The 122,925-nt window shown below is 39.6% G+C and overlaps 3 protein-coding genes across 7 annotated transcripts; 2 read left to right on the top strand and 1 right to left on the bottom strand.

The window, feature by feature from the left end:
* Window positions 1-9,346: 9,346 nt before the first annotated feature.
* LOC114022715 (small ubiquitin-related modifier 2-like) lies at window positions 9,347-16,189 on the top strand. Its single transcript, XM_027835093.1, has 3 exons — window positions 9,347-9,536; window positions 15,882-16,055; window positions 16,113-16,189. Exons 1-3 carry the CDS (start codon window positions 9,347-9,349, stop codon window positions 16,187-16,189), a joined length of 441 nt encoding a protein of 146 aa, XP_027690894.1.
* A 5,151-nt stretch (window positions 16,190-21,340) lies between these two features.
* Window positions 21,341-64,268, top strand: LOC114054443 (glucose-6-phosphate exchanger SLC37A2-like). Of its 4 annotated transcripts, none has more exons than XM_027877616.1 (19): window positions 21,341-21,525; window positions 41,505-41,586; window positions 42,482-42,566; window positions 44,249-44,327; window positions 44,874-45,009; window positions 45,323-45,399; window positions 45,829-45,995; window positions 47,061-47,098; window positions 47,510-47,659; window positions 47,844-47,934; window positions 49,247-49,309; window positions 49,641-49,726; window positions 50,244-50,292; window positions 50,591-50,664; window positions 51,133-51,211; window positions 51,428-51,525; window positions 51,914-51,978; window positions 62,805-62,941; window positions 64,183-64,268. In XM_027877616.1, the coding sequence occupies exons 1-18, from the start codon at window positions 21,467-21,469 to the stop codon at window positions 62,887-62,889; spliced, it is 1,563 nt and encodes a 520-aa protein (XP_027733417.1). In that variant the 5' UTR covers window positions 21,341-21,466; the 3' UTR covers window positions 62,890-62,941; window positions 64,183-64,268. The 4 variants fall into 4 exon arrangements, with proteins under 4 accessions (XP_027733417.1, XP_027733418.1, XP_027733420.1 ...); XM_027877617.1 differs by lacking the exons at window positions 62,805-62,941; window positions 64,183-64,268 and adding exons at window positions 52,289-52,344; window positions 53,531-54,216; XM_027877618.1 differs by lacking the exons at window positions 62,805-62,941; window positions 64,183-64,268 and adding an exon at window positions 53,531-54,216 and having other exon boundaries at window positions 21,342-21,525.
* LOC114054444 (transmembrane protein 218-like) lies at window positions 59,664-67,666 on the bottom strand. Of its 2 annotated transcripts, none has more exons than XM_027877621.1 (4): window positions 67,577-67,666; window positions 64,210-64,320; window positions 63,291-63,393; window positions 59,664-60,326 (listed from the first exon to the last, which is right to left on the bottom strand). In XM_027877621.1, the coding sequence occupies exons 2-4, from the start codon at window positions 64,317-64,319 to the stop codon at window positions 60,198-60,200; spliced, it is 342 nt and encodes a 113-aa protein (XP_027733422.1). In that variant the 5' UTR covers window position 64,320; window positions 67,577-67,666; the 3' UTR covers window positions 59,664-60,197. The 2 variants fall into 2 exon arrangements, with proteins under 2 accessions (XP_027733422.1, XP_027733421.1); XM_027877620.1 differs by lacking the exon at window positions 67,577-67,666 and adding an exon at window positions 67,199-67,295.
* Window positions 67,667-122,925: the final 55,259 nt, after the last annotated feature.

Genomic DNA, 122,925 nt, shown 5'->3' with positions numbered 1-122,925 from the left:
AGGGAGCCACTCAAAGAAAAGCAAAAGACAGTTCTAGCTTTTGACAAGCCCACAGTGCAACAGGTGAGACAACATGAAAACAACTATATACAAACAAGATATATACTAGGTAAATTGGAGATAATCAACAGAGATTAACTCTCTATGGCAATGTAGCATAAACAGTTATTTTAAGGTGCCCAACTTTATTAAAATAGAAAAGAATCTTAGAACACAAGCTACATACGGTTAATTACTGGGACATAGTTTATATTGCTTCATTTACATAAAGTATTACTTAATCTCTTCTATGACCTTTAATTTTCTACCCTAGGTTAGCTAGCTTTTCCTGTAATTCTATCATCTGGGTCATTATTCCTTCCTTGTTCCTTACTCTTTGCTCTCATTTCTCTTGGTCCCTAGGAAAGCAACGTGCCTTCCAGGCTAGGCCCCAGGACCAGCCTCAATTTCAGGTTGAAGTGGTTCTTTTTAAAGCCATTCCTTCAGAGGATATGAATAAACATTTCTCAAAATAAGAATTGAAAATTATTAACAATCATGCTATCATAACAACCATAGCAATCAAAATCTTTAATAATAAGAGAAATAAACATCTAAACAACTGTGAGTTTTTATCTTATATTTAAAAAATTGGCAAAAATGACAAAATACTGGGAATAATCAATGTTTGAGAAATCGTGGAAAGAAGAGCACGCTCATAAATTGTTTTTGGAATTGTGAATTTTTCCAGTCATTCTGAAAAGCAATTTGGAATTATGCAAAGAAAGTGACTAAATTGTTGATATGCTTTGACCCATAGATTCTACCCAAAGGAGGACAACAACAACAACAACAACAAGATATTAGACATACTAAAGTATTTATAACAGCATTTTCTGTATTAGCACAGAACTAGAAACAAATAGGTGTCCGTCCATTGTAGAATGACTAAAGAAATTGTGATACTTGAATGTCATGGAATGTTATTGTTCTATGAGAAGCCATGAGCAAGATGATTACAGAGGAGCAAGGATAACCGTATGAACTGATAAAGAGTGAAGTAAACAGAACCTGGAAAATGATATACACAATTACTACAATAATGTAAATGGAAAGAATAACAAGAAACAAATGAAATTGAATAATAGTTATAATCACCAAGCTTGGCCCCAAAGAAGAGTTTTGAGAACCCCCTCTTTCAACTTCCTTTTTTTTGTGTAGTCTTCTCCAATTAGAATGTAAACTCCTTGAAGGCAGGATCTATCTTTCTGTTTTTATTGTTATTCTGTCCTTACTTAGCTCTGTGTCAATCTCTTAGTGTTTAATAAATGACCGTTGACTTGACTTTCCCCTCTGCTTCTTTCCAGAGATGGGGGACCATAGGTGTGCAACATGTCAGATAATGTTAGATTTTTTTGATGTGTTGTTTAGTTTTTCTAAACTGTTTTTCCCCCTCTTTATTCTTTATTTTAAGAGATGATTCTCTAGGAAAGGGATGGAAGAGATCAATACAATGGGAAACATAGCAATGTAAAAACAAAAGATAACAATAAAACTTATTTTGGAAAAAGAAAATGTGTGATCTGTAGCGCTGGGGTAATGTAAGATACTGGTGGGAGAGGGGTTTTCCCAGGAAAGGTGTTCATACTCTTGTCTCCAGCAGACCTCTCTATTCATTGTGCGGAAGCTTGACCCAAAGAGAGGAGTCAAAATTTTTTCATTTCTCTATGGTTTATTGTAGCCCTGCCCCAGAATATAGGTAGGAAAAAGTCTCTAAAACAAAAGGTTAGATAGGTCTCATGGCTAGAGTCTCTTCAAAAATTAGTAACAAGAGTGGTAAGCTGATAAATGTTTAACAACCTGTTTTCCAGAAACATATATGTCTGTGTGTATGTGTGTGTGTATGTTCAACACACTTTGAAGTTTAATCTGCATTATTAACATTTTCTCCATTACTTTCTTAAGTCTAGCCAATTAACAAAATAATAAATCAAACCCTAGTTGTAGCATTTGCCAATTTCTGAGGTGTAAATGTTCACATTGAAAATTTAACAATGGGCTCTGGCAACCTGGTCAGAGCTATCTCCAGCAAAACCCTGGAACAAATACTAGACTTAGATCAATATCTTACTCCATATTCTACATTAAATTTAAAATGGATATATGACCTGAATAGTAAAGATCATAACATAAAAAATTGAAGAGCAGATCTTTCACAGCTATATTGTTCGTGAGAACAGATGCCCCAAAATCTGAAATACTTTTAGAAAGAAATTTATTAGGTTATTTAGTAGAGGGGAGTTAGTTGTAAAGGTGATGTGGCCCTCTCTACCCAGATTCTGGAAGATTTACATTACATAAGATTTTGAAAAAGTTCTTCCACACAGGAACCCTACATGCACAGTTAAGCAATTTTGTAGAAAGGACAGCCTGCGGCAGCCAAGTGACACCTTGGATAGAGCTCTGGCCTATTCTTGACCTGAGGTCAAATCTGGCCTCAGACACTTGATACTTACTAGCTTTGTGGCATTGGGCAAGTCATTTAACCCCATTGCTTAGCCAAAAAAAAAAAAGAAAAAAAGAAAGAAAGAAAAGAAAAGAAAGAAAGGACAGCCTGAAAGCACGGTAGATTAAGATGAATAACTGTAACTCAAAATAGAAGCTTGGGGTGAACCCCTCAAGAGTTCTAGAGTCTGGTAACCCAAAACAAAAATGCTTTATGTGGATCCCAGGCATGAAATACCTTATAGCCATCTCTGGTATTCCTAGAGAGTTTGAGGGGGTCTAGTAACATTCTGGGTATAGATAACCTTTAATTATATATGGTTAGATTTAAACAATATAATAATTTTTCCCACAGCTATGGGTAGGAGATATATTCTTAACCAAACATGGGATAGATGCAATTACAAAAGATAGAATTAATAGTTTTGATTTCATGAAATTGAAAAGCTTCTGCATGAAGAAAATTTACACATCTAGACTAAGGGAAGCAATCCACGGGGGGGGTGGGGGGTGGGAGTGGGGGTGGAATCTTTGTATAAAATTTCTCAGATAAGAATTTGGTATGCAAGATAGATAACATAGACATCTAATAAACATATAAGACCTGAAGTAATTTCTTAATAGATAAGTAGTCAGAGGATATAAACAGTTCTCAAAAGAAGAATTTCAAACTAATAACCATATGAAAAATATTCAAATAGAGAATTGCAAATCAAAATAACCCCGAAATTTTACCTCACACCCAGAAAAATGGCAAAAGTTATAAATAATCAGTATTTGAGGTGTTGTGGAAAGGAAGGTATATTTATACATTGTTTGTGGAGCTGTGATTTATTACAACCATTTTGGAAAACTATTTGGAATCATTTGAATAAAGTGACTAAAATGCCTATACCCTTTGACCCAGAGATTGCACTGCTAAGCATATGCCTCAAGGAGGTCACTGATTAAAAAAAGAAGAAAAAAAAAGCTCCACATGCACCAAAATATGTATAGCAGCACTTTTTGTGGCATCAAAGAGCTGGAAACAAAGTTGACACCCATCAATTATGGAATGGTTAAGCAAATGATGGCACATGAAGGTAATAAAAAAAAAGTATTGTGCTGTAAAAACAATTTAATGGATACAGAGAAGAATGGAAAGACTTACATGAATAAATGAAAAGTAAAATAAGCAGAATCAAGAAAACAATATACACAATGAGTACAGTAATGTAAATGGAAAGAACAATCATAAAAAAATTAAAAATGAATGTTAAAAATTAGAAAGAACAAAGTTAGCCATAATAGAGTTATTAAAAAAAAACAACCTTTCCCCATTCTTTTGCAGAGATAGGAGGTCCAGAGGAATGGAACATTATATATATTGTCAGGTTTTTAAATATATTAATCAATTTTGCTGATTTTTTTCTTTTCCTCTTTAGAAAAAAATCTTTGTTATAAGCGGTAATGGGGAGATGGATATGTAGTGGGAAAAGGTGATGCAAAAACAAAAGATTGAATACAATTTATTTTTTAAAATATTAGGTAACAGTGTCTTCTAGAAATAGTAAATATTGTATAAAATAAACATTGGTTATAGGGCAGAGTTATTTATTTCCTCCACCATAAAAGTGATGCTTAAAACACAAAAGACTCAAAAGCACATATTAACAAATATTTTAGACATGAAATAATAACCCATCACATCTATAATATATACATAATATATATATGTATAATATGCATATATGTGTATGTGTGTGTGTTTTTCCTTGTACACACCTTTACTCTCTCAGGAGGTAAGGATAACTTTGTGGTATTGATGAATAAATATTTCACACTTAGCTTGAATCTGTACCATCTGAGCAACTTACAAGGTCCAAATCTTCTGGCTAGCCAGGCATGATCATTTAGTCCTTTCAAGCTGGGAACTATTCTGTTCTCCTCTGATTTGCAATGTGTTGCCAGAAAGCAACATTTATTAGTCAGTCAGCTGGCGCTCACTCAGGAACCCAAGAACTTTCTGGATCACTGGTCACTGTTCATGTACCTGTGCTCAGGTAGCTAGGAATTAGAGATTCAGTTTCAGGCTTACCTAGGTAAGCACATGTTCTTGATACCATGTGCTTATAATCACCGTTGCTGTTGGGAGAAGATGAAAAAATCCTTTGTCCTCCATATCTAGGAGTCCAACATACACGGAGCAGTGGCTAACTTCTAAGAAAAATGCAATCAAAAGAAGGAGTAAAAAAGAGAAACAAGGCCTCCTTTCTCCTCAGTTCCCTTTATAACTTCCTGAATGGTTGCTTTTTGCTGGCCCATTCACTAAACAACTTGGATGTAACCCCTGTCCCAGCAACCAAGAGAGAAATCAGGAGTTGCCAGGTCATGCCTGTCCTTAAATCAAAGGGGCAAAATACACGGACAGAAATAAGGCCAAAGAAGACACAAGTATTTGGGGAGAGATGTCTCAGATTGGAAAATCTGAAAAGGTAGGTTTTTATTTTATTTTTAATCTCATAGCCAGTGGAGTTTTTGTTTTCCCCAGTATCTTCTGAGACTTGATCATGCATTACATCAAGGAATCTCTACCCAGGAAACATGGTAGCCACATAGATGATTAGCTTTGATAATCATGGTAAAGTGAATAGAATAGGGCATTCTTATTTCTGTGAAAGATATAGGAAAAAGATATTTAGATTATGATAATTGCTTACATTTATAAAGCATTTTATGATTGCAAAGTGTTTTCACATGCATTATCTTGCTTGTCCCTTACAACAACACTTTCAGGGAGGTAGTATAATTACTATTATCCCTTTTTATGCCCTCTCCCTACCACCTACCATATTCTCTTTGATCCAATGACACCGGCCTCCTTGATGTTCCTTGCACTAGCCACCCCTTCCCCTGTGTCTGGGCATTTTCACTTACTCTTCCCCCTACCCCCATGTTTTCCTTTTCTTTGTTAGTCCTCTACTCAATAAACTCCAGTGGCTCCCTATCACCTTTAGGATCAAATATAAAATGTTCTATTTGTCGTTCAAAGTTCTTCATAACCTAGCCCCCACCTACTTTTCCAGTCTTCCTACACCTTACTCCCCAACATGTACTCTTAAATCTAGTGACATTGAACACTTGGCTGTTCTACAAACAAGACATTTTATCTCTTGGCTCCAGGCATTTTTCTCTGGCTGTCCCCCATACCTGGAATTCCCTCCCTCCTCTGCTGACTTCCCTGGTTTCTTTCAAATTTCAACTGAAATCCCATCTTCTATAGGGAAGTCTTTCCCAACTCCTCAAAATTCTAGAGCCTTTTCTCTCAATTATTCTTCCTGTATATAACCTGTTTGTATATATCTCATTAGGTTGTGAGCTCCTTGAGGGCACTGACTGTTTTTTGCCTCCTTTTGTAGACCCAGTGCTTAAAACAGTTCTTGGCACATAGTAGGCGCTTGGTAAATGCTTGCTGACTGTTGACTGACTGACTGACATGGATTTAATTGAATCTTTACAATTGTACCTGGTCCAGAAAATATAAGATCCCACGATGTTTATTGTTTGATGTGTATTAAAAAGGGCAGCTAGGTGGCACGGTACACAGAGTGCTGGGCCTTGAGTCAGGATTCATCTTCCTGAGTTCAAATCTAGTCTCAGACAGTTACTAACTGTGTGACCCTGGGCAAGTCACTTAACCTTGTTTACCTCTATAAAATCTATAAAATGAGCTGGTAAAGGAAATGGCAAACCAATCCAGTATCTTTGTCAAGAAATCCCCAAATAGGGTCACAATGAGTTGGATATGACTGAAACTGAACAACAATAACAAGCATGATTCACAGAGCAAAATGCAGTCTTAACGGTATTTCTCATATGTATTTTAAGATCATTCAAGATTCTTTGACAGAAGAAATAAAGATAATACCTATTTGATGATTTATCAACAGCTGTCACTTGAATCAAGGTATTAAACAAGGACTGGGTGCTTGAAAAAGGTGTTCACTACTGCTATGATTTTCCAATGAAGAGTCCAAATGGAAAAGGGATTTCCTGTAGATGATGACATCTTCCAGTTGCTTAGTGGATGACATTTTGCTGATTGTATCAAGCCCCAGAATACTAGAGAGTATCCCAAATAAATTTTACAAGGACTAAAAAGAGTTCTGTCTCACAACACATGTAAGAAAAACCAAGTGTATAAAGAATGCCTGTTATTCAAGCTATGATATGTAGTTGAAAGAACAGACCATTAAGCTGATCCATCAGTATATAAGTCTTGGACAGATATTGTATAAGAACAATAACTTGTGCCCAGAATTATATAGAAGGAAGAGTTCAAGCTGGATTGCATTGAAGAAATTGAGCATTGCTTCCAACAAGCCCAAAGCTCCTTCCTGAAACAAAAATCCATATTTCTAATACCATTGTTCTTTAGGTGGTACTAGATTCAATGTGGTGAGAGGACATTTCCAGGCTAAGAGCATTTTAGAAAGTTTTGATTAGAGATCTGGAGTAGCTACCTCAGCTTTCCTGATAAAGAAAGAACCTGGAGCTGTGTTCTGGAAGAGCTTCCCGAGCATTTTGATTTTCCTCCCTCTGGAATAAATTTGTCACTTTTCAGAAACTAGGGAAAATTATTTTATTCTTCATTTTAATAAGCACTGAATGACTTCAGGATCAGGTACTGTCATTGTCAAGAATATCGAAATGAATAAGGTCTGATCTCTGCTCTCAGGGATTTCATAAAATAATTTGCTATATTAACCACAAAGTGCTACAAAAGTGTGAGCTATTATTATTAGCTACAGGATAGAATGTGGTAAAAACATAAGAGATGTAGAAAGTACCCTAGGAATTTAAAAGATGAGATTGCTAGGAGGATGGTATCTATATCCAGAGAAAGACCTGATAAATTGAAGTATGTATAGAATGATTATATATATATACATATGTGTGTATATACGTATATATGTATGTATGCATGCATACATATATATATACATATTTGTGTCTAACAGTAGCCATCTCTGGGGGGGGGGGAAACACATGATAATGATTATATATTTAAAAAGGAATAGTAAGTTGCACATAATAGATTTGTGGTTTCATGTGCAATCATCTTTTTTTTATTATACTATGTCATGGAAATGCTTGCTTTATTCCATAAATTAAAAATAAATAAAATGTTTTTAAAAAGATGAGATTCTTCCTGGATAGAGGTGATAAAGTAAAGGGCCAGAGAGCTGGTGGTGTTTTAGCTGGGTTTTGAAAGATGGATGAGATTTCAACACTTTGGGATGATGATGCACTAAAAAAAATAACAAATTAGAGACAGCCTAGCAGTGTGGATAGAGAGCAGGCTTGGTACAAGAAGACCTGGATTCAAGTGCCACCTCTAAAATATACTGTCTATGGGCCAGTTTCTGGACAAGTTGCTTAAACCCCTCAGTGCCCTAGGTAAAGCTAGGTAAGGCTTAGACGCTAAATGCAGAGAAAGTGCTTACTTAACGTTCACAGAGGCAGTTTCCTCATCTACAAGGTTCCAGTATCACTGAAATCACAGGCTTAGTCCCTACTGCTTTATCTATCAGTTGAATATTCTCAAATTTGCCTATTACCTTAGGGCTTACAGAACACTTTCTTTATAACAGCCTTGAAAGGGGCAGCTGTTATTATCCCTATTAAATGAATGAGGAAACGTGTTCAGGATTACATAGCTACTAAGTGGCAAGGGCTAGGGCTTGAACTTGGTCTCTTCAGGACTTTCTACATGATACCATGTAGCCTCCCAAGAATATATAGGAAATGGTGTGAGCAGAGGCTCAGAGGTAGGAAATGCACAATATGCTGGGGCAAAGGCAAATAATCCAGTAGTGTTAGGATGGAGGATAAATGATGGGGACTAGTAAATCAGGAAAATAAGTCTGGAGCCAGATCATGAAGGGCCTTGAATGCCAGAGTAAGGAATTTGACTTGAGAGTCAACATGGTGTAGGAGATTGAGCGCTGGACTTACAGCCAAGAGGGCCTCAATTTGAATGACCTCAGATAGTCGTGTGACTGTGAGCAAGTCACTTAAACCTCTCAGGGCCTCTATTTCTTCATCTGTAAACTGAGGAGTTGGGCTCAATAACATCTAAGGTCTCTTCCACCTCTAAATCTATGATCTTATTAATTCATAGGTGAGGGTAGGGATGAGGGCGGGGAGGGAGGTGAGGGGGGGAGAAGACAACTACAGGATTTTGAGCAAAAAAGTGACATGAACAGAACTTGTTGTTTAGTTATTTCAGTCTTGTCTGACTCTTTGTGACCCCTTTTGGGGTTTTCTTGGCAAAGATATTGGAGTGATTTGTGATTTCCTTCTCCAGCTCATTTTACAAATGAGGGAACTGAGGCAAATAGAGTTAAGTCACATAATAAGTGTCTGAGGCCAAATTTGAACTCAGGAAGATGTCGTTCTGACCACAGGCCCAGCATTCTACCCACTGTGCCACCTAGCTGCCCCATGAATAGAACTATAAATTGTAAAAAGTAGTCTAACAACAATAAGTAGGATGGATGGTGGAAGGAAGGGACCAGAGGCAGAGAGAGCAGTTAGGAATTTAATGATCCCAGATAAGAAGTAATGGTGACCTGAGTATTGTGTCAGAAATGAAAATGGAAGGGAGAGAGCCAGAGGAACCGGCAGACTCTAGCTCCAAGAACTACCACATGCTTCAGTATAGCCCTGGGCCAGCAGGCTTTCTCCAGCATGTAAAGAAAGTAGCCCAGACCTTCACGTGCTCCAAAACAGCCCAGGGCAAACAGGCACCCTCTTGCAGCCATACCTCTAGGTGGTTCAATGTAGTGCTGGGGAAATGCAGAAAACCCCAACTAGCCTCATGAGCACATGCCAAACACCCCCACTTGGACTCCAGCTCGGGCACCGGGTAAGCTGCCAGACCCCTATGGCCTCCAGCAGCACCAGCTCCCCATCCCCTCAACACAGCACCAGACTGCACAGTCCCTGTGGGCCTCAGGGCAACATCAGTACAACACCGGGTGAACAGCCAGGGCCTGCAGCTGGAGACAGTGCCACTTCCACCTTGAAAGCAGAGTTCAAATTTAAAAGAAAGAAAAAAGGCAAAAAAAAAAGTGGGGAGGCGGGGAGCAAAAAACAACAACAAAAAGAATCTGGCCATAGAAAGCTGTCATTGTGACAAGGAAGACACAAACTTACAAAAGGGCAACAATGTCAAAACACCTATGGACAAAATCCCAAAGAAAAATAGGGGTTTTTGAGAGCAGGTTCTTGAGACCAGGAAGTGGTCTCAAGCCCAGAAAGAACTTATAGGAGAGCTCAAAAAGGAGCTTAAAATCATATAAGAGGGGTAGAAGAAAAATTGGGAAAAGGAATGAGAGAGATATAAGAGAATTATCAAAAAAGAGTCAAAAGCTTGGAAAACTGCTTAAAAAGTAGAATTGGCCAAATGGAAAAGGTGGTGCAAAAATCCACTGAAGCAAACAACTCCGTAAAGAGTACAATTGGCTAAATGGAAAAGAAAGTACAAAAGCTAATTGAGGAAAACAACACCTTAAAAATTAAAATTGGGCAAGTGGAAGCTAATGACTCTGTGAGACAACTAGAATCAATAAAACAAAATCAAAAGAATGAAAAAATGGAAAAAAAAATGTAAAATACCTCATGGGAAAAACAACTGACCAGGAAAATAGATACAGGAGAGACAATATCAGAATCACTGGGCTACCTGAGAGCCATAATCAAAGGAGGACCTGGACGGCATCTTTCAAGAAATTATAAAAAATAAATAAATAAACAAATAAAAGAAATTATCAAGGAAAATTGCCCTGATATCCTAGAACCAGAGGGCAAAACAGGCATTGAAAGAATCCACCGATCAACTCAGCAAAGAGATTCCAAAATGAAAACTCCAAGGAACATTATAGCCAAATTTCAGACAGGACAAGGAAAAATTAATACAGTGTCCAGAAAGAAACAGTTCAAATATAGGGGGGTCATAATCAGGATCATGCAGGACCTGGCAGCTGCAACATGAAAGGATTGGAGGTCATGGAACATGATATTCTGGTAGGCAAGGGACTACAGCTAAGAATCACTTACCTGGCAAAATTGAGCATAATACATCAATGGAAAAAATGGTCATTCAACAAATAGAAGGATTTTAAGTTTTCATAAGGAGAAGACCAGAACTAAATCTGACCTCCATTATCAAGACTCAAGAGAAACATAAACATGTAAAAAGGGAAAAGAAAACATACGGGATTCAATAGAGCTAAACTATTTATATCCCTGCATGGGAAGATGATATTTGTAGTTTCTAAAAATTGTATCACTAATAGTACAGCTAGAAGGAATATACATCAATAAACAATATGGGGTATGAGGTGAATTTGAGGGAATGACATAAAAAATAAAAGGATAAGAAAGAGGAGTACAATGAGTGCAGAAGGAGGGAGAGATAGAATGGGGTAAATTGTCTCACATGAAGAGGCACTAAAGATCTACTATAGTAGAGGGGAAAATAGGAGGGTAGGTGATGAGCATTGCTTGAACCTTATTCTCATCAGTATTGACTCAAAGAAGAAATAATATACACAATCAGTTGAATATAGAAATCTATCTTAAATGACAGGGAAATAGGAGGGGACGAGATCAAGTAAGGGGGGATGGGGACTCACAAAAGGGAAGGTCAGGGGAGGTGGTAGACAGAAGCAAAACACTGGTGAGGAGGGAAAGAATGAAAGGAGAGAGAGCACAGACAGGAGGAAGAATAGGATGGGGGGAAATACAAAGGTATTAATCATACTGTGAATGTGAATGGAATGAACTTTCCCATAAAACGGAAGTGGATAGCAGAGTGGATCAAAAACCAGAATCTTACAATATGTTAGGAATAATCTATCTGCCAAATCTATGGTGAGTTGAAAAATTCACGGCCAAAGAAGAGATAGAGAACATTACAACATGTAAAATAGATATTTTGATTATACTAAATCAAAAAGTTTTTTTATGCAAACAGAACCAATGCAATCAAGATTAGAAGGAAAGCAGAAAGCTGGGAAACAATCTCTACAGCAAGTATCTCTGATAAAGGCCTCATTTCTCAAATATATAGAGAACTGAGTTAAATTTATAAGAATATAAGCCATTCTGCAGTTGATAAATGGTCAATTGAAAACAGGCAGCTTCCAAATGAAGAAATAAAAGCTGCCTGTAGGTATATGATGAAGTGTTCTAAATCACTTTTTATTAGAGAAATGCAAATTAAAATAACTCTGAGATACTACCTCACACCTATCAGATTGGCTAATATGACAAAAAACAAAAATGATAAATGTTGGCGAGAATACGGGAAAATTGGGACACTAATGTACTGTTAGTAGAATTGTGAACTGATCCAACCATTCTGGAGAGCAATTTGCAACTATGCCCAAAGGTCAACCAGACTGTGCATACCCTTTGATCCAACAATACCACTATTAGGTCTGTATCCTAAAGAGATAAAAAAGAGGGAAAAGGACCTACATGTGCAAAAATATTTATAGCAGTCCTTTTCATGGTGGTAAAATATTGGAAATTGAGATGATGCCCATCAATTGGGGAATGGCTGAACAAGTTGTGGTATATGAATGTAATGAAATACTATTGTGCAATAAGAAATGATGAACAGGCAAATTTCAGAAAATCCTGGAAAGATGTGTATGAATGGATGCAAAGTGAAATGAGCAGAATCAGGAAGACACTGTACACATTATCAACAACATTGTTTGATAATCAACTATGAATGATTCAGCTCTTCTCAGCAACACAATGACCCAAGACAAGTACAAAGGACTAAGGAAAATGTGATCTATATCCAGATGAAGAAATGATGCACTCTGAATGCAGATCAAAGCATTTTTTTTTTACTTACTTCATTCTTCCTCATAACTTTTCCCCCTTTTGATCTGTTTCTTCTGTCACAACTGTGACTGATATGGAAATATTTTTTACATAATAGCACATGTATAAACTATATCAAACTGCCTACCATTTTCAAAAGAGGAGAGAGGAGGGATGGGAGGGAGGTAGAACGATTTGGAACTCAAAATTTTATAAAAATGAATGCTAAGAATTTTCTGGACATGTAACTGGAGAAGAAAATAAAATACTGTTAAAAAAAAGAAAATGGAAGGGAAAGAATGTGTTTAAGACACATTGGAATAATAATTGCAAGGATTTAGTGACTGGTAATATATGAGGTCCAAGGAAAGGGAAGTACCAAAGATAACTTCTATTTGATAACCAAGAAAATGGTGGTAATTGACAGAAATAGAGACATCAGTAGCAGGTTGGAGGGGAAGATAATTTCGGATTGGGATATTTTGAGTTTGAGGTGCTGATGGAGAACCAGAGGAAGATACCTAATTTCTCACTAAGAGAAATAACACAGGTTTGTTTATTGTTTAGAGACACTGGCACCATTAGTAAACATTTTGATCCATTTTGTCAGCTTATTCTTTGCTTTTCACATTAGTGAATGCTATGGATTAAAGAACATCGTTAATGAGACAATTTGAGAGACAGGTCCAAGAATAAGGATGTTCGTTCACCTCAGGGAGACTTAAGAACTGGGAGTTCTTTCACTTGTCTTCACCATTACTGTCATCAGCATTTGGAGCTTTAAATATATATGGGCAGCATGAATTCCTTTAGTCCTCATTAATCTGTGTGTCTAGAAATTCCTCTGGCTTTTGTTTCTTCAGATTTAATATATCTTTTTTTACATTAACAAAAAGTTTTTTTTCAATTATCAACTATTTCATTGTTTCTCTTCCACCTCCTCTCACCATCCCTCTCCCACTGGGGAGGGGGAAGAAAAGAAAAGTAAAACTTTTATAAGGGGGTAAGTATAAAAAAAGAAAACACATTCCCTAACTGTCTACGTCCAAAAATCTGTGTTTCATAGTCAGCCTGTCAGGAGATGGGTAGCATTCTTCATCATTGGTCTCTGGACTCATGATTGATCATGGTGATTGATCATGGAGTTTGTAAGTCTTCCAGAATTATTTGGTTTTACAGTACTGATGTTATAGTATAAATTGTTTACTTGGTTCTGCTCACTTCACTCCACACCAGTTTATACACATCTTCCCAGGTTTCTCTGAAATTGCTTCTTCATTGCTTACAGCACAATAATATTCCATTACATTCATATACCATAATTTGATTTCCCTTATCTAGTCAGCCTTGCTTGCTTCCTGTGAGAAGCCTCATGATTCTCCTGAAGATTTAGGCCTCTGATTTCTGAACTCCAGTTTCTGACTTTGGCCACCCAACAAGTTTTCCCTGTCCTGCTCTTCTGACTCCATGATTGCCACATCAAGATTTCTTTTCTTTCCTGACACTAGGGCAGGGTCTGAATAAGACAGAAGGGTTCTTCCCAGTGTCCCATAGATGTTCAAAGGTTGATGCAAAATACTAGAGATCCTCAGGTGACAATTTCCACATGAGCCAGGGTGCTGAGGAGAATTCTGGTTTTATGAATAGGGAAGCTATTGGGAGGGGCTTGACAGGATAGCTAAGAGACAAGCCTCATACGATTGCTAACATATGTCTCTGGGGAAGCCACTGCCCTGCTTAATCAATAAGTCCACAAGCATTAAGTGTTTGTTATGTACCAGACATTGTGCCTTAGGAAAACAAAGAATAAATGAATCACTGTCCTCTAGGAGGGCATTCCAAAAGGTACATAAATAGGTACATACAAGATACAGTGTAGATGGAAGACAATGCCAGATGGGAAGGCACCTGCAACTGGAGACCCCCCCCAGAAGGTTGAATTGGAGCGGGATGTTAAAGGAAGCCAGGAAACTGAGAGGTGGAAGTGAGGAGGGAGAGTATTCTAGGCATGAAAATAGTGCATGGAGACTGTCATGTTTGAGAAATGCAAGTAGGCCAGTACTAGACTGTAGAGTACATGGAAGGGAGTGAGGTGTTAAAACACAGTAAATACAGGAAGGGGCCAAGTTGAGAATGCCCAACGGAGAGTTTCTAGGCATGAAGATAGTGCATGGAGAGTGTCATGTTTGAGAAATGAAAGTAGGCCAGTGTGTCTAGACTATAGAGTGCATGGAGGGGAGTGAGGTGTTAGAACATAGTAAATGAAGGAAGGGGTCAAGTTGAGAATGCCCAAGTTTAAATGCCCAACGGAGGAGTTTCTATTTGATTCCAGGAGCAGTAGAGAGCTACTGGAGCTTATTAAGTAGGAAGTGGTGGTGACATGGAGAGACTCATACTTTAGGAAAATCATTTTGGCAGTTCTGTGGAAGATGGATTAGAAACTTGAGGGAGACAGGCCAATTGAGACTGTTGCTTTACTCCAGGTGACAGACAATGAAAGCCTAAACTGGGTGGTGGCTCTGTGAATAGAAGAAGGAACCAATCCAAGAGATGTGGTGGAGAAAGAAATGACCAGATTTGTTTGATGAGATTGAATATGTGGAGTGAATGAGAATAAGAAGTTAAGGATGACACTGATGTTGTGAGTCCAGGTGACTGGAAGGATGGTGGTACCCTAGACAGTAACAGGGAAGTTCAGAAGAGGTGGGGTTTGCAGAGAATAATGAGTTCTGGTTTGAGTTTGATACCTCAATACCTTGATTTCCTTGTCTAAGGGATTTTCTTATCTAAGGAGAAGTATATTTTCTCATAACCTTCTAGAGATGGGAAAGTGTTTCAGATGATACTGAAAAAGAAACTTGTGAAGCATATGTTTAATTATTATTAACAAAGACTTCCTTATTAACAAAAGAGATCTTACCAATGGAGAAGACATTCTCAAAAGAGGATATTTATATTTCAGAAAGATTTCCCACTTTCCCTGGGTTTATAGGACTACCAAGCTAAGAACTTTTAGAGATCCTCAGTGGAAGGAATCAAGTCAACAAGCACTTAAGGACCTTCTCTGTGCCAGGCACTGAGCTAAATGCTAAGTATACAAAGAAGGACAAAAAACAAAAACAAAACAAAAAACAAAGCACTCAGTCTAACTAGGAGACAACATTCAAGCAAGTATGTATAAACAAGAATATATTGGGTAAATTGGAGATAATCTCAGAGGGAAGGAACTAAGATTAAGAACAGGGGAAAAGCTTCTCTTAGAATATGGGACTTGAGCTGAGACCTGAAGGAAACTAGGAAGATCTAGGAAGTTGGAAGCTAGGAAGTAGAAATGTGGAGGGAGAGAATTCCAAACATGGGGGACAGCCATTGAAAATGCTTAGGTCCTCCTCCTCCTCTTCCTCCTCATCACCACCATCATTTTCTTCCTGTTGCTTATGTTTCTGCTGCTTATCTCCTGCCTCCCCACCAGTTTTTTTGGGGCAGACCATCCCCGTGCCTCTTTTGTAAAGCAGTGGCTGAGAAGAACCCTGGACTCACCAAAAAGCAGAAGGAAGGAGTCAAGACTGAAAATGATGACCACATTAATTTGAAGGTAGCAGTGCAAGATGCTTCGGTGGTGCAATTTAAGATGAAGAGGCACACATCACTTGGTAAACTAATGAAAGCCTATTGTGAACCCCAGGGTTTGTCAATGAGGCAGATCAGATTCTGATTTGATGGGCAACCAATCAATGAAACAGACACACCTGTGAAGTTGGACATGGAGGATGAAGATACAATTGATGTATTCCAGAATCAGACAGGAGGCGCTTACTAAAAAGAGAATCTGCAACTGTACTCCAGAACTGGGCTCCCAAGGAAAACAACACATTCACAATTAGAAAACCAAGATTTGGTTCATCCACATCTTCACTATTGCAGTATAGTTTTCTCTCTTCTTTGATTCTCTTCCCCCATTCCTTTATTGTACATAAAATGACTCTATGTGTGTACAGGCATAATGTTTGTGTGTGTGTGTGTCTCATTAAGCTAAATGGCTGTGGTATGTTTTGATTAACATCAAATGCAGATGGGGAGGGGAAAAACACACAGGTTCTGTGAAAATATCCCTTTTCTCCATTAGTGGCATGGTCATTCAACTTTTATCTTTATATTCCCAGTAGGTTATTTTGTTCCCACTGTTTAACAACAACAATAACAAAAAAGACCCCACAAAAATCCTTGCATACTTTGTTTGATTGGATAATTTCAATGTTTTTCTTTTATCATTGTAAAACCCAAGAGGATTTATAACTTTTTTTGTATGTAGCTGTTACATGTAGGGCAATCTCTCTCTCTCTCTAAGTAGGAATACAGTACTATGAAGAAACTGATCCTAGATCGTTTTTCCTTCAAGTCAAACATCATGTTATTTAGATAAACTTCTTGTTTAAGATAAAAAAAAATGCTTAGAGCTGGGAGATGGAGTGTCACGTCTAATGAACAGCAAAGAAGTCAGTGTCACCAGATTGCAGGGTGTGGGGATGGAGGGTGGGTCAGAAGAGAAAGTAAGGTCGAAGAAGATTGGAAAGGTAGGAAAAAACCAGGTTATATAAAACTTAAATAGCCAAGCAGAGGATTTTATATTTGAGCTTATAGGCAATAGGGAATGGCTAGAATTGATTGAATAGGGGGTGGGACAGGGTGGGACATGATCAGAAGAAATACTGTAATAAAGATAGCAGGATTCTTCATGGCTCTTTTAACTAGCTATGTGGCCTTGGGCAGGACTCAGTAAAATCAGGGAACTGGGACGGATAATCTGTAGGGTTCTATCCTTTTCTCAAAACCAGTCATTCAAATTTGTTAAATTGGTGACTTGAGCTGCCCTATTCCCATTCTTCAGAGAGATTCTAAACTGCCATTTCCTCTTTAAACTCTAACTAGAAAAATCGAAAGTTACCTTCAACCTTATCTGAGTCCTTCACTTCTTTGACTACCAAATTTTCATCTTTTTTTCTTCTTATGACTTCACCCAAGAATATGAGGGAAAGAGGGAGGTGAAAGAGTGAGAAGAGTCAAAGAATGGCTGATTTTGGGAATCTGAGTGACTGGGATGATGATGGTCTCATCATCAGAAAAAGGGAAGTTTAGAGGACAGATAGATTTTTGGAGGAGGAGAAGACAACCAGAAGAACATGATGAGTTCTGTTTTGAGTATGCAGAGTTTGAGGTGCTAATGGAGATAGTGATGTCTCATAGGCAGTAGGCTGTGTAATGCCAGAATTCAGGAGAGAAAGATCTACAGCTGAAAGAAACCCTAGAGATGAGCTAGTCTGGGCCTCTCATTTTATAGATGGGTAAACAGACCCTGTCTTCAGTACACTGAAATAAAGTGACTTATTCCATTCCTTTCCAAGAGGATTGCCTCATTTTAGCGTGCTTCCACAGGCATTTGCTATCAATGATGTGTCTGAGAGAATATATATGTACATATATATATGTACATATGCGGTTATTGTTTTTCATTTGATTAGTCATATCAAACTCTTCATAACCCCATTTGGGATTTTCTTGGCAAAGATACTGGAGTGGTTTGCCATTTCCTTCTTTAGCTCATTTTACAGATAAGGAAACTGAGGCAAACAGAGCTAAGTCCAGGGTTGCATAGCTAGTAAGGGTCTGAGGCTAGATTTGAACTCAGGTTCTCCTGACTGCAGGGCTAGCATTCTATCCACTGTGCCACCTATTCCTTCTCTTGACCTAGGTTTAGAACTCATTTGAATCAAACCCAGTTTTAGATGCTCTATCACCTAGTCCATTCAGCTGTCAAAAGCACTGGGTGGGTGGAATTTAGTGGCAAGAAAGAGATGAGATCATTTAATGCCGATAGCATCTGAATGAACACACTTTTACATCATGACTTCAAGGATCTGTAATTTCACACATGTGGGTACTCATACAAATGCAGACAACAGCCCCCTCCATGCCTTAATGAGTTGTTATAGCAAAAAACCAAACCAAACCAAAACAAAAAAAAAAAAAACTTCAAAAAACAAAACCCTGCATTGCCTGGTGACCAACCAGAGCTAGAAAGACTCTATAAGGAAAACCTCAGATTTAATGTAGCTGGTCAAGAAGAGTTTCTTTTCACTCAGAAGCTATTGATGACTTCTTCAAACTTAGGCTGGAACTTGGATGACAGATTTACTGACACATGGGCCATTGTCAGGCCTGTATTTTTACCAGGATGTGTGGTATCTGGCATTGCCTTTGAGAACCTAGTGTCACTTCAGTGTCATGGCCAGACACAAGACTAAAGTGCCTATTACGTATAATGTACCTCGCTAAGCACTGGAAATACCAAGGTGAAATAAAACATAGTTCCTGCCCTCCAGGAACTGACTTGCTTAAGAATTCTGAATAATAAACCCAACCCATGGCTCTTTTTAGGGTCCTTATTCCTATCTATATCATCATCTTAGATCCATTAGTGATGGCCACTGGATTATTGTATTGCAGCCACTAAGGAGTTGAGGACTGGTCTTGTGATTTCAGTGGAATGGGGAACCGTCTGGAAAGAAAACTCTCTCTACTTAACTAGGTCAGCAACTTCTTCGAAATTTACAGCCTTAGTGAGTTGCCCAGTTGACTGAGAGATTAAGTGATTTGTCCAAGATCACACAGCCAGCATGTCAGAGATGGGCCTTGAACTCATGTCATTCTGGTTCTGAGGCTGCTAGGTGGTGCAGTGAATAGAGTGCTGGGTGTAGAGTCAGGAAGACCTGAGTTCAAATGTGACCACAGACCCTTATTAGTTGTGTGATTCTGGGCAAGTTACTTAGCTTCAGTCTTACTGAGTTTCCTCAACCTAAAATGGGGATCATAAGTACCTACCTCCTAGGGGTGTTATGAGGATCAAATGATATACTATTAATAAAGTGCTTAACACTGTGCCTGACATATAGAGGGCACTTGATAAATGTTCTCCCTCCCCTTCTCAATCCACTGTAAGTGAAACTTCTACTGTACTGAGGACAAAAATTGAAACGTGTGTACCCACTTGGCTCATCAGTTAAAGAAATTAGTCAAAAGGTCTAAAATAGTTAAAGACTGAAAGGCTTATATAATTTCTGTTTTTATTTGTATGTGCTGATAATCTGGGTCTTTATGTGTTTGGGGCAGATATACTGTTGTTCCCTTCTTTAGTAAAACAAAAAGGCAGAAGGGGGAAGCCCAACTCCCCCACTTTACAGATAAAACAAGCCCAGGGAGGTTAGAGGGTTCCTTAGCATAAGAAGAAGGGTGAATAGAAACTTTTTTCTAGTTTAAAATATTCAGAATTTCTCCTGAATTCACTTTATGTCTGGGTGGTTCCTCTGAACTTTATTTCTATACTCTACTGTTGAAGCTGTGTTATTTTTCCATAATCCTCCTTTCCCAAGAGCCAAGTTCTCCAACAGCTTTAGCCTCCAACCTCCCTGAACCACTTGTATTCCATCTTCAGCCTTCCTTTGATTTTATTGGCACTATGCTGTTTCATGCAATATAGTGGCCATCACCCTATTACATGGTGTATTTTTTCCTGCTTCTCTCTCATGTCTTCCTTACTCCTCTTCCCCGTTTACTTTCCTCTAGGCCTTTTTGCTGTATTAGGTACTACTGACCCAAAGTTAAGTAATCTTCTCTCTCCCAAAAGAGAACCCTTTTTAAGCTTCTTTTTCTCCCTTTCTGCCCCAACCCTCCCTATTTTGCAGTTGATTGTTCCCTTTTCCCCCTGTCCCAGTCCTGTCCACTCTGTCCTTTCCTACTTATCCCACTGTGCCTGCACTGCCTCCTTTGTTTTTGCCTCTATGCCCATGCTCCTAGCTGTCTGGTGTTTACCCACTGGGTTTTATGACTCTTAACATTCTTTTTCTGCTTGGCCCTGTGGGACTAGTGCCAGCCAAACCCATCATTCAGGGTCTTTAAGCCTGATGGGCGGAGTTCTCGCAATTGGGTTTATTTCTTTTAGCTCATTGTACTTTCTTCCAGCATTCCAGGGTAGGGGGTAGGAAGAGGGGGAACAGAGAGGAAAGTAGCAAATTGTTTCTCTCCTCTTCATCCCATAGTTGTTAGACAGTTTCCATTTGTGTGTGTGTGTGTGTGTGTGTGTGTGTGTGTGTTCTACCATTATTTCTGTTGTGTGGGGACTCAGCCTCTGGCCTAAATGCTTCACACTTCCTCTTCACAGTTGAGAATCCATTTTACAGATGTGTTTCTCCCTAGGAACCCACAGGTTCCTCTTTTGTCTCTTCTGGTGTCCCTGAACCTATTCAGAGTGTTATAGAGTGAAGAAGAATGATTCTTCTACCAGTCATGAGGAGGCACATTCAGTAACTTTCTTGGGCATCAGTTTCCTCCTCTGTAAAATGAAGGGGGGTATTAGATGGTATCTGTGGTTCCTTCAGCTCTAGTTATATGATTTGACTAGAGTAAAGCTGGGCATTCTGATCTCACTTTAATCATGGCATAACTCAGCTTTTCCAAACCCAGGTTTCTGTACTATAGTTTCCTTGTCCCACCCAGGCAACATCCTGTGCCTTGCCTTTCTGGGTAAGGTTTGGAAAGGGATAAGGACGATGGATGTGGATGCACAGAAAGCACTTTATGGGAAAGGTAATGCTGGTGGGCTTACTTCAGTAGGCTCCCCAGTAGCCAGGCCAGAGAGTGTAGGGGCTCTGGGGTGGAATGGGAGAGGTCAGGGTAAGTTAGGGTTGAACTCGGGCAGATAGAGGTCCTTAGGCCCCAGAGCCAGGGAGGCGAAAATAAAGGCCGAATTAACCCGAGTTAAGAAAGGAGGTGGGGATGCGGGTCAGGGTTATAGGAGTAGAGAGGACTGAGGCTGAGGCGGGGCAGTTGGGCCTTGACCCAGCCCCTGGGAGAACAGTCATGGGGCGGGACAAAGTAAGGGGGCAGGGTCAGCTAGCTTTTGACTTGGGGGTCGGGGGCGGGCCGAGCCGGCGGTGCATTTAAATCCAGCTCAGCAGCTAGTGTTCGGTAAACTTTCCCAGCTTTCCCGCACCTACTTTTTCTTCCACTTTAGGGTAGTAGCCGGTCCCCTTGTCTGAGCACCATGCGGAGCTCCCTAGCTCCCGGCATCTGGCTTCTCCGCGCCTTCTCCAGAGACAGCTGGTGAGTAAGGGTTTTGGGGAGGAGATGGGGGCCGGTCCGCGGGACCTGACAACTTTGAGTCTGCAAACGTCGGGCCTCTCCTGCCTCTTCCCAGGCGTGACTTCCCCTGGCTCGAGAATCTCTGGAGATCTAGCCTTTCGTGGTCCTCTGATAGATATCGAGGCCGGCTGTCCCAATAAGACAGCGCGGGTCCGCGGCCAGAGTCCCAGCCTTGGAATTGCTGGGATGGGACGTGCGTATAGTATCCATTCTGGGAGCAGTTAGTGAAAACCCTCGGGGTGAGGGTGATGGTAATCTAAGCACCCTTCTGCTTGAAGATTTCCAAAAACCTAGGCTACTATTTTTGACTCACACCCTACTGGCAGGGAAACTCAGGCTGTAGTGGAAGTGCTTGAGATGGCTCGCTGGAGTTCTGCTTGGCCAGTTCTTTGATGTCTCTCTTGGCCTCTGATTGCATAAAACTGTCCAATGGGGGGGGGGGGTAAGGCGTAGGTTGAGGGTCGGTGCAAATACGATGTGAGTTGTCTCGCCTCAGCGCCTAGTGTCTATTGATTTGAAAGCAGGAACGTAACAACAGAGCGCAGATTTATCACCCGGTTACGTAGCTCCTGCTTCTCTGCTTGGCCCTCACCAACTAATTGCCAGTATTTGGGTAATTCAACTTTTTTGAATCCTCTAGCCACGGGGGATGGAGAATGGGAAGGACAAACCTCTTTCCCGAAAAAATCTATCGTCCACTTTCTCGAGCACCAGAAATTGGCGAAGCAACAACAGCTCATTTAGTTCATATAGTGCTTTAAGGTTTACAGTGTGCTTTCTTCAAAACAACTTTATAAGGTAAATGGTATTTTTTACAGATTTTTTACAGGTGACGAAAGTGTTCAGAAAATGACTTGTTCAAGGTCACACAGGTAGCAAAGATCTGAATTTTGGTTCAGGACTCCTGACTCCAAAGTTCAGCACCTTTCTTTGTTGTTAAGTCGTTTTTAGTGGTGTCTGACTCTTCCTGGCCTCATTTGGGATTTTCTTTCTTTCTTTTTTATTAATTTATTTTTAGTTTTCAACAATCACTTTCTTATGCTTTTGAGTTTTAAATTTTTCTCCCCCTCCTCAAGATGGCATGCAATCTGATATAGGCTCTACTCTACATATATATTCCTATTGAACATATTTTCCCATTAGTCATGTTGTAAGGAAGAAATTAGAAACAATAGGAGGAACCACAAAAACGAGAAAACAAAACAAAACGGAAGGAAAAAAAAAGAGTAAATAGTATCCTTCCATCTGCATTCCAACTCCATATTCTTTCTCTGGATGTAGATAGCATTTTCCCTCATGAGACCTACCTGGAGATTCTTGCTTTGCTGAGTAGGCTAAGTCTATCAAAGTTAGTCATGGCACAAAGTGGCTGTTACTTCTCACTTCACTCAGCATCAGTCAGTCCATACAAGTCTTTCCAAGCTTTTTTGAAGTCTGCTTGCTCATCATTTCTTATAGCACAATAGTATTCCATTACATTCATATACCAAAACTTGTTCAGCCATTCTCCAATTGATGGGCATCCCTTCAATTTCCAGTTCTTTGCCACCACAGAAAGAGCTGCTATAAATATTTTTATACATGTGGGTCCTTTTCCTATTTTTATGATCTCTTTGGGATACAGCCCTAGAAGTGCTATTGCTGGGTGAAAGGGTATGCACATTTTTATAGCCCTTTGGGCATAGTTCATTTGGGATTTTCTTGGCAAAGGTACTGGAGTGGTTTGCCATTTCTTTCTCCAGCTTATTTTATAGATGAGGAAACTGAGGCAAACAGGGTTAAATGACATGTCCAGGGTCATACAGCTATTAAGTCTCTGAGGCCAGAATTGAATTCAGGAAGATGAGTCTTCCTGACTCCAGGCTGGAAACTCTATCCATTACCCCACCTAGCTGTTCAGCACCTTTATACTACCCCACATTTGCCTCTCAGGGAAGTAGTATGGCAAAATGTTCAACTAGACTTTCCTGCCAGCACATAGGCACACACTACTATTTTTCAAAGACCCCTAGTCTTCCAGTATTTCTCAACCAGACCAGCTGAGTACATCTTCACCTCAGGAAGTTCCTCAGGGTTAGCCAGTGTTCAGATGGTCAAAGTCAGTTGGCTAAATATCAGGGAAGGATTTAGACTCACTAGGAGTCAAAGAGATAGACAGAACTAGGGACTAGGGGCTGGTAAGGTAGGGAGCCACCTCTAGGGTACACTATGGATAAATGCAAGTGCTTTATTTGCCTTATAAAGCTCCTAGGTATTTATTTTCTGATGTTAAGTTCCATCTGTTACTAGGAAAGGTCAAAGCCTCCAGTAGGTAGTAACACAAAAGGATTCAGTTTTCAAGGTTTGCTAGGGTGCACAAATATTTTGTTTCAAAACTGGAAACAGTCCATAAGTATAGCTAGACAGGTAAAATAAATTTTGGATCCTGCTTTGGAGAAGGTTTACAAGTTAGAAAGAAGCAGATATAATTTTAGAATTAAATGTTACTTGAATTAAGGCCTAACTTTGATCACACACACACACACACACACACACACACACACACACAAACACACACACCCCTAGCCCTAGCCCCTTTGGAAACAGCAATCCATAGGGTTTGGGAACTTGGGTGTGGTGACTGAGAGCCTGGAATTGCTATCTAAATCTTTCTCTTTGGCCTGATCCCTGGGGTCTTTTGGACGTTAAAACCTACAACTTCAAAAACACTATAGAGGAAGTTGGATTTTGTTTGTTGTTTGGTTAATTTTTTTCATCTCCCTGGACCAGGATGGCCCAAAGGTACTCTGGCAGCATAATCTGCAGATCAGGAAAAGTCACCTACCCACAGTTTCTGTGTGATCATTGGGAGTGAATTGCAGGTTATTCCACCTTCTTCCATCCCTGGAAGGAGCCTGGGGACAATCTCTGATAGGGGAACCTGGCCTTTGCTGGGCTTTGTGTAAACACAAATCTAGGTCAGCTTGATTATTGGCAAATCAGGTTATAACTCTCTGATCGACTCTGAAATCCAGTGCAGGGAGGCAGGACCTCCAAACCAACAGCAAAGTTATCTTAAACTGAGTGAGTGCCCTGCTGGCCCTAAGTCAGCTTAGCCTGTTTTTTCTTCCTTGACTTAGGTATAATGCTGAAGAAGGCAGTTGATAGGACAGTCAATCCACTAGATTCGCTGATGGACATGTCCAGACCTTTGAAGGAACAGATAATCTGCAGTGGAGAAGATTTAGGGTAGAAGAAGAAAAGGAAAGACTTTCTCATAGGACTCTTAAAGGTTGTTTTGTAGGATCTCTTTCTGGAGAGCTTTAGGTATCACAAAGATTTTCACATGGTTAGGCTGGGTCTGAGGAGTAACAGAATAGAGTCACAAATATTTAATGCTACCAGTGACTATGGACAGGACAGAACTGAGGCTATGAGAGATGCAGGAGATAAACACAGTCCCTGTCATCCACACACACCCCAAAAGATAAAAATATGAGGTAGTTCTGCATCATGCCAATTAAGTGGTATCATAAAAACCCAAGTTTGCATAAAGCTTTACAGTGATGGGAATGTTGTACACACCTTGTCCTAGCTGAAATGTCATAACACTTTTGTGATAATGCAATATAGTTATTACTCTCAATTTAAGGAAACTGAGATTTAGCTACTTTAGCTACAAAGTCATTGCCACCAAATCCAGAACTCTTTTCTTATGATGCCCTCTCATAGTAAAGGTTATGGTGTATGGGTTGTAAGGCTGAAAGAAGAAATGAAGCCTGAAATGAGGCAAGAGGTTAGCCCTCTGTGAGACCTTATTGCTAAGCTTGCTTCTTTTCTTTGCACATAGTAAGGGAGTAATAAAAGCTTTTTTTTAAATGAATTTTTATGGATATCTTTTTTTTACTCCTAGTAGCCTTCCCTCTGCTAAACTCCCAAAGTGCTATCCCATATGACGGATAATATTTTAAAGAAAAAAAATGGGGAATCAGCAAAACTGACTGATACATTAAAAAAATCTGAAAATATGTGCAATGTACTAGAAGACCTCCCAGTTCTGCAAAGGAACTGGTGGAGCCTTATTATATCTTTTTGGAGTCAGGCTTGTTCTTTGTAATTTTGTGACATTCACTTTTAGTTCTTTTGTGTTCTTTCCATTTACATTTTTGCAGCTATTGTATATATTGTTTTCTTGGTTCTGCTTACTTCACTTTGTATAAGACCATGTAAATCTTTTCCTACTCATGTTTGTTGTTTCTTGGGGGGGTGGTAGTGCAGTGGAGAGTAGGGAATAACTATATAACTCCCACTGAGGGCCAGGCACTGTACTCACAACCCTGTGAGGTTGGTACTATTATTATCATGCAATTTTACTGCTGAGTAAACTGAGGCCATGAGAAGTTAAAGGACTATTCCAGGGTTATACATGTCTGAGGCAAGATTCAAATTTAGTTCTTCCTGACTCCAAGTCCAAAACTATCCATTGTGCCACCTGGCTGCCTTTAGCTGAGTATGCTTCCAAATAACTCCTGGAGGACTTAGGGGCCAGGAAAACAGGTAACCTTGGCACCACTTTACAAATATTATCTCATTTGATCCTCACAACAACCCTACCCTGTGAGATAGGTGCTGTTCTCATCCCCGTGTTACAGCTGAGGAAACTGAGACTGATTAAGGTTAAGCAACTTGCCCAGGATCACACTAGTAAGGGTTTGAAGTTGCATTTGGACTCGGGTCTTTCTGATTCCAGACCCAGTGCTCTATCCACTGTGCCACCTAGCTTCATCCAGCGGCATGGAATAATATTCCACTACATCATGTGACATGATTTGTTTAGCCATTCCCCCATCAATGGTAATCTACTTTGTTTCCAGTTCTTTCCTACCACGAAAATGCTGCTATAAATATTTTGACCTGTATAGGGACTTTATTCTTATCAGTGACTTCTCTGGGGTATAAGGTAGTGGTAGAATCTCTGGGCCAAAGGGTATGGACCTTTTAGTCCCTTTATTTGCATAATTCCAAATTGCTTTTCTAAATGGTTGTATTGATTCACAGCTCCATCAGTCCAGGTACTTGTGTGCCTATCTTCCCACAACACCTCCAACATTGACTATTCCTGTCCTTTGTCATCTTTGCTTTCTGGGTGTGAAGTAAAGCCCCAGGGTGGTTTTGATGTGTATTTCTCTTATTGTTAGTGATTTGGAGCATTCTTTCCTATGGTTGTTAATAGTTTGCAATTCTTTTGAGAACTGTTTGTTCATATCTTAGACCACTAATATATTGGGGAAAAGTGTTCAGGCTTAGTTATAATCTGTTGTCTATATATCTTGGATATCCAGGCCTTATTTGAGAAATGTGATATGAAGGCTTTTTTTTTATATGCTTCCCTTATCTTAGGTGCTTTAAGTTTTGTGTAGAAGCTTTTCAGTTCATATAATCAGTTATCTATTTTATCTTTGCCGATTTGTTATTTATCTTTGCCTTTATCCTTTGTTTGGTTAAAAATGCTTGTCCTACCCATAGCTATTTGATCTGCTTCTCTTCTAAATTTTTTTATGGTATAATTTTTTTCCAGGATGTTTGCTGTTCTTTATTTTTTTTAAACATTCTTTTGGGACTTCAATTCTTTAAAAATTTTTATTAATTTATTTATTTTTAGTTTTCAACATTCACTTCCACAAGATTTTGAGTTCCAAATTTTCTCCCTCTCTCATCCCTCCCCCCACCCCAGCACGGTGTGCATTCTGAATATATGGCATAATTTTTGAAGTTAAGCTCACATATCCATTTATAATTTATTTTAGAATATATTTTAAGTTATTGGTCTAAGCCTAATTTTTCCCAAATTGCTTTCTACTTTTTTCAATAGTTTTTATCAAATAGGGAGTTCTTTCCTAAGTTTGTTTGTTGGTTGGTTTATTAAACACAGGGTTATAGAATTCCATTGCTTCTCATTCTCCTTCGTCTAGACTGTTCCTTTATCCACTTTTTATATTTAAGCCAATACCAAATGTTTTTCCATGCTTGTTGCTTTATAATATAGTTTGAAGTCTGGAAGTGCTAGGCTCCCTTTATTCTTCCCCCTTTTCATTATTTCCCTTGATAATAAATTCTTCATTCTTTTTTACTGCTCCCTGGTAAATGGCTCTGTCAGGGGCATGGGCAGGGTTGCATTGAGAAGAGAAGGAAAACTCTTGATTTTGGAAGAGGGCTGAAGAGCTAAAGGGAATGTTTGGGGTTGCAAGTGGGAAAGGTAAAGAAAGGCCTGAGCCTAGCCATTCAGTGGAATAAATTTTCTACGGCAGGAAGAAGATACAGAAACATGGGGGTAAATGGAAATTTGAAGTCTCCAAGAAAAATGTACAGCATCATTTTTTCTCTTCCCTCCACTTCTACATACAAACACCAGCAGCGTTGCCAGGAGTACCTGTTTTCTTGGCCCCTATGTCCTCTAGGAGTTATTTGGGGGCATACCCAGCTAGAGGCAGCTAGGTGGCACAGTGGATAGTTTTGGACTTGGAGTCAGGAAGAACTGAGTTTGAATCTTGCCTCAGATATGTGTAACCCCGGCCTAGTCCCTTAACTTCTTACAGCCTCAGTTTACTCAGCAGTAAAAAAGGCATAATAATAGCATCTACCTCACTGAGTTGTGGTGAGATAGCATATGTAAAGCTCTTTGCAAACTTAGCTATTTAAATACTGGCTATTTATCTCATCTTCATTTTATTCATTTGTTCTTTCAACAAGTATTCATGGCATCTCTAATATGTGCTTAAAACTAGAGGGGGCGGGGACCCAGGAGGAAATGTTAAAGAAATGCATATGTCCATAGTTCCTGCCTTCTAAGTTGCCTTCTAGTTGGGGAAGTGACATTTACATTTAAATAACTTCTATACAAAGGAGAAGGTAGTAAGTAGCACCAGGATGTATATACTATGCTTTAGGGGAATTCAGAGGCCATAAAAGACCTCTTCTCTTTGCTGACTTTTGAGTTGGGCAATTGAGGATTAATAGAATTTTAGCAGATGGAAATATGGTGTGAGAAATTGGGGGGGAGTAGGATGGAAGCCAGAAGGAAGTAACCATGCTAACCTAGGGAGTGGCATTCCCCAAGCCCCTGAGGTTTCAAATGCCAGGTATGCTTAGGAAAAAGCTGGAAGTCGACTTTCAGTGTAGGTTTGTAGGGTTAGTTTATGGGAGTGTTAGAAGTAAAGCTGGAAAGAAAGATTGGTTGGAATCTGTTTGTGGAATGTCCTCCTCTCTGCAGGAGTAATTAAAACCAGTTAATGTCAGAATTAATATTCAAATGCTTCTTTCCAAGAAGGAATACTATTATACTTTCCCTGGAGATGTGGAGATCATCTGTTTATAAATGATGCTCACTTGGGGCAGGTGAACAGTTTCTGATCATCTGATCATCCATGTTTTTGGTCTCCATGTTAGGTGGCATCTAGTCTCAGCTATGAGAGCCCTAGTACCCAGATAGGGTGATTGGTGGCACCTGAGTCATTATCTGGGAGGAATAGAAGACCTTGACGTTCATTAACACTGAGCTGACTGACTGCCCACCTGCCACACCACTATCTTGGGGCGAGCTGGTTGGAATGCCCCTAAAGATCTGTGTGATTGATATTTGTGTGTCTTTTTGGCCTATGCCTCACCCAGCGTACCTCTTTGGGGGATAGGATATAAAGGTTTAGATAGGAGATGATTGGGGAGGTAGAGAGAGAAAGAATTCCACTGAGTTCAGCAGTAAAGAGAAGTGGGAAGAAGGTAAGATAGACATAGCTAGAGGCTGGAAATGCCCATTTTAACTCTGTTCTTCAGAGGAGGTCAAGGCTGGGCAGTTGATGTTAATGAATCTTGTTTTCTGAAAGCCAGAATACTGAATCTCATTTCATCTTAGAGGACCCTCCTCTCTGATTTCTGTGGTCATTTTGAAGATCAGATAGGATCATAGGTTCAGAACTGGAAGGGACCCTAGATGTCATATGGTCCAACTCTCTCATTTTACAGATGAGAAAACTGAGGCCCAAAGAGGTTAAGTGACTTGCCTGAGGTCACAGAGGCAGTAAATAGTAGAGTTGGAATTGAAGCCTTGTTCCTTTGACTCCAAGTCTTATGTTCTTTCCAGGACACAGCATTGCCTAATTGATAAGGCCTTGCTAGTGCTACTAAAAAAAAAAAAAAGATTTCCTTAGCCTAGGTTATTTCCACAATCATGAGGTGCTCTGAAGAGGAAGGAGAGGGACTTTTTTGGGCCGGATTTCCACATGGAAAGATGGAAAGGGTGATGGAGTTGTGGCTTATGGATATGACAGTGTCCCCAACACCCCAACTCTCGTGATTGGAGGAGGTCATTTCCATCAGCTGCCTCTTGTACTTCCTCTCCTCTCCTCCCCCACCCCAGCTTCCTGTTTTCTATGCCACTCAGCATAGAGATTCATATACACACATGTCTGGGGCTTCACAACTAGTTGTGGAAGCAGGGGGTGGGGACTGGCCATGTGGTGGACCCTGTCCAGTCAAACCTTGTTCTCCTGCCCTTATGAAAAGCTATGTTGGCCCTACAGGAAAAGGGGTCTTTATTTGGTTGTGAAAGTTGATGATTCTGTCTTTGGTAATGAAAATGGAGAGGGGATTGAGCAGAACCCCAACTGTGGCCAGTGGTATTGCTGAAGAGAGATCTGGAGCTCCAGGGCTAGAGAGATTGGGTTGGGCCTTGGGGGGGGTCAGAGAAGGCACTGAGAACTGTTGTTATCTTCCTTTGACATCTGCCTTTTTGCCTCATCCTGGAACATAGTAGGTTCTTAATAAATGATGATGAATAAATGTATGAATAAATGAATGAATTCATAAGTCTTCTTCAGGACAGATAATTTTTTTTTTTTTTTTTAGGCAGTTCGGGTTAAGTGACTTGCCCAGGGTCACATAGTTTGTAAGTGTCATGTGTTTGGTCTGAGGCCGGATTTGAACTCGGGTCCTCCTGACTTCAGGGCCGGTGCTCTATCCACTGTGCCACCCAGCTGCCCCCAGATAATGTTTTTAATCAAATTCAACAAACACTAAAACATTTACTATGTGAAAGGTGTCATGTTAAGAAGTGGGAGTAAAAGACAAAAATGAAACAGTCCTTGTGAGCTTTTCTTTCTCCTAGGATGATGATGGTGATGAAAACAATAAAAGTGACAATAATAATAACTATACATTTCTATTGTGCTTTGGGGGCAGGTAGGTGGCACAGTAGATTAAATGCTGAGACTGGAGTCAGGAAGATTCGTCTTTGTGAGTTAAAACTTGGCTTCAGACACTATCTGTGTGACCCTGGCCAAGTCACTTAACCCTGTTTGCCTCAGTTTTCTCATCTGTAAAATGAACTGGATAAGGAAATGGCAAACCACTCCAGTATCTTTGCCAAGAAAACCCCAAATGGGATCAACTAAGAGTTGGACACGACTGAACAATAACAAATTGTGCTTTGAGGTTAACAAAATATTTTCTTTACAGCAATCCTGTGAGGTACGTAGTGAAGATCCATTTTCCAGATGAGGCCAATGAGGCTGAGACTGAGACTTGCTTGTGGCCAAACTTATTTAGTATAACCAGAAACTAGGATTTAGTGCTTTTCGTTTTCAAACTACCTTGTATTCATTTTGTATGTATTCTGTATATATTTATACATGTTGTATCACCCATTATAATGCCCTCTTTGAAGGCTGAAATGGTTTCATTTCTCTCATTGCATCCCTAGCTTGTAACACAATGTCTAGTACACAGTTGGTGCTTAATAAATGCTTGTTGATTTTTTTTTGATCTCAACCTTTTGAGTTGAGAGCTTTTCTATTACACCGTAGTAGGAGGGTTTGAGTACAGTGTATGGGGTGGGATGGGAGAGAATGCTCACACAGGGTGGAGCTTAGAGCATGGATTTCCATAGAATTCTGAAAAGGATCATAAGAGGTCATCTTATCATATCCTACCTCCATTATCCCAGAGAGGTGAAGGTTTATCTTATTTTAAAACCCTTCAGAGGGAACACTAAATCTGTGAATCTCTCAGATGAGAGTCCAACTGGTTAGCCTTTTAGGCCCCTTCTGGCCCTGGATTGATCATCTAAAGATTCAGTGACTTAATCTCTTGTCACCTGCTCCGATGCCTGCCAACGCTCACTGTCTAGAAGTTATCCTAGTTGTCTGAACTGAACCCTCAGACTGAAGCTTCAGCCAAAGTTCTTTCATTCTGTCCCGGATGGAAATGGGGCGTAGTTGGTCGTTTCTTTATGACAGTCCTTACGTAGGCACAGGCAGTTCATGATTCAGATTCTCTCCAGCTCAACCTTTCCTTCTTAAGACAAAGTAATCATTCCTAGTTCTTCAAATTTTTCTTCATGGGTGGTGCAGGAAGTTAGGAAGACCTGAATTTGAATGCTGCCTCAGATACTTACTAGTTGTGTGCTCCTGGGCAAGTCACTTAACCTCTGCCTACTTCAGTTTGCTCATCTGTAAAGTGGGACTAATACTAATTAAAGCTCTATATAAATTCTAGCTATCGTTGTTACTGTTACTGTTTTCCTTGCTTTCCACTGAACCTACCTAAAAGAATCTTGAAATTGCTTTTGTTTCATTTGTAGCCTTCTTGGGAAAGACAGTCAGTGTTCAGGGCTAGGCCTGTGGCCTTCTCTCTCTCCTGGTTCTGTATGCCATGGGAATGGATAGTTCACAAGAGTTCTGGATGGGGGAAGTGAAAGGATGACTGAGCATACTCAGGGCTGATTGTCTGAAAGGTCTTGTACATTTTACCAGGGCTGCCTTTCCAGTCCTGCTGTGGTCTGGCCTTACTTTAGAAGAATCATTTTGAGAATTTAGGATTTTGAACTAGAAGACACCATAGACATAATCTAGTCCAGGGGTGGGGAACCTGTGGCCTCGAGGCTACATGTGGCCTTCTAGGTCCTCAAGTGTGGCCCTGGGGATTTGTTCTATGGAGTTTGGATTCGGTCAAAGGGCTGCATTTGAGGACCAAGAGGGCCACAGGTTCCCCACTTCTGATCTAGTCCAACTCTTTCATTTTATAGATGAGGAAACTGAGGTCCGGAGAGGTAGAAGAACTTGCCCAAGGTTATGTACCTCCTAAGTCACAAAGCCTGGATGTAGATTCTCAATTCAGTCTTTTTCCACATTATTGTACTGGTGAGCTAAAGGTTGGGCCACTGGTTCTGCTTGTCTTCCAGGGTTTGCTCCAGTCTATGCTTTAATTTTTACTACCCCCCTAGAACCTCCCTTTGGGAAGCTATTCTGGTTGACCCTGGGGCTTAGTAGGCAAAGCTTTATCAGAGCTCAGCCTTGCATCTCTTTCCTTCTAGTTTTTAGAATTGGGGACTATTGGAACAGGTACACCCAGGGACAGATCATAGAGTTAATCTCTTCTCTAGCACTTGCCCAGGTGTTCTGCAGCCATATTTACCCCTGCCTGGCACATGGCTACTCAACCTCCTGCTAGGAACTATAGGAATGGGTTTCATCAGTGGCAGCTGTTTGCAGTCTCTTCACTCTCCAGTGCAGTGGGCATCCCAGACTGCTATGCTGTCTGGGGGCACTACAGTAAGCACGTCCCTGGAGGAAGGGAGAAAGGTTTGAGGTACTGGCCCAGCTGACCACGTGACAGAAGGTGGTTAAGGAATCTAGCAGGGAGAGCCAGCTTAACTTGCCCAGGCCCTGGAACAATTAAGTCTGTTCTTCTCTCCCACTTCCCACCCTCTGTAATCTCCTGGGATCAAGGTCTCTTCTCTTTGTTGTTCCTTTGAGATAGATTGTTCCTCTTGTCCCAACTCCAGAAGCATTTCTAGTGCAAAGTCTTAAGTAGAATGATAAAATGATTCCATTTCTAGAACTTGGAAGTTGGACTGTCAGCTTATAATTTGTAAACAGCCAAGTTGCCCCTATATCTGACTGGGTTATTCAGTAACCCTTCATTCCAGGGTTACTAGGGGTGTGGAGGAAGGAGATAAAGTGATACCTCCTGCTTACAAAGCACTTACGGTCATGGGGTATGGCTTGGCCTAGTAATGTCTTGGCACTTGTGTGGCTTTTCCCCTAAGCCCTGGTCCTCTTCTAGGGAAGAACCCATTGGGCCCTAGACAAACTTGCCACTATTCTTGGCAGTCCTGTGGGAGCCTTCTAGCCCATAGTTGTCTGCATTCTGGGTTCTTCTTTTCCTTGACAATCTTTGGGGAGCCTGTTTTCTCTGAGTCAAAATAGAAGTGAAACCTGTGGGTGCTTCACTTTGTTAGAGGGAGTGAGCCAGCTGTACTTCCTGTGAGTTAAAAAAGCCAATCTAACAGCCACTGGTCATTTTCTGACCCAGCTTTCATTCCTTACCTCCAGCCTGACTAACCACGATCACCCTTTATCTTCAGTGTCTTGACCTCTCTCCCTTCCAATGGCCCGGCTTTTAGAGGCAGAATGCTGGATTGGGAAGCGAATTGAACTCATGGTCAGGAGATCTGGATTCTTAGCTTGGCTTTGCAGTTAATTTGCTGTGTGAGCCTAATTCAAGTCTCTGCAATACTCTCTGGGATTGAGGGAATTGAACTCCTTATTTCCATGGTTCCTTCTAGCTTTAAAATTTCTAAATTCCTAGGAGAGACCAATCATGAGGCCAGACAGGAAGTCTTAAGGAAAAGAAAGGGAATTTAGGAGACCCAGTTACAAAGCATGTGTAATTATGAGGTCTTAGGTAACATTGCAAGTTGTCTTGGATGTCACGTTCTGTAGTGGGGGTGGTAGATGGTAGGATTGTAGGGTCATAGACTTGGTGTTAGAAAGGGGCTTAGAGATTATGCCCAGAAAGGTAAAGTGATTTGCCTGAGATCTAGGGGCGTGCTAGTAAATGCTTAACAACTGCCTTTCTTGGGGGAAAAATGTACACATAGCCTGCATTATTAATACATTGCTTTCTAAAGTTTAGAAAATCAACCGAAAATCAACCAAAAAAAATTCCCTGATTTGTAGCCTTTGCTGTTTCCAAGGTATAACTGGTCACACTGAAAATTTAATAATCAGCTCCATTTTGAACTGGCACCTGTACCCCCATGCTAAGGTCACATAGTAAGTGGCAGAGGCAAGATTTTAACCCAAATACCCTAAGATGCCAGTATGCTCTTCTAATCCTGTCCCTGGGTTGCTCTTAGGGGAGGGTCTAACTCTTAAGTGTTCTGTAACACTTGGTTTTGACCATATCTAATAGTTGCAGTAAGACCTACCAGCTATAAAACTCACAATCAAAGTTTATAGTTGTTCCTATTGCTCCTGGTGGGGTTGAAAGGGTGATGAATCAATCAGTCAGCACTGATTATAGACTTGTTTGTCAAAAGTATTCATCTTGGCCCTTTGTCCCCAGGAGAAGAGGGGTAGTGATGTTCATGGTACTGGGAATGGGAACTCTTTAGGAACCTGTCCCCATTATATAGTTGGATAGAAGTTTGCCTGGCCTCCTATGAGAGGTTGATGTAGAAGAGAATGCCAAGGCTCCTTAAGCAGTACTGAATGAAAGAGTCAGTCTTTCTGTCCTGAAGTCATGCCATGTGGAACAAGGACACCAGCATTCACTGGGATATCTGTGCTAGAGCCTTAGGTCACTCTCTTTAGGGCTAGGGGAGAACTGAAGGATGTCATGGGATTGGAAATATAGGTGGGAGAGATGGTCCACAATCCATACTGAGGAGTAAAAAATCCTGGCGGTGGTTGGGTTTGCAGCAGGAGAAGGTGGGGGAGGGACTAGTAACTAGTCTTTTCTACAGTGTAGGAACAAGCAGAAATCATATGAGGGCTGAACCTAGTAGTATTGTGTTTTGCATCTATCTAGTATACTTATGTACTATTGCATAATACAGTTGTTCTTCTTTGTGTTTTTTGTCTGTACTTGGACTATGAGCTCTATGAGGGTCTTATCCATATTTGTGTCTTCCCTGGCACATGGTTGTACACATTTGTGTACGCATGTGTATACATGTGCTTAATAAATGTTTACTAACAGATGATAATAGACACTAAGACTCCCAGTGTAGCTTATATTATAGTAGTAACAGTTAGTTAGTTGTCCTTCATTCTCGAGGGGGACCAAAACGACATCACTATGTTAGAGACAAGTTATAGTGTGTCCGACTGTGGCTGATCAGACCAATATGAGCTTGGAATGCTCTACTGCTGGCTGGGCACAAATAGTCCACGTGAACATTTGGAGTAGATTCTCTAAATTTGCGCATCTCAGGTTTCTTTTGAGCTACTTCAGTTCTGCTTTGCTCATAGAGCATAGCCCTTTCTCTGATGAGGGCATGCCATTCTGGGCAGTGCTGTGCCAGTGTCTTCCATGTCACACAGTCAATTCCAAAGGTCTTAAGAGAGAACTTGAGCATATCCTCGTATCACTTCTTCTGACCACCACGTGAGTGCTTGCCCTATGTGAGTTCTCCATAAAATAGTCTTTTAGGCAAGTGTACACTTGGGCATTTGAACATCATGGCCAGCTCAAAGTAGTTGCACTCTTTGCAGTACATCTAGGGATGTACACATTGATAATGAGGTTGATGCATGCATTGCCAGAGCTAGCTCAGTGTTGGGAGGCTCCAAAGGAAAGTGTGGTAGAGAAGAGGTATTAGACTGACTACTAAACTGAAGATCTACAGAGCCATTGTGCTGACCTTGTTAAACCTAGACAGTGTACTAGCGCCATGCCAGGAAAGAGAATCGCTTCGATTTGAATTGTCTTAGGGAGATTCTGAAGATCACCTGTCAGGATAAGATACCAGTAATAGCCCAGGAATAGGGATATATAAAAGTGGGCAAAGGCTGTAGAAGGGTCCAGGTGAGTCCAGGCTCAGTTCAGGGTCAACAGGGACAAACCTAAGGGAAATGAGTACAATTTGTCCTCTCTGAAGGACTCCTAGGTAAAGAGAAGATTAGGTGCTGTTATTTAACTTTCTTTATATCCCCAGTGCTTAGCACAGTGTCTGGCATATTTTAGGCACTTAATAAATGTTTATTGACTGAATGATTATGCATTTGTATACTATTTTAATGCTTTTTCCTTTTGAGACTAGGTCTCTTTATCTCAACCAGGCTGGAAGGTACAGTAGCCCCTCATAGCCCAATTCCACTGCTAATTGTCATGGAAGCTTTGACTTGCTCCATTTCCAACTTGGGCTGGTTTGCCTCTCTTTAAGCAGCTTAATGGTTCCTCCCCTACTTCTACTCTTGGAAGGTCACCGTTTGGAGGTTAGACTTAGTACAGACACCCAGTTGGCTTCAGCCTATTGCAACTCAGAATTCTAGAATTCAAGTGATCCACCAGCTTTCATCTCATCCAGAGCAGGGATCATAAGCATGTATACCATATTCAGCTGTTTTAACTTTTAAAAATACTTTTACATACAGTATAATCTCTTATTTAATTCTTACACTATCAACTTTTAACACTGAGAAGTAAGGCTTATCTAAGCTCTTACATCTAGTTAGCAGAGAGCAAGTCTCACTCTCTCTCTTTTTCCCCCCAGCTTTTTGGTGAGGCAATTGGGGTTAAGTGACTACCCCAGGGTCACACAGCTAGTAAGTGTCAAGTGTCTGAGACTGGATTTGAACTCAGGTCCTCCTGACTCTAAGGCCTGAGCTTTATCCACCACACCACCTAGCTGCCCCGCAAGTTTCTCTTTAAGGTCTTTTGACCCCTTCCCCCCACCATGTACTTTTATCACTGGACTGAATTTTCCCTTTGCATGTGTGTTCCTTCAAGGAGTCCAGCCAGGTATCCTATTCAGATTCCCTTTGGGTGACCAGCTTGGACTTTGGAGGAAGGTCAACAGGAGGCAGTTTGAGGCCTTCCCTTGGACTTCTGGAATGGGAGCACTATTGCCATTCTAGTAACTGATCAGGTGCCATTTGGTAGGTGTCCAGAACATTTTGTCATCAGTTCAATCCAGCAAATATTTATAAGTGCCTGCCTACTGTTATGCAAGATACTTCATTTGTCTCTTTGCCTTTTAATTGGCTGTCCCCCATGCCTCGAATTCTCTCCCTCCTCATCTCTGACTTTTGGCTTCCTTCAAGTTTGAGCTAAAATCCCACCTTTTGAAGGAAGTCTTTCCCAGTCCTTAATGTTATTAAGGACTTTCCCTCTGTTGTTATTTCCATTTAATCCTGTATGTATCTTGTTTGTATATAGTTGTTTGCATCTTCTCCCCTCCCCATTAAGAGTGTTAGCTCCTTGAGGACAAGAACTGTTTTGCTTATTCTTTGTAGCCATAGAATTTAGAGCACTGCTTGGTACACAGTAGGCACTTAATAAATGTTTGTTGTTTGCCTCTCATTTCTCTTTTCTTCTTACATAAACCCAATATCTTTCTTCACCTCTGTGTCAAAATAACATCTGTATTAAAAAGCCTTCCTAACAAACAAGTACAGTCAAGTAAAAGAAATTTACATATTGACGTGTCTTAATATGCATTCCCCATTCTGTACCTCTAGTCTATCACATCTCTGCAAAGAAGTGAGAAGCATGCTTCATCTTCAACCTTCTGGAGTTGTGATTGGTCATTGCATAGATCAGAATCCTTACATTTTACAAGGTAGTTTTCTTTTACATTATTGTAGTCATATAAATCATTCTGGTTGTACTCATTTCACAATTCCTCAAATCATGGAAGTCTTCCCGTGGTTCTCTGAGTTTCCCATTCATTATTTTCAATGACATAGTACTGTTTCATTACATTCATATAACATAATTTGTTCAACTATTCTCCCAATTGATGGGCACCTACTTTGTTTTCAGATCTTTGTTACATCAAAAAGTGCTGTTATAAATAGTTTTATACATATGGTTCCTTTCCCTGTATCTTGATTTCTTTGGTGATAATAGGCCTACTAGTAGGGGTATTGCTAATGCAAAGGGTATACATGATTTCAATTCCTTATATTTTAGAAATGAGACATTTATCAGAGAAACTTACTGCAAAGATTTTTTTCCTTAATTAACTATTTCCCTTCTAATTTTAGTTGCATTGGATTTCTTTGTCTAGGCCTAATTTTTTGAAGGAAATTAATAAACTGGAGAGTGTCCAGACTAGGACAACCAGGATGGTGAAAGGCCTTGAGCTCATGTTATATAAGAATCAGTTAAATGAACTTGGGACCCTTAGCCGTGAGAAGAGACAACCTCAGGTATTTGAAGCATGTGGAAAAGGGATCAGAAATTCAATCAATGAACATTTACATGTTAGGCACTTTATTCTGTGGATACAAAGAATAAACAGAAATAGTCCCTGCCCTCTAGGAATGTATATTGTAATGGAGCTGGGGTAAGATGGGAAAGAACATGTCAATAATTATACACATAAAAAATATATACTGAGTATCTGGAAGGTAATCTTGGAAAAAAAGGCACTAGTAGCTTGGGGCTACCAAGAAAGACTTCCAATAGAAGCTAGGATTCGAAAGAAAGCCAAGAAATTTAAGAAACTGGCTCAATCCAGTTTTGTCTGGTCAAGGTTATACCCAAGTCTGCCTAGTATCAGTAGAAGCACCCGATAATGAACACTGCTGTCACAAAATGAAACTATACAAAATTATTGCTTGTTTATGGGGAGAAGGACCTTGGTGACTGGGAGGGTGATAGAGCCATGAACAGAAAGCGCAAACTTAGGGAGAAAGGCAGGTTTTTTTGTGGGGGGAGGAGGGGGAAGATAAAATGTTCAGTTTTGGATCCACTGAATTTGAGGTGCCAGAGCTATATATAGGTAGAGATGATGGTAATAACCCACATTTACAAAGTCTTATAGAGTTTACCAAGTGCTTTCTTCACAACAACCCTGTGGGATAGGTAGTACAAGACTGTTATCTCCATTTTATAGTTGAAGAAACTGAGGTTCAAGCAGGTAAGTACCTTGCCCATGGTCACACAACTACTGAGTGTTGGAGGCAAGATTCAAACCCAAATCATTTCTGCTTCTAAGTCCAGAGATTTCCCCATCGTGTCCCAAATTTTTCCAAGGATTTCCTCCCCCTCCTTAGATTCTTAAGGTAGTTGTGGTCATGACCTTTGCTCTCCTTGGCCCCTTTTTTTTATCTTAGTTTGGTTCCTTGAGGCTGAGCGCTGTCACTTCCTTCCCCTCCTCAGTGTACACTAATTGCATATGCTGGGCACTGTACTGAGAGACAGGGATGCAAAGAGGCTTCCAGAGTACATCCAGTATCTAGTACATCCAGAGTATAAAAGAGCATTCCTGCGCTGGAGGGGCTTATAATTGAGTGGAGAAAAGAAAGGTGCAAGTAGGTATTTGAGAAGTACCAGATGAATGAAATTGACAATAAATGCTATTGGAACTTCAGGAGAGGAAAGAATTGCTGAGGGAAAGCTTCATGTAGAAGGTGGGACTTAAGCTAGGTCTTCATCTTATGTCAATAACAATAATAATATTAATAATGATGATAATAAACATCTCTATTGTTGCAATTGCTTTAAAGTTTACAAAGTACTTTCCTCCTAGGTTTGAGGTAGATACAGTATGAGATCTCATTTTACAGATGAGGAAACTGAGGTGTGGAGACTTGCATGATTGATTGCCTATTTAAGAACCATTGAAAATTGTTTTGTTTTTGAGATGGTTATTTGTACATAGTAGTGTGTTATACTTTGACCACAGTGTGCAGATGGTTTGGAGGGGTTAAGGCTGGGACTAAAACATCAGCTAGGAGACTATTTTAGGAGATTAACTTAGATTAGTGACTGACACATAGTAAAGGCTGAATAAATGCTTTGTCTGTCTATGTAGTATAAGCATGAAATAATGAAGGCCTGGCACCCCAAGCAGTAACACAGGCTTTTTTGAGATACTTTTTTCCTTCCTTCAAGTTGGGAGTTCACTATTTCTGATAATTTTGGGGGAAATGAGCCCTGTTTTGTTGCAAGGGTCTTCTCTGTGGCAGGGTAAAACTTAGGGGCTCCCTGCTGGTTTTCATATAATTATAGAAGGGACCGCAAGAGGACATCTCTTTCCTCCCATACTTTACTCACTTCAGAGAAGGCTTTTTATAAAGCTTGTTGTTACTTCTTCTTCCCTCCTGTGTAGCATTCCTGTCTTTGAGAATGATCCTTCTCTTGGAGCAGTGTTCCTTTTTGAGGGCAGACCCTCTAACAAAAGGTAGAAGCAACCTGTCCACAGCTTCTCCTCTGCCCTCCCTGCCAGGAAAGCAGACAATGACTCAGACCCAGGGACCTGAATTCCACTCCTTGAGACCCCGACATGGAGCAGGAGGGTAACAGTGGAAACTTTGATGTACATCTTACAGCTAGAAGAAATTCATTCTATCTCCATGTCTCTGGAGGGAAGTCTTTGCTTAACATTCTGGGAGTGTTCTTTCTTTATCCCCAGGACTAGACTACAAAATGGGCCCAAATCTGCTTTTCTAAGCTGCTCCCATAAAGGTGGACCCAGGTTCTTTCCTCTATTTTAAAAAAAGAAAAAGAGACAATAGAAGGGAGATAGAGTAGAGTATGGGCAGGAAGGATTCTTGGTCCATGGCGATAATAACAAGTCAGCCCTGCTGAGAGGTATTGTATAATTTGGGGATGGAGCAGTAGTTGGGAGCCTCATTGGCTATTATCATCCCTCTCCACCTGCCTAACTCTTGAGTCCCGCTTCTGGGTATAGGAATGAACATTGTCTCCTCTCTTGCCTTTTTGAATTCCAGCTCAGTATTCCTAGATCTTTTGATTTGCTTCTGTGAATTTCTAGACCAAGTAGTTCTTTACCAAGCTCTTTCTGAGGAATCATGTTACAAACCCAAGGATATGACTAGGGAATGGAATTGTATGTATCATGAATCCTGGCCTTGTGGATCCTGGTAGATTGGTGCTGCCAACTACAATTGCTTCCTGTTGACTAAGATGCCTTTCCCATTCTGTTTCAGGTACCGGGGCCTTATTCTGCTGCTCACCTTTCTCATTTACACCTGTTACCACATGTCTAGGAAGCCAATCAGTGTTGTCAAGGTGAGGCCAGGGAAAAGCCAGGGTAAGAGCTAGAGTGACTTGTGGGAGGAAGCAGTCCTATGCTGGGAACACCCTTGGCTAGCAGGATGTGCTCTCAGAGTCCTAAAAGACAGGTTCTTACACATTCTCAGGTGTCTGGCACGTGTTTTCTCCTCCCATTCTCCTTGAGAAGGGAATTAGCTCCCCCCACTTCACCCTCCAGCTCCCCTTGCCTCACTTTTCATTTGCACATACTTTGCATGAGGTATCAGCCAAGAAGTACAGGCACAAGAGACCAGGAAGCCTTGTGAGGCTTTGGGAGCAGAGAGGGGCAGTATATATATATATATATGTGTGTGTGTGTATATATATATATATATATATGTGTGTGTATGTATTTTTTTGGTCTCCAAATCAAGTAAAGGCATTTATTGTGGATAACACACATACTAACACCAAACAGGCTCCTCCACCCTCTTAAGGGAGACCCCAACTTAAGGGGGCCAGCTCTTTAAGAGAGACAGCTCCATGGGGAAATGGCTGTTTCAGAGAGCTTCAGAGCTCCTTAAGGGAGATACCCCTGTTAAGGGGGACATCCATTAGCCAAGAGAGGCTAGGGATTCTTGTACAGGAAAACCTATCATGGATGGGGAGATGAGGTAATCAAGGACAGAAAGGTGAGGTAATCAGGGACACATAGACAAGGGAGTGGAGTTAGTTCAGAGTTTTGTGCATATCTAGACACATCATTATTCCATTGTTCACCCCATTGGGCAGTATGTTTTGAGTAGGAGTTAGGTTAGAGAATCTGACTGGGTGGGATTGGATCTTGGGGATGATGAAGGCTCAGGGTTCTGTTGCAGCTGGGCCTCTCTGTCAGTGGGATGACTCTTAGGCTAATCCTTTGCTTCCTCAGAGTCAGCTGCATCGAAACTGTTCAGAGCTAGAAAGGCCCGACAACAACTCCAACAGCACCACATGGTGTTACTGGGCTCCATTTGGTAAGAGCCTGGCCGCATCTTTCCACTCTTCTTTTTCTGCCCTCTACCCTTAATACTTGCCCAAACTCTGCCTTGAGTAAGAGGAGTGGATGGGCTTTGTGACGACTAGTGAAAAACTGATCCCTTGGAAAGATATAGGATTGAGATTTAGTACTTTGTCCTGTACCTATCCAATGCACTTATCAAGTAATAAAAGTTTTTATCTGTGTTTTTGTCTTATGCCTCTATTAAATAAATGTTAAGAGGACAAGGATGTGTCTTATCTCAACTTTGTGTGTTTCCCAGCACCTACCATTGTGTCCTATATGTATGTATGTATGTATGTATGTATGTATGTATGTATGTAGTACGCATTGTTTAAGTCACCAGTGATTGCTTGCCATATCTTATTATATTTTCCCAATCCTCATCCTTTTTGACCTTTCTGCAGCATGATACTGTTGCTCTCTCTTCTCTGGGTTATGATACTCCTCTTTCTTGGTTTTCTTCCCACTTGTATGAGTACTCCTCAGTCTCCTTTGCTGGCTTATCACCCACGATGTGCCCCCTAACTGTGGGTATTCTGGGCTCTCTTGTCATTTTGTACTATATTGTCTTGGCAACCTCACTAGCTCATATAGATTTAATTACTATCTCTATGCTCATGACTCTAGGACCTATGTCCAGGCCTAGTCTCTCCTCTGATCTCTAGTCTTGCATCACAGACATTTCTAACTGGATGTCTTGTAGCTATTTCAAAATCAAATTATTCAAAATAGAACTCATTCTTTTTCCCTTAACACCTCCTACCCTCCTGCCATTTTTGTCAAGGTCACCACCATCCTTCTCATCTTCTAAATTTGCAACCTCAGTGTCATTTGTAACACCTCACTCTCATTCCTACATAGCCACTCATTTACCAAATCTTTGACATATATCACCTTCTTGCTCACAAAGCCACCCCAATTGTTTAAGCCCTCATTACTTCTTTTCTGAACTACTACAGTAATCATCTGTTTGGTCTCCTGGCCTCAGGTACCATTTCTGTCCAATCCGTCCTTCACACAATTGCCAAACTTGTTTTTGTAAAGGGCAGGCATGACCATGTCACTTCCCTACTCAATAAACTCCAGTAATTCCCTATTTGCTCCAGGATCAAATGTAAATTCGCCTGCTTGGCATTTAAAGCCCTTCACAATCTTGCCCTGACTTAACTTTACAGCTTTATTAGGTATTCCTTACTTTGTGAACACTGTAGTGCAGCTAAGTTGACTTTCTAGCTGTTCCTCTTTCAAGATACTTCACCTTCCATCTCTTCACCTACACCCATGAGTGAAGTGCATATCCTCCTCACCATCATTTCTCAGAATTGCTAATTTTCTTTAAGACCCAAATGAAGTGCCACTTTCAACAGTAGACTTTTCCTGACCCTCTCTCTAGTTACTAGTGCTTTCTTGTCAAAATCACCTTGTATCCATTTTGTGTGTGTGTGTGTGTGTGTGTGTCTTTGTCTCTAAGGATAGAATATAAGTTCCTTGAAGGCAAGGATTTAAGTCTTTGCCTAGACCTATATGAATCTGGCATATACACTTAATAAGTGTTTGATTAATAAATTGGGTGGTGGTGGTAGCTGGGAGAGTTGAGAAAGGCTGCCCATCCTGTGGCAGTCTGATTGAGGAGGCATCTTTTTCATTTGTTTCCAGATCAGGACAACTACTCACAACTGCTGGGGGGTGTGGACGATGCTTTTCTGATTGCCTATGCTGTTGGCATGTTCATCAGGTATTAAGGGAGAGACAGAGCCATCCCTAGCATAGAGTAAATCAGGATAATTTTTCTTGACTTAAGTATCTTTGTCAGTACTAGTACATTTATTTAAGGACATGCCAGCAAGATGGGTAAGGAGGTGTCTCAGCTAATGCAGAGACCAAATACATACAAATCAACCCTTACTATTCCCCACAGACAAAATCCCCTAGACATAGGGTTCTTCCTTACTTTCTCCCCGCTGGCTGCCTATTTATAACTTGTTTTCCCTTTTAAGGCTGCCTTTGATCAGTGATTTTTAATCTCTAGGCCCCTTTGCCACCTCAGACTGCCCCCCTTTCTGATTTATGGGTTGCCCTTGATTAATCATTTTTCATCTGGATAAAAGTGTTGAGGGGAGCCCCTCTTTTGTTACAATCTAGACCTCCAAATTCCTTAGGAAACATTTACCTTAATGGTAGGTGGAGGTGGGGAGGAGACCAGGTATGAGTTCTGGCTTGGGTGGCAGGTCTGGGCTATGACTGGAATATTTTTTGAGATTAAATGATTGATTTTCTTCAGTGGAATTTTTGGGGAGAGACTTCCACTCCGCTATTACCTGTTTGCTGGAATGCTGCTGAGTGGGATTTTCACTTCGCTCTTTGGCCTGGGTTATTATTGGAACATTCACCAACTGTGGTACTATGTGCTTGTCCAGGTACAGGTTCCCTTCCCTTTTTCAGATTTATTTTCCTGCCCCAATTCTTCCTCCATCCCTGCTCCCATTCCTCTAAATCCAACCTGTCTTCTCTGCTCTTTAATCACTAGTTGGGAGGACATGGGACCAGAAGGGCATTTTGTTTTGTTTTTGTTTGTTTTTAGCTCTGTGAAGGGTTTGTGTGTGGTCTTTGAGTAGTATGGGCAGAGCTTCATTCCCAACTTCTTGCTCCCCTCCCTGCTTTTCAACTCCAGACCCTTGAAGTTAATCTGTGCCCATCATTCATGTTCCCTTAACTCTTCTCTTTCTGTAGATCTTTAATGGACTGGCACAGACCACAGGCTGGCCATCGGTGGTGACCTGTATTGGTAACTGGTTTGGGAAGGGAAAGTGAGTATAGGCATGGGGGGGGGGAGAAGGGGAGAAGGGAGGGAGGAATAGGAATTGGAGGGTGCTTAGAAGAAGAAGAAGAGAGAGAATACCCCAAGCTGTGGGTATGGATTTCACTGGTGGAAGATTTCACTGGTGAAGGGTGATGGAGTAATTGCATTTGGGACTCCAAAGAAGTGGGACTAAGTAGAGAGAGAACTCATCTGGAAGGTGTTAAGATCCCTCCATTCTCTTCCTATCTGACCAGGTGACATAGATCAGTTCCCTTCCTTGCTAACAGCCTCAGTTGCCCCTTAGGTGATGAGGTGCTTTGAGCTCATCAGATGAGATATACCTCATGAAATTCTCGATTAGCTCCTTGACCTAGGGCTAGGCTGCTAACCTTTCTACCTCCTTTCTCCTCCTCCATCTTCCTCCTTCCATCTCTAGGCGTGGATTTATCATGGGTATCTGGAACTCCCACACATCTGTGGGCAACATACTGGGCTCCCTGATTGCAGGTATCTGGGTGGATTCAGCTTGGGGCCTGTCCTTCATCGTGCCTGGTATTGTCATCGCTGTCATGGGCCTCATCAGCTTCTTCTTCCTTGTTGAGTGTGAGTGGAGAACTAGCTCCTGGGCCTTCTCCTTTCCCAGGATTCTCTAATGAGCATCACACTAAATTTTTGTTTTTCTAGCCTGAAGGTTTTCCCATACTTAAGGGGCTAAGAAAAAGAGATAACTAATGTTAGTCACATTTGTGTAACACTTTTAAGTTTATAGTGTTTTCCTCATAGCCATTCTGTGAGGTACGTGATATGCTAGCATTATCTCAGTTTTATAGATGATAACACCAAGACTTTTTTTAGTCTTTTATCATTGGTCATAAATAAGTGACAGTGACAAGATTTGAAACTGAGGTCTCTTAGCTTTAAATTCATCAGCTTTGTGAGCATCAAATGAGACAATGGATACATAAAGCACTTTGCAAATGTTTAAGTGCTAGAGAAATAAGAACTGTTATTATTTCAAGGTGTAGCAATTGGCAATGCTTTGCTTTATGGGGCTTTTTCCTTTTTAAAACACTTTCACATTCATTATTTCATCTGATTCTTATAAGCAGTCTTCTGATGTGGGTAGGGAAGTCAGTACTATCTCCACTTAGAGGTAAGAAATTAATACCAAAAGATGAAATGATTTGCTTAAAAGTCACGCAACCGGCTAGAGATAATTGGGATTAGAATCCAAGTCTCCTGCCTCCCAAGTAGCTAAGTGGTGCAGTGGATAAAGCATGGGACCTTGAGTCAGAAAGACTTAAATTCAGATCCAATCTTAGACACTTACTAGCTGTGGGACCCTGGACAACCCTGTTTGCCCCAGTTTCTTTATCTGTAAAATGATCTGGAGAAGGAAATGGCAAACCACTCTAGTACCTTTACTAAGAAAACCCTGAATGGGGTCACAAAGAGTCAGACACAACTGAATTGACAGAATAACAACTCCTGCCTCCCAATTCCTTTCCTTTAAGTTCTGTTTTTCTTTTCCTCCTCCTTATAACTGAAGGGTAGAGCCCCCAAATTCTGAACTGGTTTGAGCTCAGTAATAGGGAATGAAGGGATGAGGATGTTCAGGAACGATAGGGCCTGGCCTTCTATGACTCTGATCCCCACCTTTCCTTTCAGACCCTGAAGATGTGGACTGTACCCCACCGCAGCACCATGTGAGTATGACCCCTTCCAGAAGAAGTTGAAAGGTGATGCTGTTCTCCTTATCCCTTTCTATTTTTGGTTTCCAGAGATTTAGTTGCTAGAAGCAGCAGGCTAGGAGGAAAGAGATGTTGGGAAACCAACCAGTTACTAAACAGACCTGATTAATCCCTACCTCTCACTTCCTACTTCACACCTAAATCTCCATCAGAGTCAGGGCCAGCCATAGCTGATCAGTTAGTTCTGTAGGAAGGTCTGTATATAACCATGAATTTAAGCCTCTGACCTTAGGGTCTATTCCTTTCAGTCAGGGATGCCCCACACCCCTCAGGTAATGGTGAGTAAACCTGGATTTCCATTCTGTGGGAGGGGGAGTGCCAGAATCTCATTCCCTACATTAAAGAATTTCTCCCCACTATGTTCAGAATGGACCTGTTGAAGACCTGGGTACATCTGTGGATTCAGTGGCTGGGCATTGCTCTGAGAGAGACAGTGGAACTGAAGGTGCTGGATGTTCCAAGGAATCAAATGAAAAGCTTGAGGCCATCAGCTTCCTAGGGGCACTCAGGATCCCGGTGAGTAAGGGGGGATTGGCAGGGGTAGGGGTGGTGAAGGAGTGGACTAGTGCTTGAGTGGTGATTCCAGAGATTTCTTTCTGTAAGGGTTGAGCAGAACAGGGTGCCCTAGAGCTGGTGCCTTGAGAGCAGTAATGAGGGAGTCCCTTGGCACTATCTCCATTGTCCCTTTATTTTCCTCCAGGGTGTAGTGGAGTTCTCCTTGTGTCTGCTGTTTGCCAAGCTGGTCAGTTATACCTTCTTATTTTGGTTGCCCCTCTACATTGTTAATGTGGGTAAGTGCACGTGCTAGGTGGAGAAAGTGGGGAGATGGGTAAGGGGGGGGAAGAAGGAGAGAAGTTGTTAAAGAGTATTTGGAAGCCTGAGGTGGGAATGGGGGTGGATGGCTCAGAGTAAAGGATTACCCAAGCACTCTGCATGTGGTTCAGGTCTGGGAACACAATTTTTGTGGAATCTGTCTTGTGAGAAAAGCAAGAGGCTTAGAAATTGGATGCTGGGGCATTTAGGCACCCCCCTATACCTCCAGATCCATAGAGTGCAGACATCTTCCATCATATCATATTCCATCTTTTGAGAAAAAATTGGAGATTACATAATGAATCATGTCCTACATTTTCCTTTCCTTCTGTTCCCTGTTCAGACTTGTTACCTTTTGTCCTCATAGCCCGACAAGAACTCACTTGAAGGCTACCTGACTCTAAGTTGGGTGGTGAAATAGAGGCTTTGGGGGCAAGGCCTACAGTCACCTTGTTATAATCAACCACTAGAGCAGTTTATAGCTTTCTCTGCCAAAGAGAGAATTCATCAACACTGAGAGGATCATTGTATTCTGTTCCAGGGCTGGCTCTGCTCTGGCACATTGTCACAAACCTGGGCATACAGTAGACACTTCTCTCTGTTGGCCGGCTGGGCTCAAGATCTGGTGCTCAGTGGCTGTTTACAGCTAGGAGCTATACCTCTTTGGGAACCTCCCTTGCTCCTTTCCCTCCAACATGCATAGAACAAGATATCACTTCCCCTAATTAACTAAGAGTACACTGTCAGTCTTTGTTGGGTGTGTCTTAAAGTAAAAACTGCAGTAAGGCACATCTTTCTCCATCCTTCATCCACAGCTCCCAAGACCCTTTGAGCTCCCAGTACCTTTGACTACCTTCTCCTCCCTCTTCTAGCCACTCTAGGGATGGTGACTCCAAATCCCCTCAGGTCCCCTGTAAGCCATTCTCTACTCCTACCCTAGAATCCAAGCTCCTCCTTACCTGCCTTTTCTGTTTTCAGCAACAATCCCTGTTTTGACATCTCTGACTCTTACAAAGCTGCTTTTTTTAAATACAATCTAGCATCTTGAGCAGTGCATTGTGGGAATTAGTCATGATAAACCTTGAGTTTAGTTTATCCCAAAGTTCATGTAAGAGGCTTTCTTCAAAGACAGTTGCAGAATTACATGGGTGCTGCTCCTCAGATGCCCTGTGAATCATTCCCTTATTTGTTCTTTGCTTCCAAGTTATGCATTTTAGTCAGGTTGTTGTGTTACTATTAAGCTTTTGGTCAGATTTTTTCTCATTTCTTACCCTTTTGTTTTCTCCACAGCTCATTTTGGATCCAAGGAAGCTGGGGATCTTTCTACTCTCTTTGATGTTGGTGGCATAATAGGTCAGGCTCTCTGTGCTTGTTTTTCCCGGAGGGCTGAGTCTTTTCCCATGAATAGAGAGTAGAGTAGTATAGGGGAGGGGAAGGGAGTACATGGTCAATTAATTTGGTCAAGTAGAATTAGAGGAGAGGACATATGTTTCTAGGGATTTCTGCCTGGCCAAGCAGCTTTTGGGAAAACATGTTCGTCCTCATACTTGTTTTTTCATTTACAAGGGGGTATGTGGGGAAGGGTGGAATGGAGAGATGCCTTTGTCCACATCCTAGTCTCTAGGCTGTGGTAATGTAAGGGGGTCAAATGCAGTGGGTGGTAAGGTGGGGGTATGTGTTACAGGTGGCATCCTTGCAGGGATCATCTCTGACTATACCAATGGCAGGGCCACTACCTGCTGTGTCATGCTGATTGTAGCTGCCCCTCTGGTTAGTCTCTATCATTTGGGAGGGGATGGTTGGATGACTACTTGGGGAATGTCTGCAGGGAATAAATAGTTAGTTTAACAGCAAGAGGGCTGGCATAGTAGAAAGAGAAACATGTGGAGAGCTTGGGGAACTGTCTAGCTTAGGAAAAAGAGTGTTGTTTTTGTGCGTGGTGGGGGTAGGGAAGGGGAACAGGTTATTGTGGAAAAGAGGAAGGCCAGCTGTTCTATTTTGCCACTTAATTCAGGCAAAGAGGGAATTTGGGCTTATATTGTAATGGGAAAGTGAGGTGAGATATGAACTTTTAGATAGGGAGACTTAAGAATTCATAGCTACATCAGAATCTGTTCTTGGGGACAGAGATCCCTATCATTCTTAGGAGGGGTAGACAAGATGACCAGGGATTCCAGGATAGAAAAGGGTAATGCCAAGATCTATGGACCACAGTCCATATGAAAACCTAATGAAGGTAATAACCTTTTCATCCCACACCCTTTCTTCTTCCTTCTTCCTCTACCAGCTATTCCTGTACAACTCTGTTGGCCAGAATGGGATCAGCAGTTCTATAGGTGAGGCTGCAACTTGTGTTCTTCTGCATTTCCGTGAACATCCATGGAAGTGGGCCAGGGAGGGAGAGGTTTGGTGCTCTGAGTATTTGAGTACGTAGGAGTGGACTGGAGGTGGGGTGGAAGGAGGGAATAGGAAACCAATTAAGTGCATAGGAATTTGCTGGGGGTGGAGAAGGAAGGAGGACTAGGAATCCAATTCCTGTGGGGAACAGTTCTTAAAGACTAGGAGAATTTTGGAGAGCTTCCCAGCTTTAGCCTCTGGTGGGGATGACCACTATCTTTGTTTCTACCTTCCTAGTGATGCTGATTATCTGTGGGGCTTTGGTCAATGGGCCCTACGCTCTCATCACCACTGCTGTCTCAGCTGACTTGGTAAGCTCAGGGCATCCAGGAAATGGCATTGTACTTCCTGACTTAGCACAACTCATGGTGTCCCATGCCATGGAGGGTCCCAGTTCCCATGGAGGGTCCCAGTTCCCATGAAGTCTACCTGATTAGGGGAGGGAATTGTTTGCAAGATTTGGGTGTCTCTCTTCTGGTGTCATGTCCATTCCCTCCCCCTTTACTCAATGCTAGACAGGTCAGTGTGTTGTCTGGGGAACATTTTCCCTTCTGAATAAACTTTGTGTTCCTTTTCTCTTTCCCAAGTCAGGCATCTCCCCAAAACCAGCATCAAATTTGCTAGGAGCTGTGTGTCCTTTTGCCAAAACTGAGGCGATCGCTAAGCCAGAGGCTGATGCTCTCCCTGGTGAATTTGGCTGCACTGTGGGTCTGGCTAAATAGTAGAGATGCAAGTTGCTTGTGAAGGACCTCTGATTCTACTCTCTCTTGCCTCCCCAGGGTACACACAAGAGTCTGAGGGGCAATGCAAAGGCACTTTCCACTGTGACAGCCATTATTGATGGGACTGGCTCCATAGGTCAGTGTGCTCTGGCTGCGTCCTTGTCCTTCCGACTCCTTATCCCAGGCAGTTGGGCCCTGATCTCTTCCATTGCACTGACTGGCAGCCTGAGGATAGGATGGGCTAGAGGAGCAGCTGAGTTGTGGGGAGAATGTTACAGCAGAGAAGACTAGACCAACATGAGGTCAGGACCATCTTGCTTTGCTCCTCACACTGTCTGTGTTCTCCCTCCAGGTGCTGCTTTGGGACCTCTGCTAGCTGGACTCATCTCTCCTACAGGCTGGAACAACGTCTTCTATATGCTTATCTCTTCAGATGTCTTGGCTTGCCTGGTAAATATCTGTTTTGGGTCAAGAGTGGGTATGGGGAAAGGGGCACATGGTCCCAACCCAATGTTATGGCACCCTTGCTTGGCTGTTTAGCAGGGACTCTTCAGGGAAGGAATTGGCACAAGGAAATCTTGGACAGTACAGAAGTGGCTGTACTTCGTGGGGTTTTTTGTATCTTTTCTGGATAGCTGAGAGCTATATTAGGTTCCTTATATAATCCACCACCCAAGGTTACTATCTTTCCACCCTATAATTAAGCAACAAATATTTATGGAATGTGTACCATGTGGAAGGCACTGCTAGACCCTATCCTATCTCTTTACCCCAGACCGCTACAATGGCTGGTATCTCTTGCTCCATACTTCCCCAACTATTTTCCTCTTCCCTACAGTTCCTCTCTCGCTTGGTGTACAAAGAGATCCAGGCCTGGAAGGGAAGCATGAACAGAAACAGAGGGTGAGTTCTCCTGAGATCTAAGGTCCTTGAACTGGAGGGCTTGCTTGGGCACTCAATTTTAGGGGTTCTCCCAAACCCTACATTTCCTGGTAATCATAGTCTACCCCTGGGTACTGCTGGAGAACCAGAGACTAATCTCTGACTTTTAAAAACTACCACGAGGCTTGCTTGAGCCCCAACTCCCTGAAAATTCTTAACCTGGACTCCATGGAACCTAGTCCGAAGCCTCCAGCCTTCATGCTTCTTGCCTTCCCTCCCAACACCTTGCTAACTGTTACTAACATCCATTGTCTTCCATATGTCTTCATAGCTCTTGCCTGGCCCTAACCCACCCGAGGTAGTGTCCGGTGGGCTGTGGTTTGTATTGTGAGTATGTTCCCTTAGTCCCATGACTGATTTACAATCGGAACCAGGACTGCATGCCAACTCTCCTCACCAGTGTGATTTTTCTTGCTTGCTTCTAAAGGGGTCAGCTCCAAGGACTTGTGATTTAAACAGAATGTAATGTGCATGGGGGTTTTCTTAGGAAGTGCAGAACCTGGACAGAGGCCTCTGCCTTCTTTGGGGAGGATCAGACCTTAGGGGTATTTTCCTAGAGTCTTTGGGGATGGGGGGGTAAGGTTTGGAGTAAAGACTCCCCTCTTTGCAGGCATTATGCCACTGCCATGAGGTTCACAGTCCAAGATTATCTGATACCTCAGCTCGTGGGGTGAAGAAAACAATGAAACTGAATTCTAATCAAGTCCAATGGAGATACCTGGCCTGGTTCTCCCTCTGCTTTTTGTTGATGGGCAGTGGGGGTTTCGGGGAGAAGAAAGGGAGGGAGGAAATGGGATGGCATGGGCAGAAGATGGGGAAAACAAAGGGGCTGGTCAGAGGTTGGGACTGTGTTAGTGGTGGTAGGGATAACCCTTTCTATGGCCCCCTGAGCTTCCCTCATGGGCCTGGTTTTCTTGCTTGCAGGGATCTGGATGATGCTTTGAACCTAAATGCTTTGACTAGATGGGTGAAGGCCAGGGAGTTTCTTTTTGCATTTCATGGGAAGCCTGGGAAACTCTGTTCTAGTGCTGCTTATCTAGGAAAAGGTTATTAGGAGAGCTCTTTCCCTTCAGGGAACTGATCGCCATGTGGGTGTGAAAGATGGGGCATTTGGGGACTAGATAGGGAGCCATGCTACTTTCTAAAGAGGGAGCTAGGCAACATTTAAGACTGGAGCAATTTATGAATCAGTACCCCTCTCATTAGAGTGCCATTTTGACACAAAGTGGGATGGGATAAGGGGAAGGACATTCAGAAGAAGTGCTGAAAAAAGAAGGGGAATCAGGTGGCTCTACCCTAACTGGTTCCCTGTAGAAACTTGTTTCCAGCTCTGATCTACTTTCTTTAGAGTAGAAGGGAGATTTATAGCTCCTACCCCCACACTATTTATAAACAGAATAAGGTAGAACTTGAGGGTGGCTATTGAGATCTAGTGTTCTAAGGAGGTACAAGAGTTTGCCTGGTCCTCTCATCTCTGTCTTAGTTCCCTAACCTGAATCTCTCTTCCTTCTAGATATAAAGAGATATGAGGCCCCCATCTGAAGTATAGGAGCCAAGGATCTCTCCTGGATCCCCGGAAAACTCCCCACTGGAGACACCTACAGACATAAACAGACATTTGGGGTAGCCAGAGCTGCCTAGCCCCAGGCCAGCCCAGGGACCTGCCATAGGACCTGATAGAATTTCCAGGGGAAAGAGGTTAAACAGCCTCAGGGAATCATAGATTAAAGAAAACAACACATTTTGGGCAGGGAGTGTGTTGTAAGCAGCACATGCAATAGTAGGGCTGGAGCTAAGGTGGCATCCCAATCACAAGAAAAGAAAGGCATGGCCTATCCTAGGGTCTAGTTTCTTTGCTGAATTGGATGACTCTTAAATTTTAAGTGCCAAGATAGAAGGTAAGGATTCTGTGGGGACAAAACACAAATAATAAGTCATACTCTCCTCTCCCCATTACCATTATATTTGAACTGAATTTGTAATCAATTGTTCCCCTCTGTAACAGAGGTGCCTTACCATGTTTTGAGGTGAATAGCTGCAGAGTTTGGGGTCTACCCTCTGTTTCCCTGCTCTATGACCTTCATATCTCTGTAGTCCCAACTTTAATTTTTCCCTCTCTTTGCCCTCCCCTGCCAACTCTGCCTATGTCTACAAATGACAGCTCAATTTCTCCATTCTTGATTAAAATTTTAACATAAACCTTTGTATTGATAGATGATGGATTTTGTCAGCTGTTGTGGGTGTGATTGAAAAGAGCTGGTTTTGTGTGTGTGAATGTGTGTGACATGTCTTTTTATCTTAATTTGGTTATATTTTGGGGACCCTACCACATGTTCAGTACTGAGGTGGGTAATGTTCAAGATACAGAAGTATAATAGTCTTTCCTCAAAAAACTTAAAATATAGTTGGGAAGATAAGACACATTGATTTATATGGCAATGCCAATAATCATGGGTACAAACAACAACTCATTTACTCCTCTGTGGTTCTTGCTTGTAGAGATGTTAAGTGCTATTTGTGACTACCTCTTTGCCTTAATATGCCTGCTTTTACTTAGAGAACTCAGTTCTATAAATAACTACACTCAGTTTATTGTTGCTGTTTTGCCAGCGTGGTCTGGTGACTGCTGTGGTCCCCTGGCTGTTTGGAGCAATGCTATGTTACTTAAAGCCATGCTTCATCATCCTTATAAGCTGTTCTTTGTTTGTTACGGTCACCATAAATCTAGGATTTGGGTTACTGTTGTTATGCTATCCATTCTGCACCTAAGTCCAATTGTTTTTATAACCTTCACTTCAAGTTGCATTCTAAGACTGCGTAATTGGTGACGTTAGGGTTAGTTTGCCATTAATTTTCAATAGGATTCATAAAGGATGTTGAGGGCACTTTCAAGAAACCTCTGTCTTCTGGCATATGGCATCTATGGCAGCTTGGTTTCACAGCCTTGTACTAGTTGAGCTTGATGCCTCATATCACAGTCTGACTGGGCATAAATTGTTTGGAAAGTGAGTTAGTACCTCACGTCTTTCCCTCTACCTTGTGTTCCCCAAACAAGTACGTTCATGTTTTAGAAAGTGGCTAAAAAGATGACTGTTTATCAAAGTTTATTCTGGCCATGAGGACAACAGAAACAAATAAGGGTCGTCAGAAAGGACTTAAGAGGAATCTATTCAGTTAAATTTAGTACTTCCTATCCACAACTTTACGCCCTGACTCTTAATATCCACTGCTCATTGATATGGGGTTCATTTTAGCAGTTCCAATATCCTCTTTGGCCACTAGATGGTGATACCACCCCATGGTAGAACACCATGGCGCCCAGAGCCGAAATAGAGGCATCCCTGGAGTTTGTCAGCACTAAGAGGAAGAGATCTATCTCTCAATCTGCAGAGGAGACTTGGGAATTCAGGAATACTGTGTGTATTTCCTACTATCCATGGTTCCTTTTTTGACTTGTTTTATGACTGCCTTATTCTTTTAACTTGTTAATTTGCATTGGCCCCTAATGCAATAATTTAGTTTTCTCTCTAGTCACGTTTCTGGAGAATGGTTGTTAAGTGGCACTTGTTCAGAGATTTGAGAGCTGTTCTAAGATGGATTACCACCACCAGAAAACAAAAATTCCCTAAACTGAACTATCTCCTAAATATCTAGGCTATTAAGACAAATAATTTATTGCCTGATGTATATTAGGAACTGAAGAATACAAAAAAGTATTAGGGTGTGTTCCTTGTTCTTACTGACTTCACAATTTGATTCAAGAGACCCGATATGTATAAAGAGCTAAATAACAATAATACCAGAGCTGTTAAAATGGAGTTATTAACTCCCAATGAGTAGTATAAACAAAAATACTTGAGTTTGGAGAATGAAATAAATACAGCTAAAACAGTTAAGGAGGACTTTATGGAAGCAGTGGGACTTAAGCATGGCCTTGAAGGATATGTAGTATTTGGATAGGCAGGAAGATAGTATGATAAAAGGTTGAAGGTCACTTGTGTTTTAGGAAAAGCAAAAAAACCACAATGTTTTTAAGGAAAACCACATGATATGTTTTGTTGTTGTTCAGTTGTGTTTGACTCTTTGTGACCCGATTTGAGGTTTTCTTGGCAAAGATACTGGAGTGGTTTGCCATTTCCTTCTCTGGCTCATTTTACAGATGAGGAACTGATGCAAACAGGGTTAAGTGACTTACCCAGGGTCACACAGCCAGGGAATGTCTTGAGGCCAGATTTGAACTCAGGAAGACGAGTCTTCCTGACTCCCGGCCCAGCACTACATCCACTGTGCCACCTAGCTGCCCAATGTGATGTGTGTAAGGGTTACTGAATACATTAGATTGTTTAGAGAAGTGGTGATTAGGTCAGGAAAGTATGGGATCAGATTGTGGATGTCAGGTAAAGAAATATGAACTTTATTCTATAGGGGTCATCAAAGACTATTGAATAAGGGAGATGACAGATTAATCTGATGGTGTGTAGGATCAGAGATAGAAGAAGTAAGGCATGGCGGCAGTAGAAAAGAGATAATATATGAGAGTTAGGAGGAAAAGAAACAGAGTAGTATGTCTCCCATATTATATTGTCTAAGTTGTATGGATTCACTTCTTTGAAACATTTCTGCTCTTTCCATTTGATTTCCACAAACCCAATCCTACTATCAGGGACACCCAGGTGGCGCAGTGGATAGAGTGCTGGGCCTGGAGTCAGGAAGACTTATCTTCCTGAATTCAAATCTGGTCTCAAGTACTTGCTGGCTAAGTGACCCTGAACAAGTCACTTAATCCTGTTTGCCTCAGTTTCCTCATCTGTAAAATATGCCAGAGAAAGAAATGGTAAACTCCAGTATCTTTGCCAAGAAAACCCCAAATGGGATCATGAAGAGCTGGACACAACTGAAAAATTACTCAACAAATTCTACTATCATGTCCTAATCATGTTATCTGGACTAGTCTAAAAGCCTTTTTGCCTCTACTCTTGCTGTCTTGTGCATCCTGATTTACTAAGAAGTCTTGTTCATAACTTTTTCCGTATTCCAGATTCAGGTCAAGAGTTTAACCAGGCTGAGGCTCTCTGCTACCCCATAAATTGGGCATACTTAGAAAATTGCTATAAGTAGGCTGAACCAGGAATCAGGGATACTCTTCCATGTGTTTGGCTATGAAGTCTGTTAAGAATTAACCCTGGTACTTTTTCATCTCACCATGGGAAAAGTGTCCAATTGAGAGAAGTTATGTTTATGTATTTCTAAGGGTCTTGGGGAGCCCAGCCCTGGGATAAGGTTTCCTACAGTGATTTCCCTCAGTCCCCAAGATTCCTGCTGCACTTCTGCCTTGGGCACTGTATGTTCACCAGAGGCCTGGAGTCAAGCCTTCTCTCTGGGCCTCAGCACACACACGGGGCTAATGCAGGAGCATTACGTTAATTAGTTATTCATTTAATTTAACTTCACATTTGGTCTCAATTAAGCCTAAAGTGTTCCTCCTTAAAGATGCTACAATAGCACTTGTAATTAAAAAGCAATAACTCTTTGCATTTCTCCTTTTTAGAGACCCATTGGGAGGCTTGCAGAGTGGGGGGAGGAAGATAGCAATAAGAGGGAAGAAGGAAGCAGTGGTTAAGAACTCAGCATTGTTAGGAGACAGACACGGTTGACTGAGACATAGAAGTTAGGGAAAGTAGACAGGTTAAGTCCTAGGGCATGATGGTCTTGCTAAAGTTGCTGATGTTGGCTTTGAGAGATGGGTAATGAATGGTCCTAGAAAATGGAAGGTATAGCTCTGGTAGAAAAGGAAAAGGGGGGGGGGACCATTATATCATAATTATGAATACTTACTATGACAGGATACCAACTGAATACGGACATAGTAAAACAAATCAAAATGTCAAAAGTTAAAAAGTGGTAGGGATATCTGTGGTACACATGTTACATAATGCGTGATGTGTGCCCTATTTACCTTGTCAGTTTTCTGCAGGCAGACCCCATACTAAGTACATTTTCCACATTTTCCAATGCATTTTGAAGGCTTAAAAGCCCCCAAATGAGTAATAGCTGACAAAATGAACCTGTTTTGAGTTTCTCCTATATCTGTAGGAAAATTTTGGATCTGCTATAGATGCCAGCCTCTCCTGCCTGGCTTCTTGGAGCTTAAGTATGAAAGCTACAGGAAGAGAAGATTCTTTTGACTTCAAGCCCAGTAAGCGGAAGTTTAAAAGATAGTAAAACTATACTTTTCACAAAGTACAGTTTTGTTTAAGGCCATCCCTGCCACCCACAAGCCTGTAACTACTGTTTTTGAAATACCTATTTATGAATGGTGGTATCGGGAAGAAATAAAAAGTTCCCAACCTGGTTTGCTTTTGTATTGTGTTTTAATAATCATTGACAGCCTCACTGCTGTTAACCTAGTGATCTGACAACTAAACCTACTGACAAAGCAGAAGAAAGATAGATATATGACCAGCCACCTACCCATAGGAGTCTTCCCAGACTTGCTCTTTCAGCAGGGACTCTCCCAGGAGAAGGTGACAAGCAAAAGCCTGTGCTTGTTAGGAAGCAGTGTTCTGCTTGGGTTGGCCCAGCATCTTTGTGCTGCAGCTCATAGGCACCCGGGGTCCTCAGGAGCAGCAGATGCAACTGTTCTGAACCAAAGTACAGTATAGTAATATGAAATCTGTTAGCCTGCTCTTGCCTTCCAATCTGTTTAGATATGTCCCAGTTACCCCTTTTATTCCCTTACATATGGTCTGTGCCAAAACAGATTCCTCACAAATAGTTCCCTCTGAAGCCTTCTCTATTTTGATGGTGAAGCTTCAACCCTCACTATATTATTCTTTAGGGTCCTGTGACAAATTGGGGAAAATTCAACCTGTCCCCACGCCTAATTCCTTAAGCTGTGTCTCTTTCAAAATTTAGTTCCTATGTCTTCTGAGCAGGAATTGTGGCTTCTCTGTTCACAATTAGACTCCACAGCTACAAAGTGACTTTAATCTTCCCCAAAGTCTTTTAAGTTTCAAAAACTTCAGCTTGTTTGTCTTGTACCCTCACTTTCAGGTTTCTGATTTTAAGCCAGAAGACTATGCCTTAAATAGTCCTGGAGGGCGCTAGTTCTAATTCTTCTTTACAACCTGGCTAATGTGAAAATATGTTTAACAAGAATCTATATGTAGAGCCTATATCAGATTGCAAGCCATCTTGGGGAGGGGAGGGAAGGGGAGAAAATTTAGAACTCAAAATTTAATGGAATTGAATGTTGAAAACTAAAAATCAGTAAATTGATTAAAAAAATAGTTCTGGATGGACATATGATGTGATTTTGAAAACTGATGAAATTTAGAGCCCTTGTCCATTTCATGACTAACCTCATTCACTCACTCGGCCTGGGATTCCAAACAGGTAAAAAGACATACCAGACACCAAAGATGTATGGCTATCAGTAGCCCTGGTGAGAGGATTATAGCACTAAGAGGATACAACAGTGTCTCAGACTGGATTCATATAATAGTAAATGAGGAAAAGAGGAACTAAAGAGCCCAAGAAGGGGGAGAAAATGAGGGCACAGGATGCAATATATATTCAATACCAAAGTGAGGACTACTATTACTTACCTTTTCTCTCACCTCTAATCAAACTTGGAATATACAAAAGACAGTGTTAATTTTTATTAGATGGGAAATGAGACTTATATGTTTTTTAGAATTCTCTAGCATAAAGTGGTCAATAAGTAACCATTATACAAACTTTTCCAAATATGAAAGTGCACATCCTTTCCAAATGAACTAGACTTTGAAAGCAATGTAATTTCACAGATCATCATAAAATACCTGATTTGTGGTGTCTGCCAGCTATAGGTAAACATTCTCTTCCTATAAATCATTCCATTTTATCCTAAGTCCCACTCCAAAATAGTTATGTCTTATTTCTGATTCTAAATAGGTGGAAAACTGAGGTATAAAAAGGGGAAGTGATGTGTAGTCATTTAGGGTAATTGTGAAGATATCACCATTTCTCTTAAGTCAATGAGAATCCATCCCCAAAGGCATAATTCCATAGTTCTTCAATGAATCCCAATACTCATGGAATTCATGCCAGATCCAAGATAAGGAAGTTGCCCATGCAAAATTGAGCAGCAGCTCTTTTCAAGGAGTAGTTTATGGTATTTCTTTGAATGGTCCTTAGTCCTAACGAAGTGGTTTGGCATAGATTGGTTCCAGGATGTGGTGAATTAGAACCAGGAAGAGGCTTCCAAGGAAGAAAATACTGAGAAAAGCCAGGAGAACATAACGGCCAATGAAGAACTTGTCCATGATCTAGATAATAGAGGAAAACAATGTCAAAAATGATAGCTATTGGGATGTTTTTCACTTTAACATCTTTATTATACTAAGTCTGAGATCTCTGGTTAGCAAAGGTCTCCAATTCTTAGATTTTTATAACTTCCAGACACTACCCTACCCTGGCTTTCCTCTATAAACAGAAAAGGGATTTCCCTTTTAGAACTGAGGCGAATTAGTTTTAATGAACTAAAAGGCTAAGGGTTTAGAAAACACCTAGAAGAGTTCTAGAAGGATCATTAACTCTACATTCCCATTTTCTAATCTAAGACTGCCTGCGTTAATTTGAAGCCAAGTAAGTCCCTGATAGGATAAGCCTTAAAATAATACTCTGTAGCATTCATCTGAAGGTGTTTGACCACTTTATAAAACCCACTCAACATTCCTAGAACAAATGTGACTATAACCAATTGTTTGCAACACCTGCCTGAAATAGTTGTTTCAGTAACATCCCAAAGTCATATGCTGATCATTGAAAGAAATCAATAACAACCAGTCACACTAGAAGATTCTGGTTTTGACACTGACTGAAACTTGAAGTTAATAATAATTTTAGCCTCTTAGCTCCACTATCGTGTTAACTGATCTCAGCTCTACTCTCCCTAAATTCACATGCTGATAACCTACCAAACTAGCTAGGCAGCAATATAAACAGAGCAAAAAGATAATGTCACAGCTTCCAAGGTCTTTGGACACAACACCTGGAAGATAATCCCAAATGCCCAAGTGGAGATCCAGACACAGAGAACCTATCAAACCAAGCACCAGTGTGATTGCTGAGATCCAAAGACCCCAAGAAGAAAAGGGCTGCAACCACCCCAGCTGCTAAAGGGATTGCCCCATGCTCAGCTTACAACAAAGGTTAGTTTGATGAAACAGCTTTAACATGTTTGACCTTGGCTCTAGTACAGAACAAGTCTCTTGCGGGCTACATGTTTGCTCGTTCGACACGTTTCACTTTTTAATTAGCCAATTAGCAAGCGTTGGTTGCAGAAGGCCCAGCTCATGTATTATTGATACGGTATTGAGCCAGGCTGCTGCAGGGGCCAGTTCTGGTAATCCTGCAAATGAGAACTCTAATTTTGCTGGCCATGCTGACAAGCAGATTTTGCCCAAACCCTACTTTTCTTTCTAGTCTGAGACTCCTGTGACAAAGGGTGATTGATTTTATAGTATCTTCTTTTTTCCACGGGGCTTTTCCTCTAGAATTCATATGTGTAGTAGCTCAAGAAGGAAGGCAGCCAACATTCTCTCCATTTCAGAGATGGGGAAATTGAGGCAGAAATTTGCCCCAGTTCACATACAGATACATGGCACCTATAATGGCAAAGAGATTTTCTGAAACACTAGCAGTGATCCTGGCACTTAAAAATATAATTCCCCAAATTTTAATAGAAAACATATTCTCTTAAGTTTTCATAACTAATGTGTTTATGCTTGGCAGTTTTAGGCAGAACTAGGAGTTGTAAAGATTATAGAGGTTCCATTTCAGCCCATGAACAGTTCTCTATATGGATTCTGTGGCAACAGTGATAGTTCCTGCTATTTCTACTGGGTTGCAGGCAAAGGAGAAAAAAATCTAAGCTTTGCTTGCCTCCCATCTCTTGTTAGAAAGGTGCTGGGCTTCAGAATGAAGACTACATTTTCAGACATGTCCAACGAGTGATTTTGCTTTACTGTACTGATTTGTTGGGGGGCTGGGAGTGGGATTTTCAGGAAAGGGAAGTTATTTTATTTGGGGAGGGTAGGACAGTCAGTCGGAAATGACAGTGAAATTTTTTAAAAGCATCAATAAAATGTTTTAAAAAGAAAAAAAATCATAACTTAGGATATGATTAAGAAGTAAAAGCTCTTGGGTCTTAAGGGGAAAGGCCAAAATTTCTCCATCTTGACCTGGCATGGAATAATGAAACTAATCGTTACTTTGGGAGGACTGGGGCTTTGGAGATTGCTAGTAAGGAAATACAGCATAAAGAACAATTTTTAGGGGCATTTCAGGAAGTTGAACAATACTCTGATAAAGGTAGCAATTTTGTGATGAAATTAAAAGCCTAACAGCTTTGTATAGGTATTTGAGCACCAAGGGAAGGTAGGAAACAGGAAGACAAAGTACATGAACACAGCCCAAGGATCTGAGAACAGATATTATTCTATGGCACAGCTATAATCTCGTACGATAATGAAATGGATCTTGGGGCAGTGACAACAAACTATTGGCAGATAAGCTGAGAATGAGGCAAAAGAGGCAACAAGATTACATTTATGGAATCCTTTTATAACTTACACATTATACATTACCTTCCTTACCACAAACCTATGAGGTGGGTAGAACAACTATCATTCCCTTTTTACTGATGAGTAAAGTGGGGCTTAGACAGGTTAAGGACATTGCACATAGCTAGCTAAGTTCTGGAGCCAAGACTTCTGACTTCAAGTTGTGTCTTCTTTTTACAGCACCCTGCTGCCTCTCCACAGAGCTTCTCTATACTTCAGCTTTCAACAGAAAATGCTTCTCTTTGCTGACTGCTTTCTTCAATGAGGAACTATATTCTCCACTTAACAGATGGAAAAATTTACACTGAAGAGGAAAGGTATGTCATTCAGCAAGCTTGAGTCCCTACAAAGTCTAAATTGGCTTTGAAGGCTGGACTGCTTGTTTGATGTGATAGAGGCTAGAAAAATATCATACAGGCACATAAATGTCTGATGGTGTTGAAACACCATCTTTACTGAAGTAAAGATTCAGAACTGGATTATTTTTCTTAGAGACAGGTAGAAGGGGAATTAAAAACTCCCTCTGTACTTTCTCCTTCACTGTTCTGCCACTACAGCTCTTCTAATATCACATAACAAATCAATCCTACATCAGGGAAGGTCTCATTAGATTTGGGAAAGATGTAAGAATCACAATAAGAAAGGCAAAACAAAACAGAATTTTACCTTAATTTCTACCTCTGGGGTTGGGACCTCAGTGGCCCGGGGAAACAACAACAGAACTGATGTGATGATCACAGCAGCAAGGAAAACAAAAGTGACAGAGAACCTGAAAGACAAATACACAAGTATTAAAAGCACTGTTCACATTTTCCACCAATGTGTTGAGCTTAGACTGTTCTTGGGAGCCAGTATTATAGGCTCTACTCCCACAACAATGCTCACAGGGCCTGTTGTCCATCTAGCTCAGTAAATTTAAGAGATTTTTCTAAAGGCATCCTCTTGGTCCTGTTTTATATAGGTACTAGATAGAAGTATTCCTAGCATGATCCAAATCATAATGTTGCAAGTTTGGGGCCTTTGCCTCTGATCATATATGCACAGTGTAATAACTATAACAATTCAAGTCAAAGCAGGCTTTTTCTGCATAAATACTCAGGTACTCCTACAACCCTCCTCTTCACTCTGGCAGCACAGGCAGAACATCCATAGCTTAGCACACTTTCAAAAGTTAGTATGTGGTCTTAGCTTCACAATCATTGATGGTTTGGAGTATTCATTGCTCCTTCAGTTTCTCTGGGCCCAGACGTAGAGCTTCAGATAAAGAACTAACCAAATTCTAGAAATCTAAACAATTATCATCATCATCATCATCATTATTATTATTATTTTGCAAAATGCAGAGAAAGTAGATTTCCCTATATTTCTGTCATGTTTTTCTACCTCACAGTGAAAACTGAAAAAACAAATCTTCCCCTTTAGACCATAAATAACAATTAGGGTTTATGATAGGCTAAAATGCAACTCATTCAAACTGCCAGTAATTACAAAAATGATCTCCTGAATTCTAAATGTTTAATGAGTGTCAGCGATTTCATCTCTAATTGCTTTTACCTAGGACTCCCAGCTGGAAAGAACATCTTACCTAGCTAGACCGGAGGCTCTGCATAACAGCACACACAGCAGCAATACCAACACCCAGAGCAGCGCTAAGATGAATACTCCTGCACCCACTCCAAGTACAGTGCCAGCCATTCTACAGAAGAAAGGAAACATCAGCATCACTGCTCTGCCACAAGAACAGGATTAAATGTCCTATGTGCTCCATTTGCCTTCTTCCTTCCTCATATTTCCAGTTTTTATTAAGCCATTCATTTGTGTGAAGAAAGCCCAAACTTGAGCACAAATTGACTGGGGAGGTGGGGTGTTAGTGGAAGGAGGGCATTTTCTGATTAATATGTGACAAAATTAACCAGGGCAGGTTATGAATTTCCAGAAAATGTCCAGTCCTTGGACCCCTTAATAGACACTGCTCTATGTTTACTGCTTGAAATCTGGCATATGTGTACTAGCTTGTTGCTATCACTAGGCTGTAACAGCTGGACTTGTGTAGTGTACTTTGAAACAAGATCTAGTATCAAACTCTGGCTTTGAAAATTACTAGCTGTGCAACCAGGGGCAAGTCTCTGGACTTGTCCAAGCCTCACCTTACTAAATGGGAAAGCATAAAGTATCTTCTACACAGCAACACAAAGTGGTGAAAGCATTTTGTGAAAAGATATGAATAAGTCTTGTACTGCTGCCATGTTATCATCTTACTGGATGAACTAAATTTATGGGGCAAACTACATGTGGGCATAAAAAAAATTAACTATTCTGTGGACCTGCTGATCCCACAGTGGGTAATAAATATCAGAATACTGGGTGGGGGAGGGTGGGGAGGCACAATGTATAGAACGCTGGATTTGGAGTCAGAACCTGAATTTAATTCCCAGTTTTGATACCACCTGTGTGACCTTGGGCAAATCACCTTTCTCTGAGTCTCAACTTCCTCATCTATAAAATGAGGGGCTTAGATTAGATGACCTCTGGGGTCCCTTCGAACTGAACCATATCTACAGAAGCAGTTCTGGTCAGCTGTAGACTACATACAGGCACAGATGCCTCAAGTCTTCCCTCTCTCATCCTCTACTTAGTTCCCAATCAGGTCATTCTCCTCCTCAAGAAACTTCAGTGGCTCCCCTTTGGTTTGTAGGTATTTAAAACACTTCAAAATCTGGCTTCAGCTAACCTTTCTAGGCTAATTACACATTATCTGCCTATGGCCACTGTATATACCAGTCAAACTCAAATATAACAGTTCATGTCATCTTTGCTTTTTCACAGGCTATCTCATGGTTTGAATGTACTCCCTTAAGTAAATCCAACTGAATAAGCATTTATTAAGTACCTGTTAAGTACCAGGCACTGAATATACAAACACAGAACCAAAACAGTGTCTTCAAGTAGCTAACATCCTACTACAGTGGGGCAAAAACATAGACAGATAAAGTTGTATCTAAAAGAAACATAATAATTGGGGGTAGAATTGATAACTAGGGTAATCAAGAAAGGCTCATAGGAGGTAATACCTCAACTAAGCAATTTAGGTCATTATTTTATACAATAAATCCAAACTGATACTCCAGTAGATCTGTGAACTCTACCGATGGAGTTTCTTCCAACAATGCAGATCATAATGCACCTATTCCCATCTATCTTCTGTTGATATCCTGTAAGTTTGCCATCCAGCATGCTGGAAACCTTCCTCATTTTTCTCTAATATCATAATGGAATGGTGGGCATGATCATCAATTATTTCCTCTTGCTCTTGCCACTTGAACAATCTATTTCTTCATACATTTCTTTGGTGACAACCTTAAATTGAGTCTCCTTGGTAATGTGTTGTCCTCTATTCACATCCACTATGTGCTTCTCTACTTCCTGTCCAATTTCTTCAAGGTTCAAGTGTCACCTTTCATAAGAAGCCTATCCCTTGAGTTGCTAGTGCCTTTCCCTTTTCTACCCACCCAAAGATGTATTTGGGTTACTGTAGTTACTTTGTAACTACAGAATGGAGTGGGGATGGGGAACCTTTGACCTCGTGGCACTCTAGGTCCTCAAGTTCTGCCCTTTGACAAACTTCCCGGAACAAAGGCCACAATTAAGGACCTAAAGGGAATGTTGATTCGAGACCCAAGGTTCCCCACCCTTGCACTGCAGTGCATAGACAGAAGTCTTTGGAATCAAGAAGACAAGGGTTCAAGTTCAGCTCCTGACATATTGACTGTGACCCTGGGCAAGTCACTTGTAATTTCTCTAGGCAATTTTAAGATTATAAATTGCAAAATAATTGCAAATCTGCATTGGTAAAGGGAGTTCCCTAACCTGACACTCTTTCCATGAATGAAATCACACAGATAATGGTTATCTGTGCAAGAGTTTTTTTTCCCCAATACAGTGAAAGGGCCTTAAGAGCAGGGCCTATTTTGCTTTTGTATCTGTATTCCCAGTACCTGGCATACAGTAGGCACTCAGTTAATGTTTATTGAAAGGATGAGTATGCCTTGGAGGAGGAAGAAGATGTACATGCAATTTATGGAGATCACACTTTGGGGGTTATGGTTTTTTCCCCCAACTTCCTTTCTAGGCATTTCTTTTGAAAATAACTTTGTAAGGCTGCATAATCGCCAATGACAGACTCCTCTCTGTGGATTCAGACCAGTGGCCATGCGATTTCTCATCTTTCATACATTTCCTGGGCTAGAGGTCGAAGCCTGATTTGAATCTGCAGCAGGGGCTGTCCCTCTCTACTGCTTACAGTCATTAGCCCACCAGGAGGACAACAGACCATGTACTGTGCTTAGCTTCGATTTCCAGCTTCGTTGCTAAAGTATTCATTCCTCACCCGCACACCTGAGGAAGGGATATCAGCCTTTTCACAAGGGTACTTGAAATTGCAAAACCTACGACAGCATTGAACTAGATGCTACATCTCCCAAGCGCAAAGAAGACAAAAGCAACGGCCCTTCCCCCTAAGATAAAGGACCAAGGACCAAGGCTGTGATTGAATGGATAAAAGAAACTCCCCCTACCCATGCAAGCCAACACTCTGTCTGCCCCGAGCACCGAGAGGTTCAGAGATTGGCTCAGGGTCCCACAGCCGGCCCATGTCAAAGGAGGCACCTGAAGTCCGGTCTTCGTGCTTCCGAGGCCAGCCCCATGTAAATGCCGGGCCCTTCTCTGGCTCCAGTGAAATGTTACTGTCCCTCTGGCAGCACCAGGCGCGGGGAAGGGCGGGGGGGGGGGGGGGGAGGGGGGGAGGACTGCGAGGAAAAGCCGCTGGATCAGGGCTCCACTTCCTGCTGCCTTCCCTGTCCCTTCACCTTCAACTCTTCCTCCAGACCCGCTCTCCTCAGGTCCGGTGTACAGCCTCACCTGCTTCCCAGCACCTCCCCTCCCTATCACCTCACCTGGCCGGCCGTCTCCTTTCCACACAACTTCCAACTCCGGTCTAGCCCCTTCCCGTAGACGCCTCGTTCTAGCGATAGCGAATCACAAGTGGTTTCTCAACCTCAACCTCCCAAACTCACCAATCGGAGGCGGCCGCCCAAAAGCTCATTTTTTTTTTTTTCCCCTCGTTACATCCTCCAATGGCGGTGGGAGGTTACTTCATCAGGCCTTACTATTGGTTATGCTGGAAAGAGTCTTGGGTCCAATCTCAAAATCGATTGGACAACGGGTTCTCTCATTGCTATCAATGATACCTTCTCGTTGGTAACCTGCCCCGAATCATTGGTTAATTTGTCTTGAGGGCGGGCCCCTAGGCGGAAGAGGGTGATTTGCCCTTCTTTGTTTCCATGGAGACCGCCCTAGCTGCTTCCATTCCTGGGAGGCAGAGGTGTATGTCGCCCCGCCTCGGTGTTATGAGTCTGTGCGGGCTTCGTGGATTCTGCTTCTGGCTGATGACTGCATGGGTCAGTCTTATATCCCTTTAGTTCAGGGGGGATGCTTGGGATCCCCCGGGTCCTCCGAATCCTCCGACCCCTCCGAGAGGGTGGTCCGTGGACATCCCTACCCTCTGACAGAAACAGACCCCGTCTTCAGGGGGCCATTCCAGAGGCCTCTGGTAAATGTAAGAGTTGGATATTATTTTCCTCTGCTTTTACACACGAACCTTTCATGTGGAAGGAGAAGGGATTATTCTTCCATTAGTGTAGACGGAGGTAACTCTAGCCTAGAAGTGGCAAAGGAATGCCCCAGGAATCATGCACCCATAGTGGTGGAACTGAGGCCTAGAGTCTATTTGTTCTACTTCCCAGTTCAGAAGGCATTTTGCTGCTGGGCTAAGCTTTCTCGGAACCAGAAAGCAGAACTGATCGTGGCCTTGTGCTCAGCGAGAGCCTTTTAGAGGCCAGGGGACATAAACCAGGCCAATCAGGGAAAGTCAACATTGGGGAGAGGAAAGAGCACCGGATTAAGAGTTGAGACCAGGCCTCAAATGTCAGCCTTCCGTGTACTAGCTGGGTGATCCTGCACAAGTCACTCCTCTGTAAAATAAGGGGAATAGAGTGGATAGAGCACCAGCCCTGGAGTCAGGAGGACCTGAGTTCAAATCCCACTTCAGACACATAATACTTACTAGCTGTGTGACCCTGGGCAAGTCACTTAACCTTATTGCCTAGCCAAAAAAAGAAGGGGGGGAGATAGGATGAGGGGATCTCAAATATCTGTGATCCTCTGGAAAGGAAAAGGGTGGCAGGAATATTATGCTCACTTCCTGGGTGAGGTGAAAGAAAGAAAAGTGTGAGGCTTGGAGCTTGCTACTCTGTTTATGTTCATTAACTGTCTGTTCTTCAGCTGCATTTGTTATTAAGACCACAAAGTAAAGTATTTAGTCTTGGGAAAAGGAAAGCCCTCATTTGTAGAGGCAATTTGGCAGAGTGGCTGGGCAAGTCAATTAACCCCTCTGTGCCTCAGTTTCCTCATCTGTAAAATGAGGATAATAAAAACACCTACCTCCCACTTCCAGGGTTGTCTTGAGGATCAAATGTCATAACATGTGTAAAGTATTTTGCATACCTTAAAGTGATTTATAAGTGGTAGTAGTAGTAGTAGTAGTAGTAGTAGTAGTAGTGGTAGTAGTAGTAATCCCAGTCTTAATGCTCACAGTATGGGACTCTCTCCTTATTGGTGGAGATCATACTCAGAGCTTGCATCAGGGGTGGAGCACGGTTGATGTGAGTATGAGAAAGCAGAGTTCTTCAGTTCTCTTCAAGCTTCAAGTTTCTTTGGACTCTACAATTGCTTTGGGTGTTTCTGGCTTCCAGTTTTCCTAGGGAGTATGTAAAAGGCCAACCCCACTTCAGGTTGCGAAGGAAAAGACTCTGGGAAGACCTGAGAGGAGCTGGCAATCTTCATCATGTCCCTATCCCCAGCTTGCTACACTAGAGACTTTAGGAAATTCCCCTTGAGTGAGATCTAGGATTTGGTTGAGCTGTTACTTCACTCCAGTATTTTCTGGTATGTATTGTCCTATATATACTTTCTCTGATTTCTATTTTGCTGCCAATTTGGATAAATGGTTTTCATTGATAATTGATATGTATGTTCATTGTGGAACTAGTATTTGGAGGGAAAGGGGTCAAGTCTCAGATATAGTGCTTGAGGAGGTCCTTCCTCCTTCAATAATGAACAATGATCAGAACAGATTAAACCTGAAACTCATATCCCCTAGGCAAACAGTATTTAAGGGAGCAAATAGATATAATTCTAACCTGTTATACCCCCTCTCAGAGGAGAACAGAGTGGTCTCTGGCTCCAACATCCTACTTCCTGTCTTGGTTAGAGATATCTATTCTGCCTCCCTTTCATCCACATAACAGTCTCCCTCTGCATGTAGGCCTGGAAACATATTATTATTAGCTCCAGGGTAATCCGCATGACTCTAATGCTAGCTGCCAGTGGCATGATGAAAGTTGAAAGGAATTTACTAGCTCCAGCCCAAAAGAATTGTTCCTGAAAGAGTAGCAAAGGAGTTCAAACAATAAAGAAAATGTTGAATTGGCTTGAGTGACTATGCTGTGGGTACAGTTGGGGATATGATTCACAAAATGGCTGAAATAACCCCGAGGCTTCATAGCAAGCTGCATACAGTCTAGCAAAGAACCTATAGATTACATGGTAGCTTAGCAGAGAACCAGCAAATGCAACACAGTAGAGGAAGCAATACAGAAAATTATATCAGCAGTTTTATATGGAAGTAGCAAGTGGCAGCTTTGAAGGCACAAAGGTTTTCTAGCTGGTATGCAACTGTAGGAGGATCAGTTGGCTGGACTACATGTGTTTCCTTTCCTAACAGATGTGGGAATCTGTGAGAGTGTGCCCTTGCATGTATATGGAGCGTTATTTTCCTTGGTGTTTACCTTGCTTTCTTGTTAAATGAAATGGTTTTTTTTTTCTTCAGCTAATGTGCCCTTTGATTTGTTCTGATAAAAAAAGAAGCACTCGATAGGGGCTCATGAAGTGTGGTTTTGAAATGCTCCTATTCTAAAGTGGGTCTTAAACCTGAGTGTAGCTTTTAGAGATCTATGTTTAAGGGAAGCTCAAGCTGGACTCATTTCATTTGTGGGGGAGATCAGTGTTAGCTGATATTAGAGAGGAAATCTATTTGATTAGATGAGGTAGAGCTTAAACTAGGCCTTGATATAGGGATTATGATTCGGAAAGACTGAAGATGTGAGGAGGGCATTTAGGTGGAGAGAATGGTCCCAGCAAAGGTGCAAAAACATCAGTCAGTATGGTTTGGGGGGATTAGTGAGGTAATTAACTTGGTTTGGAGGAATATGAGTTGGATATATAGGATGGAGTCAATTTAGAGCCCTAAACTAAGTTTAGTATTAGGAGTGAGATATCTAACAGTTCTGGGTTAGAATAATCACCCTATATACTATTCTGAACAGTAATCAAAGTAACTTTAAATTTAGAATGAAAGAGTTAGGCTCGTTTCATTTTCTTTGTCTTCTTGAATGAATGTGTTTCTTAGAATTTCTCAGGGGTTGGCAGTTTCCTGATTCTATTGGGTTGTGCTTGGGCAGAGTTCAAAGGTATAGTAATAACTATTTATAAAGAACTCTAGATTTAGGTTTCCGTAAAGTGGAACCTCTAGCATGCCTTCTATGCTACAAAGGGCTAAATCCATCCTATTTCATTGTTTTATTGCTCTCAGTATGCTAGGTTCTGTATATAGTGTCTTTGTTCTCTAAAACAGCATGTCAAATGTCTTTCACAAATGCATGTAGCATGCATATAACACTATACTCATATTTCCCATTCTCTTATACTTGGTTATGTTTTACCTTACATTCAAAAAAAGACCTTTTCTCCTTAAAAAAATCCTCAAACAATCTCTTCTTTTGCAAATGGGTAAAATAATCTGTTGTGCTTGTTAAGGATGGGCAAACAAAAGTGCACTGGATGGTGGTGGGAATGAGAACATGGAATGATTTCAAGAATAGTCTCAAATATTTATCCATATATAGATAATTATAGTACTTAGTATTTGTCAAAAACTCTGCCAAAGAACCTGAGCATTTTATAGACATTTCTGATGAATGATTATTTAACATTTTCATAGCATTGAAAGGTATCAAATACTTTGATAAGCATTAATTATTAGTTAAACCTTGGCATTCTGAGGTGTTAGGCAAATAATAACGTGTGCTGTTCCTTTCTTACAATGGGGAAACTAAGACAAAGTAGACTTTTACGATATCACAGTGCCCTGAAAATCAAGGATACTAAGTTCTCAAGTGGTCAGTCCCAATAGCTACCTTGATTGAGTTTACCAGACCATATTTAGTCAATAGTTTCATACTCATACAATGTATAATGTATAGGTTTTGTTTTTTTTTGATTCTCAGACTTTGAAGTTAGTTAAATATGAGTTGTTCTTTACCTTTAGTCTTGTTAAACACTGAAATAGGTGACTAAAGGGGATTATGATACTGTAAAGGGTTTGGTTTTTTCTGTTGTTCAGTCATTTCAGTCATGTCTGACTCTTTATGACCCCATTTGGGGTTTTCTTGGCAGAGATACTGGAATGGTTTGTTATTTCCTTCTTCTGCTCATTTTACAGATAAGAAGCTGAAGCAAAGAGGGTTAAGTGACTTGCCTAGGGTCACACAGCTAGTAGGTGTCTGGGGCCAAATTTGAACTCAGAAACATGAGTCTTCCAGACTCCAGGCCTGGTGCTGTATCCACTGAGTCACCTAGCTGTCCTGGGAAAGGGTAATGTATAGTCTTTAAAATTATTTTTTTTTAATTTGAACTTAACAAATACCAAATAAGTCAGCATTTACATATATATAGTTTTTAAGAAAAAGAGGAAGAATAGAAAAGCAGTCAACAAACCTGGCCAAATACATCCAGAAAATCTGGAAATATATACAATATTCCACCCTTAAGGACATGTGTCTACAGAATAGTAGGGGAAAGTGCCTTCTCATAGCTGTTATATGGGGTTATTCTTGTTTGCAGCTTTGCAATATGCATTTTTTTGTGTGGTTGTTCTTTCCATTTACGTTCTTGTTGTGTATGTTGTTTTCTTGTCTCTGCTTCATTTTGCATCACTCTATGTCTTTCCACGTTTCTTATTTATCATGTTTATGATATTTATTTATCATGTTTATTTATTATTTATTTATTGTATTTATCATGTTTATCGTTTCCTTAGCACAGCAATGTTGCAACAGTTTGTTTAGCTGTGACCTAGTTAATGAGCATCTACTTTTTTTTCTAGTTCTTTGCTACTTCAAAAAGTGCTGTTATTTTGTTTTATGTGGAATTTTCATTTTTATAAATGATCTCCTTGAGGTATAAGCTTACTTATTAGTCAGAATCTCTGGATCATAAGGTATGTACATTTTTGTCAATTTATTTTCGTAATTACAAAATTACATCCAGAATGGTTGTACGAATTCACAAATCCACAGATATATTGGTATACCTGTTTTTCCAGAATTTCTGCACATTGACCATTCTTATCTTTTGTTATACTTACAGATTTGCTGAGTGTGAGGTAAAACCTGAGTTCTAATTTGCATTTCTCCTGTGATTAGTGATTTAGAACACTCTTTCCATATGGTTGTTAATTGTTTGCAATTCTTCTTTTGAGAACTGTTTGTTTATAGCCTTTGACTACTTTTCTATTAGGAAGTGGCTTTTGGTCTTATACAGGGTATTCCAAAAGTCTTAATGTAGTTTAAAGCTTTAATAACTATTATTGTCTATAGATCTTGGATACCAAACCTTATTAAAAAAATTTGATACAAAATTTTTCTCCCATAACACTTTCTTCCTTATCCTAGATATGTGAATTTTGTTTGTACAGAAGCTTTTCAATTTTATATAATCAAAATTATCTATTTCACTTTTTGTAATTGCCTATATCTGTTGTTTAGAATATATCCTCTACCCATAGCTATGAAAAATATATGATCTGCTTTTAATTTTTTTGTGGTATGTTCTTTAATATTCACATCATATATTCATTTAGAACTTATTATGGAATATGTAAGATACTAGTCTAAGCCTAATTTCTTTCTTTTTTATTTAAATAGTATTTTATTTTTTCCCCAATTACATATGAAGAAATTTTTTTGGAATTCATTTTTATAAGATTTTGAATTCCAAAATTTTCTCCCTCCCTCTGCCTACTCTCTTCTGAAAATGGTAGGCAGTTTGATATATTTTATACATGTGCTATCATGTGAAACATATTTCATATTCATCAGAGTAGTGAGAGAAGAAAAAGATCAAAATAAAACCATGAGAATGAATAAAGTAAGTGAAAAAAATATGTAAAAAAATATGCATTCTGAGTCATCAGTTCTTTGGGATAGCATTTTCCTTCATGAGTTCTTTGTACTTGTTTTGGATCATTATGTTGCAGAGAAAGGCTGAGTCATTCATAGCTGATCATCACAGATGTTGCTGATATTGTGTACAATATTTTCCTGGTTCTGCTCATTTCACTTTGTATCAGTTTGTGCAAGTCTTTCCACATTTTTCTGAAATCTGCCTGTTCATCATTTCTTATTGTACATTCATATTCCACAACTTGTTCAACCATTCCCCAATTGATGGGCATCCCCTCAATTTCCAATATTTTGCCACCACAAAAAGGGCTGCCATAAATATTTTTGCATATATAGGTCCTTTTCCCTTTTTTATAATCTGTTTGGGATACAGACCTAGTAGTGGTTATTGCTGGATCAAAGAGTCTGCACAGTTTGGTTGCCCTTTGGGCATAGTTCCAAATTGCCCTCCAGATTAGTTGGATCAGTTCACAATTCCACTCACAGTGCATTAGTGTCCCAATTTTTCTACATCCTCTCCAACATTTATCATTTTCATTTTTTTGTCATATTAGCCAGTCTGATTGGTGTGAGGTAGTATCTCAGAGCTGTTTTAATTTACATTTCTCTAATCAAAAGTGATTTAGAGCACTTCTTCATATGCCTATAGATATCTTTGATATCTTCATCTGAAAACTGCCTGTTCATATCCTTTGACCAGTTATCAATTGGGAAATGGCTTGTATTCTCATATATTTGACTCAATTCTCTCTATATGTGAAAAGTGAGGCCTTTATCAGAAACACTTGCTATAAAGATTGTTTCCCAGTTTTTTGCTTTCCTTTTAATCTTGGTTGCATTGGTTTTATTTGTACAAAAGCTTTTAAAGTTAATATGATCAAAACTATTTATTCTATATTTATATCTCTTGTTTGGTCATAAATTCTTCCCCTCCCCACATATCTGACAGGTAGACTATTCCTTGCTCTTCTAATTTGATTGCTTCATTATCTATGGTACCTTTTGGTAAGTAAGATTTAGTTTCCTTTTTTACCTCTTTTAATTATTTGAAATATTTTATTTATTCATTCAGTCATTTATTATTTATTTAATATTTTTGCTTCTATTTTGTCTCATTGGTTCACCTGCTTTTTTTTTTTTTTTTTACTTCAGCTGAAGCATAATGGATTCTGCTCCAGCCACTTACCTTTACTCTGTGTATCTCTCTCTTTCAAGTGTGTTTCTTGTAAGCATCATGTTATAGGATTCTGGTTTTTGATCTACTCTGCTATCCATTTCTGTTTTATGGGAGAGTTTATCCCATTCACATTCATAGTTATGATTACTACCTGTGTATTTCCCTCCACCCTATTCTTCCTCCTGTTTGTCCTCTCTCTGCTTTTACCCTTTCCCACCTCACCAGTATTTTGCCTCTGTCTACCACTCCCCTGTTATGTTAGTCCACCCCCACTTTATTTAATCTCCTCCCCACCTACACTTCCCCTTTCTATATTCCACTGATTGTGTATATTATTCCCTCTTTGAGCCAGTACTGATGAGAGCAAAGTTCAGACGATGCCCATTGCCTCCCCTCCCATCTTCCCTTCCTTTATGGTTGGTCTTTCTTGTCTCTTTCCTTTTTTCCTTTTTTTTGGCTGGGCAATGGTGTTAAGTGACTTGCCCAGGGTCACACAGCTAGTGTCAAGTGTCTGAGGCCAGATTTGAACTCAGGTCCTCCTGACTCCATGGCTGGTGCTCTATCCACTGCATTACCTAGATGCTCCTCTCCCTTACTTCTGAACCCTTTGTACTCTTCTTTCTCATCCCTTAATTTTTATGTCATTCCCTCAAATTCACCTTATACTTATATCCTCTTTCTGTGAATGTTCCTTGTATCAGTACTGTTTGTTAGTGATACAATTATCATCTTCTTCCCATGTGCAGATATAAATTGAATCCTATTGAATCCCTTATGTTTTTTTTTCCCCTTTTTACTTGTTTACGCTTCTCTTGGGTTTTGATATTGGAGGTCAGATTTTTGGTTTAGTTCTGGTCTTCTCCTTATGAAGGCTTGAAATCCTTCTGTTTTGTTGGAAGACCATTTTTTCCCTTGATGTACAATGTTTAAGTTTGCTGGGTAAGTGATTCTGGCTTGTGAGTCTAGCTCCTTTGCCCTCTGGAATATCATGTTCCATGACCTCTGATCCTTTAATGTTGCAGCTGCCAGGTCCTCTGTGATCCTGATTGTGATTCCCTAATAACTGAATTGTTTCTTTCTAACTTCTTATAGTATTTTTTTCCTTGACCTGATAGTTCTGAAATTTGGTTATAATGTTCCTTGGGGTTTTTATTTTGGGATCTCTTTCCTGAGGTGATCAATGGATTCTTTCAGTGCTTATTTTGCCCTCTGGTTCCGGGATGCTTCCTTTTGATTATGGCTTTCAGGTTGTCCGTTGATTCTGATAATGTCTCTCTTGGATCTATTTTCCAGTTCATTGTTTTTCCCATTTTCTTCCATTTTTTCCTTCTTTTGAATTTGTTTGATTAATTCATGATGTGTTGTGGAGTTATTAGCTTCCATATGCTCAATTCTAACTTTTTTTGTGCCTCAGTGTATCATCATTACAGATTTTTAGTGTAACAAACCAATAATCAACAATAATCAAGGACTTGTATGAACTTAAGTAAAATAGATGGAACCAGGAAAAAATTATAACATGCATTACCTTGGCCCCCACTGCCTGAGGGCGAGATAAGTTAGATTTCACCTGACTTCCAGGGTTCTCAGCTATCCTTAAAGGAACTTAGGGTGTCTAGGTTCTCTGTTCAGTGAACTGGGTATTACACATTTCCCCTAGTTTGAAATTTTCCATCCCCAGGAAATAGGTAGGGGTGCTCAGAACAGTTCTCTATGTTCTCTGAGAAGGCATAAGCAATGTCCTTTCGCTAGCTTCCCTAGCACTATATGGTAGTCTCAAATATCATATGCAATCCCACATGTGCAGTTGAAGATAACAGTTATTAGGGGCACATTGGATAGAGCTCCAGCCTTGTAGTTAGGAGGACCTGAATTCAAATCCGGCCTCAGACACTTGACATTTACTAGTTGTGTGACCCTGGGCAAGTCACTTAACCCCAGTTGCCTAAGCAAAAAATAAAAAAAAAACATTTATCTCCAAACACAATTTTTTTCAGATTAATAGAATGAAGAATATGTCACAGAGTTCCCCAAATAATCCAACAAAATATCAATTCTAACTTTTAAGGTATTGTTTTCCTCAATTAGCTTTTATACTTTCTTTTTCATCTGGCCAATTGTACTCTTTAAGGAGTTGTTTTCTTCAGCGGATGTTTCTATCTCCTTTTCCATTTGGCCAGTTCTACTTTTTAAGCAGTTTTCCAGGCTGTTGACTCTTTTTTCATGATTCTCCTACATTACACACATTTCTTTCCCCAATATTTCTTCTATCTGTCTTATATGATTTTTAAGCTCCTTTTTGAGCTCTTCCATGAGATCTTGCAGGGCTTGAGGCCCCCTCTCGTTTTTCTTTGGGATTTTGCCCTTAAGTATTTTGACATTGTTGTCCTCTTCTAGGTTTGTGTCTTGATCTTCCCTATCACCATAATAACTTTTTATGATCAGATTCTTTTTTTGTTGTTTTCTGCTCCTCCTTTCTTTTTTTTCTTTCTTTTTTTGTTTTTTGTCTTTTTCCTTTCTTTTAAATTTGAGCTCTGCTCCCAGCATGGCAGGGGCACTGTCTCTGGCTTCTTGTGTTGGTGGCTGCAGGCCCTGGCTGTTTATCTGGTGCTGCACTGATTTTGCCCTATGGCCCGCAAGGCACCCTTGTGTCTTGTACTGCAGGAGTGGGGTGGGGGTTGGCTGTCACTGCTGGAGGCCATAGGGGTCTGGCAGCTTACCTGGTGCTGAGCTAGGGTCTTAGTGGTGGTGTTAGAAATTGTTGCTGCGTGCAACTGGGAAATAAGATACACAGGCAAAAGGGTATAGCAATCTCTTACCCTACAAGAAAATAGAAGGGGAAGGGGACAAGGGGTGGGGGGAATAGAAGGGAGAACAGATTGGGTGAAGGGGGAATCAGAATGCAAGTTGTCATGGGGTGGGGGAGGGGAGGGATGGGAAGAAAATTTGAAACTCAAAATCCTGTGAAAGTGGATGTTGAAAACTAAAAAAAAAATAAATAAATTGGGGAAAAAAAAACTCTCCCAAGCGAAAGCAGAACAGATGTATAGAGAGACCACCAGAAAGACCACTTTACTGCGTGCCTTGACTTGAGATCTCTAGCACCAAGGCTCATGTATGTCTTCTGTCAGTCTGAGCTCAGCTACCATGTCTGTCCCCAGACCTGCGTGTTCTTCAGGTGTCCTTGAACCATGTGCTGGCCCCTCCCTTCACTGGCACACCACCCTGTTTTGTCCTTCCTTTCTTCCTTCCTCCATTTTTTCTCTGTCCCTGGGCAAATTCCCTGTATGCAAAGCAAACAACTTATATAAACCAAGAACTGTCTGTATCCCTTTGATAATTTGATTGGCATAGTATTAAAAGTGTAAACTAAATTAGTAGTATTTTCATTTTTATTAAATTGGCAGAGCCCAGCCATGATCACTGAATATTCCTCCATCTCTTTAAGTTGTTCCTTATTTCTTTAAAAAGCATTTTGTAATTGAATTTATGCATGGTTTCCCTTTTTACCATTATCATTATACCAAAATCCTGTTGATTTTTGTGGATTTATGCTTTTCTTTTTTAAATATATAATAAATTCAACCTAAAACTTTCAAAGCTATCCTGCTTGTATGTGATTCCTTCTGACATTTCTTATTTTTTCTTTGTGCATTAAAAATGCTTTGTGACTCTCTTTTCTTCCTTTCTTTTTTTCAGACCTACCCCTAGCCTCCCTTTTCTTCCCAGCTCCTTCCATCTCTAAATTGAAAAGAAAACAAAGCAAACAAAAAACCCCTATAAACAAATATGCATAGTGAAGCAAAATAAATTCTCACGTTAACCATGTCCAAAAATGTTATCTTATTTGTCATCTTATGTCAATCATTTCTGTGTCCGGAAGTGAGTAGAATGCTTCATCATCAATACTCTGGAATCTTGGGTGATAATTACATTGGTCAGAGCTCTCAAGTCTTTCAAAGATGTTTTTCTTTCCATTATTGTTATTGTATAAATTGTTTTTCATATTATGTCACTTCATTCTGTATTAGTCCGTGGAAGTCTTCCCAGGCTTCACTGAAACTGTTCGTTTTGTCATTCCTATAGTGCATGAGGGTAGCCAAAAGGTCTCAAACCCATTAGTGAGTTAGGGAGATGTCTGTCCCAAGCATGTGAAGACTTCTGCAGTGGAATAGGTCGATGACAACAATTTGTTCCAACAGCTATGAAGTTGGCTGAAGCAGGTGTGGAGCACTTAGAGCTCGGTCAGACATAAAAGACACCAGGGTCATCTACTGCATCCCAGGCCATTGCTGGTCATCTTGACTTTTGTCTTGCCACTGGACTTCTATGACTTTGGAAGAGAGAATGAGATGACGATGTTGTGCAGCTCTGCCTCACTTAAATCCAATTCACTCATGAGTCAAGACATCACCCTGTGATGCCATTGATCCTTTCAAAAGTGAAGGACAAACAGCCACAACAATGATAGTGCAATAATATTCCATTACATTCATATATCTTAATTTTTTAGTGATTCCTCAATTGATTGTCTTACCCCTTTAGTTTCCAGTTCTTTTTTTTTAATTACAAAACGGGCTGCTACAAATACTTTTGTAAACATGGGCCCTTTTCCTTTTTCTTCTATTAGATATAATCTTGCCAGAAGACAAGGGGGTAGAGTAAATAACTTTTAAAAATTCCTACCAAATGTATGATTCCTTAGTCTCTTATCTCATGCATACAGATATTACCCAATACATACTAATAACCTTTTATAGGTACCTTGGATCTTATAGTTTTCTTTATTGCATTTGGCCTTCTTTCTGTTTCTATTCTTCCATTCATCTTGATGATCCATTTGAGGGACATTATTTGCAATGGCTTGGGACCAACTCAGCTTCCTGCTGTACTCAAAGCTCTTGCTCTTTATGCAGGTATAATCAAACTGTTGGAATCTACCAAAAATCTGCCGATTGATTTATTCTAACTCATTTGTGGATTGAGGAGAGATGTTTTAGTTTTGGGGATATAGTAATAATAATATCATGATTTTTGTCTCCAGTGAGATTCTGTCTTAGAAAAAATAGTAATCTTGTTGGTTTTTAGGTATCCTCTAGGGGCATTGGGATGTTTGGGGTGTTCAAGAAGTACTAGCACCTCTGGTGTGCGGACTTGGCTGAGCCCTTTTCAGGGCTGCTTATCCACCTTTGGTGTCCACCTTGCATTGAACTCTTACCTGTGGCTCCAAGTATCTATAGCATGTCCAGTGGCCACAGTCTCGTAAACTATCAGGGCAGACAGGCTAAAACCAGGTTACGGGCAATTGACAAACCTCAAACCTGCCAGTGAGTTAGTGGGGTCTACCCCAAGCATGTGAAGACTTCTCCTGGGGGAATGGACAGATGAGAACAATATGTTCCAATAGTCATGAAGGCTGTGCTTAGATGTTGGTCAGACATTGAAGATAAGATACCAAGTTTCATTCACTGCATCTCTTGTGTCATCTCCATCACCAGTCTTCCTGACTTTTGTCTTGCCACTGAACTTTGATGACACTGGAAGAGAGAGTCAGGCTGACAACTTTGTGTAACTCAGCCTCACTTAAATTCAGTTCACCAATTAGTCAAGATATCACTTTGTGATGCCATTGGTCCTCTTTGAAAATGAAGGACATGGGGCAGCTAGGTAGCGCAGTGGATAGAGCACTAGCCCTGAAGTCAGGAGGACCTGAGTTCAAATTTGGCCTCAGACCAAACACTTGACACTTACTAGCTGTGTGACCCTGGGCAAGTCACTTAACCCCAATTGCCTTAAAAAAAATAAAAGCAAAAAATAAATGAAGGATAAACCACAACAACAGAGGTATTGACTTCATTCTTACAAACAACTTGAGACTTCCAAATAACTTTTAGCATAGAATGTGGGATTTACATATTAGTAATGAACATAGAAGGGGTTAGTAAGTCAACACTTTCAGTAAACTAATAAGAAATAAACTTTGACTCTAGGTGATTGCTAGGTGAGTGAGTACTTATTTCTACCTTTCAAAATGGTTGGGATCTGTCTGAATTTCCAGAAACTTGGAAGAACTGTGATTACCAGTCCTATGGCAGGTAAAGGTCTTGAATTCCTGTTTGTTACAGCTATTACCATTATTCCAGCCCAGTTCCTGTAGCTCTCAACCCAGCTTAAGAGTTCCTACAGTTTGCCTGAAGCAGCTTTTGCCTGCTGTCACTATTTTCTTAGAAACCTTTTTTCCCTTCTCTTTCTTTCTTAATATTTTATTGATGCTGTCTTTTAACATGATAGTCACTTTGTGATGATTCTACCTCCTACACATACATGACAAACAAATCAATACATTAGTAACGTCTAATAATGTGTTCTTCACTTTGTACTTATATCTTGTCACTTCTCTGATGAGAGGCAAGAGGCATTTTTTTCTATAGGTCCTCTGATATTTACAGTTTTTTGGGAGGTGGAGTTTGATTAACTGACTTTTAAAAATAAATTTTTTCCAATTACATGTAAAAACAATTTTTTATCACTCATTTTTAAAAACTTTTGAGCTCCAATTTTTCCCCTCCTTCCTTCTCTTACCCCCTCATTGAGAAGGCAAGTAATTTGATATAGGTTTACATGTGCAGTAATGCAAAACATATTTCCATATTAGTCACATTGTGAAAGAAAATATAGACAAAAAAACTCCCAAGATAAATAAAGTAAAAAAAAAATATTCTTTGATCTGCATTCAGACTCCATCCATTCATTCTCTGGTGGAAAGCATTTTTCAAAATGATTTCTTCGGAATTGTCTTGGATTATTGTATTGCTACGAATAACTAAGTTATTCACAGTTGATAATTGCACAATCTTGCTGTTACTGTGTATAATGTTCTTCTTGTTCTGCTCATTTCACTTTGCATCAATTCATGTAAATCTTTCCAGGTTTTCCTGAGATTTTTCTAAGAGCATCCTGCTCATCATTTCTTACAGTTCAATAATATTCCATCACAATCATATACGACGACTTATTCAGCCATTCCTTAATTGATGACTATCCCCTCAATTTCAAATTATTTGTTACTACAAAAAGAGCTACTATGAATATTTTTGTACATATAGGTCCTTTTCTTTCTTTCTTTCTTTTTTGTGTATGTTTTTTCTTTTTGGGATGCAGACATAGTAGTGGTATTGCTCAATCAAAAGGTTATGCAGTTTGATTGTCCTTTGAGCATAATTCCAAATTGTTTTCCAGAATGGTTGGATCAGTTTATAATTTCACCACCGGTGCTTTAGTGTCCCAATTTTCCCACATCCCCTCCAACATTTATTATTTTCCTTTTCTGTCATTTTAGCCAATCTGATAGATGTGAGGTGGTAGCTCAGAATTGTTTTAATTTGCATTTCTGTAATCAGTAGTGATTTAGAGCATTTTTTTTTGGATGACCATAGATAGCTTTGATTTCTTCTTCTGAAAACTGACTGTTCATATCCATTAACCATTTATCAACTGGGGACTTGTATGCTTATAAATTTGACTCAGTTCTCTATATAGTTAAGAAAAGAGACCTTTTCTCAGAGAAACTTTTTTTTTCAAATTATGATTTATGTGTATTTCTCTCCATCCAATTTTTTTCCTCTGTTTATTCTTTTCTGTCTTTGTCCATTTGGCCAATTCTGCTTTTTTTTTAACTAATTTATTTTGATTTATCAACAAGCAGTTCCAAAAGCTTTTGAGTTTTAAATTTTTATCCCCCTCACCCCCAAGATGGCGTACAGTCTGATGTAGGCTATACATATACATTCCTATTAAATGTATTTTCACATTAGTGATGTTGTAAACCATTAGGAGGAACCACAAGAAAGAGAAAACAAAACAGAAGAAAAAAAAAAGCAAATAGTATACTTTAATCTGCATTCAAACTCCACAGTTCTTTCTTCTTTGTGGATAGCATTTTCCATCACGAGGCCTTTGGAGATGTCTTAGATCCTTGCATTGCTGAGAAGAGCTAAATCTATCAATGTTAGTCACTGCACAACGTAGCTGTTACTGTGTACAACATTCTCCTGTTTCTGTTCACTTCACTCAGCATCAGTCCATACAAGTCTATCCAGGTTTTTCTAAAGTCTACCTGCTCATCATTTCTTATAGCACAATAATATTCCATTGCACTCATATACCACAACTTGTTCAGCTATTCCCCAATTGATGGGCATCCCCTCAATTTCCAATTTTTTGCCACCACAAAAAGAGCTGCTATAAATATTTTAGTACATGTGGGTCCTTTTCCCATTTTTGTGATTTCTTTGGGATACAGCCCTAGAAATGCTATTACTGGGTCAAAGGGTATGCACATTTTTATAACCTTTTGGGCATAATTCCAAATTGCTCTCCAAAATGGTTGAATCATTTCACAACTCCACCAACAATGCATTAGTGTTCCAATTTTCTCACATCTTCTCCAACATTTATCATTTTCCTGTTGTGTCATGTTGGCCAATCTGATAGGTGTGATGGTGGTACCTCAGAGTTGTTTTGATTCGCATTTCTCTAATTAATAGTGATTTAGAGCATTTTTTCATGTGACTATAGATGGCTTTAATTTCTTCATCTGAGAACTGCCTGTTCATATCCTTTGATAATTTATCAATTGGGGAATGACTTGTTATTCTTATAAATTTGACTTAATTCTCTATATAATTTAGAAATGAGGCCTTTATCAGAGAGACTGGTTGTAAAAATTCTTTCCCAATTTTCTACTTTCCTTCTAATCTTGGTTGCATTGGCTTTGTTTGTGCAAAAATGTTTGAATTTAATATAATCAAAATTATCCATTTTGCATTTTGTAATGTACTCTGTCTCCTGTTTGGTCATGAATTCTTCTGTTCTCCATAAATCTGACAGGTAAACTATTCCTGGCTCTCCCAGTTTGCTTACAGTATCAGCCTTTATATCTAAATCATAAACCCATTTTGACTTTATTTTGGTATATGGTGTGAGATTTTGGTCTATGCCTAGTTTCTGCCATACTCTTTTCCAGTTTTCCCAGCAGTTTTTGTCAAACAGTGAGTTCTTATCCCATAACCTGGGGTCTTTTGGTTTATCAAACAGTAGATTACTATAGTCATTGACTACTGTGTCTTGCATACCTAACCTATTCCACTGATCCATCACTCTTTTTCTTAGCCAGTATCAAGTAGTTTTGATGATTGCTGCTTTATAATACAATTTAAGATCTGGAACAGTTAGGCCACCTTCCCCTGCATTTCTTTCATTAGTTCCCTTGATATTCTGGACCTTTTGTTATTCCAAATGAATCTTGTTATTTTTTCTAGCTCTATAAAATAATTTTTGGTAGTTTGATTGGTATGGCACTGAATAAGCAAATTAGCTTAGGTAGAATCGTCATTTTTATTATATTAGTTCGGCCTACCTATGAGCAACTGATGTTTTTCCAGTTATTTAGATCTGACTTAATTTGTGTGGAGAGTGTTTTGTAATTGTGTTCATATAGTTTCTGGGTTTGTTTCAGTAGGTAGATCCAATTTTACTTTTTAAGGAGTTCTTTTTCTTTAGTGAATTTTTGTATCTCTTTTTCCATTTGGCTGATTCTGCTTTTTAAGGAGTTCTTCTCTTCATTTGATTTTTGTGTCCCTTTTACCATTTGGTCATTATTTTTTTGTGTCTCCACTCTTTTCTCATAATTTTCTAACATTACTCGCATTTCTTTTCCCAATTTTTCTTCTACTTCTCTTTTTTGATTTTTAAAATCCTTTTTGAGTTCTTCCAGGAGTTCTTTGGGGAGAGGGCCAGAGACCTATGCACAGTTTTCTTTGAGGCTTTGAATGTAGATGTTTTGACTTTGTTATCTTGTTTTCAGTTTGTTTTTTGATCTTCCCTGTCACCGTAGTAATGTCTAAGGTCAGGTTCTTTTTTTGGTTGCCTGCTCATTTTCCAGTCTATTTCTTGACTTTTAATTTTATGTTAAAGTTGGGCTTTGCTCATGGGGCTTAGGGGACATTGTCCCAAGCTTCAGGTTTTTCCTGCTGCTATTTTCAGAGCTAGTTCTGGGGGTCATAGGTTTTCAGTTTTTCCAAGGTGGTATGATCTAAGGAGAGATAGATGTGGTCACTGCTTTCCTGGTCTGTGCTCTAATATGTGAGTGACCATATGCACACTTTTGGGCCCTGGAATTGGGACCAGGATCCTGCTAGTGTTCCTCCTCACCTTGTGACTTGGAACCACATATAGACAGTACAACAGAGTCCTGCAAAGGGTCCTTGGTAAGCTCCTTCTGATCAATTTTTGACCTACTCCCCTTATTGTCTGTGCACTGAGAGCTCCAGAAGCTGCTGCTACAGATTCAGTCACCCTCAGGGTCTAGCTTGCTGGGGCCCATCCTGCACTGGATTGCACACTACTCTCACCCTATTGGAACAGACGTTTCCTGCCGACCTTCTAAGTTGTCTTGAGCAGGAAAATTATTTCACCCTATCTTTTTGTTGGTTCTGCTGCTCCAGAATTTGTTTTGAGGCATTATTTTAAAGTTGCTTGGAGAGGAATTTGGGAGAGCTCAGGTGAAACCCTGCATTTACTCCACCGTCTTGTTTTCACCCCCCTGAAATTTATGATTGGTCGTTGAATTGATCAGAGTTCTGAAATCTTTCAGTGTTGTTGACTATTATGCTATTGTGATCATTATTTAAATAGATATGTTTCTGTTTACTTTGTTTTGCATCAGTTCATACAGATCATCCCAAGTTTCTCTAAATTATTCATATTCATCATTTCTTATGATGAAACAAAATTCCATTACTTTCATATGCTGCATTTTGTTCAACCATTCCCTCCCCTAAATGGACATATATTTTCCTTCAATTTCTTTGCTACTGAAAAAAAAAGTGCTACTATAAATGTTTGTGTCTTTGATCCCCCGGAACATATCCGTAGTAGTATTTTCACTAGGTCTAAGGGAATGGACAGTTTAATGACTTTTTTAGTATAATTTGGCTTTCTAAAGGAATTAGACCAATTCATAGCTCACCAACAGTACATTAATGTGCCTGTCTTCCCATAGCCTCTCTATTAACATTTTTGTCTTTTGTCATCTTTGCCAGTTTGCAAGGTATATATTTCATTCCTTTCCCAGCATTCTTTGCTTTGTCCTTTTTGAGCATTCCCTTTGGCTCACACATTCTAGAAAATGAAATTTTTTTCTACTAACAATGTCTTCTGTAGCATACCATGTAGGTACCTTTCCTTCTTTTCCTTTTCCCATGACTCATAAAGTTATGAACAAAGGAATAGTGCTGCCTGCACATGCCTACTAGATGCTTTACTCTATTAAAGAATTTGTATTGTTTCTGTCATGTTACACATATAGGTATTTACTATGTAATATCACAACTAATTACATACTTCATTGCATCTTATGTTAGAGTTGCAGATAATGCATATTTCATACATTCTGTTGTTTAGGTGCCATTCTGCCCCAAAGGTAGCATGTATTCCCACATCAGCAGACATTACCTGGCTACATAAGCAGTATCCATACCTATTACCATGGGACATTGGTCATTGGTCCAACAATTTGGGTATGTCATTGGTGACCAGTTGTAACTTATACAATTTCAGGCTTCACACTACAGATAGGCCAGTATCCTCTGACACACAGGCTTTTAATTCTAAAGCTTGGCCTGCAGTTGATCTCGTGTAGAATTTGCCATCTCCAGTTGCTAAAAGGTTCTTGGGGACTTTGCAACAATTATCCAAATAAGACATTCCATCTCTTAGCTCTGGGCATTTTCTGTGGCAGTCTCTCATTCCTGGAATGCTTGCTATCTCTCCTCATCTCTGTCTCCTGGCTTCCCTAGTTTCTTTCAAGTTCCAGCTAAAATTCTACTGTCTATAGGAAGCCTTTCATAATCTTAGTTCTAGTGCCTTTTCTTTATTGACCGTTTCCTGTATAGCTTGTTTGCATGTATTTGTTTGCATGTTGTTTCCTCCATTAGATTATGAACTACTTGAGGGCCGGAACTGTCCTTTGCCTTTCTTTGTATCCCCAGCACTTAGCACAGTACATGGCATAAAGCATTTATAAATGCTTATTGACTGATTGGCTGACTGGAATATTGGAATATGTAGCCTTCAGATTCAGGCCTCCCAACCTTCTCCAAACAGAAGTCTGTCTCAGACCTAGGCAGACTTAATATTCATTTCTAGTGACTAGCAAACTTTAACTTCGTCATCTGGGTCTTCTTTATATTGTTTGGCATTGTTGACCTTAAAGTTTAGTTAAAAGAGGTGAATAAGTTAGGTGATATATATTTATTTTGTTTTTTCCCTTAAGCTGTCAGAATTCATGTACATACATGGGAGCCAGAGGATAATTCTGACTCTGAAATAAGCAGGATGAGAAGACCTTTTATACATTTAGAGCAATCCCGACTCAGGATGTCTGTGTCACTCAAATTTATGGTCTCCATATGTGTTTAACTATAGCACGAGAAAGGCACTTTCTTAATTGAATAGGTTGTAAATATAATAAGATAAGTGTCAAAGTGTCAGTTGAAGTTACAGCCCCAGGATATCTGTGTTTCCGCTACATAGTATATGTCCATAGAATACCAAGATAAGAAAAGTCCCACTATTCAAGACAGTGTCCTGTCCCAGGCATCCTGTCCTTAGTGGTCATAAACAGCAGAATGCTCCTGGTCAGCCTCATCCAGTACTGTAGTTACCGGAAGGGGCATTCTGGGTTTGCTTACGGAGCAGAATAGTCTGTTATGTCAGAGTGCTTCCTCTGGTTGATTAATTCAGGCTTTGGCCCTTATTGGGGCTCAAATGATCTTAAATGATTATCAGCATCAACTATCCATCTATAACTGGCAGATAGGTTGTTCTCAGAACTGAAGTCCTTGATGCTCCTTTACCTCTGTCTTAACTTCCTGATGACTTTGGACAGCCCTGCCTCACTTAAATCCAGTTCACTTGCAAGTCAAGACATCGCCCTCCTGATGTCATTGGTCCTCTTCCAGAAGGAAGAATGAACAACAACTGCTCTATAGGCAATAGATAGTTGTAATGCATAGTCTTTGCAATGTCTTTTGATCATTCTTCAGGCCTTTTTTGTAGACTAGCAGGTTACCTAGTCTATCTACTTCTTTGTATGTGGTAGATTTACACTGGTCTAATATCTTGTGTTTCCCCAGAAACTAAGATTTTGTAGTAGGATTTTATCCTTTACATAAGTTTTTGATAGGGAACTTGAGAATTTTATCAGACAATTAGGGCAGACATTTACTTGTTTTGCTCTATAGTTGTCAGTCAATAAACATAAATTAAGTGCTTACTGTGTTGCCAAGTACTATGCTAAGAAATGCAAAAACATCTCTTACCCTCAAGGAGATCACATTCTACTGCAGGAGATGACATATAAATAACTAGGGACATATACACTATATGCAGAATAGATGGAAAACAACTTCAGAGGTAAAGGCCCTAACTACTGAAAGGACTAAGAAGAGCCTCCTCTAGAAGGTGGGATTTGAGCTGAATCTTAAGGAAGTCAGGGAAACTAAAGGCAGAGATGAGGAGGGAGAACTTGGCAAGTAATTTGATCAAGGGTATAAGCAGAGGGGTTGGCTTTATTGAGAAGGACCACATCTTTTTCAGAGTCTGGAGAAAAATGAAAGAAAATAGGGACTTATTTCAAGAAGTTTTGACATGTAGAGTAGTGGAGAAGAAAAATTTTATGATGACAGCTTCTGTTTTCTCAGTACAACATGAGGCAATACTCTGGGTCAGTCTAATTCAGGCCAGTGTGGTGATTCAGGCTTGGGATTAGAATGCAATGTGGTACTATTGAACTGACTATAAAATGAAATAAAAATGAATTTACTAATTATAGTGGATTTTAAAAAATACAGTTTCTAAAGTTAAAAATATAATAATTCAGAGAAGACAACAGTTGCCCCTCCCCCCCTTTTTTACATTCACTACAACAATTGGTCATGCTAGTTTGGAAAGGTACTCTCTAGATCTCTGTGGGAATTCTGTTAAAAACCTCTGATACCAACCCCACATATGCTAGGCCTTATATGCTTCAAGCAGCAAGGAAGTCAAACCAATGTTAATCATGAGAACAACCTCTCTGCTCCCTTAAAGGGAAACCAGCCCTAGCCTACATAAAAACAGTTATCGCTTCTAGCATATCCCATTCCTTAGCGGTAAGTTCTCCCAAAATTATTAGGGTTCTTTCTACCACGAAAATAGTATTAAAACAATCCTAATGTAAGCAACTTAATACAAATAATAAAAACGTAAAACATTATAATCTTCCTATAGGTATAATTCATGCTGTGGGGGTAATGTCAGCAGAAATTCAGAGTAGATCTCCTGATACAAAAACAACAACGATGATGAGTAGCACCAAGACAATTAGGACCATAGAACAAATGATTGTACCTCCAGTGCTATCCCAAGTTCTCATCACAGGTCCAAGTCATCTTAAGTATCTAAGAGGTCACAAGATTCTTGCATGCAGCCTATTCAGGGCCCAAATTGGTACTAGGATTTGCCCCATTACTACCATTCACTCATTGTTCCTTGATCAAAACTTCCCCCTCCCTGGGATCCCTAACAGGAGAATGGTAATAAGTTTTGGCCCTTTTAGAGATCTCTACTGAGGGGCTACTCATTTCTTCTTTGGGGTTTGCATGAAGACTCCCCTTCACTTTGATCCAAGGGTTCAAGATGACTACCATCAACTAAAAAATCCTCTTTATTTCAGATGAATTCCTGTTCAGACCATTTAGCCAGACCCATGACCTACACCCAAATTGTGATTAGAAAATTTTTTTTCACCTCTCCTATATCATAAAAAATCCACTCCTACCCAACAGTTCCACCTCTTATTCCCCCAGATACTGTGTAGGAAGGAGTTCCAATAATCCCAGGGAGAAGGACCTGCCTCCCCAGGTTATATGGAACTATTTGAGGGAGCAGAAGCCTCAAGCATGGGTAAGTCCACATAAAGGAAGGAATAAGGAAGGACTAGAGAGGATTAAATGGGTCTGTGTCTAAAAGTAACCCATCCTTATTATGTAAATTTTCCTGAAGACTGGATCCAAGAAACCTCTAGAGTAGAAAGTGTTCCCTTTTCTTTGGGGTAGTATTAGTTTATCAAAGACACAGATTTTGGAAGTTGGGATTCAGATAATTAAGGGTATGATAAAGAAACTGTAGTTTTAAAAGTCCATTCCTAACTAGAAAGCATTCTTCCAGAAATTAGGTAAAGACCAAAGATAAGTTCAAAATGATTTAGATACAAAACAAATAAGCGTGATTTAGATATAAAAAAATCAAATCATGGCTCAGATTCTTATAATTTAGCCACTGCTCAGATTTTACAATCTAGTCAACAGCGCTCAGATTCCTTAAGAGTTTGGTCACTATGGTGGATCTTTAATAAACCTTGACTTTGACTGAAAGAAGGCTTGGTTCGAATTTTTTTAGGCAGGACCCGCTTGTCATGATCTTGGGGTCCCAGCACCCCTAAATCTCTAGACCTCATCATATGGTTCCCTGCACCCGTAGTAACTGCCAAATGCCAAATTCTTCTCCAGCCAAGACTGCAAGGTTTGTATCCTCCAGGGTCCTGCCTCCAGGGTCCTAGCCATCAAGTCCCAGATGATTGCTCAGGCTACCAACCTCTAACTGAGTCCAAGATTTTCTCACTCACTGGACCTGAAGTCTGACCCCTTGAACGGGACCCAGAGAGGCAGGGACAGCTCTACGCCCCTTGCTAGCAGGAAGCAGTTTCAGAAACTGAGACCTTCACCCCTTACCCCAAAAGAATTTGGGTCCCATTTGTTTGAGGGGGGAATAATAGGGTATGGGTCCAAGCCTAGACCTTTGCCCGTTACCCCAAAAAGAATTTGGGTCCCATTGGTCTAAGGGATTCTCCGTGAATTCTCCCATTTGATCAAGGAGGTCTCTGGCATTCCCCTGAGGCTGTAATCCCATCAACTGGCTTTTTGTTATTGCCCACGCCCAATCTCTCAATTCTGTTACCCTTAACCTAGCCTAGCCCTCCATTGTCTTACCTCCCTATGGCCCCTGGTTACTTCCCACCCATGACCTTATCTAGAACCCATTCTAGACCTCCCAGTCACTCCAATCAAGATCCTTCCTGTATATGTCTTTCTGTATATAAGGTCCATCTTGTCTCCATTAAGATGCTCAGATTCTTATAATCTAGCCACTGCTCAGATTGTTACAATCTAGTCAACAACTCACAGGTGTTCAGATTCCTTAAGAGTCTGGGCACTATGGTGGATCTTTAATAAACCTTGTCTTTGGCTGAAAAAAATATCAAATCATAAATTAGAGGAGTAAGAAAGAAAATTTTTTTTACATCTATGGATAGAAGAGGAGTTCATGACTAGACAAAGAGTAGAGGGGATGACAGAAGAGAATATAGACAATTTTGATATCTTTTGTTTTTATAACTTAGATTTTGTTTTTATATTATATCACTTATATTTCTCACTGTATTCCTTCTTGTCCCAGAGAATTTTGTCCCAGAGAACTATCTTTTGTAAAAAAGTATGAAGGAAAAAAGGAAGGAAAGAAAAACGAAAGAATGAAAGAACAAAGGAAAGAAAGAATAGTTCCACAAAACTAAACAACCTGTAACAAAAATCTGATGTTATTTTCAAAATCCCATACCTATGTTCCGTCACTTCTGTAAAGGAGCAGGGGAAGAGGTAGGTATCTTCTCAAATCTCTTCTTTCAAGCCAAACTTGGTCATTATAATTCCACAGCATTCAGTTTTGCTTTTATTTTTGTTCTTTCCATTTACTTGTTGTCATTGTGTATGTTTTTCCTAGTTCATTTACTTCATTGTGCATTCATGCAAATCTTTCCACGTTTCTTGGTATTCACTGTGTTAATTTTTTCTTATTGCACAGTAATATATTATATTCATGCAGTGAATATAGTGCCAGGCCTGGAATCAGACCCTTTTTTTTTTTTTTAGTTCAAATCTGGCCTCAGATACTTACTAGCTATGTGCTCTTGGGCAAGTCACTTAACCCTGTTTACCTCGGTTTCCTCATCTGTAAAATGAGCTAGAGCAGGACATGGTAAATCCCTCCAATATCTTTGCCAAGAAAATCCCAAATGAGGTCACGAAGAGTCAGACACAACTGAAAATTACGGAACAACAACAACAAAATACCACAGTTTGTTTAGTGTAACCCCAATTATTGGGCCTCTATTGGTTTTCATATATGTGTTATCAGAAAAAATGCTGTTACAAAATATTTTGTTGTATTTGTGGCTTTTCTTTTTTTGTTATTGTCCTTTTTGGGGTATAAAGGTCTCTAGGTCATAGAGTATGGACATTTTAGTTAATTTTTTTACATAATTTCAAATGTCTTTCTAATATGGTTGTACTAATTCATAGCTCCATAATTAGCATGCCTACTTTCTAACATTGATTATTCCTATCTTTTATCATGAAGCAATTATTTTTTTTGTTTCAAAGCAAAGACATTTGCTAAGATGGCATAGAAGGAATAGTACCTATAAAACATTCCTCCCATAAACCTGAGGAACAATCTCCTGCAGATATATGTGAGAGCGTAAGCACAAACAGAATAAGTGTTGGCACACTAAGGCCAGCAGACCATGTAAAAATAGGCAGTAGGCTAGATTTAGTCTAAGGGCAGTAGTTTTCTGATCCCTGACTTATAATACAATGGTAATGAGACATACATGGAGGAAACATATATGGCCAAGACTACTCATACCTCCAATACTGTAGGACTTTAATGTCCTTTTTCTCTTCATGGAGTCTTCATACTGATCCATCTTGGGCCCAGTCTTTGCTGGTTAGATTGTCCAGCTGGCTTCCCAGGGTCTGCTGAGAGGGAGTCAATCTCTGTAGATTGACCCTCAGGGCTAGTTTTCCTTTGAATCCATGGTTGTGACTCTCTTCTCTGTTTCCAGAGGTGACACTTCTTTATTTTAGCTCATATTATTTTTTCAATGAACAAAATTCTATTTTTCTCTCTCTTGATTCTAGTCCCCCTCCACTAAGCAATTCCTTTTCAAAAGTGGAAATTCTGGGGAACTTACAGCTCCAGAAACTCATTTAATTTGGCTATTCCTTGGTTCCTGTCAAAGCCTCTACTCAGCCTGGTCTTTATGGATGGAGGCCTCCAAGAATATAGGCACTATCAGAAGATACTGATGGACAGCCTGCTTTAGATATTTTTTTTCTTTTTCTTTTTTTTTCTTCCCCCACTGAGCCTCCTTATCTTACCAAGACTAGAAATGCAGCAGCCTCTTTATGGACCTGATTCCACTATTGATCAGCTCTGGTGTTTTGACTCTCTCCATTTCCAACCTAAGTCACTTTTTCTCTCCTTACACAGCCTGATATTGGTGCTGAGCCTATTGTAGCTCAGAACTCCGAAACACAAGTGATCCACCAGTAATAGGAATTACAGATGTATGCCACCACACTTGGCTGTTTTAGGTCTTCTAAGGCTATGTAGCCTACTATAGGCCCCACTAAAAATATTAATTTTTGATTGACTCAGAAAATGGTTGGTTGGTTGGTTGTTGTCCTTCATGCTAGAAGAGGACCAAAATGACATCACTATGTCAGGGTTAAGGTATAGAGTGTCCAACTGTGGCTGATCAGACCAATATGAGCTTAGAAGACTCTACCACAGGTAGGGCACAAATAGTCCATATAAATATTTGGAGTGGAGATGGCTCTAAATTTCTGCATCTCAGTTTTCTTTTGAACTGTTGCAATTCTGCTTTGCTTATAGAGCATAGTGCTTTCTTTGATGTGGTATGCCATTCTGGGTGGTCCTTTGCCAGTGTCTGTCATGTCTCACAGTCAATTCCAAAGTTGAAATTGAGAGACTTTGAAAGTGTCCTTGTATCACTTCTGAACTTTATGTGAGTGTTTGCCTTATGTGAGTTCTCCGTAAAATAGTCTTTTAGGCAAATGTATGTTTGGCATTCAAACAACAGGCCAGCTCATTGGAGCTATACTTTCAGCAGTAGAGTTTGAATGCTTGGCAGTTCAGCTCGAGAAGCAACCTCAGTGTCTGGTACCTTATCTTACCAGGTGATTTTCAGAATCTTCCTAAGACAATTCAGATGGAAGTGATTCAGTTTCATAGCACGGCACTAATAAACTGTCTAGGTTTCACAGGCATACAACAGTGAGGTCAGCACAATGGCTCTGTAGACCTTCAGTTTGGTAGGCAGCCCAATACTTTTTCTCTCCCAGATTTTCCCTTGGAGCCTCCCAAACACTGAGATAGTTTTGGCAATGCATGTATCAACTTCATCAGCTATGTGTATGTCCCTGGGAAGAATACTGTCAAGGTAAGTGAACTTATCCATAGCATACAAAATTATTCCATTTGCTGTAATTGATGGTTCCACTTATGGATGGTGTGGTGCTGGCTGATGAAGAACCTCCATTTTCTTGGTGTTCAGTTGTCAGGCCAAAATTAGCACAAACAGTAGAGAGTCAATCCATACTCTGTTGCATCTCAGCCTCAGCGGCTGCACTGAGTACACAATCATCTGTAAACAAAAAATTGTACACCAACTTCCCTCTACTTTAGTTTTGCCTTGTAGCCTTTTCAAGTTAAATAATTTACCATCAGGGTGGTACCTGACCTTAATGTCATTTTCATCTTTGTTGAAGATATTCAACAACAGTGCTGAAAATAGCGTGCTAAAAAGCATGTGAGCACACAGCCCTGCCTCACCCTGTTGGTGACTGGGAAAGTGCGAGATCATAGTCACTGATCCAGCACCTGTGCAAGCATTGACCCAGTAAATAGTAGATATGGAGGGGTAGCTAGGTGGCACAGTGGATAGAGCACTGGCCCTGGAGTCAGGAGGACCTGAGCTCAAATCCAGCCACAGACACATAACACTCACTAGCTGGGGGACTCTGGGTAACTCACTTAACCCCAGCTGCCTCACCAAAAAAAATAGTAGTCATCTAAATACTCATGTGAGAAACATCGGTTCTCCAGAATCTATAGAGTTCAATCAACTTCTGCGTTTTTCATACTTTGGGGGAGTAGATATTATCTTAGTGTGGACTACATCCAGAATCAATTCAGTTTTCCTTCTTCAGTATATTCCCTTAAACTTAATTAATCAAGACTGAATTTTTTGGGGGTTGATCTCCCACCATGTGTGTATTATATGATCTACCAGCTAATCTAGAGCTTCTGATAACTTAGTCTCATCTAGCCTAGTTAACATTATATTGTCAGTTTAGTAATGGACATCAATATCTTTAGCAAGTGGAAACTCTTTCAGGTATCTGCTCACCAAATTGGCAATATGAAGGAGAATTGAAATAATCTTGTGGAAGAATTTTGCAAGTATACTGAACTCCTTGCTAGATTTAAAAAAACGGTTTTTTACTGGTTAGCCACAGGAATAAAGAATCAACAAGCATTTATTTAGCATTTACAATGTGTCAGACAATGTGCTAAGTGTTGGGGATACAAAAAAGGTTAAAAAAAACCAAAAACCAAACAATCCCTAACAGTTCTTGTCCACAAGGAGTGTGCATTCTGATGGGGGTGACATGTAAATAACTAGGTATGTGTAAGATGTGTAGAGGGTAGGTGAAGGTAATCTGAAAGAGGAAGGCATTGACAGCTGAGTGGACCAGGTAAGGCCTCCTATAGATGGTGGGATTTGAGCTGAGTCTTTAAGGAAGCCAGGGAGACTAAGAGACAGAGATGAAGTCAAAGTATTCCAGGCATGGTAGACTACCAATGCAAAGGTAGAAAGACAAATAATGAGTACTGTGTTCAGAGAATTTCAGGTAGAACAGTGTATCTGTATAGTACAGTATGTGAAATGGAGTGGGAGGGGGCAAGGTGTAAGAAGGCTAGAAAGGTAGGAAAGGGCCAGATTATAAAGAATTTTAAATTCCAAACAGATCCATTTCTATTTGGTCCTAGAGGTTATAGGGATCCATTTGAGTTCACTGACCAGGAGGATGACATAGTCAGATCTACACTTTAGAAAATCCACTTTGGCAGCTCAGTGGAGGATAGATTGTAGTGGGGGGAGACAAGTCAGGGAAACCAGTTAGAAAGGTATTGAAGTAATTCAGACAAGAGGTTAATGAGGGCTTGAACTTGAGTTATAAATTTACAAGTCTAAAGAAGAAAACATAGGATAGATGTTGCGAATAGCATAAAAATGGATAGGACGTGGAGTGAGTGAGAGCGAGAGGTTAAGGACAACACTGATGTTTTGGGTCTGGGTGACTGGGAGGATGGTGGTGCCCTTAGCAGTAATGGGGAAATTTGGAAAGGGGAAAGGATTTCAGAGGAAAAAATGAACTCTATTTTGAACATATTGAATTTGAGATGTCTTTGGAGCTTCCTCTTTGAGATATCCAAGAAGTAGTTGGAAATGTGTGACTGCAGCTGGGCAGAGAGATTAGGGTTGGATACACAGATCTGGGAATCATCTCCATAGAGATGGTAATTGAACCCATGGGAACTGATGAGATCAGCAATAAGATAATAGAAAGAGGAAAAAAAGAGGGGATATCCAGGACACAAAACCTGCAAGAATACCAAAAGCAACAGGTCATGGTATTTATAAAGAACTGGCAAATAAGACTAAGGAGTAGTCAGAAAGATAGGAGAGCCAGAAAAGAGCAGTCATGAAAATGTAGAGAGCAGAGAATATCTTTTTTTTTTTAATTAAATTATTTTTAGTTTTCATCATTCACTTCCATAAGCTTTTGAATTTTAAGTTTTCTCCCCCTCCCTCTCCACTTCCCTCTCCAAGACAGCATGCAATCTGATATAGGTTCTTCATATACATTTCTATTAAACATTTTCACATTAGTCATGTTGTAAAGAAGAATTAGAACTAATAGGAGGAATCACAAGGAAGAAGAAACAAAACAAAACAGAAGAAAAAAAAGAGCAAATAGTATGCTTTGATCTGCATTCAAACTCCATAGTTCTTTCTGTGGATGTGGATAGCATTTTCCATCATGAGACTTTGGGAAATGTCTTAGATCTTTGCATTGCTGAGAAGAGCTAAGTCTATCAAAGTTAGTCATCACACAATATTGTTGTTACTGGATACAATATTCTCCTGGTTCTGCTCACTTCACTCAGCATCAGTCCATACAAGTCCTTCCAGGTTTTTCTGAAGTCCACTTGCTCATCATTTCTTGTAGCACAATAGTATTCCATTACATTTATATACTCCAACTTGTTCAGCCATTCCCCAATTGATGGGCATCCCCTCAATTTACAATTCTTTGCCATCACAGAAAGAGCTGCTATAAATATCTTTGTACATGTGGGTCCTTTTTCCATTTTTGTGATCTCTTTGGGATACAGCCCTAGAAGTGCTATTGCTGGGTCAAAAGGTATGCACATTTTTTAGCCCTTTGGGCATAGTTCCAAATTGCTCTCCAAAATGGTTGGATCAGTTCACAATTCCACCAACAAGAGCAGAGAATATCTTGAAGAGGATTGACAATGTCAAATTCTGCAGGATCATGATTGAGAAAAGACCATTAGATTTGGCAACTAAGAGATCATTGGTAACTTCAGAGAAAACAGTTTTGGTTGAATGATAAAGTCAGAAGACTTCTTAGGAAGCAGAACTGAATGAGAGGAGAAGTGAAGACAGCTTTCTCAAGGAGTTTAGCCATAAAGGGGAAATGAGGGCTATCTACCTACCTAGGATGATAGCTAGCCACAACAGTTGGATTAAGTGAGGGTTTTTTAAGGTTGAGGGAGATATTGATATGTTTTTAGGTAGCAGAGAAGGAGTCAGTAAATAGGGAGATATTGAAGATTATTGAGAGAGGAGTGATAGAGCAAAACTTGGAGAAGTCAGGAGGGAATTAGATCAAGAGCACACATAGAGGGTTTTGTCATGGCAAGGATGCGAACCACCTTTTCAGCAACAGGGTGATAGAGATAGAGAAGGCAAATTCTAAGCAATGTGAGATGAGGAAAAGGGAGCTTTCAGTGAGTAATTTCAATTTTTGTTGATGAAGTATAAATTAAGGTCCTTGGCTGAGAGAGTAGAAGGAGGAGCTGCTTTAGGAGGCTTGAAGAGAGATGAGTAGGTTTGGAAAAGCTGTTGTGGTGAATGATGTAATGAATCGATTAGGGAGGTGTAAAAGGATTGCCTTGTTGCAGTGATAGGCTAGATGAGATTATATAATCTCACTCACTCTCCTCCTACTTAATATGATAACTTTTAATCTATTTAAAAGAAATAGCAAGTTGTACATAATAGATTGTTAATTTCATGTGCAATCATCTTTTTAAAATAATTATGCTATATTATAGAAATGCTTATTTTATTCCATAAATTAAAAGCAAAATAAATAAAAATTAAAAAAAATACCACATAGTGGCAGGAACTCTCAGAATGTCTATTGTGTGGATATTTGTATTCAGATAGCATCTGGGCAGCCCCAGTTTCCTGTTCAGATTTCATCAGCTTATCTGTCCAGTCTTATTATGGTAATCTGAGAGGAAGGTCCAGAGCTCAATTCCTGATTATGTAACAAGCAGATGAAGTAGACCTAATCTGCTACAATCAACATGGTTTCTCCAGATCTGTTCAGCAGCAGGTGAACAGGAGTAGAGGCAGATAGTAGGAGTAATCTAGAGTTGGAGCTTGGTAGAACATGATTATTGATGGAACAAAGGGGCCGAAGAATCAAGTGTGGGGGACAGTGAAGAGTTAAGTCGGTTCAGGATTGAGATAGGAAAGGGAAGAGAGTGTAACCAGTGCAAAGGTGATGGCCTGAGAAAGAATTGAGTGTTAGAGGGAATAGAGGTCACTATGAGGAAGAACAGGAGGGATCATAAAGCATAGGGAAAAGATGGAATGATAAAAGATTATAATCAGATAAAGGAATTTCAGAATTCATGCATTGGTGAAATTGGTAGCCCTATAGCACTTACTGGGAACATGAGCTATCTGGTCTACAACACTGACAAGAATAGTCATTTGACATAATGACTTTATTCTGCTTTTAATTATGTACTATGAATATCTAGATACCATCTCACTTTTTTTAAACTAGTCATTCAAGACTATTTTAAGGGGAAATTTGTATATTTAAGTACTCAAGTTTTCTCCATCTACCTTACTAGAGAGGAAATTTGTTTAACACTCCACTTCTCATCCCCAGGGATCTGATATTGTTTAGTATCAACTACCTAGGATTATTTAGGCAACTCCAAGGACTTCCACTTAGTCCTGCCCACAAAAACCAGCATAAAAACTATGGTAAGTATAAGTGCTGACTCCATAGAACTCTAATATCTATACCCATGATAGACTCTCCTTGATTAGCTACCATAATTGAGACCCAATGGGGAGGCTAGGTGGTACAGTAGATAGAGCTCCAGACTTGGAGTCAGGAGAACCTGAGTTCAAATCAGGCCTCAGACTCTTGACACTTGCTGTGTGACTATGGGCAAGTCACTTAACACCAGTTGCCTTTTCATAATTGAGACCCAAGCAGGGAGTTATCACCCATATTCACCTGAGTAAAGGCATTCCTTCTTTTGGTTGTCATTTCCTCCCTAACTCTTGATAGAAATGAACATTTCTCTATACCTGTTAAGCTGTATCCCTTGGCATAACAGTCATTTGGCTCCCAGTGTCCAGCAGCTCCTCAATGTTTGATGTGTTCTCTCCCTGCTTTCTGAGCCACAGTGGTTCTGGTGCGTGGCCTGCAGTTCCTCTGCAGTCCTAATTTAGATGGCTCTGAACAACTAGGTGGGGAATTGCAAGGATGTCCTCAATTTTGATGGGGTAGGACTCTGATTGTACTGGTCTCATATAACTCAATACAATTTTACCAGTACTACCACAGGTTTATCATCAATCACCTTCTTGGCCACCCAGTGTCCCAAAAGCCATACCTAAATCCTTTCAGGAAAAAGCATCATTACTCTCCTTCTACTAAACATGTTGGCAGAAACCTGCTTCCTGTCGTTATTCTTAAAGTCACCGTCATGTAGATAGCCCTACGTGATCAGCATCTGGGCAGCCCCAATTTCATGTTCAAATTTCATCAATTTATTTGTCTAGCCCTGTTATAATAGTCTGACAGGGAAGGCCTGAAGCTAAATGTCTGATGCCATCCAGGTAAGGTTTCATGTAAAAGAAAGCAGGCTAGTCTTGAGAAGTGTGGAGTCATGGAGAGGGGCCATAATTTCAGTTCACCAAACCCATCGATTTTTTAAATTTATGTGGGGTTTGATATATAGAACTCCACATTTTAGCCACCTGAAAATGGACAAATAGTAGTCCCCATCTAGCATTTCTATCTAGTTTAGCTAACTTTACAAGAGCAAATCCTTTGTAATCTCTTCAAGCTGTTGGAAGTCAGTAACTAACAAAAATTTTAAGTTATCTGCATTAGCCCAGACCCTAATTAGCTAGATTCAAATGACTCATTAGCTTACTATTTAAATTTCTCTTGAAACTACCGAAATTCCTTGGTTGTAAAAGTGTTTCCATCCTTAGATATTGGTTTGGAGGAAATCACTCCCTGGGAAGTAGTATCCTAGGAAGTAGTAATGGAATAAGAAAGCATTCAACACCATTTCCAGTTCCTAATCTTCCTCCTCATTTTTCTTCTCCTATTCTCTTCTCTTATAGCTTTAATCTCAGCAGATTTTAACACATTCTCCAGTGATACCTCTGGGTCAGATGTTATACTTCCCATATGTAGCATATTAATCTTCAACCTTATTAGCATTGCCCTTTTCACCTGTCCAACACTAGATCTATAAGTCACTCTTCTGCCTTAAAGGCAGATGATCTTTTAAGATCAAAAGTAAATTTAACCTCTAATCCTCTAAAATATAAGGATAACTTATCTTCTTTTTCCTTTTTTTTTGACAATCCAGCTTTTCTAAAGTCACCAATAAGAACCAAAGAATACTCACTTTTGTTATTTTTGTACTTTCCCTTTCAAGCTCCTTAAGTATTCATAAAGCTAACCAAGATGAATAGGAGCTTCTTCTTTACTACCCTGAAAAAGCTCCCCATGTGATCCAAATAATTCTTGGGCCATAGGATATGAAAGTTCCGTATCTAACCACCCACTCTTCCAAGGCTGCTTTTTTTCTCCCTACATCCTCCTTTCTTTACTTCATCAATGAATTTAACCAAGAAGCCATTGCAAAATAATCTTTGCCAACCATGCCAAATATTCTAAGGCAGTCAGTTCAGGCCAGTTCAATGATTGAGGCTCATGGTTAGAATTCAACAAAGTACTGACCATAAAATGCAATAAAAATTACTTTACTAATAACAGTAGATAAAAAGGATAAAATTCTAAGGTTAACAAGATACCAATTCATTTAAAATGGCCACTCCATGCTGCCTTCAACTTCATCATAGCAACTGATCAGGCTAAGATCAGAAAGTCATTCCTTGAAGGCAATGGAAATTCCACTGAAACCTCTGACACCAACTCCCTATAGGCTGAGCCTTTTATGCTTCATACAGCAAGGAAGCCAAACCAATGATAATCCTGAGAATAGCCTCCCTGCCCATTAAAGGAGAACTAGCTTGAGTTAAAACAAACAGGTGATGCTCCTATCACCGGAAGAGTCCTGTGCAAAGGAGAAGAAAGGAGATGGTGTAGGAAGCTTGAAGAGAGAAGGTTTGGAATAGCTGTTGTAAAGAGTGTGATAGAGATAGTGTATCCATAGATTAACTATTCATAGAATCAATTAGGGAATAACTAAAGATGCTATAATTATATTTGGGCAGGTAGATGGCACAGTGGATAGAGCGCTAGTCCTGGAGTCAGGAAAACTTAAATATAGACTCAAATCTAGCCTAAGACACGTATTAGGTGTGTGACCCTGGGCAAGTCACTTAACCCTGTTTGCCTGAGTTTCCTTATCTGTAAAATAAGCTAGAGAAAGAAGTGACAAACCATTTTAGTATCTTTGTCAAGAAAGCCCCAAATGGAGTCACAAAGAGTTGGGCATGACTGAAAAGACTGAACAACACAATTGTATTTGGACAGTGAAGGCCCAGTCAAGATTAGATAACATAAATTTGTGGTGAACTGAGTTGGTAAGTTTGTGTGACATCCTTTAGCACCATTCAGCAACACATGAGTATGAGTCAACGGTGGTGGTAACCCAGGATCAGGGTTTGGCCAAAGCATGAGTAGCAATATAAGAAGAGATCAAGGAATTCCAGGGTCAAGGACAGTGTATAGTTAAACAGGTTAACTATAAAGTCGATTAATAAGGGGAAAAAGTGAAGCCAGCACACAAGTGATAGCCTGGGAAAGCAGAGAAGGATGAAATGACTGAAGGTCTCAGTGAAGATAAAGACTATGAGTAGGAGGGATGAGAAATAGGAGGTAGAAGGATAGGTTATGATCAGAAAGAGGAATTTGAGTTACAGATCATGGAGGTGGATCACTTGTGGATTTATGATTGAGATCAAGAGTACTATCATCTGTGTGTATCTGAGGTGGAGGGAAGGTGCAGGTCATGGCTGATGGGGAGGTCATGAGGAGGTTGATGAATGAAGAAACCAAGGTGCTTCAAGGTACATTTGAGAGTATATTAAGATCCCTAAATATAAGGGCTAGAGTTAAGGGGGAGAGAAAGAATGTGAGTTAGGTAATGAACTGCTTGAGAAAGGAAAGATAATTTTGGAAAGACATCATGATAAAGTGACATGCACACTGGAATTGGAGTCAGAGGACCTGGGTTTAAATCCCTGCCTTGTCACTTACTAACTACAAGACCTTGGGCCAGCCATTTAACCTCCCTTACCCTGTCTCGTCATTTGTAAAATGAGGAGTTGAACTATATCAATGCTAAATAGGATCGCAGATCTAGAGCTGGAAGGGTCTATAGAGGACATTTAATATGTATCATACCACCCCTTGCCCCATAGGAACAGCTGGAATTCCAACCCAAGTCCTCTGCCTCAAAATCCAATGTACTTGTTCTCAATTTTGGTGATGGGCACTAGCAGCTTATGAGATTAGGAAAGATTTCACGTGTGATACATGCTTGAGCCGAGTTTTTAAGGAAACAAGAGATTCTAAGAAACATAAGTGAGCTGGGAATGCATTTCATGCATAGGGATAGCCGCTGCAAAAACGTGGAGATGGAGTGTGGAATGTTGTGTGAGGTACAGCAAGAGATCCAGTTTGGCTGGACTGTAGAGTATGGCAAAAGGAATAGTGTATAATGAGGATGAAAAAGTAGGTTGGGACCATGTTGAAAAGGGCTTTAAAGCCAGAGGGGTTTATAATTGATTCTATGGGCAGTACAAACCACTGAATAGAGCAAGAGGCAACAAACTATGGCTGAGGACGAAATCCTGCCTGCCTACCTGTTTTTGTACACCCATGATCTAAGATGTTTTTACGTTTTTAAATAAGTTTAAATAAGCTTTTACATTTTAAATAAAGATAAAACATCATGCCATGGAGTGAATTTGGCTCTTGGGCTGTAGTTTGCCAACCCCTGGAAGAGAAGAATGACATGGTTAGACCTGCTCTTTAGGAAAATCATTTTAGCAGTGTGTTGGGTGTAGATTGAAGTGGGGAAAGACTGCAGGCAGAGAGACCAATTAGGAGACTGTTGCAATAGTTCAAGTGAGAGGTGATAAAGGCCTGAGCTAGGGTGGTGGTGGTGGAAAGAAGGCGATGGATGTGAGGGATGTTGAAGAGGTAGAAAGGACAAAACTTGGCAAATGATTGGAAACATGAAGTGAGGGAGAGTGGAGTTATAGTAGAGTGGATTTAAAGTTTCCCAAGAAAGTTGCAGGTATTAAGAAGAAGGTGGTTATCATTATTGTAGTATATCTAGACCTAGCCACCATTCTTAGGATCTGGGCATTGATTGGAATGAACTCCAGCCCATAAAAGGACTTGAGGATGAAACTGAACTTGCTAAACTGAGCGACTAGAAGGATAGCAGCGCTTCTGAAAGAAATATGAAAGTTCAGAAAAGGGGTGGGTTTGGGGAAAATATGAGTTCAGTTTTAGATAGGTTTTGATTTCTTATAGGATACACAATTAGAATTGTCTAATAGGAAGTTGGAGATGTGTGACTGGAGTAAGACTAGAGCTGTATAAATTTAGGAGACTTCTACATAGAGGTAACAATTAAACCAATGGAAGCTTATGAGCTCATCATGTTTAAAAAATGTCAGAAGTGAAGAGGGCCCAGGACAGAGCCTTGGAATATGTCCATAACTTCTCTAGAGGAAAGAGGCAAGGATTGTCAAGAGGTTCAGATACTTAGTTTTAGCTCAAAGCATACAGTATTCTGCTAATATTTTGAATAGATTAGAGTTAGTCCCAGTCTGTACCAAAATCCTGTAAATGTTGGCCGGGTCTATAAGGGCATTATATCTATCTTCTTCTTCTTCTTCTTTTTTTTTTTTTTTGGTCTGTCTTCTTGCTAACACCTACAACTTCCCTGGGAAACTTCAAATGTACTGTAATATAGCCAAAACTGAGTAGTTTTCTCTTACTCAATCCATAGAATCCCAACTCTTGCAGAAAATGTTCACATAATCTGAAATTATAAATATAGAAGGGGTTGGGGACCAGGTGACATGTGAAACTCACTTTCATCTGAACTGGTCAAAAGAGGGTAGACTATATAGTCTAAAAGAGTTTGATACAGAAATAAATTCAACTCAACAGTGAAATATTAGGGAACAGGGAGAGGAGAAAATGTGGAAATAAAAGGGAGAGTAGATTCAGAGGGCGTGACACACATAACTATGAATGTGAATGGGATGAACTCACCTATAAAATGGACAAGGGTAGTACAGGGATAGGACAAGGATATTTACAAGAATAATCATAAAGACTTAAATAGAATTAAAATAAAGAGTTAGAGCAAAATATGTCTCAGCTGAACAAAATATGTAAAAAAATGCCTCAGCTAAACAGCAACAACAAAAGTTCTCAGGAACACCAATCATGATTTTAGACATTGCAACAGGAAAAATAGACTTAAAGAGATAGTCAGGGAAACTACCTTTTACTGAAAGGTATCATAGATAATGAATTATTTTTAATACTTAACATATATGCACCAAATGGCACAGCATATAATCATTTAAAGGAAAAACTATGTAAGTTACAAGGAGAAATTGTAAAACCGTAATATGAGGGGACCTTAACTGGGAGACCCCTTTCAGAGCTAGAAAATCTGGTGACTGTTTTTTCATATTACTAACTCCCCCCCCAAAAAAAAATAAAAGAAAGAAATTAAGTACCCAAATAGAATTTTTGAAAAGTTAGTTATGATAGATCTCTGGATATTATTGAATGGGAATAGAAAGGATTATTATCATGTTAACAGTGGTATATGGAATCTTTGAATTAGGGATTTTTCAATTTTGGAGAGAGAAGGTGAAAGAAAAAAATACTTGATAATTTAAAAAAACAGAATTAAATTGGAAAACAGAGGGAAAGTGTTGCAGTGATATAGGTTATGCCTTAGAATGTCTGCCTATACCACTACAGGTCTACAGGATCTCTCTATTTGTCTAGCAGTATCATATGCTGGTTCCTCCCCTATAAGAACGCCTAATCTCAGAAGCCTCTCCCTCAAGAAAAAAAGAAAAAAGAATGATATAGAATGTGGAACCAGAAGTCTCTTCAAATGATGAGCAGGCTGACTTCAGAAAAATCTGGAAAGACTTACATGAACTGATACTGAGTGAAGTGAGCAGAACATTGTACACCGTAACACAGCAACATCGTGCCATGATCAGCTATGATAGACTTAGCTCTTCTCAGCAATACAATGATCCAAGATGGTTTCAAAAGACTCGTGATGGGGGGGGCGGAGCCAAGATGGTGGAGTAAAAGCAGTGACTTGCTTGAGCTCTCCCCAAACCCTTCCAAATACCTGTAAAAAAAATGGCTCTAAACAAATTCTAAAGCAGCAGAACCCACAAAAAGCAGAGTGAAACAAATTTCCAGTCCAAGACAACCTGGATGGTTGATGGGGACAGGATATCGTGCTGGGTGGAGAGAGGAACACAGTTTGGCGTGGGCGCAGCAACCCTGGAACAGGCCTCAGAGGATTGAATTGCAGACAGCTGTGGCGGTTTCCAGACTTCTTAACCCCTGAACGCCAAAGACAACTTAGAAGGTCAGTGGGAAAAGTCTGTGACTGCCCTGAGAGAGAAGCCCGAGTGCAGCCCCAGGTGGCGGCTGCCGCCTGAGCTTCCAGTCCACAGACTGAGGGGGAATCGAGTGGCTGATCAGAGGGGGATTGAGGGATCTCTTTGCCAGTGCTGAGGCAGGAATCTCTTGCTTTGCCCCTGCTTGGATCTGGGCCACAGTGGGACGAGGAGGAGTACTGACTTGGTGGAGCTTGTTGTGGCAGTGGAAAGGAAACACCTCGCCCCTTATCATATCACCTTGGAGGAACTGAAAATTTACAGGTCTCTAGAAGTATCTCTGAAAACAGCTGTACAATCCCTGAAGCTTGGGACAGTACATTCTTCACATTGGAAGCAGACTCTTTCCTTCACAAAGAGTTTAAAACTCAAGTAATTGGCCACGATCATGAGTAAGCAGTGCCAAAAGAGTCAGACTGTATTATCTTACTTTGGTGACGAAGAAGATCAAAACATACAACCAGAAGAAGACAACAAAGTCAAAGCTCCTACATCCAAAGCCTCCAAGAAAAATATGAATCAGTTCCAGGCCTTGGAAGAGCTCTAAAGGGATTTTGAGAAGCAAGTAAGAGAAGTAGAGGAAAAACTGGGAAGAGAAATGAGAGTGATACAAGAAAATCATGAAAAACAAGTCAACAGTTTGCTAAAGGAGACCCAAAAAATACTGAAGAAAATAAAACCTTAAAAAATAGCCTAACCCAAATGGCAAAAGAGGTCCAAAAAGCCAATGAGGAGAAGAATGCCCTAAAAAGCAAAATTGGTCAAATGGAAAAGGAAGTACAAAAGCTTACTGAAGAAAATACTTCCTTTTTTTTTTTTTTGATGAGGCAATCAGGGTTAAGTGACTTGCCCAGGGTCACACAGCTAGTTAAGTGTCAAGTGTCTGAGGCAGATTCGAACTCAGGTCCTCCTGACTCCAAGTTTGGAGCTCTATGCGCTGCGCCACCTAGCTGCCCCAAGAAAATACTTCCTTAAAAATTAGAATGGAGCAATTAGAAGCTAGTGACTTTATGAGAAATCAAGACAGTGTAAAACAAATCCAAAAGAATGAAAAATTAGAAAACAATGTGAAATATCTCATTGAAAAAGACTCGTGATGGAAAATGCTGTCCACATCCAGAGAAAGAATTATGGAGTCTGAATGTAGATCGTAGCATACTTTTTTTAAACTTTTTTTGTTTTTTCTTTGTTATGGTTTTTTTCTTTTGTTCTGCTTCTTCCTTTACAACATCACTAATGTGAAAATATACTGAAAATGATTGTACATGTGTAAGCTATATCAGGTTGCTGGCTGTCTTGGGGAGGGGGGAGGGAGAAAAATTTGGAACTCAGTCTTACAAAAATGAATGTTGAAAACTCTTTATGTGTAATTTGAAAAAAATAAAATACTATTGAGGGAAAAAAGTCTCTCCAAGAGCAAAGGCAAAAGAATGGTGCCTATCTTACCAAGGCAAGTTCCTCCAACTATTCTTTTAAATAACATTTATTATTGATATCTTTTGCTTATATAACGTTTTCATCTCCAAATGTACTCCTCTTCTCACACCTACCCTTCCATTCTGTTTTTATTATATTATTCCTAAATACCTTTTGTATTTCTTCCCTGTGCCAGAGAGCTATTGATTGTAAGAAATAATTTTTTTAAAAAAAGAAAAAAAAGGAAGAAGAAAAAAGTTCAGCAAAATCACCGATACATTGAAAAAATATAACATTATATAAAACAGTCCACCCTTGTGGAACTTCTGCAAAAGAGTCAAAGGAGGTACCTTCTCATATCTATTCATTGGAGTCAAAATTGTTCTTTGTAATTTTACAATATTCATTTGCTTTTTTAAAAATTAAAATTTTATTTCTTCAATCCAAATTCTCTCCTTCCCTACTGTTCTTTCCCCACCATCTGAGAAGGCAAGCAATAGGATATCAATAACACCTGTGAAGCCATGCAAAAATATTTCCATATTAGTCATATTGAAAGAAAACAATAAAAAGTAAGAAGTATAAAGAACATGGAAAAAGTATGCTTCAATCTGTACTCAGAGTTGATCAGACCTCTTCCTGGAGATGGATAGCATTTTTCATCATGGGTGCTTTGGAATTGTCTTGGATCATTGTCTTGATCCAAGTAGCTAAGTCATTCATAACATAACATCATTATAACATTGCTGTTACTCTGTACATTGTAATGTTCTCTTGTTTCTACTCACTTCACTTTGCATCAATTCATATAAATCTTTCCAGGTTTTTCTGAAATCATCCTGCTTGTCATTTCTTATAGCACAATAGTAGTCCATCACAGTCATATATCACAACATGTTTAGCCATTCTCCAATTGATGGGCATCCCCTAAATTTCCAGTTCTTTGCAACTTCAAAAAGAGATGGTATAAAATATTTTTGTACATATAGGGCCTTTCCCTTTTTCTTTAATCTCTTTGGAATACAGAGCTGGTAGTGATACTGCACAGTTTTATGAGCCTTTGGATATAGTTCCAAATTGTTTTTCAGAGTGGTTGGATCAGTTCATAACTCCACCAACAGTGCATTAGTGTTCCTATTTTTCACATCCCCTCCAGCATTCATCATTTCCTTTTTTGTCATGTTAGCCAGTCTAATGGGTGTAAGGTAGTACTTCAGTGTTTTAATTTGCATTTCTTTAATCAATAATGATTTAGAGCATTTTTATATGACTATTGATAGCTTTGATTTCTCCCTCTGAAAAATGATGGTTCATATCCTTTGACCATTTATCAACTGGAGAATGGTTCTTACAAATCTGAATCATTTCCTTACATATCTTAGAAATGAAACCTTTAATAGAGAAACATGCTGCAACAAACAATTCCCTCCTTCATTTACCTGCTTCTTTAATAATTTTAGCTGCATTATTTTTGTTTGTGCAAAACTTTAAATTTTATGTAATCATAATTATCCATTTTACCTTCTATGATCCCCTTTCTTTCATTGGGGCATTCAATATTCTCTTGTCCACAAATCTAAGAAGTAATTTCTTCCCTATTCTAATTTGTTTATAATGTCACCCCTTATGTCTAAGTCATATAGATTACCTTGATATACAGTATAAGATGTAAGATGTTGGTTCAGACCTAGTTCTTACTTTCTAATTTTCCAAACTTTTTTTTTTTGTCAAATAGTGATTGCTTACTTTAACAGCTGGGATTTTGGGGCTTATCAAACACTAGGCTATCATGCTCATTTACTTCTGCATATTGTTTATAGAATCTTTTCCAATGGTCAACCTCTCTATTGCTTAATAAGTATCAAATTGTTTATATCATTTTTTTTTTAGTGTAGTTTAAGATCTGGTAATAGGAAACCACCTTCTTTCATACTTTCTTTCATTATTTCCTTTGAGATTCTAAACCTTTTGGTTTTTGAAATGAATTTTGTTATGATTTTTTTTTTCTTGTTCTACAAAGTAGAACTACCATGCCATTAATTTATTTATTCAGAAAAATAAAGTGTAAGTAAATTGAGTTAGGCAGCATTATCATTTTTATTATATTGGCTTTGGCAACTTGTGAACAATTAATATTTCTCCATTTACTTAGACTTATCTTTATTTGTATGAAGAGTGTTTTATAATTGTGTTCATATAGATTCTATGTGTTTCTCTGTAGGTAGAATCCTAACTATTGCATACTTTATGTAGTAATTTTAAATGGAATTTCTCTTTCTGTCTCCTGCTGCTGAATTTTGTTGGTAACAAAAAAAATGCTGATGTTTGTAAGGGTTTGTTTTATAATCTGCAACTTTGCTGAAATTGTTTGTTGTTTCAATTTTTTCATTGATTTTCTACTCAATTTTTGTCTATTTTTTCCCAAGTAAACCATCATATCTTCTGCAAAATGTGGTTTTTTTGTTTCCTTTTTGCCTATACTTATTCCTTGAATTGCTTTTTCTTCTCTTATCTCTATAACTGGTATTTCTAGCACTATTTTGAATACTAATGTTAATAATGGACATCCTTGCTTTATTCCTGATCTTTTTAGAAATGCCTCCAGTTTATCCCCATTATAGATAATGCTGGTTCTTGCTTTTAGATAGCTACTACATCAAATTAAGAAAAAGTCCATTTATTCCTGTGCTTTCTAGTGTATTTTTTAAAAACAGGAATACATGTTTTATTTTGTCAAAAGCTTTTTCTGTTTCTGTTAACACAATTATATGATTTTATATGTTATTTTTATTGTTAACAGTCAATTATGTTTATAGTTTTCCTAATATTGAATCAGCCCAACATTCCTAGTATAAAACAAACATGGTTGAAGTTAATATAATCTTTTTGATATGTTGCTGTGGTATACACAACTTTTGTTTTTAATTTTTGCATCAGTATTGATTACAGATATTAGTCAATAGTTTTCTCTATTTTGAACCTCCCTAGTATAGGTATCAAGAGCTCAAAAGTATTATAGAAGGAATTTGGTAGGACCCTTTTCCCCTGTTTTTTAAAGCAGCTTTTATAGTATTGGAATTAATTGTTCATTAAATGTTTGATAGATTTCATTAGTAAATCCGTCTGGTCCTGGAAATTTCCCCCCTTCAGGGCTCATTTAAGGTTTGTTCAATTTATTTTTTTCCAATATTGGATTATTTAAATACTCTATTTCTTGTTCTGTTAATCTGGGTATTTTCTATCTTTTGCAGGTATTCATCCATTTCATTTAGACTGTCAGTATTATTGGCATGTAATTGGGTAAATAGTTTCTAATAATTTCCTTTGTTTATCCTTCATTTATTCTGAATTCACCTTTTTCATTCTTGATACTGGTAATTTGCTTTTCATCTTTCTTTTTAAAAATCAAATTAGCTAATGGTTTGTCTATATTATGATCTTTTTTAAAATTCTAGTTTTATTTATTAATTCATTAATTTCCTGCTTTCAAATTTTTTTTTATCTCTGATTTGTTCATTTTCTCTTTTGGTGGTTTTTTGGGGGGCATTTATTTATTGATTTTCTAGTTTTTATTTTTGGTTGTTGTTATTAATTGCCCAATTATCCAGTCTTTCCTCCTTTATTGATGAATGTGTTTAGAGAAATGAATTTTCTCCTAAGGACTGCTGCAGACTGTTGTTTGGTTATTTCAGTAGTACCCAATTCCTTGTGACCTCATTTGGGATTTTCTTGGCAAACATGCTGGAGTGGTTTATCATTTCCTTCTCCAACTCATTTTACAGATGAGGAAACTGAGGCAAACAGGGTTAAGTGACTGCCCAGGATCATATAGCTAGTAAATTTCTGAGGCTGGATTTGAACGCAGGAAGATAAGTTTTCTTGACTCCAGGGCTGGTGCTCTATCCACTGTGTCATCTAGCTGCCCTGCTGCTGTGGACACATCCTCAAAATTTTTGGTACATTGTTTCATTGTTTTCATTATCTTTAATGAAACTATTTATATATTTTTTTTGTGATTTGTTGTTTGACTCTCCCATTCTTTAGGATTGTTATTTCCAATCCAATCCAATCAGCATTTATTAAGAGCCTTCTATGTGCCAGGCACAGTGCACTGGGAATATAATTAATAAAAAGGATAGTTCTTGCCCTCAAGGGCCTTATAATCTAACAAGGAGAGATAGCACACAAAAGGAGGTAGGAAAGTAGTGGGGATAGGAGGAGAGGACAAGATAGCAGGTGGTACCCAGAGCAGGGGCATCTTGTTTAATGGAGTTGAAACCAGAGAGATACAAAGTGGAGTGAATTGAGTGTCCACTTTCTGCCTTCTATAAAGGAAGACATTAGGAGGAGTTGCCCTCTACTCTTCAGCCCTCCAGTCAGAGGGAAGAGGAAGCTGAGGGAAGTGGTGCCAGTCAAGGCTTGAATTAGCAGCATGGTGATGAAATTAGAAGTGACGAGCTTATCCTGGGAGAAGCAACTTATTTGTGGAGTTGAAACCAGCATATGTGAAGTCTCTAATTTTTAATCATTTCTCTGACTCATTGAATATAATTTTGTTGCATCATGGTCAGTAAGAGAAGTGTTTAGTATTTCTGTTTTTCTCCTTTTGTGAGGTTTTTATGCACTAATGTGGTGTTCAGGAAGGAGTAACACCTCTGGTGTGAGGTCTTGCTGGGTCTTTTTCAGGGCTGTTCATCCAGCTTTACTGTCTGTCTGATACACCCAACTGTCACCTGTAGCTCCAAGAAGCTGTAACATGCAGTGGCCACACCTTGGTAAAAATGTCTTGGCAGATGGGCTAAACCAGGTTGAGGGTAACTGATGGGCCTCAAACGCATCAGTGAGTTAGTGGAGTGTCTTCCCCAAGCATGTGAAGAATTCCTCCCAGAAGAATGGGTGTTTGAGAACAATTTGTTCCACTGGCCAGGAAGGTGGCTGAAGCAGGTGCTGTGGAGTGCTTACAGTTTGGTCAGGGATTGAAGACACCAAGGTCACCACTGCATCCCAAGCCATTGTCAGCCGACCTGACTTTTGTCTTGCCACTGGAATTTGATGACTCAGGAAGAGAAAGTGAGGCTGATGACTTTGTGTAACTCTGCCTCACTTAAATCCAATTCAGGCACAAGTCAAGACATTACTCTGTGATGTCATTGATCTTCTTTGAAAAACAGAGAATGAACAGGAATGCCCTAATAATGGTCAATTTTAAAGGTGCCATAAATAGCTGGGAATAAATATACTCCTTTATATTTTCATTCAGTAATCTTCAAAGGTCTGTTATATGTAACTTTTTCTTTTGATCTCATGTCATTTATTTTCGTAAATTTTTTTAGATTTTAAACTTAAATATAAAATGAGAAAAGAAAAAAACGTTGCCATGTACATAGCGGAACATTAGACAGGATTCAATATAAAACAATTAATTTCCATTTCAAGAAAGCCTATGTAATAAATACTACATGTTGTTTTCAAAGCTGCTCAGCTTTTCTTTGCTTCCTTGTAGGTTTTTTTTGTTCTCTACAGTGCACTTTTTACTTTATTATTTCCCCCTCTCTTCCCACCCTGCCCTAAAGAAGGCTACAATTAAGTGCAGATATATATGTACGTATATATCTATAAACACACATATATATACATATACACTCATGCAAATGTATGTAAGACCATACTATAATTATTTTTACTTGTCATCTGTTTCTCTGAAGGTGGATAGCATCTTTCTTCATAGGTCCAAATCTTTCCATGTTTTTCTAAATCAACCAGCTCATTATTTCCTACACCATAGCAATATTCCAATCCAATAATATCTTACCTGAGAAATTGTCTATTAAAGTTTTCCCCCAATTTTCTGCATTCCTTTTATTTTTGGCTGAATAGGTTTTATTTATACTAGAAAATTTTAATTTAAAGTAATCAAAATTTTCTCTTTTATACTTCCACAATGCTCTCACCTTATAATATAGTTTAAGGTCTGATGCTACTGAATCTGCTTCCTTTACATCTTTTTTCCCTGTTTTCTTTGCAGTTCCTGACTTTTTCTTCTTTCAAATGAACTTTGCTATTATTTTTTCCAACTCAGTAAGATAATTGTTTTAGTAATTTAATTGGGGTGCATTAAATAAATAGATTAATTAGGTAAAATTATTATTTTTATTATATTGGCTTATATTCAGTTATTTAGATCTGACTTTATTTATATTTTATATTTATGTTCATATAGTTCCTGTATCTGTTTGTACAGGTATACCTCAGGTATTTTATACTGTCTAGAGTTTTTAAATGGTCTAAAACAATATTGAATAATATTGCTGATATATAGTGTAGTTTTTCTATTTTTCTCTGTTTATATTTTTTTTTTTTTAGTAAGGCAGTCAGGGTTAAGTGACTTGCCCAAGGTCACACAGCTAGTACATGTCAAGTGTTGGGTCTGAGGCCGGATTTGAACTCAGGTCCTCCAGACTTCAGGGCTGCTGTTTTTCTCTTTTTAAAAAAATCTATCTTAGCTTTAACTTTGAGATCATGATTACTATCCCTGCTTTTACATGATAAATTCTTCTCCTGACTTTTATTTTGTGTATATCTCTCATTATTATAGCATTTCCTGAAAGCACCATATTGCTGAATTCAAATTTTTAATCTGCTGTCAGTTTCCATTTTATGGATAATTTCATCCCATTCACATTCTAAGCTATAATTACTTGTATATTTCTTCCTATACTCCTCATTGTCCTTATCATCTTATTTCTACTCTTCCTCATTCCTCTGCTTTACTTCTACTTACTACCTGGCCCTCCTATTCCTTAACCTACTCACCTCTCCAAGAGTCCCTCTCTTATTCTCTTCCCTCACCATATCCCCTTGCCTTTTTATTTCTGTCTGAATTTAGAAGACATTTATACCCTTCTAGATGTATATGTTGGCCCCTCTTTAACCCATTCCCGAAGAGAGTAATGTTCCAGCACCACCCACCCTTCCCCCTACTAGCTTCTTCCATATCAGTTTTTCCTTTTATGCCTAATTTATGAGATAATTACTCCTTTTTATCTCTCCCTACACAATTTTATTTTTTTTAGAATCACCCCATCATATTCATCTCAGCCCAAGCCTTTCTTTCAAACTTTCTTTCAAACTTTCAAACAGTAAAAGTACTGATAATATTTTCACATCTAAGAAATAAACAATTTGACCTTATTGGGTCCTTTATAATTGCTCTTAAATGTTTACCTTATATTTCTCCTGGATGTTAATGTGTAAAATTTTCTCTTAAGTTCTGAAGTTTTTGTCAAAATACCTGAAAGTCTTTCAGTTTGCTAAATGTCCATTTTTTTTTCATTCAGGATTACACTTAACTTTGCTAGGTAAGTTACCCTTGCTTGTAACCCCAGCTCTTTTGCTCTACAAAATATAATATTCCAAGACCTATGGTCCTTCAGCATAGTAGCTGCTAGGTCTTGTGTAATCCTTATTATAGCTCCATAATTAAAATTTTTTTTTTCCTTGTAGCTTCCAATATTTTCCCCTTAACCTGGGAGCTTTGAAACTTGGCTATGATATTCCTGTATGTTAAGGTTATGCTTTATTTGCATAATTCCAAATTGCTTTCTTTTAAAAAATTTTTTTAAATTTCTGAACTTAAACACACAAAGAATATTTTCATATACATAGTAGAACACAAAAAACAGGATTCTGTATTAAGCTATGAATCTCCATTTTATATTGAGTTGCCTTTTTTAAAAAAAAATAGTAAATTCTAAATGTTAATTGTGAAACTGTCCTACTTGTCTGTGCTTCGTTTTGAACGTCCTTCTGTTCTCCACATTGAGTTTAAAAATTTTTCCCCATTTATATTCAATCATAATGTATATTGTTTTTCTGTTTTTTTCACTTTTGAATTAGTTCATGTAAGTTTCCCCCTGTTTCTGTAAATTCCTCACTTTCATTTTTCTTAAGGTATAGGAATGTTCCAATACGTTCATGAACCAGAACCATCATTTTTTTGGCTCCTTCAACTGATGCCCATCTTCTTTGTTTCCAATTCTTTCCAGGGTTTTTATTTAAAAACCCCTTTGTTTAGATTTTTAGGACAACAGGCCAACACATTATTGTCAGTTCTCGTTAGGTGCACTTCAACCCTGGCCAGTTAATTTTCAACCTAGATAGTCCCATCATCTACTTTTCTTCTGCCCTCTCTTGTGAAGTGAAGCTCTTTATGAGGAAATCATGCAACCATACTAAAAGGGTATATTACAAACATGTCCTATCTGATGTCAATTAAACTCTTATTGCTACATGGCAGTTGTTTTATTTATCTCTTGTTGAGTCCTTATTATAGTCCCCATAATGACTGTTCCAAATCTTCTCTACTATCAAGCCCCCAATTCTACCACTGTCCTTCTTAGCAAGTGTTATTACTTCTTCCTACTTTAATAAAAATTATTGAGGCAATTCAATGTGATATACATCATCTTTCCACTTCTATAACTGAAAAAACTCTCTGACTTTATCCATCTCTTCCTGCACTTTGGGTTCAGAAAAAGAGCTGACCTTACTCCTTGACAAAGCTAACATGTGATGGTATCCTTGATCCTATAATGTCTTATCTTCTTTGGAAGCTTACTCTACTTATTTTCTTAAATTTTCCTCTGTACTCATTCCTTCCCATCTTCCTACAAATATGTTCTGCTGTCTCCTATCTTAAAAAAAGTTCCTTTTCCCCTAAAATCCCATCAAGCTATTGTTCCATCTTTCCCCTGTCTTTCATTGCTAAACTTTTAGAAAGAATAATCTATACTTATTGCCTTTTTGTACTTTCTCATCATCTACTCATTCCTCAACTCCATGCAGTATGGCTCCCACCTTGACCACTGCAGTGAAACTATTTCCTCCGAGGTAAAGAGTGATCTCTTATTTGTTGTATCTAGTGACCTCTTCTCAGTCATCATTCACCTTGAGCTTTTGGCAGGATTTAACACTAAGACATGACTTTTCCCTGTTTCATCTCTACCTGTTTGAAGTTTTCTTGATCACAGGATCATAGGACCATAAGTTCATAGATCTGGGTATCAGAAGCTCTCTAGTCAGGCTCCTTCATTTTACAGACTGTAAAACTGAGGCTTAAGGATGTTAAGTGACTAGCTGGTATTTGCTATTATTCCTCCTCCCATCTCCCTAGTGTGAACATTCTCTAATTCACTTCTCTTAATGCTTTTCCTTTCTGCCCTTTGACAGTGTTGTCTACTCTTAGGGCTTCACTGACCATCTCTATTCATCTCACTCTCAAGTATGTGTATATATATACACATACACACACACATACATACATACATACACATATATGTATATGTGTATGTGTGTATATACACATATACATATATGTATGCATGTAGTCCCATCCTTTTTTCTGAGCTCTAGTTCAATACTCTTAGCTGTCTGCCAAACATCTCTATCTAGACGTCTTCCCAACACCTCCATACTTGAACTTATTATCCTCCATCCAAAACTTGTTCCCACTCTTAACATCTTATTTTGTTGCTAGTACCACCATTCTCTTAGTAATTCAGGCTTAAAATCTCTGGGTCTTCTCCTTTTTTCACCTTCCACATTCAATTATCTGTTAATGGCTATTGATTCTACCTCTAAAATATCTCTTGCAACTGTTTTCTGCCTTCTACCTCCTTTGTCATCACTCACGGCTAGGTGCTTGACCTATCATAGGCTAACTGCTTGCCTTGCCTATCATCTTTACAAGCTCTAGTTCATTCTTGGAAGTGCTGCCTGAGCAACTTTTCTTTCTCCACCTACTAAAATCCTTTTCTTCCTTTAAGGCCCACACTAGGTACCTTCTCTGATCTCCTCAGGCAGAAGTGAACCTTAACTTATATCACAATTATTTGTGTACATGTCTTCTCCCGCTACTACATTGTTGTGAAGACAGAGGTTGTGATGTTTCCATCTTTGCATTGTATTGACACCATCTAGTACAGCACCTTTTTGCCCATTAAGTAGTTACTTAATGGTTGTTGAATTGAATTGTATTTTGTTGACTGCTCAGACTCCATGTGGCATTAAGAGAAGTTAACTTCTTCATTTTTACAAATATTTTTCAATTATCAAACATTTATTTTTCTCCCTTCTACATCTCCCCTCACTAAAAAAAAAAAAAATGAAAGCAAACCAAAATCTTTGTAACAAATATGCATAATCAAGTAAACCACCTTCCTATATTGGTCGTGTTTTTTTAAAAAATGTGTTTCATTCTGCATATTTAGTCTGTCAGCTCTGTTAGGAGGTGGGTACCATTCTTTTATCATTATTTTGCTGGAATCATGGTTGATTACTAATTAATCACATTTCCTAAGTATCCATGTCTCTTGGTAAAAGTGTATGGAAGAAGTAGAGACTCCCATCCAACTTGGAAAGGCTCCTTCTATAAGAGGTGGAGTGGCCAGGATAATTTAAGTGAAACAGAGGTTGGTCAGTTGAGTGGAAAGTAGGAGGTGGGAAAGTAGTCTGGATTGATGGGTCAGTGTGTTAGTCTCAGCCCACATATATAAGACCACACTTCACTGACCTACTTTCTTTCTGACTTCCTCTGTTACTCTGTGAGATCATGAAAAAATCATCTTTGCTGAACAGTTGATGTTAAAAGGTTCTACAATCTCGGTAAATTCTTTCCAAAGGATGTTCTGATTAATAGAAACTGCAGTGAAACTAATTTTATGAAAATAACAAATGGAATTGTTTCAGTGGAAGCAGACAGGGATAGCTGGTGTTGATGCCAAGAAGGAAGATGCAAACAGTCCCATTGTGTGGGGCTGACGGCTTCAATCCCAGTGCTTATTTATTAAGTGTCTTTCCGCAGTAAATTATTAAGCCTGGATTTTTGGGGGTAGCAGGAGCTGACAAAACAAGACAATAGAACGGAAATCAAACCTGGCCATCTTCCTCAGCATTATTTCAGTATTTTTTTTTTGTGAAAAGCCCCTACTTTTCCTGGCATTGCAGAAAGAAGAGAGATTTCTCTTTAGTGTGGCTCAGAAACGGGAGAACCAAGAGCTCTGCATTATTTGTTGAAATTATTCCAATCAATGGAGATGGTTTTCTGAGAAAATTCAACTAGTTGGCCTACCACCTGGGTACCAGGGTGTCCCTACCTGCACCCTGAAATAGCCACTCTTCTTAGAATGGTAAATAGGAATTAGAAAACTGGAGTGTGACCCATTGCAACATTTTGAAGATCCGGTCAGTTTATGCCAGAACACCAGGTTGCCAGGAGTCTAAACACATCCAGCTCAGTTGATTGCTGAAATGAGGTTTCTTACTGAGAAAAAACACTGTGTATCTCCATGAGTTAAAGAAACAAAAAAGAGCCCATAGACTATTTGGAAGTAAAAAATTCCATCAAATTCATTATCATTTGGAAAGATGAAGTTCTGGGAGATCAGAGTGTTGCTAGTTTTTCCTAAGCTTTGGTTCTAGTTTTACTAGTATGCAGTAGTAGTGTAGACCATTACTTAATTGTATTTCCTGACTCTGCTGTGGCATATGGACATGTACATATATCTCTTGGGCAAGTAGCAGTAACAGTGTGTGCAGTAATACTGAAGGCATTCACCTTAGCTCCTAGTAGTCCTTCTGTAATTTATCAGAGCCAGTTACTTACTTGTCAGATTGAGCTACAGAAAAAAAGAGGGAAAAAATGGAATGAGAATGCTAAGTCATTAATCTGTCCCGTGGTCATGATGGGAACTTTAAAGTATTAGTCATGCCACTGAAGGTATGGGTACAAATGAAAGAATATCTGTTTTTAGTTGCTGCCTTCTCTTCCATCCAAATGTCATCCACTCCTTTCTGCTTTCCCCCAGTTCCCAAATTCAGGTCACTTCTGATACCATTGGAAGAATACACAAACCTGGGCACACTGGATTTAACTTGGGACGTGTCTCTTCTCTGTTCTTAGTTCTTCCTCCCTAATTTGTAAAATTAGAAGCATCATATTCATTTCCTCTTCTTGGAGATTCTGAGTGGGATTTCTTTACCACTTATACTAGCAAACTCCCAGGGAGTGCCAGTATGATGTGCTGGGGATTAATTCCCCTTTGTTCTCTCATTGCCTCGAAGTAGGAATCTAGTGTAACAGCAAGGGAGAAAATCTGTCACCAACTTTTCTACACTGTCTTTGGGGGTTTCAATGAAAGCATCCTTTTTGAGCAGTTAATATCAGCAGCCTGGCAGGAGGAGGAGAATCCTGTTAACTCTGACTTTCTTGAATCTTATAAAGGAGAAACGGACTGAAGCCCAAGAGGCACAAATACCAGGCAGCTGCTAAAAGGATATATATGGCAAAACTCAGCTGGAGCCAATACAGGAACATTTGGTGGGTGGGGGAGAAGGAAACTCACGATGCTTCATGGGAAAGTGTGAAAGTATTAAAAGAACCGTGGGGTTTCTGGATCAGCAGATGTCTCAAGGCTTTATCACAGTCTTGACAGGGCTGAACCCCATGCATCTTTATTGAATCCAGAGATGACCATACTAAGCTTGAGTCAGAGTAGTAACCACTTTCTACACACCACATTTCATTAGAGGGGCATGGTGAGGATTTGGCTAGGGTGCCTATCATAGCCACAGCCTGGGTGCAATAAGAGGTTAGACTTAAAGCTGAGAGAATATAAAATATGCACAGACTCATGTGAATAGGCAACTGCTCCAATTGAAAAGCTTTTTAAAAGAGGGGGGTGCATACTAAAAATGGAAGACAAAGTACTGGGTATGAGAAATTAAATGCTAGGGCGGGATTAGGAAAATAGGCTCAAGATTTAAAACGTTAAGTGACTCTAGAGTGCATCTCATCCAACTTAAGGTTTTGGTCAGAGAAAGCCTTAGGTCAGAGAACCAGAGATAGCATCATAGTTATACTCTGGGATGCTACCTCAGCCATTCAGAGCCCTGTTTAGGGGCAACTTCTCCTGGCTGACCTTTTTAAAAGAAGCTCTAAGACTGAATTGTGTATACTACTTCTCAGAGGCCCTGAGGCAGTGGACATGTTTTAAGCAAATTTAATAAATAAATGATGACAAATAGGGTTGGTTCTTTAATTGATGAGCCAGCCTGCTCTATGGAGTGGGGTAGTGAAGAACAGGAAGACAAAAGGGAAAGTGACAAAGGGAATGGATTACTACTTGGGTAGAGAAAGGGCAGGGACTATATCTTGATTCCACTGGTATTGGGAATTCCAAGAAACTATCAATGCAGGTTAGCACCTTCCTTGTAATTTGTAGTTAGAGAAGTGCCTAGACCATTAAGAATTTAAGTGACTTCTCACGTTCAACAGCTAGTATGGGTCAGAGGGAAAACTTGAACCTAGGGTCTATTGGGTCCTAAGGCCAGCTCTCTATCCTTTGTACCATGCTGCCTCTTAAATGTGGTTAAACATGCAAAAACCTTAAAATAGAGTAGTGACAGTTGTTTTTAGCATGTGGAACTTTAGTTGGCACTGGGAGTATAGAGCAGGATTCTTAACCTATGGTCAGTAAACTTGTTTTTTAAAATAGTTTTGACAACTTTATTTCAAAATCACTGACTTCCTTAGCAATTCTATGTATTGTTTCTGTACTATTTTGTGCATTTAGAAATATTATTCTGAGAAGGGGTCTGTCTATAGGCTTTACCAGATTGCCAGGTCCATTACACAAAAAAAGGTTAAGAATTCCTGGCAGAGAAGAAAGTTTCATGGAGGAGGCAAAATTTAAATTGCACCATGAAGGATAGATGACATTGCAATAGGCAGAGCATTCCAGGAAGAGGAACGGGTATGAACAAAGGCATGAGATCACGAAAGTAAGTGATTTATTTAGGAAATGCTGAATAATTCAGTTTGTCTGTATTCAGGTTATGTGATAGGAAATATTGTAAGATGTCTGGAAAAGTTAGCTGACTTTTTCCAGACAAACCGTAAAAGAGGATGTAGGTATAGAAGACTTTGATGTCAAGTTAAGACATTTGGCATAATAGCTAACAGCTATAGATTTAAATGTATAATAAATTTACATATGTATGTAAAATAGCTATTTATTTAAATAGCATTTATGTAGGCCTTTAAGGTTGGCAAAGCACTTTACAAATATCTCATTTGATCCTCGTAACAACTGTGGGAGGTAGGTGCTATTATATTCTCATTTTACAGACTAGGAAAGTGAGGCAAAGTGGCTTACCCAGGGTCACACAGCTAGTAAAGTACCTAGCAGTAGTAACGACTAGTAGCTAGACACACAGTATTATCAGAACCAGGATCTGAACTCAGGTCTTTCTGATTCCCTGTCCACCTTTCTATGCATTGTGCCACCTACCGGCTTTTCAATTAAGTTCTAATAAAAGGAAACTGGACTAGGAGATAGAAAACCAAGTATTTGAACTTCAGTAACGCTACTAACTAGAAGTCTGACCTTAGGAAAATCATTTAGCCTTTGTGTGCTTAGTGCCTTTATCTATAAAATGAAGGGATTGGCTTAAATGATCTTTAAGATCCAATGTTGAAATTCTATGTACCATTTATAACTTTATTCAGGAGGAAATAAGGAGTAACTGAAAATTTTGAACAAGGGAGTGACATGAACAAAATTATGAATTAGGAAAACTAATCTGTCAGTGATGTGTAGGATGCATTGGTTAGAAAAGAAACTGAAGACTGGGCAGACTGGTTAGGAGGCTGTTCCGTAGTCCAAAAGAGAAGTAATAAAGACTTGGACTAAGGTGATAGCAGTGAGATTGGAAAGAAGGGAATGGGAATTTCATTGAGATAAAGATATTGTGGAGAAAGGATAGAATTTGGTGACTGACTTGCATGTGGAAGGTAAAAGAGGATAGAATCAAACTTGACTGAAGGTTTAAGATAGGACTTGGTAACTGATTAAATATAGACAGTAATGAGGAGAACAGACTCAAACATGAGTGATGTCTTGAGCCTGAATGACTAGTAGAATGCCAAAGCCATTAACAGTAATGGGGAATCCAGTAGAAAGAACAGGTTTTAGGGGAAATATGAATGTGTATCATACTCCTGCCTTTCATAATTAGCTACAACCCCCA

The sequence above is a fragment of the Vombatus ursinus genome, unplaced genomic scaffold, assembly GCF_900497805.2.
Source record: "Vombatus ursinus unplaced genomic scaffold, bare-nosed wombat genome assembly UNPS02014813.1, whole genome shotgun sequence".
Classification (NCBI taxonomy): Eukaryota; Metazoa; Chordata; class Mammalia; order Diprotodontia; family Vombatidae; genus Vombatus; species Vombatus ursinus.
The sequence above is the reverse complement of the archived record's forward strand: the minus strand, read 5'-3'. Positions and strand labels throughout refer to the sequence as shown.

What these genes read in the sequence shown, in the direction of transcription:
- LOC114022715 (XM_027835093.1), top strand. Translation starts at nt 9,347, where the DNA reads ATGAGCACATGCCAAACACCCCCACTTGGACTCCAGCTCGGGCACCGG. An exon ending in AGGGCCTGCAGCTGGAGACA is followed by an intron (nt 9,537 to 15,881) that starts GTGCCACTTCCA and finishes TCTTTTGTAAAG; the next exon opens with CAGTGGCTGAGAAGAACCCT. An exon ending in AGCCTATTGTGAACCCCAGG is followed by an intron (nt 16,056 to 16,112) that starts GTTTGTCAATGA and finishes TCAATGAAACAG; the next exon opens with ACACACCTGTGAAGTTGGAC.
- LOC114054443 (XM_027877616.1), top strand. Translation starts at nt 21,467, where the DNA reads ATGCGGAGCTCCCTAGCTCCCGGCATCTGGCTTCTCCGCGCCTTCTCC. An exon ending in CTGCTGTCTCAGCTGACTTG is followed by an intron (nt 50,665 to 51,132) that starts GTAAGCTCAGGG and finishes TTGCCTCCCCAG; the next exon opens with GGTACACACAAGAGTCTGAG. An exon ending in TGATGGGACTGGCTCCATAG is followed by an intron (nt 51,212 to 51,427) that starts GTCAGTGTGCTC and finishes TTCTCCCTCCAG; the next exon opens with GTGCTGCTTTGGGACCTCTG.
- LOC114054444 (XM_027877620.1), bottom strand. Translation starts at nt 67,275, where the DNA reads ATGGGCCGGCTGTGGGACCCTGAGCCAATCTCTGAACCTCTCGGTGCT. An exon ending in AGAGCCTCCGGTCTAGCTAG is followed by an intron (nt 63,394 to 64,209) that starts GTAAGATGTTCT and finishes TTTGTCTTTCAG; the next exon opens with GTTCTCTGTCACTTTTGTTT. An exon ending in CCCCAGAGGTAGAAATTAAG is followed by an intron (nt 60,327 to 63,290) that starts GTAAAATTCTGT and finishes TCTATTATCTAG; the next exon opens with ATCATGGACAAGTTCTTCAT.